Source organism: Manis pentadactyla, chromosome 17 (assembly GCF_030020395.1).
Source record: "Manis pentadactyla isolate mManPen7 chromosome 17, mManPen7.hap1, whole genome shotgun sequence".
NCBI classification, from domain to species: Eukaryota; Metazoa; Chordata; class Mammalia; order Pholidota; family Manidae; genus Manis; species Manis pentadactyla.
The window spans coordinates 39,557,376-39,699,240 of record NC_080035.1 but is presented as its reverse complement, the minus strand read 5'-3'; the positions used below and the strand labels follow the sequence as shown (position 1 = coordinate 39,699,240).

Genomic DNA, 141,865 nt, shown 5'->3' with positions numbered 1-141,865 from the left:
AAAAGATTCTGTGAAATACTGCTACAAATCTGCTTAATATTCCTAAGGAATTTATAAAACAGGAAAGTTTTCCTGGGAGCCCTCACAATCCTCCAGAGTCCTCTCCTCACCTCTAGGTGTAAGCAGTGCTGTTGCTTGGTTATGCAGTGCAGGATTCTAGAGGGCTCTGTTCACATCCACAGTCATTGTTGGTTTGTGTGTTTATTACTATGACTTTCTGGCAGGTGGCACTAAAAGGTCTTGAGAAAAAGTGTTTTTTCCTAACTTGTACAGGGACACTAGTTGGGCTGGTGGTTGGCAGGTTGGTTATATGCTTCTGCTCCATACTCTTGACATCCTCACTTGTCATCTCCCACCCAAGGCACCCTCACATCCCCAGTAGCACCCCACAGCCCAGGTCCCAGTCATGTCTTAACCTTAACCCAGCAAGCTATGTCCCAGAGAATTAATCTTGATCTCTATTGAAGGTCTTGCTGTTATTTAGCTGTCAAGGCAATGAAGTCCGTAAGCTCAGTTATGATAAGAATGGAAACTGGACTTTGTTTCCTGGTTTTTTCTCACGTCAAGGCACACTTGGAAGTTCAAAGTCTTAATTCATACAAGTGTGTATATGTGTGTGTGTATGAGTGTGAAAGAGAGAGGAGGAAGGGAGAGGGAGAAAGAAAGGGAGAAAAAAGAGAAATGTGAGTAATGTAATTGCCATTTAAAATTATAGTACTTGTAGTATAATCCCTTGCCCACCTCCATCTCATTCCCCAGATGAAACTCTTTTTAATGCTTATGCTTTTTCCTGCTATTTACTTCCATATTTCTAAATAATCTGCCTATACTGGTATTTCTTATTTATCAATTTCAAATTTATTTATTAATATCCTGTTATAGTAAATGAGGATTTATATTTCTTACACCACCAATCCCACTTTCCTTTCATCTATCACTCTTCCAAGATAGCTATACCACAATTTTTTATTAAATCAATATTCAGTGTTTACATCTTCATGGCTGTGTAAATGTTGACACTTCCATCATGTTCTTTCCTATACAACATTGCTTTACCTAGTATTACTAATTGCTCCATTTTCTCATCTCTTAACAGTAATAACTGCTCCATTTCTCAATTTCTTAAGAGAAATTTTTATACCTGCTCCATCATATCTCTCTAATATCAATATTTTTCAAGTGCTCAAACATATCAGATAATCTATCAATTCTATTGTTTTCCTGAAGAATCCCCCCACCCCTCTGCTCCAAACTTGACTGATTTGGGTTTGTTGCGCAACTGTCATTTAAGGTGTACTTTTCACTATTACGCTGGGACTTTCCTTTGCCTCCTGCTTGTGGCAGATCCCTTCATTCCTGTAGTCTCTGAAGTTGGCAATCATGGATACTCTCCCTCATCTGTTGGAGTATATTCTCTAGTAGTTTCCTATAAAAGCTGTATGTTTGAATTCTCATGGTCTGCAAATGTCTTTATTTTGACCATTAATCTGTTGAGGTGAAAAATCATAGTCTCAAAATTTGAAGAATGGCTTCATTGTCTTTAAGGATACTAAGTTGCTGCGAACAAGGTTGATGCCATGCAGTTCCAGTTCCCTTGCATAGAAACTGATTTTAAGACACTTTCGAGAGTCTTTAATCTCTGATGTTCTGAAATTTCACACTTGTATTTGTGGATCTTTTTTTCTTTTATTCAGCTGATGTTCAACAGGACCCTTTCAATTTGAAGACTGTGGCCTTGGTTCCAGGAAATTTCCTTAGTCTCTTTTCTCTGGAACTCCTTTTACTTCAGGTCTCCTAGATTGATGCTTAGGATCTATTACATTTTCTTTACTAAGGTCTTTTTCTTTGTCCTTTGTCCTTTTTTCCTGGGAGATTTTCTTAACTTCATCTTTCATCTCTTTTATCATAGATTTAATCTACCATATTATTAATTTCTAAGACATCTTCTTTGTTATTTTTCATTTCATGCTGTTTTTGTTTTGCAGAGATGCATTATCTTGGGCAAAGCTAAGTATGCACCAAGATACTAGTATTTGGGGATCAGGTCAGGAAAAGATGGTTGGCAGCTTTCTTCATAGAAATGTGTGGAACCAATACACTAACACACTTTCTAAGATCACCATGAATGTTGTAGAATCAGATTTCTTACTTGTGAAAGTAGCTTCAAGACTGCACTTGTTTCGAGTCTATGGAACAAGTTTTGAATTCAGATATACCTCAAATCTGTGGATTAGATTATAGTAGGCATTGGATAATCTAATGGACAGGGAATTATTTCTGAGATTAGACTATTTTCTTAGTCTTGAGCATTCACCAATATCAAAAGAGCCATTTAGATTTCATTTTGTCTTCTAATAACCCAGCTATAGGATTCCTTAGACTCAGAAATAACTCGGATTGCTTCATGGAGATAATAGGTATTTGCTCAGTTTTCTCTTTTGATATTATGCAGAATAATAATAGAGGTCCACAAACTTCATCATGGAATGATTTTGCTGAGTTTCTTTCTTGTCTAAGACCCTTTCTCTTAACTGGGCTAAGTTTACACTTTGTAATTCTCTTTTTTTTTTTTTTTTAGGTAAACAAAATAGCCAAAAATCTTTGCACTGTATCTAGCTGTCAAATTAGCTTCAGATTTGTCTCTTCGTCACCCCTCTCTCTCTTTTTCCCCCAAATGATCTAACTGAATTAACTTGCCTTTGTGAAGTTCAAGAACAGTTTGGGCAGGCACAAATATCATAGCCTTGCCCTTCCCTTCAACTGTTCAGTCAGTGTTTTTATCAGTGGAACTGCACTTAATGCAGAATCAGGGGCAACTGGAGTGTTGTTAAAGAAGAATAAGGGAGAGGCAGTCCAACCCCTTGTTTTTTTTAAACACATTCGAGGCTGGCACATACTGATTTTATAGACACAGATCTCAGGCTTGTCTCTAGCTGTGGCTGAGCCACTTCCTCTCTCTTGGAAGACAGTCACTGCCCTGAGTCACTGCCCTGCTGTTGCTAGGTGCTTGTTTGCTAAGTTGTAACACTCCACCCCCACCTCCCCACACACAGAGTTCTGGGGAATTGCCCCAATTTTCAGTTCTGCTGAAGTGGTTTGTGACTCATGCTGTTTTCTCTTTAGTGACATTTAAAGAAACAGGGATAACCTCTCTTTTTATTTCATTTATTTATTTTGGGGGTCATTTTTCTGGTAAGCCTCTTACTTACTTGAACACAAGCTATAATGAAGTTGAAAATCAATAATTTGTATACCATTTATATAAATCTGCTTCCCAGTTAAAATATTTTCTTCCTATTGGAGAAAAAATAGTGCAGGAGAATCTTATTTCCTATGGGACTACATTTACCATAAAGTGCTATCAGTAATTGTCCCAAACAAGGTACCAGCATTCTTAGGCATTCTATTTGGGATCTGTTTATCCATAGCTTTACATACAATACGTCCCCTGGAAGGACAAGGACTGCCAGTGCAAGCAGAGTTGCAGCATCCCATCTTTGCACTATTCTGCAATGTCAAGGGAGTTTTTTAAATTCCTAATTCCAGTATGCTTGATTCTTCACTTTGTTTTATTAGTATAGTTCAAAACTGTTACATAATTGAATGTTCTGCACCTTTGGGAACTGAAAACCTCTTTACCAATGTATTATGTTAGAGTTCTTAGCATGCTTATTAGCAATTTAACCTCGCACAGCAATGAGAATCCAGTGTGGATGGGCTATGAAAGATACTTAGCTCCTATCACTGGCCCTGGAGCCAACTGGATTAGAGAATTTTAAGCGGCCCAATTTTGTTGGAACATAAGGTGTGAAGGTGGGAATGGCAGGAGATGATGTAGGAAAGACAGTGTTAAAGAGCTTAGATTTTGCTATTTTAGAGTCTGTCTTAGGTCTGGAAAGAAAGACTGGGCATAATATAATTTTAGTAAGTGTAAAATCTAAATTAGTTCAATTCTCCTAAATTTAAGAAACTGCATTTCAAAAATCTCAGAGGGAAAAAGTGTAAGTCTTCTGTCTAGCTTGAGGGTTTAAAACTCCAGAAATATATTTCTTCATTATATAATAAGAGTTAATAAGATGATTACTAATCATACTTACACTGAGTAGATGTTCTATACTATATAATGTTACTGGTTTAGTAAATGTGTGAGTGACTGAATTGGAAGATAGCAAAAGAAACAATGAGATTCAAGTGACATTTTTGGTAATCTCACATTGAAATTTATATATATATATAATATAGTTTTGAATGTGGTATTAGCTACACACATATACATGAATGTATGTATATGTAGTGGAAATAAAATGCACATAACCAGGGACAGAGTCAAAGGGCAGCAATATGCCTAAAGAATGAACTGACATTATTTTTTAAATTTCATACATAGTAAGCTATTTTTAACTTCCTGCTTGCTTCTCTCCCTCCTACCTTCTTTCCTTCTTTTTTCTTTTTCTATTTCCTGAAAGAGAGACTGGGAAGGAGAGAGGAAGGGAGGAAGGGAGGAAAAACGATTAAGACCAAAGTCCAGTCCCTGAAGCTGGCACCTGAACGTGGTCAGACTCAGCCAGCCTGCCATGCTTCACACATACTGCAGACTGGCCATTGTTACTTAGCGCCACTGAGACATGATTGTAGTGCCACTGTACATGGATAAGCTCCAGTCGTTTTTATGTAACTTGTGTACCAGGTAGCAAGATGGTATCCATGACACAGTAAAACTTTGTACCTAGAACCTGGATAAGATGCATGTAATGTAGTTTGCTTTAGAAACCAATTCTCCTGGAATTTCAGGTAAACATAGTTTAAGTAAGACAAGTAGCAGCAGATCCAGGTTTTGTAGGGTCTGAAATGTATTCAGTTTGGGAGAGAGTTCTATTTAAGAAGAAATAAAAATTGACAAATTAAAAATTTCTACGGTCTCTCCCAAGGCCTTGGGATAGGCTTATGTAGGCAAGGGACAGCACAGCTTAAGCTTAATTCTGCCTTTGCCCCCATGAAGGACTTTGACGTGGCAGGCCTTTCCGTGAAAAATCACAAAATCATTGCCACTACACAAACACGTGGCCTCTGAGGACTCAAGAAGTCACATTCTCTGCCCATTTGAACCAAAGAACATGGAAAAATGATTTGAGTGATTGTTTTCTCCATTCTCCCAAGATAGTTGTTACATGACTATACTACTCTAAATACATAGTACAGATGTTAATTCACTGCATATAATGAATGCAATTGTACAATATGCCTAATTTTCTCATGGAACAAGTTGAGAAAGACTGGCTTAGCTTCATAGGTTTGATTATTCTTTGCTGAAAATGTATCACTGGCAGTTACACAATAAAATGTGTAAGATAAAGATATACACGTCAGAGTGCTCACTTTTGCTACTCTTTAAAGCCAATTTTTGCAAGACTGTCCTCACTCTAGACTATGTTCCCAGAAATAGAGCTTACTCAGAGTAGACATATATAGGCAGATATGATCCTCTGGTTAATATCAGAAAAGTAATAGCAATCATTAGGGCCAAGAGGCAAAGATAAGTGCATAAACAGGATTTGGGAAAAGCATCAAGAACCAGGGTGGTTAGGAATGAGATACCAAGTCTAAACATAGAGGAAATGTAACCCTGTTCTTAACTAGTGCAAACTACATGACACAAACATGAACTTGATAGGATGGATCAAAAATGAGAGCCCATGGTATGCTGATGACACAAAGAAGGCATACTCTTCATATCTGAGTAGCTATGACAGGTGGATGAAAAGCAAGAGTAAAATAAAAATTATACAATATTTGGAAGAGATAAGCTCATTCTACAAATTTCTGAAATGGTTCATCCCACAGGGGATTATAAACTGGATTATTAAATAATGTTTCATGTCCTTCTAGTTCCCAGCATGGATTAACTTGAAAAGATCAACATATCTTAAACTCATTTCTCCAAACCCACACCTCATTCATTACTGGCAGTAGAGGAATGTGTCAGGTGTGCCTAAAGGAGGGGGAGGGAAGGGAAAGAGAAGAGAGTCATTGGCTAAGGGGCTGCAGTGAAAACTACTGTGACATAACACTGGGGATTAAAGCAGGCAATTGGAAGGTTTTGGCAATGGGAGATGTTAAGGCCAAATGATGTAGGTAAGAAAAAGAAAAAAGTGTCAACTTTCAAAAATGTTAGAAAAGAATTACAGAAATTGAAGGCAGAAAATGGTACCAAAAATATGGACACCAGGATAATAGCAAGTGCAAACAGTTTGGGATTAAATAGAAGGAAAGGGAGATAAATGCAAGAAGATAGAGGAAGTAGGTCCTGTCTGGTTGCCCAGAAACATTGGTTCTTAAAGCGTGGAGCCCAGATGGGCATTACATGAGAATTTGTTAGAAATGCAGATTTTCGGCTCTGCCTGCATCTGGTGAATCAGAAATTCTTGGGTAGAATCCAGCAATCTGTGTTTTAACAGCCCACCAGGTGATTCTGGCACATGCTAAAGTACCACTTCCCTAGAACATTAGCTAGAGTTTGCAGCTTGTTTAATGGGAGTAGGGAGCTCAGTCTAACTCCAAGGCCAGTTTCTCTTGTTTTACATTAAAGGTTTTTATTTAAAATGGCCATCCAAAATGTTTTCATTGTGTTTAGAGTTCAGAGACCAGTTACAAACCTTTAATTAAAAAGATCTGCTACAGAAAGAATGTCATTTTTTTCTAACCACTGGAAGCAATGAGCTTTTTATAGTTCTAAAAATAAAAGACCTAAGAAAAGACATTTTAGTGAACATGCTCCCGATCCATTTGTACCAACAAGTAAAATTTATGAACCATCATCAATTTTCACTCTAGCTATTATATTATTTACACAATTATTTACAACAAGGCTTCTAAAACCTTAACACTTACTTAAGTACAAAGGTTCCTATTATATATTTCATGATAGATAAAAATCAGTTTGTATAGCACACCCTCTTCTTTTTTGAGAACAGAAGCTTAGAGAACAGAAAGTATACTATAAAACAAAATGCAATCTGATTTAGGACATCTATTCCTATCCTAGTAAATCAAATCAGCAAAAGGCAATTTACTTGATTAAAAAAATAGGTGAGTCCCTTCTCAAAAGGTTTAGGAGTCAGAGCCTAGTCAGGAGACAGAAGCCATACCAGTTACTTGAACAGGAAAACTTCAATATCAAGAATTGTTAGGTAGTAGAAGGTGGCCATCTACCAAAAAGAGTAAAAGAGGTCCAGAAATGTCAGGTGTAAAAAAAGCAGCTACTGTCTGTAAGCTGTGAAAACAGACAATAAAGGAACTGCATATCAGGAGACGGCTGCCCCTCAAACCACGCTGAGTTTCTGACCTCATAATAGATAAAATCAGTTTGCATAGCACACCCTCTTCTTTTGAGAGAGGAGGAGGTTACTATTGTGACACATAGCCTTGCGGGTAGCTGAAGAAGTTGCCATCGTATAGGCTGGTCCTGGTCTGAGAAGAGGCCTGCCATTGCTGGAGGATGTTGAGTGGGCTAAAGCTGGTCTCCAGAAGTGATAACACCATTGCCAGAAAGTGTAGGTGGGCCACAGGTGCTCAGGCATCTGGGAGGGAGATCATGGTGGTCTCAGGGTACAGCTGGCTGCTTATCTCCTGCTCTGAATAATATCTAAGGACTGGACTCTGGAAAGGAAGTGTCTTCCCATTGCTATTGCCTAGAGGGTCACACTAGTGTCCCTTTCTGGCAAAGTCTAACATTCCTCTAATGGGTGAACAAAAAATGTTTAGGCTCCAACTGAAGTATCAAAAAGCAGGACAAAGAATGTAGGATTTTGAATTTAGACACAATAAATTGACAACTGTGCTGCTTGTCCTTTGGCTATTCAGTTTCCATATACAGTTTTCTAAATACATTTAGGCTTAAACTTAACAAAAGAACTCAAATTTCCTACCCAGAAAGATGTAGCGATTCTTCATACACATGAAAAAGCGCTCACCCTCTTCCCCAAATGGGGAGAAACACAGTTCCAAAGATTATCGTAATTACTGTATGGTAATTCAATTATGGCCCCATTCAATATTCTATTATCTAAAGGTTAAATGCAAATTTAACCTTCAAAAATGTGTATATGAAATAATAAATGAAATAAGAAAATTTGCTGATACATACAAATAAGTGCATACACATAGCAAGGAAATGGAAGATTGGCAAAGCTGCCATAGTCCTTGCTTTTATAACTGGCCATGTAGCTGCAGTTGATATCTATGATTTCTTTCTTCTACTATCCCTCCCATATTTCCTTTTATTTCAGGAAAAATGTCAACTAGTTAGGGCTCTTAACCTGGTAGAATGACCCAAAACTTAATTTCTGAAGAGTCTATATTCTTGATAATCTTGTCTTTTATCTACTTATTTACTTTTGGTTGTTGAGTTTTTCATTAACCTTAGAACATGAAATTAGTTAAGAGGTAGCCCAGAGAATTCCCTGGGTTCCAGACATAGCACTCCTTGCCTCTATGTGTGGTAGCGAACAGTTACCCCTTGATAATTGGGATCAGTTATACCCGAGCCAAGACGGCAACTTATTTTTCTTCCTTTTGATTTGGTGGCATATGTGTTTAAAATGACAAGGTGATACTCTTATCTTCCAATTCAATAGAACCATTATTTGTCTTCTGGCAGAAGCATACCCTCTTGAGAAGTAAGACCTCTAAACCAACAGAGCTCTAAACTGCTGGACAGCAAGCAAAAATTCTGTAAGTGAGTTATCAGGTATAGTAGTAAAAGATGCCACTTCCACTTCTACCCTTGATTCCTACTACCATATAGAGTGGTGAGAGAGTGCCACACAGCAGTCTCTGATCAGAGTAAATAGCATGTTCTGTAATACAGAACCATATGTCTTCAGGGTAGCTTTCTCCCCTGCAACTGGAATCATAACTGAGTGCTTAGTAAATAATTCACCAATCAATTAAGCCAACTGCTTATAGGGAAGGGATATAGAATAAATTGAATGAATTGAATGAAAGGATATAGAATAAATTGAATGAACAAGATATTAAAACATTTAGAGACCTTAAATATGGGATTTAAATTAATGAGATTAAATTTAACAAGGAATCAATACAAATAGTAACAAAGCCTCATGGAATTAGACAAGTTGATAATAAATTTCACATAGAAGAACAAACAGGGAAGAATAGCAAGGAAAACTGAAAAAAGGAAAAACTACCAAGGGAAACTAGCCCTACCAGACATAAAAAATGGTACATACAAAGCCTCTGAAATTCAAACAGTGTGACATCAGCACATGAATAGACAAGTAGAACAAAGTTATACCCAAATCCTTATGAGAAGTTAGTGTATGATAAAGGTGACTATTCAAATCACTGGGTTAAAGAAGGACTTTTAATCCATGGTTCTGGGACAACTAGGTAGCCATTTGGAAAAAGATAAAATTAGATCCATATCTTCTACCACACCCAACAACAAACTACAAATGGATCAGGAATCTAAATGTAAATTTAAAAATCATACAAGTATTAAAAGAAAATACTAAAATTCCTCTTAACCTTGGTGTAATGACTTTCTAATCATGACTCCAAATCCAGAGGCAATAAAAAATAAATTTGATCACATAAAAATTTAAAATTTTTGTATAACTAAAAAGCAATAAACAAAGCTTGTCATAAACTGACAAGTTGGGAGAAATATTGATGGCATATAAAACAGATAAACAGTAATAATCTTAATATACAAGAAATCTTAAATTGAGAGACAGTAGCTAAAGCAGTGCTTATTAGGATATTTATAGCATTAAATATTTATATTAGAAAGGAAGTAAAGTCTCAAATCAATAATGTAATTTTACAATTTAAGAACAAGCAAAAGAAGAGAAAAACAAACTCAAAGCAAGAAAAATGAAGGAAATAAAAAAATTAGAGCAGAAATCAATCAAGTTGAAAATAGACAAACTATAGAGAAAAATCAATGAAACAAACAAAAAATCAATGAAACAAACAAAAAAACTGGTCCTCTGAAAAAAATTTATAAATCTCTAGCAAGACTAAGTGAGCAGCACAAAAATAGTAATATCAGGAATGCAAGAGAACATAATATCACTACAAATCCCACAGACAATAAAAAGAGAATAAGGGAATACTATTAACAGTTCTATGCATGTACATTTAATAACTCCTGCACATAAGATGAACAGCACCAATTCTTTGAAAACCAAAAACTACCAAAACTTATCTAAGCTGGAATACATGACCCAAATAGTCCTATTACCACTCAAAAAATTGAACTCATAATTTAAAATATTCTGGAAAAGAAATATCTAGCCAAAATTGTTTCACTAGATAATTCTACTGAACACTCATTTTTGTTTTATTAAAGCATCATTGATATACAATCTTAAGAAGGTTTCACATGAACAACATTGTGGCTTCAACATTCACCCATATTATCAAGTCCAAACCCCCCACTGCAGTCACTGTCTACCAGCATAGTAAGATGCTTTAGAGTCATTACTTGTCTTCTCCATGCTGTATTGCCTTCCCTGTGACCTACTTACATTGTGATTGCAAATTACAGGGCCCCTTAATCCTCTTCTCCCTCCCACCCATCCTCCCCAACCCCTCCCTTTTGGTAACCACTAGTCTCTTCTCAGAGTCTGTGAGTCTGCTCCTATTTTGTTCCTTCAGTTTTGCTTGTTTTTATACACCACAAATGAGTGAAGTAATTTGATACTTGTCTTCTCTGCCTGGCTAATTTCATTGAGCTTAACACCCTCTAGCTCCATCCATGTTGTTGCAAATGGTAGGATTTGTTTCTTTTTATGGCTGAATAATATTCTGTTGTGAATATGTACCACATCTTCTTTATCCATTCATCTATTGATGGACACTTAGTTTCTTCCATATCTTGATTACTGTAAATAATGCAGCAATAAACATAGGGGTGCCTATATATTTTTGAATTAGGGATTTTCTTTTCTTTGTTTAAATTCCTAGGAGTAGAATTACTGGGTCACATGGTATTTTTATTTTCAGTTTTTTGAGAAACCTCCACATTGCTTTCCACACAGTTGAACCAATTTACATTCCCAACAGTGTAGGAGGGTTCCCTTTTCTCCACATCTTCACCAACACTTGCTACTTCTTGTCTTTTTGATGGTGACCCTTCTGACTGGGGTGAGATGATATCTCATTGTTGTTTTGATTTGTGATGATTAGCAATGTGGAGCATCTTTTCATGTGCCTGTTGGCTGTTGCTATTTCTTCTTTGGAAAAATCTCTGTTCAGGTCCTCCATCATTTTTTAATCAGGTTATTTGTATTTTTGGGTGTTGAGGCCTATGAGTTATTTATATATTTTGGATGTTAACCCCTTATTGGATAAGTCATTTATGACTATATTCGCCCATACCGTAGGTTGCCCTTTTGTTCTGTTGATGGTGTCCTTTGCTGAACAGAAGCTTTTTAGTTTGATGTAGTCCCACTTGTTCATTTTTTATTTTATTTCCCTTGCCCAAGGAGATGTGTTCAGGAAAAAGCTGCTCATGTTTATATTCAAGAGATTTTTGTCTATGTTTTCTTCTTAGAGTTTTATGGTTTCATGACATATATTCAGGTCTTTGATCCATTTTGAGTTTACTTTTGTGTATGTGGATAAACAATAATCCAGTTTCATTCTCTTACATGTAGCTGTTAAGTTTTGCCAATACCAGTTGTTGAAGGGGCCTGAACACTTAAAGAATAAATAAAAGTAATTCCATATATTCTCTCCCAGAAAATAAAAACACTTCCCAATTCATTTTATGTGATCTGCATTACTCTTACACCAAATCCAGACAAAAACATAAGAAAAGAAAACCATAGACTCAAGAACATTGACTTAAAAAATCTCAACAGAATATTAGCAAGGCCCGACAATATACATAAAAAGAATAGTACCTCACAACCTAGTGGGGTTTACCCCAGGAATGCATGGCTAGTTTCAGTCATTATAAATCACCAAATTAAGAGTATAAAGAAAAAATACCCCACATGATCATTACCAATTAATGTAGAAAAGCATGTGACAAAATCAGCATCTATTCATGATAAAGATTCTTAAAAAACTAGAGTAAGAACTTCCTCACCCTGATAATTGGCATCTACAAAAAGCCAATAGCTGACCTCTAAGTGAAATAGCCTCAACCCAAATGTATATATATTTGATACATATATTTGCCATAGGCAAGATATTCATATTTTATAAAGTTAGTATAAAGGCTTTCTCTAATAGGTAACATGGATTACATATTTGCAAACATAATACATAGAGAAGGCAATCTTTTCCTTCTTTCCATTTTTTCAGGCTATAATAACATTATCTACTGATGATCCTAATCTTCTTCAATTGTAAAGAAATAGCCAGAATTCCAAAGTGTAGTTTCTCTAACTTTTTATCTTTTACAAGGCAGAAGTTTCATATATAAATGTGACTGTCATTATAATTACTACAAAGAAAAGTAGTCCTGATGTAAAACACTCCCCTTTTTCCTCACTTATGTTTTTGCTCACTTATGTTACACTTAAAGTACTTTTATAATTTAGTTTGTATGATGGAAAAGTATTATTCTATTCATTTATGAAACACACACATGAAGTACTGCAATTACAAATTCCTGCTTCAAACATCATTAAACGTTTGGGTCAATGAGAAGACCCAGATTAATTTCAACCAGAGAATTCTATATTCAGTTTTTACGGAGAGTTTGGAGAATGGAAACTCAATGTATCTCATCAGCTTCATTAATGTTTGCTTCTGCCCAGATGGAAAATTAACATATCTCATAACAACTACTAAATTGTGATTAGTATACATAATTTTCTAAACAAATGGCTGGAAAAAGGGTGATTCTATAATCCATATCTCTTATTTAAAAATAATTTAACTACTTACTTCTGCTTTCTTGTACTATATAAGCTTGATAAAAGTTAAGATTAATAAAACCAATATAAAGGGGTGTTATGGGGTGAATTGTGTCCTCCCCCAAATTCATATGTTGAAGTCCTAACCTCTAATATTTCAGAATGTGACTGTATTTGGAGATGAGGCATTTAAGGTAATTCAGAATCAATGAGGTCATATGGGTGGGCCTTAATCCAGTATTACTGGTGTCTTTATAAAAAGAGGACGTTAAGACATAGACATGCACACAGAAGAAAAACCATATGAGGACACAGCAAGAAGATGGCCACACGTAAGCCAAGGAGAGAGGTTTCAGAAGAAATCAAACCTTGATCAGAACCATGAGAAATACATTTCTGTTGTTTAGATTACCCTGTCTGTTACTTTGTTATGACAGCCCTAACAAATGGATACAGGGAGTTTTCAATATTTTTTTCAACATATGTTAAAAAATGCCTGCAGTCTGCTAGGCATTGTGGGCAATACAAACTGTTTCACTCAGAAAATTTATCATAGTCAGACTTACTGGGTTGAAGACCACTGTGGTAGATACTATATTCTCTAATAAGCAGAATGATATATGTATATATTCTCCTATATTCTTCAATAACAGAAGAGAAAATTGAGTTTTCTCTTTGTGATGGCTAAAATTAACCTTACAGTGTTTTTTGGACTATAATACAGAAAACCCCACAATAACATGTAAATTTAGTTTAATCATGAAAAAATTAATGGAAAATATTTTTTTTCAGCTCAACTACACTATCACATGAGGTACAAAAGCAAGAGTAATAAAATTTATATTACATTTAATGGAGAATGTGCTAATGATCTCTAAACAGCTAAATACCCACTGAAAGATGACTTGAGGCCAGGGAACTGATACCTAGAACTGAGGAGAGAACAGGGTCCATGCACCAGTGGAGGTAGAATTTAAGCAGTGATATCCAGGACTTCACTATTCTTACAAAATAGGATCAGGTCTCGTATTCCAGGACTTCACTATTCTTACAAAATAGGATCAGGTCTCATATTTGTGACTATTCTGAGGAGTAATTACAGAAAATTTCTTTCCAGAAAGAAGTTTTAAAGCTTACACAACTGCTTTTACCACTTAAAAAAAAACTGTGTTATTAGAAGAAGATATGTTGATAAATGAGAGTTTTGTTTGTTCTCTGTGGTTTGGTACAAGCTGTATAATTCATTCCTATCTACTTATCTACATTCCTCATCTCTATCACTGAATAATTGAAAGTTAGCCTCACATTTGGGAGCTTACTGCATTGTCTTCTCATACATTCTTAATACTGTATTGCTAATACGTTGATAATGTGCCCCCTTATATTAGAAATAAATAATGTATCAAAGGTGCTGTCCTCTGGGATTATGAGCCATCAGCTTTCCTTTCCTCCCTAAATATTGAGTTCATTACTTTGGTCACTTGGGCTGGTGGTTAGGGTTAGCCCATTCTCTGCTGAACATTAAATAAGCATTTGCGGGAAGCTCCTTCTGGAAATGAATTGATTTTAACAGAAAGGGACAGAAGCAAGTTTATAAATACATTTATAGTAGTTGCTAGGAAATATTCACAATACATAGTTATTGTTGAAAACTATGTGAAATGTTCTTAGGCTTTGTCTATAACTTTTATGATGAACATTAAACAGATTAACTGCATTCATTCATTCACTTAGTCCACAAAGATCATTCATTTATTCACTTAGTCCACAAAGATTTGCCTAATGCCTACTGTAAGATGCTATCTCATGTCAAGTGCTCTAGAAACAGAGCCTGGGATGAGGATTCCTCTTGAAATGATCAGTTGAGGGAGTAATCTCAGGAGAAGGGGGGTGAGAGACGCAAGGCAGTACAGAGGCAAAAAGTTTAGCAAGGATGGAGCCTCATCAGGACAATAGCTTCAATTTTGTCCCACGGGAAGTTTTGGCATCCTCTTGAGGAAAAGGGGTCAACTTTTGTGTCCCAGGTCAGTCAATTACTGGCTTGGCCCTGTAGTCTTGAGGGTGTGGATGCTTCAGTCTCCTGTAGTGCTATAGGGAAGACAGCAGTTCTCCTGAGATGGGGACATCTATGAACTGGTTACAGAAACTCAACACAGTTAAGGGGATGGACAAACCAGGCAGATCAAGGGGAAGTGGGCACCAACAAAGTCCAGTAAATGTCTGTTAGAGACTTGACTTATAGTCATGACTTACTAAATTTTTAGAGGTAGAAAGTACCTTAGAGAGTAGATAGAAAATCATCACTCATTTTCTACATAAGGAGACTACATCATAGTCTTAGGAGTGTCCCATTGGCATAATATGGATTAAAGTACAAATATAACTTCAAACAGTATAACTTTCATTATATACTAATTCCTAATTTCAGGAAATTTTCTTTTGATTAGTATGTAAGTAGCAAAAACCTTTTCTCTAATTCTCCTTCATAGAGCTAAAGGTCCTGATAACACATTTTGGAACTAAATGAGTTTTGTAATAGGAAATAGTTAACTGCTCAAGAACATGTACCTGGACTTCTCCTGCTTGCAGTGAGTTTAAGAAGAATCTGACATCTAACTTTAGATAGAATGAAAAAATAAAAAGGCAGCCCTAAATTGAAGATAAGAAAAAGAAATAAGAGATCAATTCTTCCTATCACAAATGATGAGGCAGAAAACCCCTGGGGCTCGAATAGAGCCTAATAATGAAAGAGCAGAAAAGTATCATCATCAGGTTTTTCCTTTTTAACAGCACTAGGTATTTTGACCTACTGTTATGAGGAGAATCTTGAAAGAAGGTATTTTGACCTACTGTTATGAGGAGAATCTTGAAAGAAAGAGTTTCTATTCTATTTTAGACTTGACATAGACAAACCCAGGAATTTTCCTTTTCTTTTAAAACATCCTGGATTTGTACATTTACTTACTCTGTCTGTAGTCACCCTGTAATTATGTCAAATAGCCAGAATTCGATAAATTCTGTAACATTTATGTATATTTATATAGGGAGTTCTTAACCTGGAATTATTGGGTGCCCAAAAGATCCATGGATAGAATCCAGAGGGTACTTGAACTTGAAGGGTTAAAAAAATCACATCTTTATTTTCAGCAACATTTAACTGAAATTTAGCAAGTCCACCAAGTATGAATGTTCACAAAAATCTTAGTTACTATGCCCTTGTCATCAGTGGTAATTGTAGATACTTTCAAATCACAGTGAAGTTGTTGCAGATATCTCAAAATATCATTTATGCTCATCACCCCCTCCAAACTACCGCAGTATTCGCTCTTCCCTTCCCTGTCCACAGATACTCTCGCACTGAAGCTGGTCAATTGCAGCGCAACTCTGGGCCTCCAAATGGTGAAACAGAAATATAACCTCATAATAGAAATTTGACTCAAACAGTTTTAAAGAATGTTGGTATTCCTTCAGAGAACCTATCCATTTCTTGTTAAGCAAGCTATGGACATTTTAATCAAATTTATGATAATGTATTCTTGAGAATCTGGTTTTGTTAACATATAACCAAAACACCACACCAAAAACTGGGTCAACAGGGTGTCTTACATGATATGCACTTTTCCCTAACAAAGTTCTTACTCTTATTAAGCAACAACAGCCTTCACACTGATAAGTGTAAAAATAAAATTTAACTTTGACTTGCCTATATTTAAAAACTATTGTTATTTAGCATATTTTTAAAGCTCATATATTATTATATTACAGAAGCAATATTTTATAACATTTTCAATAGAATTGGCTTACTTTGTAATCCTATATATTCAAAACATTATTCTTACTAGGAGTCCATAGACTTTATCAGACTGCTGAAGGGGCACATGATATAAACGACTAAGAAGTGTTGCTGTAGATGTTATTTGTTACTTGGTAAATCATGACATAGTTGCTTTCACTGGCCATTGCTTCTTTGTTCTGACTCAAATAACTTTATTATTTTCTTAACTCATATTTTTTCCTATTTTTACAACTTCAGTGAGATATATTTTACATATCATAAAGTTCATCTATTTCAGGTGTAGAGTTTAATGATATTCATTAGTAACCTTATTGAATGGTGTAACCATGACCGTAAGTCAGTTTTAGAACATTTTCATCCTCCCAATAGGATCACTTATGCCTACTGACAGCCCTTAGCTCATTAATAGTCATACTGAAATTGCATCTCAACTCCCTATCATTTATTATTGTGTTTTTAAGTTGTAAGAATTCATCTATAAAACTTAACAGTGAGAAGCTGAAAGCCTTTCTTTTAAGATTGGGAACAAGACAAGGATGCCCACTCTCTCCACTTCTACTCAACATAGTTCTGGAGGTCCTAGCCACAGCAATAGACAACACAAAGAAATAAAAGGCATCCAGATTGGTAAAGAAGAAGTTAAACCGTCACTGTTTGCAGATGACATGATATTGTATATTAAAAAAACCCTAAAGAATCCAATCCAAAACTATTAGATCTAATACCTGAATTCAGCAAAGTTGCAGGATACAAAATTAATACACAGAAATCTGTTCCACTCCTATACACTAATGATAAACTAGCAAAAAGAGAAATAAAGAAAACAATTCCATTTACAATTGCATCAAAAAGAATAAAATACCTAGGAATAAACCTAACCAAGGAAGTGACAGACCTATAACCTGAAAACTAGAAGACACTTATGAGAGAAATTAAAGAAGACACTAATAAATAGAAACACATCACATGCTCATGGAAGGAAGAATTAATATTGTCAAAATGGCCATCCTGCCTAAAGCAATCTACAGATTCAATGTATTCCCTATTAAAATACCAACAGCATTCTTCAAAGAACTAGAGCAAATAGTTCTGAAATTCATATGGAAACTGAATTCAAAAGACTCTGACTAGTCCAAACAATCCTGAGAAGGAAGAATAAAGCTGGCGGGATTATGCTCCCCAACTTGAAGCTCTACTACAAAGCCACAGTAATCAAGACAAGTTGGTACTGGCACAAGAACAGACCCATAGACCAATGGAACAGAATAGAGAGTTCAGATATAAACCCAAACATATATGGTCAATTAATATTTGATAAAGGAGCCATGGATATACAATGGGGAAATGACAGCCTCTTCAACAGTTGGTGTTGGCAAAACTGGACAGCTACACATAAGAGAATGAAACTAGATTATTGTTTATCCCCGTACACAAAAGTAAACTCGAAATGGATCAAAGACCTGAATGTAAGTAATGAAAACATAAAACTCTTAGAAGAAAACATAGGCAAAAATCTCCTGAATATAAACAGGAGCAACTTTTTCCTGAACGCATCTCCTTGAGCAAGGGAAACAAAAGCAAAAATGAACAAGTGGGACTACATCAAACTAAAAAGGTTCTGTACAGGAAAGGGAACCATAAACAGAACAAAAAGGCATCCAACAGTATGGGAGAATATATTTGCAAGTGACATATCCAACAAGGGGTTAACATCCAAAATACATAAAGAACTCACATGCCTCAACACCCAAAAAGCAAATAACCTGATTAAAAACTAGGTGGAGGATCTGAACAGACACTTCTCCAAAGAAGAAATTCAGATGGCCAATAGGCACATGAAAAGATACTCCGCATCACTAATTATCAGGTAAATGCAAATAAAAACTACAATGAGATGTCACCTCATACCAGTTAGGATGGCCAGTATTGAAAAGACTAAGAACAACAAATGCTGGCGAGGATGCAGATAAAGGGGAACCCTCCTACACTGCTGGTGGGAATGTAAGCTAGTTCAACCATTGTGGAAAGCAATATGGAGGTTCCTCAAAAAACTAAAAAATAGAAATACCATTTGACCCAGGAATTCCACTCCTAGGAATTTACCCAAAAAATATAATTTCGCAGATTCAAAAAGACATATGCACCCCTATGTTTATTGCAGCACTTTCTACAATAGCCAAGATACGGAAGCAACGTAAGTGTCCATCAGTAGATGAATGGATAAAGAAGATGTGTTACATACACACAATGGAATATCACAGCCACAAGAAATAAACAAATCCTACTATTTGCAACAACATGAATGGAGCTGGAGGATATTATACTCAGTGAAATAAGCCAGGAGGAGAAAGACAACTACCAAATGATTTCCCTCATTTGTGGAGTATAACAACAAAGCAAAACTGAAGGAACAAAACAGCAACAGATTCACAGACTCCAAAAAGGGACTAGTGGTTACCAAAGGGGAGGGGTGTGGAAGGGTGGGTGGTGAGGGAGGGAGAAGGGAATTGAGGGGTATTATGATTGGCACACATGGTGTGGGGGGAATCATGGGGAAGACAGGGTAGCACAGAGAAGGCAAATAGTGACTCTGTGGCATCTTACTACACTGATGGGCAGTGACAGCAATGGGGTATGGCAGGGACACTATAATATGGGTGAATGTAATAACCACATTGTTTTTTCATGTGAAACCTTCATAAGAGTGTATATTAATAATACCTTAATAAAAAAAAGAGATACCCACAGGGAAAAATATTTAAAAAAAAGAATTCATCTATACTGAAAATCCTATAATTATGCTAACACAGCATACACTTTAGAAACAAGTTTAATTAAAAGATACTTTCTAATTCATTCAGTAGCAGTCATCAAGGATGCTAAAACTAGTGTGTAAATGTTTAAGGAATAACAGGATAGTTACATAACCTCAAAGCATCTTCCCAAAAAGCACTCATTAATTATAAGAGATAACATCATAATGCACAGTGGGGAAACATGACAGTCACCACATTAACCAAATGATCAGGGTTAACCACAAATAATGAGACAAATCAACAACATATGCCTCCTAATGTGATATACTGAGGACATAGCATCATTTCTGTGTTATTCCTGCCCAAGTGCTTAACTTGAGTATAATAATGAGCAAATATTAGACAAGAGCTAATTTGAGGGAAACTCCCACAAAATAATTGCCCTGTAGTCCTCAAAGATGTCAACTTCATGAAATGCAAAGAAAATCTCAGGACTTCTATACTGAAGGAAAATAGAGAGATCTGACAACTGAATGTAAAGCCTGGTCCTAAATTTCTTTTCCTATAATTGCCATTACTGAGACAATTAGTGAAATCTGAATAAAGGCTACATAGTAAATAATAGTGTTGTATCAGTATTAACTTCATAATTTTGAAAATTGTGCTGTAGTTATATAGGAAAATGTCCTTGGTTTTATGAAACACACACTGAAGTGTATAGCCAGAAAGAAGTATCATATCTGCAACTTACTCTTCAATGATTCAGAAATGTGTGTGCACACACACATGAATAGAGAGAGGAAGAACAAAAAGTTTATGAGTACAATAAAAGTTAAGATTTGGGGAATCTAGGTGGAGGTTATTCTGGAATTCATTGTGCTATTTTGGAAACTTTTCTTCATGACATTATGGCAAAAGAAAAAATAAAAGACTCCTCACTCTCATATCAAATATTGAAAGTTCTGATACCTCAATTTATACTCTATGATCAGTTACTTTTAGCTACTGGGAAACTTTCTCCATAGATTTTTTTGCTGTGCCCCAGTTGCTTCTTTCATGTGAGTATTTGTGCTCTCTTGTTGTGTTCATTATTTCTCTAGGGCAGATGATGCTGAATTTCAAGCATATGGCTATTTTCATATTCTGCCCATCACCTACAAAAATAAATGCCAAAAAGACCAATCATTGTACTAAATTAAGGTATAGATAGAAATGTGTGGCAGAATGAGTCATATATTTTGGGAGTCAGCAGCTTTGGTTGGCCGCTGATTCGATTCATGACCTCGGGAAAAAAATGTCATTGCTTTGTACCCTATTCTCTTCATAATCTTTCTTCATCATAGAGTATTAAAAGGATTAACTTATGATTGTGTATCACTCTGAATCTGCATGACTTAGGTATTAAAGGGGAGTTACCACAGATAAATGTATCTATAAATAGCATACTTATGAAAATCTTGGTATTTTGGTAGTTGTTTTAGAACTGTGAAAGCTTTTTGAAATGCTCAAGATATTATCAGCATTGGCTTGTAGTAGACTTTCTCCCTGTGGACATTGTATTATTGAAGATAGTAGGAACCAAGCAGGGGATTTATAGATCACTAGTATTTTGCTTATTTTATCATTTCATTTCTAGAATGGAGATGTCTAAATTAATTTTTTTTCCTTCCAAGTTTTTACCCTCTCTACCAGGCCTGCTACTTTTGCCTACCTGGTATCCAGTCATCCTTTTTATGGCATTTAGTTTAATTCAGTGGAATATGCTTCCTCCAAGTCAGTTCATCTGGTTTAGTGAGGATGGACCCAGGAGATGAAGTCCATTATGCAGAGCAGACCAACCAGAGCATTACATTCCCTGTCTACAGCGATTGTAGGAACAGGCACATGATGCCAAGGACCATGAGTCCCTTTTATGACTCATTCTAAAATTATTAGAAACAGGTCATCTCTTTCCACAGGGATTGCTAAACTGGGAGAACGTAAGCCCAGTCTTTCTAGTAGCTATCTTGCCAACATTAGGAGAGAGTATGTCTAAATCTGTTTCCAATCCAGATAAATGCATAAGTGAGAGATAAAAGGAAGTAAATTTCCTAATGCTCATTTGAATGCCTAGATGGGGTATGGCTGTATAGAGACACCTGAAGTTTGCCAATGTGGGGCAATGTATTTCTTGTTTTTTTTTTCTTGGCTTAAGTTGGTTGAGAGAGCCACAACAAAATCATTTGGTACATGCTGGTGGCTTATTCAATATCCATTTCTCCTTTTATACTTAGTAACATAATCTCAATTTTATTCAAGGTGCCAATTGTCCCAGCTTTAAAAATAAAGAACTTCCCAGGCTCCTTTGTAGGTAGGTATGACCAGGTAGCTAAGTACTTGTCAAAAAGATATAGGCAGAAATTACAGGTTGGGATTTATTAGCAACTCTTACAGAAAACTCAGATGAGTCTGTTTGCTCCTCACTCTTCTACTTATTCCTGCCTGAAACGGACATAATAATTGCAAGTCCAGTGGCCATCTTGTGACCTTGAGGATGGATAATATGTACTAAGAAAGGCACTGCTGAAATATAGACAGCCCTGAATTCCTGTTGCCTTTGTGGAACTCCATACAAGTGTGGATAGGCTGAATTTGAAATTCTTTTATGTAAAATAATAAACATTTAGCTGTTTAAGACCTGATACTGTAGTCAGGTTTCCAATGCTAGCAGCTGACAAAACTCCTACTTGATAAAATAGATATCTATAATTGAATGTCAATGGCACTTCATGAAATGCTTGGATTTATATTCTGTGAACATTTTCCATTCAAATGAGGGGAAATGGGACAAGAATATTTTTTCTTGAAGTATAGGTAATTCTCTTTATTTTTGCTTCATCTATGAATTTTAGATTACCTGCAATTAATAATTCTGGCTGCTAATACTTCGACCTTTTTCTGATCCTTTCCATACAATGAGAAAATTTTAGATGAGTCAAATGTAGTGAGTGGTTCAAGGTCACAAAGCTCGCCAATATGAGCTTGTAAATGTTCTCAATGGTTTGCCTTCTCTACTCTTATCATAATTGTTCCATTTCAGGTCATCATTAGTTTGTTACTTGGGGTTATCTGCATCCAATCTTTGTTCACTAAACCCAGTTCTCTGCACTGGCATCAGAGTAATCAGTCAAATATACATCATAATTTTAAAAGTTGCTTAGAAAACAACTTTTTCTAAGTTTTTAGAGTTGAAGGGAAACCAACACTTGAAGGAAGTGGCAGCAGGTGAACATATGTATGTATAACTTTCATCCTAAGGGCAGGCTTCAGTGAGGAAGCTAAAACTTGGATAGAAACCCACAGTTATACTGGTTTAAAGAAACAAGAAACAAACAGAGTTTGAGGTGGCCACTGTAGCTAGAAAGAAAAGAGAAAAAAATTTCATAAAGGAGAGGCTCAGAGTGGGAGAGTTCCAAACTCTCTGCTCAAATCTTTAGTTGAAGCCTGAACTCTACCTGTACTATGGTAGACTTAAACTAGCCCAGATAAGGACAAAAGATTTGAACAGACTTCAGTTGCTGCACTCCATAAGGAAGACAGCTTTTGGAGTATCAGTCCAGCTATGTTAACTGCCTATTAAAAAAACAAAACACTACTCTTAGCAAAGTAGGAATAGAGGGAAACTTCTTCAACATAGTAAAGAACATCTACAAAAAATCTGCAGCTAATATCTCACTTACTGGTGAGAAACATGAAGCTTTCAGGCTAAGATCAGACACAAGGCAAGGATGGCTTCCCTCACCATTACTTTTCAACATCATACTGTAAGTCCTAGCTAATGTAGTAGGATAAGAAAAGGAAATAAAAGTTACACTGATTGAGAAAGAAGAAATAAAACTGTTTTTGTTTGCAGATGACATGATTATCTATTTAGAAAACTGAAAAGAATCAACAAAAAACATCTCTTGGAACTAATAAGTGATTATAGCAAGGTAGCAGGATACAAGATTAATATGTGAAAGTCAATGACTTTCCTGTATACCAACAATGAAAAAGCAGATTTTGAAATTAAAGACACATTAGTATGTACATTAGCACCCTCCACCCCCATGAATAAATCTAAATTGTGTATAAATCTAAGAAATGTATTTACAAGAGCTATATGAGGAATATTCCAGATTCTGAGGGAAGATATAAAGAAGACCTAAACAAATACAAATTCAATGTTTGCAGACAGGAAGATTCAGTGTTATCAAGATGTCATTTCTTCCCAATTGGATCTATAGATTCAATGCAATCCCAATCCAAATTACAGAAAGTTATTTTGTGGATACTAAAGTTTATATGGGAAAACCCCAGAAGTACTAACAAGATATTGAAGGAAAAGAACAAAGTTGGAGAACTGATACTATGTGACTTCAAGATTACAGTATTCGAAACAGTGTAATATTGATGAGAAAGACTAGATAAATAAATCAATGCAACAGAAAAGAAAGCCCAGAAATGGTCTCACATATAATCAATGGATCTTTTTCTAAAATTGAGTTACAATTGACATACAACATTATACTAGCTGTGGACAACACAATGATTCAATATTTGTGTATATTGTGAAATGATCACAATAAGTCTAGACAACATCCATCACCATGCATAGTAATGAAAAATTTTTTTCTTGTGACAAAGACTAAGATCCACTCTCTTAACAACTTTCAAATATGCAAAACAGTATAATTAGCTATATTCACCATGCTGTACTTTACATCCCCATGACTTATTTATTTTGCAACTAAAAGTTTGTACTTTTTAACTTCCTTCATCCACTTTCCCCACCCCACTCTCCACTACCCTCAGTCTCTGGCTACCTCTCAGCTATTCTCTGTATCTATGAGCTTGTTTTGTGTTGTGTGTATGAGTGTGTGTGTGTGTGTGTGTGTGTGTTTTAGATTCTGTATATAAGTGAGATCATATGGTGTCTTTCTCTGACTTATTTTATTTACCATAAAGCTCTCAAGATCCATTCATGTTGTCACAAATGGCAAGTTTTAATTCTTTTTTGTGGCTGAATAATACTCCTGTGTGTGTGTGTGTGTGCATGCGTGTGTGTGTGTGTCACATTTTCCTTATACATTCATCTGTTGGTGGGCACACAAGCTGTTTCCATATCTTGGCTATTTTAAATAATGCTTGTTGATTGTTTCTTTTGTTGTACAGAACCTTTTTAGTTTGAGGTAGTCTCATTTGTTGATATTTGCTTTTGTTGCTTGTGCTTTTAGTGTCATACCCAAAAAATAATTTCTAAGACCAATGTCAAGGAGCTTTTGCTCTATGTTTTCTTCTAGGAGTTTTATGGTTCTGGTCCTATTTTTAAGTCTCTAATCCATTTCAGGTTAATTTTTATGCATAGTGTTAAGATAGGGATCCAATTTCATTCATTCTTTTGCATGTTAATATCCAGTTTTCCCAATATCATTTATTGAAGAGATTACCCTTTCTCCAGTGAATATTTTTGGCTTTCTTTTCAAATGTTAGTTGGCTAAAAATGAGAGTTCATTTCTGGGTTCTTGATTCTGTTTCATTGGTCTATGTGTCTAATTTTATGTTAGTACCATACTGTTTTAATTACCATAGCTTTGTAATATAGCTAGAAATTTGGAAGTGTGATGCCTCCAGCTCTGTTCTTTGGAATCTTTTGTTTCATATGACTTTTAGGATTGTTTTTTCTGTTTCTGTGAAAAATGTCATTGGGATTTTTATATAGATTGCATTGAATCTATTTATGGCTTAGGGCAGTAGAGACATTTTAATAATATTAACTCTTCCAATCCATGAATATGAGATATCATTCTATCTGTGTCTTCTTCAATTTCTTTTAACAATGCCTTACTGTTTTTGATGTATAGATCTTTCACTTCCTTGGTTAAATTTGTTCCTAAGTATTGCATTGTTTTTGATGCTATTGTAAGTGGGGTTGTTTTCTTAATTACTTTTTCAGATAGTTCATTGTTAGTGTATAGAAATGCAACTGATTTTTGTACATTGATTTTGTATCCTGTTACTTTACTTAAAAATTCATTTATTAGCTTTAACAGTTTTTCGTGGCGTCATTTGGATGTTTTACCATGTTGGTGGTATTGGAACATTTTGTTTCCCATTTGGAAAATAAAGTTGGATACATACTTCATACTGTGCTTCAGAATAAAGTCCAAATCCAGAAATCAATGTAAAAATAAACCATAAAAGAGCTAGGAGAAAACATGGATATAATTCTTTATAATTTGGGGGTAGGGATGACTTTTTAAATTTTGACCCAATATCAAAAGATATTAAACAAGATTGATAAATTTGTATGTAAATATGAAAATCTCTGCAAGCCAAATATATGCCACAAGTCAAAAGACAACAAAATGACAACACATGTAACAAAGGGCTAATCTCCCTACTAAAAAGACATTGCCTACAAATCAATAAATTGAACCACCAACCCAATACAAAAATGAGCAAAAGTAAGTTCATGGAAAGTAAATACAAATGGCTCTGACACTGATGTTCAGCTCACTCATAATAAGAGAAATGTGTTTTATACTTACAAATAGATACATTTTTCATCTACAGATTGGCAAAATTAAAAAGTTTGACAACACTCCATTGACAGTATTGGGACAAAATAGGTACATTGCTCCTGAGTGAATATAAATTGGTATAACCTTCACAGTTGGTAGACTGTCAATATCTATTAATATTATAAACTCATATGTCCTTTTACTTAGCAGTCTCATTTTGGGGACTGTATACTTCAGACATAATTTTTACATGTACAACTTGGCACATGTATACAAGGTTAGTATTGAAAAATTGTTTGCAATAGGAAAGATTGAAAACAACTCATAAGTTCATCAGTTGGGGACAGGTACATAAATTGTGATCTATTCTTAAAAAGTACTTCCAATGCACTATATAAACATTAAAAAAAATGAGTAAGACCTCTGCAATAGACTTATGGAAGGATTTCTAAGATATATTAGTGATAAAAGCAATATACAGAATAGAGGTTATGATATGCTACTTTTTGGATAAGAAAAAACTGGATTAGAATGAGACTTTATACTCATATATGTTTGTATATTCATAAAGAAATTCTGGAAAGATACATAAGAAACTAAAAATTAATGGTGTTTATTTATATATGTGGAGGAGCTAAGAATTGAGTGGACAGAGATTTATATTGTTTTATTACATATGCAATAATTACATTTAAAATGTGTCATATTTTACCTAACATGTTTTATGTTTTAGGTTGCCATTTTAGTTTAGTCCATCTTACCAGAACCAGAAAACATGGAAAAAAAATTTTTTGAAGTAAAGGCTATTGGAAAAATAAGTGGAAAGAATTTTAATTGCCTGTCTCTTTTAAATAAAATACATCCTATTGATCTTTTCTGGAGGGAATGTTTATTATTTTAACCAAAAGTATGACAGCTTTTACTAATGCATTTTTATTATTTAAATAATAACTACATTATTTTTCAGAATTTAGCAGCTTTTAAAGAAAATAATTCTCTTCACAAAGTTAAAAAAACAAAACAAAAAAGTTTGAGCTCCCTCTGCTGGCTTTGTAGTATTTTATCAGAGTATATTTTGGTTACACCTATTTATAAACAAATTTGCACATGGTTAATGCCATTAATTAATTTGCCAATATTAAATAGACAGTACTTTTAAACTGTTTTCCATAATATTATAAATTTTAAGTTCTGCCACTATATATATATCTCACTAATATTGACAAGATGATCATTTCAATATAAATGTTAAAGATTTACTCAGTATTTCCTATTCTACTTACTACGTCCTTAAATATGGTACCATATTAGTGAGTTGTACAGGAAAAATTTCTATATGCAGCACAATGCATACAGGAGGATTTTAATTATTATGTTTTTTAAACTTACGGCTCTCAACCTGCAGTAACCATAAATGTTACCGTTGTGTTAGTATATTAATATTTAATTGCTTAAAAATATCATATTAACCATAAAACTCTCAGCATAGGCAAAAATCTCTTAAACATAAGCATGAGCAATTTTTTATTAACATATATTGGGCAGGGGAAACAAAATAAAAAATGAACAGGTCAGACTACATCAAACTAAAAAGCTTCTGTACAGCAAAAGATGCCATCAACAGAGCAAAAAGGCAACCTACAGTATGGGAGAATATATTTCTAAGTGACTTATCTGATAAGCAGTTAACATCCAAAATATATAAAGAACTCTTATGCCTTAACACCCAAAAAACAAATAACCTGATTAAAAAATGGTGGTGGACTTGAACAGATATTTTTCCAAAGAAGTATCAACGGCCAACAGGCACATGAAAAGATGCTCCACATTTCTAATCATCACAAATCGAAACAACAATGAGATATCACCTCACCCCAGTCAGAAGGGCCACCATCCAAAAGACAAGAAGTAGCAAGTGTTGGTGAAGATGTGAAGAAAAGGAAACCCTCCCTACACTGTTGGTAGGAATGTAAATTAGTGCAGCCACCGTGGAAAGCTGCATGGAGGTTCCTCAAAAAACTTAAAGTTGGAATATCATACAACCCAGTAATTCAATTTCTAGGAATTCACTTGAAGAAAACAAAATCCCTGATTTGAAAAGATAGATGCACCCCTATGTTTATTGCTGTATTATTTACAAGAGCCAAGATATGGAAGCAACGAAAGTGTCCAGCAATAGTTGAATGGATGAAGAAGTGGTACATATACACATGGAATATTATTCAGCCATAAAAAAGAAAGAAATCCTACTGTTTGTGACAACATGGATGGACCTAGAGAACAAAATGAACAAAATAGTAGTCGACTCAAAATGGACACTGAGAAGTGACTGGTGGTTACTGTGGGAGGGGGGATGGAAAGAGGGGGAGGGGAATAAGGGGCACAAAAATTCTCAATCATAATATTTAGTGGTACAGCATGGAGAATATAGCCAATGATTCTGTAACATCTTCTTATGGTGACAGATAATAACTGCAGTAGTTGGGGTGAAGATTTAATAATGTGGGTAACTATTGAACCATTGTGCTATACTTGAAACCAACATAAGATTGTATATCAACTATACTTCAATAAATAAATAAATAAATATTATGGATATTTTGAAGCTAAGAGGGATATAAAATATTTGCATAGTAAGGCAATGATTTACATGACAGTTCTGAGTATCTATACTGTTTTGTCCTTGTTATAACAGCATAATCTATGATGAACTAATTTGTGATTTGCTTTGCAAAGTTGCAAGCTACCCCTTCTTTTTATGATTTCTATTTTTATATTCCAGATCATTGATTAACATCTCAACAATAACCATCTTATCCTTCTACTTATTAAATTCTCTATTTTTGTGTGTGTGTGTGTGTTGTAAAACATCTTTAAGGATGCCTTTAAAAATGTAACTGAGGTTTTCATCTTTATCAGTTCTATTTTCCCCTTGTTTTTCTCTTGGTTGACTGACATTTCTCTCTCAAACTACTGGTGCTTCTTATATGCTGCTTTTTCCTGTTTGGTTCATGCATTCAATTTTGATTGTTGAATACTAGGAATTCCTCGTGGTAGAATATGAAGATGTTTCTGGTCAATGATGTACAGGAGCCGGCTGTTAGCAGCTCATGAGAGCTGTTTATTTTTCAAGAATTTTCAAGCTTTCTGATAAACACAGCTTTTAATAAAACCTAATTACATAAACTTAAATTATATTAATTAGATTAAAAGGCAAACACTCAAAATTCATCATCGCCTAATGTTTCTACTTTAGTTTATTATTTATGTTCTTCAAGTTATCTATATGGTGGAAATACTACGTTATCATTACTGCTAATCTTTCCAACTCTGTATTTAGTGATATGTTGTTAACTTGAAATTGTGGTGGAAGCATTTACACCATGGAAATTGGCACATGCTACAGACCTGGCTATTCATTGTTTTGTTGATTGTGTAGATGTAAGAAAGCAATGCAGAAAATGTTACAGATACAAGCATTTGGTAAAAATCAACTAAAACATTTTATGAGAACTAATTTGGTGCATGGAATTTATAGAGTATTATACAGTTTATTATTTGTAAATTGTGTGCTATACATCCTTTGTATCAGTAAAACTTATGTACACACATATGTTTCCCTACCTTTTTTTCCCCAGAAAGCCAGTTGCTAAACATTAACTGGTACCCCACCAAAGTCTCTACTGCCAAAGGCAGTACTGAAAAGTAAGCAGTCAATTCTCTGCTGAGGTTCAAGGAGGAGCCTTAGGGTAGTGCTGTGGTTTTAAAATACATCTACAAATTCTTTAATACACCTTCTTTCTAAAGGTGAGGTCTAACTTTCTCCCTGAATGTGGTCTATACTTGACTCTAGTGTATAGAATGTGATGGAAGTGATAATGTTAGATTTCGAAGGCTAATTCATAGAAGACATTGTAGTTTCCAACTTTCTCCTTCTGGATTGCTTTAGGGGAAGCCAGCTACCATGTCATGAGGACACGTAAACATCTATACGAAGAGGCACATGTGGTGTGAACTCAGGACTCATACCAGCAGACATCTTATTAGATTCTTCAGTCTCCAGCAAGACTTTGAAGACTGTGGCTCCAGCAGACATCTTCACTGAAATATCTCAACAGAGACCTGAGCCAGAACATGTCAGCTAAGCAGTTCTCATAGATCATTATTGCTTCTTCAGCTCCAAGTATGTCATATACAATGACACATGGCAGAACAGGCTCTGGAATCAGACAAACCAGGTCAAAATCTTGACTCTACCATCTGCAGCTGTGTGACTTGCCCAAATCCCTTGAGTCCTATAAGCCCCAGTTATCTCATCTTTACAGCTGGGACATGAGTAGTAACTACCTTATGGGACTGATGTGAAGAGTAAACACATGTCAGCTCCCATAAATAACTTCATAATAAAAGCTGCTATTCAGGAATCTGGATTGATTGAAAGTGGTGGCATATTTTCTCTTTAACTTACAAGGACATAGACATTCAGATGAACATTATGCTTTGCAAAGCAATTGCCTTAAGAGTATCTCTAAGCAGCAGTTTTCTCCAAAAGGTCTCCTTGCTTAACACATTTCTGAAACTTGTCTTTTGGAATTGCCTCTAGCATGAGTATCTCTACTGATGACAAACCTCTTTCCTTTGGGAATGCATTATGACCAGAATGGTCATTCAGAGCCACTCACAGTATTGAGAAGCATCCTTTTGGTCAAATGTGAGAGGTGACTGTGAAGTCCCAATCTGGTCCCAATACATGTGTCTAAATCATGTCCACCCAATAACTGGCTGTCATTAGTCCTCATCCTGTGCTCAGAATTCCTCAAACCTCACCATTCTCCGAATGAGCAGAGCCTTTCTTGCTTCAAGGGCTCTGCGCAGGCTACTCCTCCTGAATAGAATAGCATAGCACAGTCTCTTCTCTCTGATCCACCCAGAAATATCCTACTTATCTGTAAAGCTTCTCTTCTGCCAAAGAGGAAAAATAGCACTATGGTTAAGAGCAAAGATGTGAGATCCCAATGACGAGGAAGAAACAGCAGAGAAGCAGCAGACGAGGGAGTTACGTGCATGGACCCTGGAGCCATGAAGCCTGGATCTGAATCTGGCCTCTATGATGTAGTCAGGAGCTCTATGATCTTAGATGAGATACTTTACTTCCCCACGTATTGGTTTCAACAGTGAAATACAACAAAGAGTATTTTTATCTTTGCTACTTCAAAGGTCTATTTTGGAGATTAGATAAAGCACCTAGAACAGTACTCAGCAAATTTTTGTCTAATGAAGTCCTGGATCTGTAATTTTTAGCTGGGATATTGAGTGACCTTGAGTGAGATATTTAACCTCTTTACATCTCAGTTTCTTGACTTTAACAATGCAGTGTGATATAATTATAACAGGGATAAACACTGTGAACACTCAGCCCAATTAAAGATGACTTACTGGAGGAAGTGATTATCAAGATAAATCTTGAAGGGTGATTAGGAGTTAACTCAAGCATAGGGTTGGGCATGGAAAATATAAGTAGTAGAAGCTCCTTGTACAAAGAACAAAATAAAGACAGCAAGGCTTGGAATAAACTAAAGGACAGCTAGGACTACATTTAGGACTTTATAGGCCCAATGCATTAAAAATATTATAATGCCCCTCCATTTGAAATTCAAAATAAAAATAACTCTGACTATAAAATACATGTAGGAAATCCCTTCTTGTCTGGTTTTTCTCATGTTTAATATTTTAAAAGAAATCCCTAATTTTCTAAAACTACATATTCATATTCCTGTTTTGATGGCTTCTTCACCGCACATCAGTTTGTCTACTGCATAAGGCAGTACTGTTTGGGGAACTAGAAGTACTTTGGTATGGAATCTTTGCAGAGTGTGGAAAGGAAAGAAGGGAGAGAGGAAGCTGGTGAGGTAGGCAGACACCAATTAATGAAAGATCTAGTGAAGATGTAGGTAAAGATGTGGTCTTTGTTGTTTACTGACCTGAGTTCAATCTCTGCCATGCTTGAACACTCACTATATATGCTTAGGTAACTCAAAGCCTTAATTTCATCAGCTGTAAAATGGGAATGCTGAATTGTGAATATTAATATAAGAAATGTAAAGCACTTAGCACAGCACTTAATGCCATAAAACACTAGATTTCAATTAGGTATTATTATTAATACATTTGTAGTTCAGCTTGGTAAATGGGGAGTCAATAAAGGTTTTAAATAATAACATGATTAGAATGGGCTTTTAAGGACTTCTTTGGCTGCGGTGTATAGTCATGGTTGAATGACAACGAGTAGATTATAGGTGTTCCTGAGGAAGATTCAATAGTTGTTAATGATTGATTGGAGGTTGATATATATGCATATATACATATATTACATATTTATACACACACACACACACATTTACAAAGTCTCCTATACAAATTGCCATAGGTGATGACAGATGAGTCTAAATCTCAGTGTCCAGAGAGGAAAAAAATATTAAGATCATCTATCAGTGAAATGATGTGATGTCAATGCTGTCAAAATAATTTGATATAGGGTAAGAGGAGAGGATGGACTATCAGTGGAATAAAACTGACTACAAGTTGATGATTATTGAACTGGATAGGGAAGATATTTCTTTCTGCTTTTGTCTACTTAAACTTTTCCAGAATAAGACATTTTAATCTATTAAGGCAAGGAGAGCCAGAAAACAAAAAGACCCTTGGGAAGGCCAAAGAGACTGGCTGGAATACATGTTTCAAGAGGGCAGAGACATTGCCTGTCATGTTTACAATTGTATCTCCAGGGCTTAGAGGAGCAGAAGGCTCTCAGTATATTATTTGCTGAATGAATGAATACTGGAGAACAAAACCCATAACCTGGATGAGAGTCTGACAGCTCAGACTGAGAACCAAGGCTCTTAGGGTTCCCTTCTTCTTTTCATAGGGCATTAGCTATGCTAAGGATAGCCTCCAGAAATACCTCAATGAAACCACCCCGAGAAAGTGAAGCAGATTTGCAAACTTCTTTGGAATTACATGTGAAGTAAACATTTACATGCATATATGCATACGGTCAATAGAGAGCTTCTGTGGGGACTCTGCCATATTATCGCATTGTTTTTTTCTAAGAAATATTTTATTGTGGAGATGTCCCTGTCCTTCAAGCCAGGAATCAGAAGAAAACTATGTATACCCTATCCTTGTCTTCCCTCTCTTATTCTCTGGCTAATGAAAGTGAGGGGAGGAATAAACAGTCTTTTGAAGAAGGTTCACTTGTACATTTTGTCCTTGTTCCTAGTAGCCTTAGGACAAAACTGTCTGTTACAAAAGTAATGACGTATAACCTTAATTAGGGCTTTTGAAATTCAAGCCCACTCTTACTGGGGACCAGAACCTGAGCACAGAATATGACAAGTAATACTGAAACAACAGACATCAGACACAATTAAATGCCCAAAGGAGACACTCTGTAGTTTTAATGCCCTGTCCAATGGCCTAGCCACGAGCAATGTGTGACTATTGAGCAACTGTGGTGCTGCTTGTTTGAACTGAGAGATGGTCCAAGTGTAAAATATACTCTGGACTTCAAAGACTGAGTAACCAAAAACAACAACAAAAAGTAAATTTAAGTATCTTAATGATTTTTATATTAATTACTAATTGAAGTAATATTTAATTACTAATTGAAGTAATATTTAAGATAAGCAGGGCAAAATAAAATATACTATTAAAATTAATGTAAAAAATATGGTCACTAGAAAATTTAAAATTACATGCATGATTGTTTCATGTCCTTGGGTAAATAAAACGGGAAAACTCAAACAAAAACTACATGTGACAAAACCACAAAGTTGATGGGAAAAAATTGTGGTATCAAATTATTTATAAGAAAAAAAATTACTTACATGGCTTACATTATATTTTACTATGCTTTTCTAAAATATAAGGACTTTGTTTCATGTGGAATAAAATAAAGAGCTCAGTGCATTAATAACACAACTCTCAGTTCTCTTAATGTACTGTTTTGGTATGTATAAAAGCACTGCTAAATGGAGTCATTATAACCAATTACGGGTATAAATGGAATGCCTACTGAAGAATTGATGATTGTCCCTCAAACTCTTTGCAACCAGAAGTGCTCTGATCTTATTAAAGGGGAAATGGTGGTACGTCCTTTGATCCTACTTTATACTATTAGCAATTGCTGAGGTGTTTCCTCAATTTTAAATTATCTAAGGACATACCTCACCACAGCAAGCATTATTTTTCTTTGCAAATTATCAGCATCTAGTCTCAGACAAAAAATTATATTCCCTTTATTAACATGTTCTTGATTCTTTTAGGGAAATAAAAATCCTGCCATTACTGTGTTAAAAGCCATTTCCTTGCCTTCTATTTTTATTTAAAAATTCCCAAATTTAATTAAGCTTTCTCTTAAAAGGAGTGTGGTCATGTTTTCAGTTCACCCTGCCGCACTGAAAACCACTCAATGGTGGTGCATATTTTAAATAGAATCTTGTTAAAAATTTTTAACATGGCCTTTATTTACCTGATTCAACCTACTGCCCTATTTTCCCCTTAACTTGATAACCTCCTGTCTCTCAGGCCTTCTTTAAGATACTGGCTCTTCCTTACCTCAGGAGCATCCCACAAGCTATTGTTTCTTCCTGAAATGTTCTTGTCTCTGTTTTTGTTTCACATGGCCAACTTCAATATTTACTATTCACCTTTCTTAACTATTTAAATATGATATCCTTAGAGAAGCCATACTTAAGCTTTTACAGTGTAAGTTGTTATAATGGTTCATATTGTTCTCTATATAATACCTATTATAATTCGCAATCACAATTCACAATATTTTTCCTATATATTTGTTAAATGTCTCCCTTCTGTATTAGCTTATAAGCTCCATAGGGCAGATATTATGTCTTTTTTGTCTACCACTGTATTCTGTTAGTAGTATGTCTGAAACAGATCAGCCCTTCAGTAAATATTTGTTAACTAGTCAATTAGAAAGACCCAGTAGAGTATAAGGGTTGAAAATATGAGCCAAGTAACAGATGAAACAAGGTACCAAGGAGGCCACAGGGAGTTAAATTCAGAGCATTGGAGGAAGGACAAAGTGTATGTACATTAAAAAATAAGATGATAGGTGCTAAATCAATGATGGCCATGGAAAGTCAAAGGCTTGTTAGAATGTATGTCTTGGGAGAGATCATATTTAATTGAAGTGGGTAAGGATGGTTTCAAACAAGTAAGGGGGCCAGAAGCGATAGTTGGATTTTATTACTATGTTTTTTTTAAATTTATAAAGATAAATTTGACACAGATGACTGTGTCATGGGTTGGGTTCTTTGGGGAGATGTTCAGATGGGTTAAAAGTACAAATGATAACTAGAGATTAGCACTTATGAAAGGGAAAGAGAGGAAGTAGTGGGCAGGGGGAGCCATTAGACTGTCATGCAGGTCTGACAAAGTTTCTGTCATCCCAAAGTTGAGTAGGTCCTTATACTATGCCTTACTTAGTCTTTGGTTGAGGATAGGATGGGGGAGAAGGGCTGCCCTGAGAAAGTGCAACTTCATCTTGAAAGCTCAGGTGAATGCAGTAGGAGTTAACAGCTGCAGGCCTTTAGGTAACTACATGCCTTACAGTTGGACAGTGAGTCCTTTCTTGAAGGTATTATCTAAGCAATGAATTTCTGTCACTGCCACACACTGCAGGAAGTCAATCTGCCCCAAATGAATCTACAAATTCAATGAAGGATTTTTTCTGACAAGCTCAACAATCTTGTTCTAGGAAATATTTGGAAAACCAAAGGTTTACATTTAGCTAAGTCAAATATGAAAAAGAACAAAGAGGAGGGATTTGTCCTATTATGTATTATGATAATCTATAAGACAATGGTTAATAAAAATGACACGGTGGTCCTAGTCATAGATCGACAGAAGAAGAGGTCAGAATCAGAGCCATAAATAAATAGTAATATGAATATATGATAAAGGCGGCATCAAAAAGCAAAGGGGAAAGGACAGACTGTTGAGTAGAATTACAGAGAAAACTTAGCCTGTTATTTGAAGAAAAGATAGGCCAAATTCCCATCTTATGCCAAATAAAGGAATGTATTCCAGAGAGAATAAAGACCTAAATATTATTCTCTGGACAGAGTAATGAACTGTAAAACAAACAGAAGAAAATAAAGAATATCTCTGTTATGCTGAAACACAGGCTGAGTTTTCTCTTTTTTTTTGGTAGATAATTATTTTTTATTGAAGGGTAGGATGCACAGTATTACATTACATTAGTTTCAGGTGTACAACATAGTGATTCAACATTTATATACATGACAATTCTAGGTGCCAGCTATCACCATACCAAGCTGTTACAATATCTTGACTATATTCATTACATCCCGGTTACTTATTATTTTACCATTGGAAGTGTATAATTTTTTTTTGTGTGTGTGTGAGGGCATCTCTCATATTTATTGATCAAATGGTTGTTAACAACAATAAAATTCTGTATAGGGGAGTCAATGCTCAATGCACAATCATTAATCCACCCCAAGCCTAATTTTCGTCAGTCTCCAATCTTCTGAGGCATAACAAACAAGTTCTTACATGGAGTACAAATTCTTACATAGTGAATAAGTTCTTACATGGTCAACAGTACAAGGGCAGCCATCACAGAAACCTTCGGTTTTGCTCATGCATTATGAACTATAAACAGTTCAAATATGAATACTCATTTGATTTTTATACTTGATTTATATGTGGATACCACATTTCTCTCTTTATTATTATTATTTTTAATAAAATGCTGAAGTGGTAGGTAGATACAAGATAAAGGTAGAAAACATAGTTTAGTGTTGTAAGAGAGCAAATGTAGATGATCAGGTGTGTGCCTGTAGACTATCTGTTAATCCAAGCTAGACAAGGGCAATAAAACATCCACGGATGCAGAAGATTTCTCTCAGAACAGGGGGGGTGAGGTTCTAAGCCTCACCTCTGTTGATCCCCAATTTCGCACCTGATGACCCCCCTGCGACTGTGCCTGTCTTAGGTTGTTCCTCCCTTGAGGAATCTTACCCGTCTCTGGCTAACCAGTCATCTTCCAGGGCCATACAGGGAAATGTAAAGTTGGTAAGTGAGAGAGAAGCCTTATTGTTTGAAATGGTTAGCTTTTTATTTCTTTGCATATTTATGCCCTGTAGCTTCTATGCCCAGCATTTGTCTTGAGGTATCTTTACCACTTGGAAGAATTATGATACTCGGTAAATTTGATATGAGGCACAAATTCTATTTAAGGGTCGTAATTAGGAGGGAAGAAGAAAAGCTATAGAAGTAGCAGGCGGCAGAAAACATGGGAAGATTATTTCTTTGACATATCTTCTTGTAGAGTAACTTCAGCATGTATAGGTTTTAAGCTACTACTTAAATTGCGCACACACATTTACATAATAGGAGTACAGTTACATAACCAAAGCATACCTGTAATTACCAGCCATCTCCAGTGAAACCAAGAAAACCAGTTAGGTACCTTAGGCATTTGTGAAAACTTATCTATGATATGGTGGATATTGTCCAACTGAACTTGAACCGTCTGAGAGAAATCAGACAAATTAAAACAACCCATTCCTGGGGAATGTTCACATCCCTTATGTTGTTTTAACAGTAAATAGTCTGTAGTTGTAAGATTTTGGAGCGCTACAATTTGCACTTCTCCTAATTCTTGATTGAGTTCCAACAGTATAGATCCAGTCAAATTTGTTGTTTTACTGTATGCACAGGCCAGCTTAGATATCTCCTTCCTCATTCCCATGGCAAGTCCAGGAACTGGTGGGATGAGTGCATCTACAGCTGTAGCAGTGCGTGGATCTTTGTTGGGGTTTTTTGATGATCATCTTCTGGCATGAGTCTTCCAGAGAGTGCTGATGTTGGAAGTTCTTTTTCATATCGTATCTTAGTTCATTTTCAGGGTAGCCCAATTAGGCTTTGATCCTCTGTATAAACACAAACAGACCCTTTGCCTACACTTTTATATGCCCTTTATACTCTTGTGTAGAACTCATTGGAGGTTACCACACAGGAACTGCCCTTTTTTTTTTTTTTTGGTATCACTAATCTACACTTACATGACGAATATTATGTTTACTAGGCTCTCCCCTATACCAGGTCCCCCCTATAAACCCCTTTACAGTCACTGTCCATCAGCATAGCAAAATGTTGTAGAATCACTACTTGCCTTCTCTGTGTGGTACAGCGCTCCATTATCTCCTACCCCCACATGCATGCTAATCTTAATACTCCCCTACTTCTCCCCCCATCCTTATCCCTCCCTACCCACCCATCCTCCCCAGTCCCTTTCCCTTTGGTACCTGTTAGTCCATTCTTGAGTTCTGTGATTCTGCTGCTGTTTTGTTCCTTCAGTTTTTCCTTTGTTCTTATATTCCACAGATAAGTGAAATCATTTGGTATTTCTCTCTCTCCGCTTGGCTTGTTTCACTGAGCATAATACCCTCCAGCTCCATCCATGTTGCTGCAAATGATTGGGTTTGCCCTTTTCATATGGCTGAGTAGTATTCCATTGTGTATATGTACCACTTCTTCTTTATCCATTCATCTATCGATGGACATTTAGGTTGCTTCCAATTCTTGGCTATTGTAAATAGTGCTGCGATAAACATAAGGGTGCACTGATCTTTCTCATACTTGATTGCTGCATTCTTAGAGTAAATTCCTAGGAGTGCAATTCCTGGGTCAAATGGTAGGTCTGTTTTGAGCATTTTGATATACCTCCATACTGCTTTCCACAATGGTTGAACTAACTTACATTCCCACCAGCAGTGTAGGAGGGTTCCCCTTTCTCCACAGCCTCGCCAACATTTGTTGTTGTTTGTCTTTTGGATGGCAGCCATCCTTACTGGTGTGAGGTGATACCTCATTGTAGTTTTAATTTTCATTTCTCTGATAATTAGCGATGTGGAGCATCTTTTCATGTGTCTGTTTGCCATCTGTATTTCTTTTTTGGAGAACTGTCTGTTCAGTTCCTCTGCCCATTTTTTAATTGGGTTATTTGTTTTTCGTTTGTTGAGGCGTGTGAGCTCTTTATATATTCTGGACGTCAAGCCTTTATCGGATGTGTCATTTTCAAATATATTCTCCCATACTGTAGGGTTCCTTTTTGTTATATTGATGGTGTCTTTTGCTGTACAGAAGCTTTTCAGCTTAATATAGTCCCACTTATTCATTTTTGCTGTTGTTTTCCTTGCCCAGGGAGATATGTTCAAGAAGAGGTCACTCATGTTTATGTCTAAGAGGTTTTTGCCTATGTTTTCTTCCAAGAGTTTAATGGTTTCATGACTTACATTCAGGTTTTTGATCCATTTTGAGTTTACTTTTGTATATGGAGTTAAACAATGGTCCAGTTTCATTCTATGTGTAGCTGTCCAGTTCTGCCAGCACCATCTGTTGAAGAGACTGTCATTTCGCCATTGTATGTCCATGGCTCCTTTATCAAATATTAATTGACCATATATGTCTGGGTTAATGTCTGGATTCTCTAGTCTGTTCTATTGGTCTGTGGCTCTGCTCTTGTGCCAGTACCTAATTGTCTTGATTACTATGGCTTTATAGTAGAGCTTGAAGTTGGGGAGTGAGATCCCTCCTACTTTATTTTTCTTTCTCAGGATTGCTTTGGCTATTCGTAGTCTTTGGTGTTTCCATATGAATTTTTGAATTATTTGTTCCAGTTCATTGAAGAATGTTGCTGGGAGTTTCATAGGGATTGCATCAAATCTGTATATTGCTTTGGGCAGGATGGCCATTTTGACGATATTAATTCTTCCTAGCCACGAGCATGGGATGAGTTTCCATCTGTTAGTGTCCCCTTTAATTTCTCTTAAGAGTGACTTGTAGTTTTCAGAGTATAAGTCTTTCACTTCTTTGGTTAGGTTTATTCCTAGGTATTTTATTTTTTTTGATGCAATTGTGAATGGAGTTGTTTTCCTGATTTCTCTTTCTGTTGGTTCATTGTTAGTGTATAGGAAAGCCACAGATTTCTGTGTGTTGATTTTGTATCCTGCAACTTTGCTGTATTCCGATATCAGTTCTAGTAGTTTTGGGGTGGAGTCTTTACGGTTTTTTATGTACAGTATCATGTCATCTGCAAATAGTGACAGTTTAACTTCTTCTTTGCCAATCTGGATTCCTTGTATTTCTTTCTTTTGTCTGATTGCCGTGGCTAGGACCTCCAGTACTATGTTAAATAACAGTGGAGAGAGTGGGCATCCCTGTCTAGTTCCCAATCTCAGAGGAAATGCTTTCAGCTTCTCGCTGTTCAATATAATGTTGGCTGTGGGTTTATCATAGATGGCCTTTATTATGTTGAGGTACTTGCCCTCTATTCCCATTTTGCTGAGAGTTTTTATCATGAATGGATGTTGAACTTTGTCAAATGCTTTTTCAGCATCTATGGAGATGATAATGTGGTTTTTGTCTTTCTTTTTGTTGATGTGGTGGATGATGTTGATGGACTTTCGAATGTTGTACCATCCTTGCATCCCTGGGATGAATCCCACTTGGTCATGGTGTATGATCCTTTTGATGTATTTTTGAATTCGGTTTGCTAATATTTTGATGAGTATTTTTGCATCTATGTTCATCAGGGATATTGGTCTGTAGTTTTCTTTTTTGGTGGGGTCTTTGCCTGGTTTTGGTATTAGAGTGATGTTAGCTTCATAGAATGAGTTTGGGAGTATCCCCTCCTCCTCTATTTTTTGGAAAACTCTAAGGAGAATGGGTATTATGTCTTCTCTGTATGTCTGATAAAATTCTGAGGTAAATCCATCTGGCCCGGGGGTTTTGTTCTTTGGTAGTTTTTTGATTACCACTTCAATTTCGTTGCTAGTAATTGGTCTGTTTAGATATTCTGTTTCTTTCTGGGTCAATCGTGGAAGGTTGTATTTTTCTAGGAAGTTGTCCATTTCTCCTAGGTTTCCCAGCTTGTTAGCATATAGGTTTTCATAGTATTCCCTAATAATTCTTTGTATTTCTGTGGGGTCCGTCGTGATTTTTCCTTTCTCGTTTCTGATACTGTTGATTTGTGTTGACTCTCTTTTCTTCTTAATAAGTCTGGCTAGAGGCTTATCTATTTTGTTTATTTTCTCGAAGAACCAGCTCTTGGTTTCATTGATTTTTGCTATTGTTTTATTCTTTTCAATTTTATTTATTTCTTCTCTGATCTTTATTATGTCCCTCCTTCTGCTGATCTTAGGCCTCATTTGTTCTTCTTTTTCCAATTTTGATAATTGTGACATTAGACCATTCATTTGGGATTGCTCTTCCTTTTTTAAATATGCTTGGATTGCTATATACTTTCCTCTTAAGACTGCTTTTGCTGTGTCCCACAGAAGTTGGGGCTTAGTGTTGTTGTTGTCATTTGTTTCCATATATTGCTGGATCTCCATTATGATTTGGTCATTGATCCATTGATTATTTAGGAGCGTGTTGTTAAGCCTCCATGTTTTTGGGAGCCTCTTTGCTTTCTTTGTACAGTTTATTTCTAGTTTTATGCCTTTGTGGTCTGAAAAGTTGGTTGGTAGGATTTCAATCTTTTGGAATTTATTGAGGCTCTTTTTGTGGCCTAGTATGTGGTCTATTCTGGAGAATGTTCCATGTGCACTTGAGAAGAATGTATATCCTGTTGCTTTTGGATGTAGAGTTCTATAGATATCTATTAGGTCCATCTGCTCTACTGTGTTGTTCAGTCCTTCTGTGTCCTTACTTATTTTCTGCCTGGTGGATCTATCGTTTGGGGTGAGTGGTGTGTTGAAGTCTCCTAGAATGAATGCATTGCAGTCTATTTCCCCCTTTAGTTCTGTTAGTATTTGTTTCACATATGCTGGTGCTCCTCTGTTGGGTGCATATATATTTAGAATGGTTATATCCTCTTGTTGGACTGAGCCCTTTATCATTATGTAGTGTCCTTCTTTATCTCGTTACTTTCTTTGTTTTGAAGTCTATTTTGTCTGATATTAGTACTGCAACCCCTGCTTTCTTCTCGCTGTTATTTGCTTGAAATATGTTTTTCCATCCCTTGACTTTTAGTCTGTACATGTCTTTGGGTTTGAGGTGAGTTTCTTGTAAGCAGCATATAGATGCGTCTTGCTTTTTTATCCATTCTATTACTCTGTGTCTTTTGATTGGTGCATTCAGTCCATTAACATTTAGGGTGACTATTGAAAGATATGTACTTATTGCCATTGCAGGCTTTAAATTCGTGGTTACCAAAGGTTCAAGGTTAGCCTCTTTAGTATCTTACTGCTTAACTTAGCTCGCTTATTGAGCTGTTATATACACTGTCTGGAGATTCTTTTCTTCTGTCCCTTCTTATTCCTCCTCTTCGATTCTTCATATGTTGGGTGTTTTGTGCTGTGCTCTTTCTAGGAGTGCTACCATCTAGAGCAGTCCCTGTAAGATGTTCTGTAGAGGTGGTTTGTGGGAAGCAAATTCCCTCAGGTTTTGTTTGTCTGGGCATTGTTTAATCCCACCGTCATATTTGAATGATAGTCGTGCTGGATACAGGATCCTTGGTTCAAGGCCCTTCTGTTTCATTGTATTAAATATATCATGCTATTCTCTTCTGGCCTGTAGGGTTTCTGTTGAGAAGTCTGATGTTAGACTGATGGGTTTTCCTTTATAGTTGACCTTTTTCTCTCTAGCTGCCTTTAAAACTCTTTCTTTGTCCTTGATCTTTGCCATTTTAATTATTATGTGTCTTGGTGTTGTCCTCCTTGGATCCTTTCTGTTGGGGGTTCTGTGTATTTCTGTGGTCTGTTCGATTATTTCCTCCCCCAGTTTGGGGAAGTTTTCAGCAATTATTTCTTCCAAGATACTTTCCATCTCTTTTCCTCTCTCTTCTTCTTCTGGAACCCCTATAATACGGATATTGTTCCTTTTGGATTGGTCACACAGTTCTCTTAACATTGTTTCATTCCTGGAGATCCTTTTATCTCTCTGTCAACTTCTATGCCTTCCTGTTCTGTGGTTTCAATTCCATCAGTGGCCTCTTGCATTCTATCCATTCTGCTTATAAACCCTTCCAGAGTTTGTTTCATTTCTGCGATCTCCTTTCTGGCATCTGTGATCTCCCTCCGGACTTCATCCCATTTCTCTTGCGTATTTCTCTGCATCTCCGTCAGCATGTTTATGATTCTTATTTTAGATTCTTTGTCAGGAAGACTGGTTAGGTCTGTCTCCTTCTCTGGTGTTGTCTCTGTGATCTGTCTGCCTGTAGCTTTGCCTTTTCATGGTGATAGGAATAGTTTGCAGAGCTGGGACGGCTGACAGCTGGAAGAACTTCCCTTCTTGTTGGTTTGTGGCCCTCCTCTCCTGGGAGAACAGCGACCTCTAGTGGCTTGTGCTGTGCAGCTGCGCGCAGACAGGACTTCTGCTTCCTGCCCGGCTGCTATGGAGTTTATCTCCGCTGTTGCTGTGGGCGTGGCCTGGCTCGGGCCTCTGCTCCAAAGTGGTGGAGTCGCATTGGAGGGGGAGTGGCCTGGAGGCTATTTATCTCCGTAAGGGGCCTCCCTGCTCCCTGCAGCCCAGGGGTTAGGGTGCCCAGAGATCCCCGGATTCCCTACCTCTGGATTAAGTGTCCCGCCCTGCCCCGTTAAGACTTTCAAAAAGCACCCGTCAAAACAATACAACGACCAGAAAAAAAAAAATTTAAATTAAAAAAAAAAATTTTTGTTTAATTAAAAAAAATAAAAATAAAAATAAAAAAAATATAAAAGGTGGCCGCTCGTGTTTCTTTATTCTCCGGCGTCAGCCTCAGGCCTCTGCTCACCGGTCTTGCTGCCCTGTTTCCCTAGTATTGGGGGCCCTATCCCTTTAAGACTTCCAAAAAGCGCTCGCCAAGAAGAAAATGGTTGCTCGCTTTTCTTATGTCCTCCGACACTCGGCCTCCAGTGCCTGCTCACTGTTCTTGCTGCCCTGTTTTCCCAGTATCGAGGGCCCTGCACTCTGGCCCGGATGGCTGGGGCTGGGCGTTCGGCAGTCCTGGGCTCCGTCTCCCTCCCGCTCTGCCTGCTCTTCTCCCGCCGGGAGCTGGGGGGGAGGGGTGCTCGGTTCCCGCGGGGCCGGGGCTTGTATCTTACCCCCTTCGCAAGGCGCTGGGTTCTCTCAGGTGCGGATGTGGTCTGGGTATTGTCCTGTGTCCTCTGGTCTTTATTCTACGAAGGGTTGTCTTTGTTATATTTTCATAGATATATGTGGTTTTGGGAGGAGATTTCCGCTGCTCTACTCACGCCACCATCTCCGCCCCTTCCCAGGCTGAGTTTTTAAACAAGAGCCCCAAAGTATCACTGAGAGTAATAAGATTATATCCATCAGCTAAGAAAGAGAATTGAAAGACAAAGAGGAAGTAGTACACTATAAAGAATATTCCCAGGATTAGGGCAGCTAGGTAAACCATAAGGTGATATAGGTCTTTTAGGAAATATATTATTATGACTTATCTATCCAAAATATTTCCCTCTGCCTTTATTTCTTCCCTACTTAAAATGAAGCACATATCCTTCAATAAACATTTTCAATTCAAGACACAGTGTTTAGTGCAGAAAGTACATAGAGGAGTTAAATTTGAGTCCTAGACCTTAAAGAGATCCTAATCTAGTTAGAGAGAAAGATAAGAAAATTAAGTAAGATGTTTTAACTCCTATTCTACAAGGAAAACACAAGAGGCAACCACATTTGGCTAGGGCATCAGTGAGAAGCTGGTGTTTGAGCAATTAGGAAAGTCATTACAGGCTATAGGAACAGCACTAACAAAGTCAAGGGCTTTGAAAGCATACGGTGAGTTGGAAAATACTAAGTAGGTAACCTAACATTGGACACTCTGAAATGTTGGTTACTGAATAAAGAAAGTAGTTTATGGGGGTTGTTTTAGTTTTTCTTAGAAGCACTGATTATATCACATTACCTAATTATAAGCTTTGAAGGCAAAGCCAAAGAAGATGAAGCACAGAAATGATAAGGGATAAATGTTAATGGTTAAGAAAGAAAAAACTGCTAGGAAACACTGATGACTGTGTAGCAGTAACAAGCACTGTACCAAGGATTTAGGGGAAGAATAGATCACTATCAGCTACATTGGTCAGGAAAGATTTCATGGAAGCAGGGCTTCATCTGATCATTAAAAAAATTGAGAATTGAGACTTGACTGTATATATCAGGGACTGTGCTTGGAACAGGAGATTCAAAGCTATAGTTTACTAAGGAACAGATAATAATTGCAAAAATAAAGGAATGAATGCTATAATAGAGGCAAGCACTGACTGCTATGAGAAAACCTCAAAGGGGCTCTGGCCTTACAGCACGGAAGTCAGGGATGGTTTTCCAAAGGTGACACTGTATGCATTGAATTTTGATGGGAGAGTCCATCGAGAGAAAAAGTGAATACATTTTGCAAAATCAGTTCAGTGAGATGGTGGTAGTAAACAACAGCACAAGAAACATAAAAATAGTACAGGATGGCTGGAACAAAGGCTGAAGTGGCACTGAAAGATTTTATGGCAAGTAGGAAGGGCTTTGATTACAAAAGGCTTTTTATAAGATGTTAAAAAAATTTTGGATTTTTATCCTGAAGACAATGAGAGTTGAAGGTTTTAAGCAGGGAAATGACATGATTAGATCCACGTTTTACAATGATTGCTATTCAAGAAATAATGACGAAGGCAACTGAAGATGAACTGATAATGGGGGCAACCTAATAGGCAGAGATTAAAAGGCTGTTGCTATTGTTAAGGAAAAAGACTTTAAACACACAGTAACAGTGGTATTAAGAGAGGGGGATGACAAAGGTTTGAGCAGCCAGAGAAATAAGTGGAGGCATTCCCTGAGGAAATGATGTGAATAAATGTTTGGAGAAGGGGAGGGTGAACAAATCAGTTTACCTGGAATATATAGAATGGTGATTAATTAGCTTTGGAAGGCTGAAGTGGAGGACCAGTTATTGGAACAGTTGGTGATGAAGCTGAAAAACAGTGGTGGTGTCAGTCTGTGGCATGGTGTTAAGCAAACAAGCTAAACAATTAGGATTTTACTTTTTCCTAGCAATGTGAAACTTATGGATCAGTTTTTATTGTGGTAAGATACACATAACAAAATTTACCATTTTCACCATTTCTAAGTGTACAGTTCAATGGCATTAAGTACATTCACATTGTGAAGCAACCATCTCCAGAACGTTTTCCAACATGCCCAGCTGAAACTCTTTACCCATTAGAAAATAACTCCCCATTGTCCCTACTTCTCCAGCCCCTGGCAACTACGATTCTACTCAATTCTACTTTCTCTCTCCAGGAGTTTGGCTACTGCATAAAAGTACAATCATACAATAGTTGTCCTTTTGCGTCTGGCTTTTTTACTTTGCTAAATCACTTTAATCAACATCCTGGTTATTCAGTAGCTGGATTCTAATTTGCATCCTCCTCTATATGCTATATTTTAAAACAAATGTCTAGCTAATCTTACTTGATAATCTTTTCCACTTACTGCTTAAGGACACTTCATTCTAGCAAATTAAGAGTCCGTAAGGACAATTTGGTCTACCACTGTGTCTTCCATAAAGAGCTTTTTATTGGTCTAGGTGTTTTTATGTTGTGAATTATTTTCATTTTATTACAGTTTATGTGCACTAGACCTTTTGCAAAGCCCCACCTAGTACCTTAGTGATAGTAAATACCAGCAGAAAGAACAACTCAGGCAGGAATCAAACTTCCCCGAACTTGCTGACACGAAGGCTGTTTTGAAACTACGTAATTTCCCTACGGCTGAATGAGCTCTAAATGCAGAGAATTAAAAATACACTTTCCTTATCTTTGGCTTGGGAAAAGCCCTAAAATTTCGGATGGTTGGAAACTAAGAACTGTAAAGGTTATCTCACCTTACATTTGGGGTATCTCTAGGTCATTTAGTGCTCTGCCATCAAGTAACTTTGTACAAGACACTAATTCTCAGGAGGCCTCCGTGGGTTAGATTACACTAGCCCACGATTCCCAGTCTGGTCCGCATCACAGCACACACGGGGTACTGCAGGACACTGAGGTAAACGAGGGCGGGCGCGCAGAGCAGCGCACCTGGAACCCACGCGCCGTCGCTGTCCGGCACGCCAGTGTGGACGCGCTCAAGCAGCGTTCGGTCCGCAGCTCCGTTCCAGCTGGCGCGCCACGGCCGCCTGTTGCAGAGGACAAGCCGGGGCTCCCGCTGTTTCTGAAGTCGGTGACCTTTCCTTGTTTTGAGACAGTCTTCACTCCTTAAGAGGTACAAAGCGTAAAAAAGTACACAGGCCGTGCTTTACGCAAATACACAAAAACCCAACTGCCGCACTTGCCCAGCGCGCTCTCCGCCAGTGATCTTACGTCTTTTCCCGGCAGGCTCCGGGAATCACCACGAGACTTCATCAATTCTCGCGATACTTAGCGGCAGCCATCTTCTTGGGGGTGCTGAGAGCCCGGGAGACCCCCCGAATCGTTCCCATTGAGCTGCCCTTCGTTTTTGCTTTCTTCACTTTTGCGTCTTCTGCGTTGTCAACAAGCACCCGGTCTTGAGAGAAAGCCCTGGTCTATGCGCGTGTCGCGTTCCCGGACCAGGAAGATTCCGCTGGGGTGGAGGAAAGGGGGAGGGCCCGGGCAAACCGTTGCTGCTTCAGCCCGGGCCAGGGTCCGGGGAGAGGAAAGCTCCGGGTGCAGGTGGACTTGCGGCCTGCGGCGCTACCCGCAGAACTGTTAGCCGGTCGGGGCTTGTGGGAACGTGCCACCGACGCCTTCCACCGCGGCCCACGCGGACAGCGCGTGGGGGAGGGGGGCGGGGGCAGCCGCGGCTGTAGCGGCCGCGACTTGGGCGGGCGGAGGAGTGACGGGCCTTGGGGCCGTAGTGGATGGTTTCTAAAATGATCATTGAAAACTTCGAGGCACTCAAGTCCTGGCTCAGCAAGACTCTGGAGCCCATGTAAGTATCCGGGGGGCTATCTCCCTGCAGGGATGGACGAGGGAGGTAGGTGGACACACACATCTGTGCAGTTTCCCCAAGTGCCTGTGATGGAGGCCTAAACGGTAAACGGACGACCCAGGACTCTGTGTTTTCTCCTCTTTACACTCGGATCCCAGGTTCAAGATACCCTTAAGAGCCTGAGCTGACCTTTATCTTATCGCTGAGTTAGTGCTGGAACATACGCCTCCTGCTCGTTTCCCCTTTCTATGTAGACGGACCCCAGCCTACAACACTCACTCACACTCGTATTTGCTGAAGGCCTCTGAGTCGTTTTCTTTTTTTTTCTTCTAATGAATACGGGCATAACCATTATGCTCACAGACTGTTTTGTCTTGTTTCTTTAAATGAGTGAATGGCCTTTATTAGGGATTAGGACCGTTCTAGTCTCACGTTTTACCGAAATAAAATTACCGAAAGCAAGGCCCTGTCTCCCATGTGTTATCTGGCTCATCGGTACCTGTCTTAACTGATTGAAGATGTAACAGGTGCTAAGGTGCCTGTAAACATCCTTTCTCTAGCCTACTCCTTGTTTTGCTTGGAGAGGAGGAAGAAAATATAATCTAACCATGTGGAATACTCAGCAGTTTTAAGCGTTGATGCTATATAGATGTGCTCTGTGTGTGTGTGTGGCAGGGTGGGGGCAGAGTTGAGAGTGCTGGAATGTTTTAGATTGGAAAAATTAAGGGAGTTTAAGGATTTATCTTTTCGGGATGGATTGATTTACAATAAATAACTTAAAATGCAATAGGGATATCCATTTATTTAATAATCTTATTAAATGCTGACTGTGTACTGTGGGAGGCTTTAGAGAGAGCATTTTAATTCCAAAGTCGAAAAGTCAGTAATAAATAAGAAAACTTAAGATAAAAGTGAGAGCAATGACGGTTAGAATAGTAGAGGGTCCTGCAAAAGAGTGATTTAAATACCTCTCAGAGATGACATTGGAGCAACGCCTAAGGAGGAGAAGGAACTATCTGTGTAAACATCTGAGAATGTTCCTTGCAGAAGGAACAGCAAGTGCAAAGGCCCTGTGGCAAAAGTGGTCATACTGTATTCCAGGAAGAGAAAGAAGGCCGTTGTGGCTTCAAGGAGCTTTGTGGTGATGAGGGAGAGTATAAAAGGACGTGTAGTTGGTGAAGTAGATGGGCCAAATCAAGTAGAAACTAATAGGTTGTGGTCAAGAACTAGGATTTTATTAAAACTGTAACAGGAAGACATTTGATGATTTAAATGGACTGATTTGATTTTAATTCTGCCTGCTTTGTGGAGATTAAGGGAACAAGAATGGAAGCAAGGAAACCATTCTGAAGGGTATTGTAAGCAGAGATGTACATAATTTACAATTGAGTGGTAGTGGAGACAAAACTAGATATGTTTTATGAGTAGATCTGATAGAACTTGCTGATGGTTTGGCTGTTGGGAGACAACGAAAGGAAAATTGAAGGTGATTAAGAAGTTAGCCCAAGCAACTGGATGGGTGATGTTCGAGAAAGCTGGGAGAGAACAGGTAAATAGAAGGTGGGAAGGGTGGTGGTTTTGATCATTAAGTATAAGGGGTTTGTTATATATCCAAATGAGATGTCAAAAAAAGGTGAATGAATCTAGAAATCAGGCCATGACTAGGGAAATTTTGGAGTCATGCAGATAGTGTTTATAAAACTGGGATATTTACTAGGAAGAATGTGTAGATAGGGAAGAGAAGGCGGCCCAGGTCTGAGGTAGGAAGAAAATTGGGATTTTTGTCACAAGAGAAACAAGTGTATGACAAAAGAGGCAAGTTGTCAACCTGATGGGAGGCTGCAGAATGAATTAGAAAAGATGGAGGCAAGGTAACCTTAGCAAAATAGTTTTAGTGGTGTGTGGTGGTGCAGATGGAAGCCCTATTTCAGTGGATTGGAGAGCATGCACCAGCATGTGTAGCGGTTGAGAGGGAGAAATTGAGCCTAAATGGTTGACTTTAAATACTGTTTCTGTTAGTTACCAGCTGTATAATGTTGGGTGAGTTGCTTAATTTGGTGCCTCTGTTTCCTCATCTCTAAAATGGGGGAATAATGAATATGTATTAAGAAATGCTTTGAACACTGCCTGGTTTGTAATTGACACTCAGTAGTATTAGGTAAACAGAAAACTTAAAAAAAATGTTTTGAGTTAAAATAGTATTCCTTTTTGTAAGCCTTCAGTTTTCATATTATCAGCTTTACTGCATTTCCTTTTTTTCCCACTAACCTAAAAGATTGTTAATAGCTACTTAGTGTACATGCTTGTAATTTTTCTTTAGTTTTGATAAAGCATATCCTAGGTATCATATAACTACTCAGATGAGTGTAGGTAGCACTGTAGTCATTCCTTCCTCTTGGAATAAATATGGCACTACTAATAGAGCCTAGACAGTGGTAAGAATTGAGATTGCCCTTCATAGTGCACATCTTGCTGTAGTAAAATTGAACCCTATCCAAGTTCTGTCCCTTTAACTGCATTTCAGGTGAATTCTTGATGACTTTAAAAGCTGATTCCAATTATTTAAGACCTGTGGTTTGTAACTTTGGTTTTGTGGAACTTTTAAGATGTGTTTGTTATCTAAGGGGAATTTTTCTTTACTTTAAAACTATAATTGCTAAATAGCACCTATTTGAGGGAGGTTCATTTGAAGGACCAAGGGTAAGGTGTAGCTGAAAACTTACAGAGAACTTTTTAGCTACTTGTGCTAGTAAAATACCGTGGTTTTGGACTTGTCCTGAATTTTGAGTGTATTAATTCAGCAAACATTTATTGAGGACTTAATCCACTCTGTACTTATGCAGTGTGTTAGATTTTGGGGATAGTAGGAAACAAAATATGAAATGACTGTTGTTTACATTTTAACAGGGAAGACAGACGTTGGATAAGTAATTACAACATTAATGAGAGTTATGAAGTCTAGAATGCTGTCAAAATGCATGTGTAGGAGGTCAGGAGAGGCTTTCCTGGCATGATAACATTTGATCTCAGCCTGGAAGGATGAAGATAAGTGTGCTGGGGCAGAAGGATGGGAATGGAGAGCTGTGAGAGCATTTTAGGTTTTGGAGAACAGATTGTGTGAAGGCCTTAAAATGAAACAAGAAAGGTGTCTTGGAGGAATTGAAAGAAATTGAAAAAAAGAGCAAGGGGAAGAATAGCGGTGGTTAGCTCCAGAGAGAGCTAGATCACATGAGACTTAATAAAGTCCTATTAAAGTCAGTAGACTTATTGAGTCCTGTTAAGGATTTTGCATGTCATTGAACAACAGTGGGAAGCCAGTGAAAGGTTTTTAGAGCAGAATTCAAAGAACAGACAAAAACAAAAACCTGTTAGCAGTTTTGTCATGAAGTAAAAGTTGATTAATCTGTATTTTATTTGATCATAAGGTCTATAGACATATTAGGATTCTGAGTTTTCTTTTACATAAGTTATTGAAAATGTAGGTGTTGAAATTGTCATCTTGGAATACTTAAAGATTGATGTTTTCTCTCAAACATTTGCTTAGTCATACTTGCTAATAAAATAAAATTAGTCGTTCTTCTAATATTCTTTTTGGTAATGTGAAGTTCTAGAAAGTATTTAAGCTCTTTTTTTGGTTGTAATTTTTATGTTCTTGTGTTTTAGACACTAAAGGTTTTCTGTGGTATATTGAAACTTAGGAGTTTATACATCACTAGATGTGATATTTTAATACAATCATTAAGCTTCAAGCTGAAGGGAAACTTCAAAATCTAATCAAGCCCCTTAATTTTCAGAAAAGAATTGAGAGGCAGATAGACATAATGATGTGCCCATATTTTGTGAGTTCAGTAGTAAAGAACTATTGTTTGTGCTCCTGTTACTATGTAGTGCTGTGGAGGTAGTATATTACATGGTAGAAAGAAAAGTTCTGTGTCCACATAAACCAGTGTTCAAATCTCAGACCTGCCACTTATTTACTGAGTAATCTAGGCAGATGAGCCTCCGCTTTCATTGTTTAATGCTTAATAGAGATAATTATTCTTGTTGCCTTTTATAGTTGAAAGGATTAAATGAGACATATTAAGAGCCTGGCCGTTCCCTCCTTTCAATGCTGGTTGATTAAACACAGATAGGTTAGGAGGCTACTGTTGTCACTGATACTGTTAGCACTAGCACTATTGCTACCACCACCACCTAGTGTCTGCATGCACTGTTGAAAGGTTTGTATTACTTCCAGTTCCATGAGGTAGCATTGTTACCTCCATTTTGCAAGTGATGACATTGAGGCACTGAAGCTTGAAGTTAAGGTACTGGCCCAGAGTCACACTGTTAGCTGTAGCATGGGACTCATAAAAAGTGGTTTAAATTCAAGCTTTTTGACTCTGGAACCATGTTCTTAGTTAACTACTATACAGTGTATTCTCTCCTATTTGTGCACTTTTTTTACTATTACATTTTCATTGTAGCAACTGCTGCTATAAAGGAACAAAGTTCTAAAGCATCTAAAGTTTAAGAAACCTGTGGTGTTTTATGCAGTCTTTCCTCCTTCACCCATGCCTGTTACTTTACCTTTCTCACCACAGTAAAATTTATCTTTGTTCCTGTTTTACAGGAATAACTGAAAGGTGATGTTTTACTCCTGAACTTTACTTCTGTTTTCTTCCTTTGATCTTTCTTCTTCTACAAACTGCTTTGAGCATAGAAAGCCTTCTATTCCTTCATGAAGAAAAACTATTAGTAGCATCAAAAACAAAACAAAAAATAAAATCATACTTCTAGTCACTTTCATGCTAGCCTTGTTCTTCCTTTAACTGGTAAATCTTGAAATAGTTGTCAGTCTTATTTTTCACTATTGGAAGTAAAGGGCCCCTAGCCCTTTACTTCTTAATGCCTTTCACCATAGTTTCTGTCTGCTTATATTTAACCAGAATTGTGTACTTCAGTGTTATCAATGAATTTGTATTTATTAAAAGTAAAGATTTTCTGTGTTTTATATTCTTTGACATACTTGTATAACTTCAGACAATGAAGATGCTGCCTTTTTTTTTTTTTAACTTCTCTTATCATCAATCCCTAAAACTTTTGTTCTTGAATTCTTTTCATTTCAGGCCCTGCGCCTTTTGTTCTTTTTCTTGCTTTTTAATTGTTCTCCAAGTTGTGTTCCCATAACCTTTTTTTTTTTTTTTTGTCAGTAGTTTCTACTCCTGACATCTTATTCACATTCATTCCTATGGATGATTTCTATTATAATCTGTGCCAGTGGTTCTTAAAAAAGTGTGTGTGTTACAGATTCTTTGGGAGTTTGACTGAAGACTTCCTTTCTCTAGATGTTGCATGTACTACACACACATTCGCACTGAACTGAGAGCTTTTCCAAGGGAACCTGTACTCTGTATGGTTGTTTTTCACATATCTAGGTTTAGACTTAACCACTCTTTAAAGGCCTTAACCTCTTATCTCCAGTTGCTAGCTGGTTTCTTATCTGACATCAAACTGCATTTCTGAAAATAAATGCTCTCTGAATTCACTTACTTTCATTTCATTTCTTCAGATTATCCAGACTTGAGATTTTATTTTTGGTTTCTCGTCCTTTCTTTCCCTTTTCTCCATTCAGTGTAATCATTGGGTTCTGTCTCTTTACAATTCTAATGACATTGCTCGGTAGGAGGCCTCCCACTCCTTACCTAAATCATTGCAGTTTTATTTCCTAACAGATCATCGTATCTCCAGTCCTTTCTTTGTTCCAGTTTCTTATGCAGGCCCAACCTTGTTTATATCCTGTTTGATCAAAACCTTTAGCATGCTTACATAAATTGCATACTTTTAAACTTGGCTTTCAGAACTCTAATGATCTGCTTCAAGCTTGTATCTTTCTAGCTTATATCTTATTTTTTTCAGAATTTTAAATTAAGACATGAGTCTTAATTTCAGCAAAGCTGAAATTTTCATTCTGAGTCTGTATCACATTGTCCCCATCCTTAAGTAGTATTCATCTAGGGTTTATTATATGCTCATCATTGTGCATTGTGCATGCTAGGTTCTGTTATACCAGTTTTAAAGGTGAGGAAATTGAGTCTTAGGAAGATTAGTTAATATACTTCATTTAAATACAAAATTGGACATTTCAGGTCCAGAGCCTTGTGCATTATGATGTATTGTCTTTCTCCATTTTCTTTATGTATGTTGAAATCAAAGGTCAAGTGTGAGTCCAGTTATTCCAGAAAGTTATTTCTGATCAGAAGCATGACTCTCTTCTAACACTGGTTTGCATTGTTTATGACACTCATCACTCATACATTTGTTTTGTAGTTAATTCTTACTTAGTTTAGCTTCATTATTACTTGAAGGTTCTTAAAGTTATTAAGACTCCAAATCTTAAGATTTAACTGTCTTCCTGTTCTGTATAGCACTCAGCACAATGCCTTTATGTGATGTACCTAAGTATTAAATGCATTAGTTGAAACTTCTAGATTGTGTACCCATGACCTAAGCAGAAGAAAGAAGCATTTGTATATACTGTAAAATCTATCATCCTTTACCTGGAATTTTATTTTATTTCAGAGAAACAGATATGTGAGCAGTTTGAAGGTTTGCTAATCCCTGGATCTATTTCTCTCTCTCTTTTTTTTTTACTTTATAACACCTTCAGATTATGTAAGTCCTAAGTGATTTTTTTTTAGGGGGAAAGAACACTGAAGGGTATTAAACATTTACTCATTAAAGTATTGTTGAATGCTGCTATGTGCAAGATTACTGGTCTCCACTGAGCTGCACAGAAAAGAATCACACATGGTAGTTTGAACCTGCAGAATTTTACAGTTGGAGCTAGAGTTTCTATAATTAATATGGGCTAGAATATTTCTCATTACCCTCTTCACCCCCTTAAGTTTTTGTTGAGTTGACTTGTTACCACGTTTCACTGCTGCCATCTTACATGGCTTTTCCATCTTAAATGCTGAGTAGTTAAAATGGATTTAATATTCTCCATATGAAAGCACTAAAAGCACTTTCTTATTTTTGGCTTACCGTACTTCTCAGATAAAACTATTTTATATTCATAAAACAAGAGACAGGGATAATATTAAGAGCAAAATGGAAAAAAAAAATAAGGTTCAATGTTTGATGTGTAGAGATTGAGAATGACTAATTCATGCTTGAGCTAAATGTCATCTAGGAATTTCTGTCTTCCTCCTTCCTTAGGTCCAGAGAATAGAGAGTGAGAGAAATGAGTGAATGATAAACCCATCCTACTGGATTTACTACCCTCCCACTACCTTATTTTGGTGGAAAAATTCTTTTCAGTCTACAAATTATAACTTCTGAAACACATTATAAAGTTTATTTTAACCTGGGTTATATTTAGTATTTTGTGTATGTATGAAGCAATGGAGTACATTTGGGATGTTATTCAGTGATTCTTCCTGAGATAGTTTATGAACATATAAGTAAATATGTTTATTCTTTTTTCTCCTTTTTTACATAATTGGTATCATTCTTGGAGGTCATTCCATGTAAAAAGGGCAACCTAAAAGGCTTGCCCCACCCCTTTTTTTTTTTTAAAGGTTACACAGTACTTTAATGTAATGGATATAGCATAATATATGTGATCATCCTGTATTGGTGAGCTGGATAAGTAGTACTATTGTATATATTTTTACCACATATAAGTTTATAATTAACATAAACAGGTAAGTTGAATAAATTTTGATGTGTTTCTTACACCTGTGTAATCACCAGATAAAACAGCATCTAGAACATACTCAGGAACGGTCTGTGTCCCTTTCTATGTTTTGCTTTCCCTCCCCAACAAACACAACTACTTTCTAATTTTGGTATTTATGAATATGGCTGTTATATTCTTATTCATGTCTTTCTGGAAATATTTTCTTTCTTTTGGGTAGATACCTAGAACAGTAATTGCTAGGTTTTAGGGTAGATTTATATTTAACATTATAAGACATAGCCAAAATATTTCTAAAGTGTTGAATCATTTCACATTGCTGCCTGTGTGTGTGTATGAGAGTTCCAGTTGCTCCACACTCTCAGCAATATTTGGTATTTTCATATTTTTTTTTTTAATCTTTCATAGGGAGATGAAATGGCATCTTGGTTATTTTTGGACTGACAGTTTAATTCTCTTTTTAGTTTTAATTTGTATTTTCCTGATGACTAAAGCTATTAGGACCCTTTCATGTGCTTATTGATTGTATCTTCTTTTGTAAAGTGTCCAAATCTTGCTTATTTTAAAACTGGGCTGTCTTGTTAATTTGTGGGAGTTCTTTAAGTATCATATACAATATATGTGCTGCAGATATTTTTTCTTATGCTATGGCTTTTTTTCCACTCTGTATAATGATGTCTTTTTTGTGAGCAGATATTTTGAATTTTTATTAAGTCCAATTTATTTTTCTTTTATGGATGGTGCTCTTTATGTCCAGGAAAACTTTGTTTCCTTCAATATGGTAAAGTTCTAGAAATTTTCTGCCTCTGGGTTTTATGTGTAGGTCTATTACTCATCTCAAAAGGGATTAAAAAAAAAATACATATGTAGTGAAAAAAGCCTAATGGTTCCTTTTCTTATTTAATAAGCATGCCATCAGTTTTTCCAGAAATGTTTGTTAAGACTTTCCTTTTCTCATTGGATGATTGGCATCTTGGTTAAAAATCAATTGAGCTATATGTATGTAAGTCTCTTTCTGGACTCTCTAGGTCCAATGATGATTGTTTATTCTTATGCTTACATCACACTGTCTAACGTTTGAAATCAGGGTATGTAAGTCCTCTAAGTTTGTTCTTTTTAAAGATTGTCTTGGTTATGCTGGTTTCTTTGCATTTCCCTATAAAGGTGAGGATCAGCCTGTCATTTCTGTAAGAAAGCCTGTATAATTGTTGATAGGGATTGTGTTGAATGTTTTTGGATAAATTTTAGAAGAAAGACTATTCTTATAATATTTAATCTTCCAGTCTATGAATGTGGTATATCACTGCATTTATTTAAGTCTTCTTTAATTTCTCTTAGCAATGTTTTGTGGTTTTCTGTGGAGAGACTTGTAAATCTTTTGGATCTGTGGTGTTTTAAAAGAATCTTAAAAATTCTAATTTTTATCATTGGTATGTCAAAATAAAACTGATGTTTGCATATATTTTGTGACTTTACTAAGTGCACTTACTAGTTCTAGTAATTATTCTGTGGATTCTTTGGAATTTTCTTGTGCCACTTCTGTCATCTGAATAATGACAGTTTTACTACTATGATTTTTTTATGCCAGTATTTATTTTATTACACTGCCTAGGAACAGCAGTGCAATGGTGCAATTGAAGTGATAGGAGTGTCTATCCTTGTTCCCAGTGTTAGGGGAAAGAGACAAAATGTTTCACTGTTACCTGATGTTGGCTCTTAAGTTTTTTTATAACTGCCTTTACCAGATTGAGGAAATTCTTAAGTTGCTGACTGTTTTTGTCATGAAAGGGTATTGAATTTGTTAAATTCTTTTTCTACATTTATTCAGATCATCATACAGGGTTTTCTGTTTTTCTTTTAGCTATTGTATATTACATGGACTGGTTTTCAAATATCAAGCCGGCCTTGCATTCCTGAGATAAACCCTGCTTGGTTGTGATATGTTAACAGACATAATAACCTTGTTTTATTGTGCTTTTATTGATAGTGTTCTTTTAAACAAGGTGAAGGTCTGTGGCAACCCTGCATTGAGCAAGTGTGTTGGTGCCATAACCGCATTTACTCACTTTGTGTCTCTGTGTCACATTTCGGTAATTCACACAGTTTTCAAACTTATTGATTGTTATATTTGTTAATAGTGCTCTGTGGTCAGTGATTATGACTCACTGAAAACTCAGATGGTGGTTAGCATTTTTTAGTAATAAAATATTTTTTAGTTAAGATACATTGTTTTTACACATGATATTGCACCCTTAGTAGACCATAGTGTAGTGTAAACATGTTTAAAATGATGTATATGTAAACCTATGTAATACATACTTAAGTACATTACATATATATGTAAACATATACACTGGGAAACAAAACTTTGAGTTGGTTTATTGTGATACTGCTTTATTGTAGTCTGAAATTGAACCTGCAGTGTGTCCAAGATGTGCCTTTATTATCCTTTTTATTTATATTACTGTTTTGATTTGCTAATACTTTGTTAGGAATTTTTGCTTCTGTCTGTGAGGACTGTCTGTGTTTTTCTTTTCTTCTGTTTTTGCCAGTTTTGGAATTGTTATGCTGACTTTATTAAAACAAGTGGGGAACTATACTGTTTCTGAAAAACTTTATTTAGGATTAGTATTGTTATTCCCTTAAAATGTTTGGTACACTTCACTGTTGAACCTGTCTTGGACTGAAGTCCATGTTGTGGTATGGATTTTTTATATTAAATCAGTTTCTTTAAAAGCTATAGGGGTATTCAGTATGCTGTTTCTTGGTGTCACTTTGGCAGTTTGTTTTTTTCAAGGACTTTTCTCATTTAAATTGCCAGATTTATTGTCATAAAGTTTGCATTGTTTTACTATTCATTTAATGACTGTAAGATCAATTGTGATGCTCCCGTTCCCCTTTTTAAAATTATACCTTATGTTGGTAGTTTTACTCTTTTGTTTTCTTTGACCAATTTTGCTACTGGTTTATCTCTATCTTTTCCAATAATGTTAACTTTATTGATCTTTTTCTGTTTCCTATTTCAATATTTTTTATTGTTTCCTTTTTTTTCCTGCTTAGAGTTTAATTTGCTGGCCTTTTGCTCTTAAGGTGAAATCTAGGTCATTGGTTTTATACCTTTCTTTCAGTTGTTTTATGACATTGTTCCATTGGCGCTGTCCTCCATTGATTCTTGTTAGAAATCAGCTGTCATTTGAGTCTTTGTTTTTCTGTGTTCATTGTATTTGTTCTTTTTCCCTGTCTTTGCTGTTAGCATTTGATTCTCTTTATTTGGTAAGCAGTTTGGCCTATTTTATGCTTAGGACTGTGTGTGTGTGTGTGTGTGTGTGTGAGAGAGAGAGAGAGATACTGTGTTTTTCATTTCTGGGTTTTTCCATTTGAGTGTTTTTAACAGTTTCTGTATATTAGCCAAAGTTCCCTGTCTCTTTATGCATGTTGTCCACATGTTTCAATAAATTCTTCAGCATTTTTCTTATAAAGCCCCTGTCCAGTAATTATATTGTCTGGGCCATCTCTTCCATTGACAATTTCTTATGTGAATCACTCTTTTTTTGCATTTTACAAAGTAAATATTTAGTATTTATACATTTTTACTTTTTTACTATTATTTTAAATATTTATTTCTTACTGTATTGTGTTCCTTGTTCTTTGATCTTATTTTGAACAGTTCATTTTGTGTAAAAGAACATTATAATGCCTGAAAAATATTCCTGTGTTTATGTACTACATCTTTTGTATCCATTCATCTGTTGACGAGCATTTGGATTGTTCCCCTATCTTGGCTTTTGGAGTACTTCTGCAGTAAACGTGGGAATGCATATATCTCATCAAATCCTGTTTTTATTTCCTTTGGTTATATACCCAGAAGTGGAAGTGTTTGATTGTATAGATTTATTGTGAATTTTTTGAGGAACCTCCATATTGTTTTCTGTAGTGATTGGACCAGTTTATATTCCCACCAGCAATGTAAAAGGGGTCCCTTTTCACTATATCCTTGCCAGTACTTGTTGTCCCTTGTCTTCTTGATGATAGTCATTCTAACACATGTGAGAACATACTTCACTGTGGTTTTGATTTGCATTTACCTAATAATTAGTGACGATGAACATCTTTTCATGTGTTGACCATTTTGGTGTCCTCTTGGAGAAATGTCTATTTAGTTCTTTTGCCTGTATTTTAATGTGATTTTCTTCTTTGTTATTGATTGAGTTCTTCATATATTTTAGATATTATTAGCCCCATACCAGTATTTGGTTTGCAAAAGTTTTTTCCTGTTCTGTAGGTTGTCTTTTCATTTAGCTAATTGTTTCTTTTGCTGTGCAGGAGCTTTTGAGTTTGATGTAGTCTCCCATTTGTTGATTTTTTTCTTTCGTTGTGCTTTTGGCATTGTGCGCAAAAGATTATTGCCAAGACAAATATGATGATCTTCCCTGTGTTTTCTCCTAGGAGTTTTATAGTAGCTGGTCTTAATGTTTTCAGTTTTGAGTTAATTTTTGAGTGTTGTAAAATAGGGGTCCAACTTCATTGTTCTGCATGTTTTTCTCCAGTTTTCCCAGCACCATTTGTTGAAATGACTAATCTTTCCCCATTGGTTATTGGCTACCTTCTTGAATATTAGTTGACCATCTATACCTGAGCTCAATTCTTGGCTTTCTCTTCTGTTCCATTGGTTGATGTGTTTGTTTTTATTACTATGGCTTTGTAGTATAGTTTGAAATCTGAAAGTGTGATACCCCCAACTTTCTTTTTTTCCAAAGGATTGCTTTGGCTATTTAGGGTCTTTTGTGGTTCCACACAAATTTGAGGATTATTTCTTCTATTTCTGTGAAGAATGCCTTTGGTATTTTGATGTGGATTGTTGAATCTGTCTATGGCTTTGAGTAGGATGGATAGTCAAACAATATTTTTGTTAATCATCAACATAGGTTGTCTTTTCACTTGTTTGTGTTGTTTTCAGTTTCTTCCAGTTTTTAGTTTCCATTTTACAGATGTTTTACTTACTTGGTTAAATTTGTTCCTAACGACCTTATGTTTTTGATGCTATACTGAATGGGATCATTTTCTTTATTATTTTTAGATGATGCTTTATTAGTGTAGAGGAATGTATTGACTTTTGTATGTTGGTTTGTATCCTACTTTACTGTAATTGTTAATTCCAACAGTTTTCCGACTGTCATTTCCTGTATATAGAATCATATTATTAGCACATAGTGAGTCTTACTACTTTCTTACTGATTTGGATACCTTTTTATTTCTTTGTCTTGTCTAATTACTTTAGCTAGGACTTCCGGTACTATATTGAATTGGAATGGTGAGAGTGGGCATCCTTGCCTTGCTTCTGATCTTAGAGGAAAATGCTTTCACTTTCTCTCCATTGAATAAAATATTAATTGTGTATTTTTTGTATATGACGTTTACTATGTTGTATATGACGTTTACTATACCCAGTGAAGGGTTTTTGTCATGAAAGGATGTTGTATTTTGTCCGATACTTTTCTACATCTATTGAGATGATCTTGTTATTTTCTTCATTCATTTTATTGATGTTACATATATATTGATTTGCATCTGTTGAACCATCCTTGCACCAGTGATAAATCCGGTTGGTCATTGTGTATAAGCCTTTTAATGTGTTCTTTGGTTTGCCAATATTTTGTTGAGAATTTTTGCATCTGTATTCATCAGGGATGTTAGTTGTGTGGTATCCTTATCTGGTTTTGGTACCAGGTACTGCTGACTTCATAGAATGAGTTTGGAAGTTACTAATCCCTCCTTCTGGATAGTTTGGAAGAATTTGAAGAAGATTGGGGTTAATTCTTCCCTACGTGTTTGGTAGAATTCTCCTGTGGGCCATCTTGTCCTGGAGTTTCTGTTTTGGGAGTTTTTTGATTACCGATTCAATCTCTTCACTCATTACTAGCCTGTTCACATTTTCTTTTTATTCCTGATTCAGGCCTGGTAGGTTGTGTGTTTCTAGACATGCATCTGTTTTTTAAAGGTTACATAATATATTGGCATATAATTGTTCATAGTTGTCTCAAGACTGTGTATTCTGCATCAGTTGTAATTCTCAAGATTTAGTATCAGTTGTAATGTCTCATTTCTAATTTTGCATATTTGAGTGTTTTCTTTTTTAGTTTACCTAGCTAAGTATTTGTCAACTTTGTTTATATTTTGAAAAATCAGTTTCCTTTTCCTTTTTGTTGTTAACTGTTTTCTGTGGTACTTCATTTCTTTTATAATTGTTATTATTTTCTTCTGTTAAATTTTGGATTAATTTGTTCTTTTCTAGTTCTTTGAGATGTAAAGTTCAGTTATTTGTTTACATTTCCCCTCAGAACTGCTTTTTCTGCAGCCCACAATATTTGATATGTTGTTTTCATTTTCATTTGTTTCAAGATAATTTTTATTTTCCTTTTGATTTCTTCTCTGACCCAGTGGTTGTTTAGAAGTATGTTGTTTAGTTTTGATACATTTATAGATCTTATTTTCCTCTTGTTGATTTCTAGCTTCATACCTTTGTAGTCATAGAAATTAGTTGGTATGATTTCTGTCTTTAGTTTGCTAGGATTTGTGGCCTATCACAATCTGTCCTGGAGAATGTTCCATGTGTACTTGAGAAAAATGTGTGTTCTACTGTTAGATGGTATGTTCTGTTCTGTGAATGTCTATTAAGTCTGTTTGTTCTAAAATGTGGTTCACTTTCAGTGTTTCCTTGTTGATTTTCTGCCTTAACAATTTATTCATATCTGATAGTGAGGTATTGAAGTCCCCTACAGTTACTGTATTACCTTATTTCTCTCTTAAGACCTATTGTTAGTTGCTTAATATATTGTGCCTGTTTTTTTTGGCACATACATATTTATGATTGTTGTCCTCTTGATATGTTTACCTCTTTATCATTGTATAGTGACCTTTGACTTGTGTTACCCTTTTTGACTTGAAGTCTATTTTGTCTTAGAAAAGTGTGGCTGTGCTCATCTTTTATTAATTTCTGTTTGCTTGGAATATTTTATCTTTTCACTTTGAGCTTATATTTGTCTTTAGAGCCAAAAATGGTTCTCCTGTAGGCAGCATGTAGATGGGTTTTATTTTAATGCATCTAGCTACTCTGTGCCTTTGATTGGTGAATTCAATCTGTTTACATTTAGGATGATGATTGATTTGTAAGGATTTACTTCTGTCATTCTATCTTTTTGACTTCTGGTTATTTTGTCTCTCCATTGTTCTATCTACCTTTGTAAGTTGCTGGTTTTCCTTGGTAATTTGCTCAGTCTCCCTTTTTTAATGTTTCATGTCTCTCAAGAGGGTGGTCGTCTTGCATCCCCTGGGCAGACAGCAAGTTTTTTCCTTCATTTATCTTTATCTGTGTACTTCCCTTTCTTTTCCCTCCTGCCTTCACAGTCACTACAGTCTCTCTTCAGAGAGAGCAACTGGTCCCTCCAGCTGCTGTGTGCATGGCCAGGCAGACCCCTACTCACTACCTTCACCCTCCATTTTCTTTGCCAGAAAGGTCCTACTGGTTGACTGCTGGACCAGTTTTCGCCTTCTCCATGGTCCACTGACCACTTTTGGGTGCACAGATGGATGGATCTCTTGGGTGTCCTGGTTTGTTGTGCAGAGGCACTTTTTTCCCTTTTGTTATGGATGTCTGATCAGTTGTAAATCAGGGAGGAGAGAAAAGGGATGATTCATGCTGCCATGATGTTGGCTTCTGCAATGGTTTTAAATGCAAAAGTACTTTGAAACATAAAATTTGGAACCTTTTTGGAGCATTTTATAAGAAATTGCTCATGTGGCTGTTGTTCTGTGTTTGTTATTTTCTTAATGATATCTCAAGTACTTATTTTACCTTTCTAAAAAGTTTGATTCTTTATAGTAGCAGGCAGACCATGAAAGACATAGATCCCATTTTGAAAACTGTTTCATAAACTTAGAGTGACTAGTCTGCTAAATTTTTCATGCACTTTCTCAAATTGGGTTGTGTTGAAGTTCTGAAGTTTCTGATGACATAAGCCAAAATTGGAACAACAGTTGTGTTAAACATAAAGAGTATTCATTTTGGTTAGGAAGAGGCTTTTGAATCCAGCTAGTCTTTGTTAGTTTCAGATTAGGAAGAGGTTTTATTGCCATCCTGAAGTGTTTGGACATTTTGGGGAAAACGTTGTAGAATCTTGGGGAAGATTAATTGAAGCAGGAGAGTAACCTGATCAGATGTCTCTTTAAGAATGATATTATGGATTGAGAGGTTTGATTATATTGTAGCATTTTGGAGACATGATTATTTAGCAAGTTTTTATTTTTATTTTAAAAGTGAGCTGTCAAATGCCTGAATTTGGACTTTGGCAGGAGGTATGTATTGAATGTGTATTGGAACATATGTATTAAATATGTGTAAGGGCCATCTCAGCAGTCAGGATATAGAGTGAAAAGGCACCTAGGAAGGACTTGTCAAAATGCTGAAGATGTTTAAAGGATTTTCTTTTATATCTGTGACAGATCTTCAAACTTGTTAGTACACATTTATATTTGCCATTATTGAGTTTGACCTAAACTGAGAATTTTTTTTTTGTAAGTTTTGGTTGATATGTCCATGATTTAGTATGCCTTTATATAATGATAATTAGCAGATATTCCTCAGCCATTGCTTGTGGGCTTGGGGGAGGGTAGACATATTTACCTAGAATCCCTATGGAGGGAACAAGCAAGCACACCAATAGTAACAATTTAACAGTGGTAGAGTATGTACAGATATTAAGGTCTGGCAGTTTTGGAGAAATATATAAAATGTTTCTACTTAGTTGAATTTAGTTATTATTTATCCTTCCCAAAGGTCAAAATTTGCTCATGAGTGTTCAGAAAGGGAGATTCTATGGCTCTTACAAAGAACTTGAGGGAAAAAAAATGTTACCCCCACCTTTTCTTTTTTTCAGATTACATCCTGAATTATTGTAAAGCTAACTAAAAGATCCTAGGAATGAAAATAAGGGGAAATGCAATAATGGTTAGAGCTTATCATTTAATTCCTAAAAATGACTACTTTTTCAGATCATGTGGTTCAGTGCCTTTGTTTTAGAAATGAGAAGACTGAAACCTAGAGAAATAAAATGCTAACCCAGAGTTACATAACTAATGAATAAATTAAGATAACACCAGACTAGAATTCTGCAAATTCCTAGGTTTTTAGAGTTTAGTCCAGTGCTTTTTTGTAATACCAGACTGCTTCAAGGAAAGGCTGACCATTGGACTTAGAGGGCAATGTAGGTAATACTACTTAATATATAGTAACCATATTTTAATGCCTATTTTAAAGGAGAGAGAGTAATAGACATAACTTTAAATTTTTATTGTAGCTCATTCTTTAGTAATCCATCGTTACTGTGTTTGGAAAGTTAATAAAATGTTTTCTTATTTGTAGTCATATTTACTTGTAATTATTTCTAGTTTGACAGAACAGCTATCACCTCATAAATAAACTGAAGCTTAATTTTCTGTCTTGAGATTTGTGAGCTGAAAAATGTGTATAACAATTCCCCTTTTAATAACTTTACAGTGTCATGTGTAACAATTGTAATAAACTGTAGTGACAACATCAGAAAGACTTGGAAGCAAATGTATACCACATACAGCCACACAGCATTAGCCAGACTTTTTTTAAAACATATGAGAAAACAGGTTGTGAGAGTTTGACTGAAGTTTATACAGCAGTATGATAGAACTAGGTTTGTCACATACCTAGTCTTACTTAGTGCTGTATCTTTTGGATAGTTCTGCCTGTTCTTGGTTATGAAGAAAATGTGTCCTAGTTGCTCCTCTTTCTTAGTAACTGAAGGGATGAAATACCTCAAATCTGTTTTGTAGTTAGGTAGAATGTGAATCCACATATGAGTAACTGAAAGGGTGGCCTTTAGAAGCCAGAGCCCTTTCCTGAAGAACTTCACTGTTTCTCAGTTATGAGCTGGAATGTAAAACATACACTGAATGTGGAGTTTTGTTATGGGCAGCCATATCAGCATTTCATCTGCAGTCCCACTTTTTTTTAATAAGAGAGTTCTCTGGTATGATGCTAAAACTACACTTGGTTGTGCTTAATTTGCCGTTTAGACTACTGCTTTTTGTGCTGAACAGTATAGAGTTTTACAGTCTGATTATTGGGTCTTATTTTTGAGATCAAGATTGGCTTTGTCTTTGAATTAGACAAAGTATTTTTTTTAAGATATCTTAATATATACCTTCTCAATAATTTTTAAGAACAGTGGTTCTCAAGTGTGGTGTGAGGACTCCTTGGCTTTCCTGAACTCTTTCATAGGGTCTGTGATTTGCCACTTTTCCAAGTGTATTTCTGTGTAAAGCCATATTTCTTGATATAGTTCAACCAAAATGGCATGCCACAACAAATTGTTTATAAAAATTAGATAAGAGCATTGTTCTGTCTTCTTTCAAGCCAGACAGAAGTGGTATTTGCAAAAGATGTTGAAACACTCAAGTCTTCTCACTAAATTTTTCTTTTGTTTTGTGAGTATGATTTTTTCATAAAAAAAAAAAAAAAAGGGTGTGTAGTTTCAGTGCGTCTGTTAGTTGTGGAGCTCTTCCTGCCCCACCGTGCAGTAGAGATACGGCCCAAGCTGGGGAAGATGGGTCATTTGTGATGACCAGTATGATGCAGGGGAAGAGACTCCAGTCTCCTTTCTTTGGCTTCACTAGCTGTCAGAATAATATAAGCCTAGAACTGTTCAGCACCATCTTTCTTGACACATGGAAAGGGCCTGCTTGAAAAGGAAGTGAATTCAAGGGAAAGCAGAATGGAAAGACAGGGTCCTAGTGATATTATTTGAATTCCTGATCCAGCTATGCCTACAGTCAGCCCCGCCATTAGATTTACCATTTATCTGTACAAATAAATTCCTTCTTTTGATAACATAAATACCCTCAGAGCTATTTGTGTTAAGTTGTAATGGGTTTATTGTTATTTTAAACAAAAATAATATTAAAATTTCCCAGTTTTAATTCTTAACATGGTAAATAGTGTTCTTTGGAGTTCTCTGTAATTTTAAATAAGAGTTCTTTGGAGTTCTCTGTAATTTTAAGTAAGAGTTCTTTGGAGTTCTCTGTAATTTTTAAAGTGTAAAGGGATCTTGAGACCAAAAAGCTTCAGAACCACTGTTTCCAGAAGGAATCACCGCTATTTCTTGGGGTAATGTAGGGAATGAAGGAACTGACTGAATAGTTTTCAGTGTTAGTCACATGTATTGTGATAGGTTTTTGCAGTGGTTTGTATATGATGCTGTTGGATGGATTGTGTTTAGATATGCTTATTTTGTGGTGGTGGTTATTTTGTAGAACGAAGTCGGTGTGATAATTCTTAATAAGTAACCTTTACTGTTAACTAATTACTACATACAAATCATCTATTTTTCCCTCCTTATTTGAATTGAATGAAACTGTATAATAAACTACAGCAATTGAATTTTTCCACATATGTATTATATTTGTTGCAACCAAATTTGGATTTTTAAAAGAGTAATCATAAGTACAGGATAATAGAGCTATGAATTTGATGCAAATCAGGTATTTTTCTTGACTATGAAATGAAAATTTGGTAGGAACAGCCGTGGGTGTATATCCGTGTTCTAAAGTTACAGAGTTAACTTATTTAAATTTAATTTTTAATTCCCATTGCCACCTCCAGCTCTTCCTTCTCAAGATTACAGAAAATAGAAGCTTGGGCTAAATTCCATCAGTTACCTTCCACTGAATTTCTAAAAGCATCCAAAAGACTTGAACAAAAACAAAACAAATTTCTTTTTGAAATTCTGTACTGGAGTGTTAGCTTTTTTTACTTTCCTGTCTCATTACTATTTTGAAAATCCTAAATTAAAAAGTATAATACGACAAGTGTGTTAGGATTAATTACAACCTTTATATACAGGGATTACTTTGATTCATGTTATTTAAAGTATTACTTAAGAAGATTCAGTTCTTTGGGGAGATTTTAATGTTAAAATTTCTGCATTATTTTGACTTCTCCAACTTAATAAGTGTACTTCCCTCCCCAGTTATAGTTAGAAAAGAATGACCCTCTTAGATGGTCACCCCTCTGCTTTTCAAGGCCATTATTATTAGTTGTATTCTTAATACAGTATATTCAGATAGTGATACAATTTTATTTCTGTGCCTTAAAATCATTGGTTTAAATGACTTCATAGTGATCTGGATAATGAATTTGTTAAAGCTGATTGAAGCAGTTAATTTTAAATCCTTACAGAGGTAGGAGTTGACAAATCCAAATCTTCATGAATGCTCACTTTGCTTCATCCACTTGTTCCTTATGTGTCAAGTGGTTGCCTGCCTCAGGCCTTTTATTTTGGGCTCTCTTGGCCTGTCCTGTCCTTTTTCAGAAGCCACAAAGCTTGCTTGCACTCCATTTTGATCCCTGTTTAATTCTGCTTCCTATTTAAATGTTACCTCAGCAGAGTCCTTCCTTGAGGATCTTAATCTAACATATATTCCTTCCTTCCTTCTCCCTCTCTGTTCTTCCTCTTTTCTCTACATTCCTTCTCCTCTATACACTCCATTAATATGCATTGTTTTTCTTCAGAGTACTTGTCTACATGACAATATGTTGTATGCATGTATGTGTGTATGTATGGTCTAGGTAAATTCTGTGAGAACAAGAACTTTATTATTTTCAGACTTGTTTTCTCAGAATCTAGAACGGTGCCTGACATAGAGGTACTTATTAAGTATTCTTAAAAGATGAATGTGTAATATTTGGAAGATAATAAACTGTTTATTCTCAGAACTTCAGTGAAGATTAAAAAGTTTTTACAAAAGTGGGCTACTGATCTAATAGATTTGTACATACATTCATTCATTCTCAATATTCTGTCTTAGGTTTCTGTTAGGTACAGAGGCTATAACACATGAGTAAGAAACTCTATTTTGGGATTTTGATATGTATTTGATAAAGCTATCTTAGTGTGTATTTTATCTATAGTGTAATGTAACAAAATTTTTTTATTATTTATAGATTAGTAATTGAAAAGAATATAGTGTTATATTTCATGTATCTGCACAATTTCCCATGAACAAAACTAAACCTAAGGGTCATACTCTTTTCAGGTTTGTGAGGGATTTACTTTCCGAAACGTGCTTCCGCCAGGGGCTATTGAGCCTATGCTTGAAACTGTTCTATTTATTGATGGATAACTTGCATTCTCTCAGATGGTTTATTCTGCCTTTGGGAGACCTCTTGATTATTTAAAAAGTCCATCTCTGTTTTAAGCCAGAATCTGTTGCTTCCACTTAGTAGTTCTAATTATATTTCTTGGAGGATATATTGAATACAAGTAGTCCTTCTTTCTTGTGATAACCATCAATTATTTGAAAACCTGCCAAGTTCTTTCTGACATTTCATTTTCCCAGGCTGAGAATCCTCAGAAAGCTCTTTGATAATGACATCCGTTTACCATTCTGGTCATTTTTTAAGAACCTGTTTCAGCTTCTAAGTTTATGTATTTATAAAAACTGGCATCTAGAAGTGAAAGCATTGGCACTCCCTTGCTGCATAGGAGAGCTGCACTGCTGCCTCTCTGGTTCTCAGTTTTTTATTTTATTGCATCTTTGTGATTTATTTCCCCCAACCATTTCACACTGTATCTCATTTGACTTACTTATTACTAAAATACTTAGTTGCTCCTGCCTGCCACAGGTGCTCTTGGTAAGTCATGGTCTCATGCCTTCCTTATTTTTCAGTTATTGGTTTTCTTTATGTTCACCACCACTACCCCCTTCCTCCCAACACACACACACAGAAGGGTATTTGGAGTTGGAGCACTCTGTGGTTAGAATCATGCTTTTATTGGTAGATTATGTTTTTGCTGGACTGAGAAATACTTAATGGAAAATAAAATCAATGGGAATTTGACTTGTTTTCTAAGATAGGAATGAAGTCCGTTAAAACTCTTTCAGTGTTACTTCTCTCTGCTTAAACATTTTCAAAATCTCTCTGATCTGAAAGATTCAGCCAGTTGTTTTTTTTTTCACGTTTCTAGAATGCTAGAGTAAGGGGGTAAAGTCCAGCTCTGACAAGGTATGTATCTTTCAAATTACAAACTACCATCTTCAGTGGCAACTGGTATAGTAAAGTATCACATGAATAATCTTACTTGCCATGGAGACAGTTTTTAAAAATAACTGACCCATTATTGAAGATAATTTTCTTTTCATTAGGTAATTTCAACATTTTTACTTCACTAATTTTACATAATAGATTATAACTGCTACATATTTTTAATTAAGGTATTATTGATATACCCTCTTATGAAGGTTTCACATGAAAAAACAATGTGGTTACTACATTCACCCATGTTATCATGTCCCCCCAAGACCCCATTGCAGTCACTGCCCAACAGTATGGTAAGATGCCACAAAGTCACTATTTGCCTTCTCTGTGCTACACTGTCTTCCCCATGATCCCCCCCACACCATGTGTACTAATCATTAATACCTCTCAATCTGCTTCTCCCTCCCTCCCCACCTGCCCTCTCCCACATCTCCCCTTTGTTAACTGCTACCCCCTCCTTGGAGTCTGTCAGTCTGTTGCTGTTTTGTTCCTTCAGTTTTGCTTCGTTGTTATACTCCACAAATGAGGGAAATCATTTGGTACTTGTCTTTCTCCTCCTGGCTTATTTCACTGAGCATAATATCCTCCAGCTCCATTCATGTTGTTGCAAATGGTAGGATTTGTTTCTTTCTTGTGGCTGAATAGTATTCCATTGTATGTATGTACCACATCTTCTTTATCCATTCATCTACTGATGGAACTTAGGTTACTTTCGTATCTTTGCTATAGTAAATAATGCTGCAGTAAACATAGGGGTGCATATGTCTTTTTGAATCTGAGAAATTATATTCTTTGGGTAAATTCCTAGGAGTGGAATTCCAGGGTCAAATGGTATTTCTATTTTTAGTATTTTGAGCAACCTTATATTGCTTTCCAGAGTGGTTGAACTAGTTTACATTAACACCAGCAGTGTAGGGGGGTTCCCCTTTCTCCACATCCTCACCAGCATTTGTTGTTCTTAGTCTTTTCGATACTGGTCTGCCTAACTGGTGTGAGGTGATATTTCATTGTAGTTTTTATTTGCATTTACCTGATAATTAGTGATGGGGAGCATCTTTTCATGTGCCTATTGGCCATCTGAATTTCCTATTTGGAGAATTGTCTGTTCATATCGTCTGCCCATTTTTTAATCGTGTTATTTGCTTTTTGGGTGTTGAGGCATGTGAGTTCTTTATATATTTTAGATGTTAATCCCTTGTTGGATATGTCGTTTACAAATATGTTCTCCCATACTGTTGGATGCCTTTTTGTTCTGTTGATGGTGTCCTTTGCTGTACAGAAGCTTTTCAGTTTGATATAGTCCCATATGTTCATTTCTGCTTTTGTTTCCCTTGCTCAAGGAGATGCGTTCAGGAAAAAGTTGCTCATGTTTATATTCAGAAGATTTTTGCCTATGTTTTCTTCTAAGAGGTTTATGGTTTCATTACTTACATTCAGGTCTTTGATCCATTTCGAGTTTACTTTTGTGTATGGGGATAAACAATAATCCAGTTTCATTCTCTTACATGTAGCTGTTCAGTTTTGCCAACACCAACTGTTGAAGAGGCTGTCATTTCCCCATTATATGTCCATGGCTTCTTTATTGTATATTAATGGACCATATATTCTTGGGTTTATATCTGGGCTCTCTATTCTGTTCCATTGGTCTGTGGGTCTGTTTTTTTACCAGTACCAAATTGTCTTGATTACTGTGGCTTTGTAGTGGAGCTTAAAGTCAGGAAGTGTAATCCCCCCAGCTTTGTTCTTCCTTCCCAGGATTGCTTTGGCTATTCGGGGTCTTTTGTGGTTCCATATGAATTTTAGAACTATTTTCTCTAGATCATTGAAGAATGCTGTTGGTAGTTTGATAGAGATTGCATTGAATCTATAGATTGCTTCAGGCAGGGTGGCCACTTTAACAATATTAATTGTTCCTATCCATGAGCACAGGATGAGTTTCCATTTATTGGTATCTTCTTTAATTTCTCTCATGTGCGTCTTACAGTTTTTAGGGTATAGGTCTTTCACTTCCTTCGTTAGTTTTATTCCTAGGTAGTTTATTCTTTTTGATGAGCAATTGTGAATGGAATTGCTTTCCTGATTTCTCTTTCTGCTAGTTCATTAATGTATAGGAATGCAACAGATTTCTGTGTATTAATTTTGTATCCTGCAACTTTGCTGAATTCAGATATTAGTTCTAGTAGTTTTGGAATGGAGTCTTTAATTTTTTTTATATACAATATCATGTTATCTGGAAACAGTGATAGTTTAACTTTTTTTTTTACCAATCTGGATGCCTTTTATTTCTTTGTGTTGTCTGATTGCTGTGACGGGGACCTCCAGAACTATGTTGAATAAAAGTGTGGAGAGTGGGCATCCTTGTCTTGTTCCCAATCTTAAAGGAAAGGCTTTCAGCTTCTCACTGTTAAAGTATGATGTTGACTGTGGGTTTGTCATATATGGCCTTTATTATGTTGAGGTACTTGCCCTCTATACCTAACTGCTAGATATTTAGCTATGGCATTGGTATTTGTAATTAAGACAAATAGAAAAGAGAATACATATTTTGCATTCTGTTCCTGATCCCTACAACATTTTGATGTATTTTTAAGCTTTTATGGTTCAAATTATTTTTTACTCAGCTGTAGTTTGCAAGAGCATACCTTTTTCCCCCCCAGAATACTAAAAATCAAATGACTTCTTACAGGACTTAAGAAAATTTTTCTTTTGAATGCAAATTTACTTGCTCTTTTTTTTTAAATGTGAATTTATAAATCTTCCTTCTACTGTATAATTTGCAGTCTGACACATTTAAAAAGTAATGTGCTTTGCAGACTATTTCTGACATTGAGAATTTTTGGGTACGGTGGTTGATTTGTTTCTGTGGTTGTGACTTAATGATTAATGATTTGATTCAAATTGCTTCCTGTAGAAGATGTTGAGCAAGTTGTTGAGGAGTTCTGCCTTATTTGTTTTATAAAACTGTTGTCTGTAGACCATAATAATTATAAAATCACAGAGGTCTGTTTTCAGATTTTTAGCTATGGATATTTTAATTCATTTTCACAGTGTCCTATTTAAAAAATAGTAGGGTGGGAATTGAGTAGATATGGTATTTAAGGTAAATATATGTGGCAGTTAAGGCAATTAGAAAGCCATTATTAAATTGAAAATATTGCACAACAATGAAACCAATATTGAATCAAATATAGCATTTGGACTAAATATAGAAACTTTGAGTGTGTTTATTAACAGCAATTGCAATGAACAGTTTAAAACAGTGATATTACCAGACATCACAGTGATTTTTCAGTAAATTGAAGTATGTTTAGCTTGTTGTTTAGTTAGATTAACGTTTAGTTGATTGTGCTCATTCAGGTTACATAACAGGAGTAAGTATTGTTTCATGATGTCTCATGCAATATTGCCAGATTGCTAGATAGAAGTAAGTCTATCTATATATTGTGAGGTTGTCCCAATTTTTTCATCTTGCTTCATAACATCTAAGTATTTCTGGGCTCATTATGATAAAACATGAGCAAAATTAATTTACCATAAATTATTGTCTTGAGTTTTTATTTTAATTTAATGATGTAAGCATATTAAAGTAAATTTCAAAGAAAATGTTCTAAAAAAACACTCATGTACCACTGAAATCAATTTTTTTCTTGTTTAGGTTATAATACACTTAAGGTCTTTTTAAGTAAACTATAGCAGATTTATGAGAAAAGTTGATTTATGATTACTAACAAATTACCCTGGAACTTTAGCTTAGTATGGAAGACATTTATCATCTCATGACATTTATCTTTCCTGTGGGTCAGAAATTTAGGAGCAGGTTAGCTAAATATTTCTGGCTCAGACTATGAGATTGTGGTCAAGCTGTCAATCAGTTTTGCAGTCTTCTCAAAGTTTCACTGGGAGTGTAGAATTGGCTTCCAAGCTCACTTGTGTGGCTTCTGACTAGTGACCTCACAGTCTTTGGCCATTGATTGGAGCTCTCATTTCACTACCACATGGTACTCTGCATAAGGCTGCTTGAGTGCCCTTGGAATATGGCAGCTGATTTCTCTAGAATAAGTAGTTCCAAACAGAGAGCAAGGAGGATGCCACAATGCCTTTTATGACCTAGGCTCACAGGTTGGACACCATTACTTTTGTTACATTTTATTTATTTAGAAACAAAGACACTAAATTGAGTCCACTCTCAAAAGTTGGGGAATTTAGGCTGTTACCTTTTGAAGGGAGGATGAAGAATTTGAGTGTGTACTTAATTACCACAATGATGTAGACTAGAAAGTCTTACAGCATATGAAAAGTGCTATATTAGTTCCCTAATAGAGTAGTTCTCAACTCTGATACTGTGTCAGGCTTAGCTGTATAGCCTTTATAAAACAAATAACAAAGGACACATGGTTGAGTTAGGCCTGTTGATTCACTTGTGGTCAGGTTTTTCTGTAGTTGTTTCTACTGTGCAGCCAAAGTTGTCCACTGTGTTTAAGATGTAGTTTTTGATTCAGTGACACATGTTACTGCTATACTTTGTAGAACCATTATATTCCAGATATTTATAGGAATTGAGAATTTTGATATATGTCTTACAGTATCTTCTAGCTTTACTGTATCTAAGTTCTTTATTAATTTTTTAGCATTTGACCTTTGGGTAGAACATGTGGAATCTGTTTTTTGTTTACTGTTGTTAAGAGTTAAAATTGCTAACACTTGTTACAGTAAAGAACAATACAAATGAAGGATATCATGTTAAATACATCATGTACATATCTGTTTTTCCTCAAATGAACTATTAAATTATCTACTCCATCCTCTTAATTTGTAGACATCTCTTCCTACTGTGATTCCCTAGAATTTTTCTTTGTTTGTTAAAAAGCTATGAGTAGTAGGTTTTTTTGTTATCATTAGTATCTTTGGAAAATCTCATTTACTGAGCATGACTTTGTTATTGACATGAAACTAAGGCATTGCTTTTATGCTGTCAGTCTAGGAAATTTATCTGAACTGGGTAGGGGGTTGATTGTAGGTTGGGATTTTGCCAAGCTCATGGCATAGAATAGTAGAAAGAAAGTGAGGCAAACAGGTTGAGGAATTGTTTAATGGCTACTTGAAATAATAGACTTTGAAAATTAAGCTGGAAAAGCAAGAGTACAGGAGGTAAGTTACAGGAAATGTGCTTTGGACATCAACTAAGGATATAGGGAAGTGGAGGCATTGTGGGTTTTTTTTTTACAAGGAATCAGTGGATTGGGAGCTCTTGGCTTTACCTAGGTTTTACATCAATAAGTAAATTGGAGGCCTGGTGTTTGGGCAGCTCGCTGTAAGAAACAATCTAAGGTAGTGGTTAAGAGTATGGACTTTGAATAAGAAATACGGATTTAAATATTGGTTCTTTTACTAACTTCCGTGCAGTCTTTGGCAGTTGGCTTAGCTTTTTTCTGAACGTCGCTCAGTTTCTTCAGTAAAATGAGAGCTAAATATAATATGTAAGGTATGGAGTTAAGCATGCAGTTCATGGTACAAACTATATGTTCAGTAAATGTTAGCGGTTAGCTGTTGCTGTTATTTTATTGTTCTTCATCCGAACTTGTAAAATGATCTTTGATAAAATACATAACACTTTTGGCTTAGTTGAAGAACAATTACCTGATTTTTTGAGTTGGATGAACATGGTTCATACATCAAAAACTTTTCATCCTCACCCTGTTCCTCCTCCACTTGTTCTCACTACCCACTTCCCCCAAACAAGTAACTATAGTTATTTGTTTATATTTCCACATATTTATTATTCAGTCATCAGCCAATCCAAATATATAATTTCTCTTTCCCCACATATATTTCATACACCTTTTTTTACCTTGTTTTGTTGATATGAAAGTAACTGATATGAACACTTCCTCATTCTTGTGTCCTTTTGCTGTACGCCATTCCCATATGTAGATTGAGTGTAGTTTCTTTTTCTAGTTCCCTGTAAATGGAAATTTGCATAATTTTGATTGTATAATCATTGTGCCAATGAATGACTTTATATATGTCGTTTTGAATATGTAACTTCTCTGTAAATTCATAATAGAATTGGTGGATCAGTTGGCATTTGTGACCTTCATACTGCCATACCCTATGGGCTGCCAGTTATTTGCAGTACCCACAGTGAATGAAAACTGCTTATTTTCCTATAGTCTTACCTCCAGAATATATTTTCATATTTTGAGATTTTGCCACCTTTATAAGTGAAAAATGGTATCTCAATATGGCTTAAGTTTGAATCTCTTTTGTGGATGAGGTTGTATTTTTACTTGTATTTAAGAGTCATTATTTCTATTTCTGTTTAGTATCTATTCATATCCTTTGTCTTTTTTTTTTTTCTCTTAAGGTGTTGGTCTTACTGACTGATAGGAGAGTTTACCTTTTGTAATGTGTTAAGCAATTTGAACTTCTTTCTCGTTTGTGTTTTGATTCTTTTCATTCTGAAGTTTTTGCTTCTTTTGTATAATCAGATTACTCTTGGGATATATTTTCCGTCATAATTCAAAAGGTCTTCATTACTCCTGAGTTTAAAATAACTTTCTTGTTTTCTTCTCGTATTTTAATGGCTTAATGTTTTTACAGTTTTATATTTATTGTGACATATGGAATAAGTTATGGATCCAGCTTAGTTTTTTAAAGATAGGCCAAGAAGTTAATTTCAGTACTACTTACTGCATAAGTTCATCTCTTCTTCATTGACTTGGATGTCACCTTTATAAAATCTAAATTCTTGTATATAATTTCTAGACTTTCTCTGTTGCTAAAATAATATGCAGTGTGGTATGTTTTCAAGTTTAACTTTATTGCCCTCTCTTTCAGGGTTTTCTTGGCTATTATCTAGTTCTGGGGTGAAAAAACCTTTTGGTACTTCTATTGGTATCACTGGTCATTCTAGTTTTTGATGTTTTGATGTTTTTACTCTGTTAAGCTTCATTTTAAAAAAATAATGAAGCCTACTAATGTTTAATACACATCTTACTATATATTAGAAACATGCTCAGTATTGACTACATCCATCATGTAAAGTATATTAATATAAAGGAGAACCTATATTTCTTCATTGCTTTCCATGGGCCAGGTGCTTTTTACATATATTAACGCACTTTATCATACCAAGTTGGTTTGTAACTGGAATTTATAGAATGTGCATTTGTCTATGACTAATTTCCCTTCAACATTGATTTTTTTCTTCAGCTGTGATGCAGATCCATCAGCCCTCGCAAAATATGTTCTGGCTTTAGTAAAGAAAGACAAAAGTGAAAAAGAATTAAAGGCATTGTGTATTGATCAACTGGATGTATTTCTTCAAAAAGGTAAGGTCTTTGATTTAAAAATACTGCTTTATTGTAATAAGCTATTTAAATAAGATTATCCACCATATTAAAGGAACTCAGTAAGAGATAAGCTCTAATTGTAACAAAGTTGAACAAACAATATCATTGCTGATTATATCCATAACTCCATTATTTATAATGGAAGCCTTTCTTTCATTAATGTTCTTAATGCTCTTCCTTTAAGCATGCTAATTTTTTCTTAAAATATTAAGAAAAAAATGCTTGTTTATTTAAAGATAGAATTGCTTTGGAAACTACTCTGAATGCTTAACTTTTTTCACTTTGCCAGCATCTTGATAATGATAATGTTTGGTTTTGGCACCCTGGGTGGGAGACATGGAGTCTAGTCATGGCTGGAAGCAGCTGGCCCGGAAGCTCTGGCCGTTCTAGTCTCCATTGCCCTGAAAATTGAGTGTATCACTGTTACCTGCAGGGCTTGTGCCGTGGCACACTGGTTGGGAAATTATTGTTCTTGGTATAATTTGTAGATTTATAGAAGTCAAGGTATATTTCACCAAAGACATATTTCATCATACCAAAGTATGATATGTAGAAGTGGAATTACTATCTTAGCAAATGTCTTCTAATCTGTGATTTTTTTATTTTATTTTTAGAGACACAAATATTTGTGGAAAAACTTTTTGATGCTGTGAATACAAAGAGTTATCTACCTCCTCCAGAGCAACCATCATCAGGAAGCCTAAAGGTAGAATTTTTTCAACACCAGGAAAAAGATATAAAAAAAGAAGAGGTAAAGATGTGCATTAAACCTTACATACTCTTTAAAAACACATAAGGAATAATAGAAACCTGAGTTTTATATTCTGTATCTGTGTTGGGAATCTGCAAACCACCTCCAGGTTTGATTTCACTAGTTGCACTCACAGGACTGAGTATGTAGTCATACGCAAATGGCTGTGATTTCTTATAGTGAAAGAATAGAAAGCAAAATTAGCAAAGGGAAAAAGCATTTAGTGCAAAGTCTGGGGAAAAAACAGTTGTAGGCTTCCAGAGACCTCTACCAGTGGTGTCACACAGGATGCACATAATCAGTAGCGACAGTATGTGTGAACCAGGGAAGCTCATTTGAGTCTCAGTGCCTAGGGTTTTTATTTAGGGCTGGTCACATAGGCATCTTTTGTCTAATGTGAACCAAAACTCTAGACTTCCGGGAGGAAAGCAGGTATTCAGCATAAACTGTATTTTTCACACCAAACAGTTCAGGCATAGGGAGCTGTTATTATCAGGGAATCACAGGAACCTTCCAGAAATCAGTTTGCAGATGCCAGCCAAGTCCCTACCTTGTGTCCAGGGCTTTTGAGGGGTGGCAGTCTCAGGCCTGCTTTTAACTCTTTTGCATGGTATCTTATAGCTATGGACTCATATCTGTGTTCTGCGAATATAATGAGATAGTAGATCTCTTTGCCTCTGTCCTACAAGCATTTTGTAAGGAACTTTTAAAGTAGTCAAAAGGACTTTCACAGGGCAATGAAAAAGACTTCATACTTTAAGAGGTTTTTGAAGTTGTTTACCTTTTATACAAGATTATCATTCTTGTTTAATAATCATATAATGCTTCTTTTCAATTTGATGTTTATTGTAATTCCTGCAAAAATAATTGAGAGTTAAGCTGTGTTTTTATGCATTTAGTCTAGCTTTAGGTCTTAGCCTAATTTTAGGTCAGACAAATGTTGGTTAAAAGTTTGGCTTTACCATTCACTGCTTTGTGACCTTGAGAACATTATCTTCCTGAGCCTTAGTTTATTCAGCTGTAAAATGGAAGTATTATAGAGTATGAAGAATAATACATACAAAGCATCTGGCATAGTGTGTGGCACATAGTAGGGTCTCATTAAATGGTAGTTGCCATTATTGTTGAGAGATTGTTGTGTGGTGGAAGACATGGTTGTGACTTTTGCTTTTTTTTTCTCTCCATACTCCTTTTGTACAGATAATATAAGTAATATGTGTTTATTATGTAATAATATGTATCTATGTATATAATAATTCTCAAATATATTTTTAACTCTGTATAGCTAAACATATTTTCACACATATATATGTATGTAGTTAAACACACAAACACACACACACACACACACACAAAATACCCATATCATTTCTCTCTGCAGAGGAATAACAGACATAATTTTATAATGCATATTTCATATCTAACAGTATTGGAGTTCTGTTAATGAGGAAGAAAAGGATAGTGGATATTGTGCTGGCAAATGATTATGCCACATAGAGACTTACAATAATTTATTTAACTTTTTCCCACTGATGGACGTTTGGGTTGGTTCCACATTTTTACTAAAATGAATTACATTTTAATTCTTCAATCTTTAGTAAGTTAATGAGGTTTTGGTTTGAGAAACAGTAAGAAGTCTTCCCCAGAATGAATTAGTGGTGAAGCCTTTGTCTTACATTTGTTGATGTAGTACTTTACCACATTTTTCTTGACCAGTTGTGAAGGCTGTTGATTCCTGATCTTTCAGAACTATTAAAACATCAGGTGGCAGTCTGGATTTAAAATGCTGTGCGGTAGTAACAGTTCCCATTTGAGCCTGTACTATGGAATATCTGATGATCTGTCAATGTAAATTACTCACAAGGGTGCACTGAGGCAATGAGAAGGCAAAAACTGCATCAGGAGGGTTTTATTTGTGCCCAATTTTTTTGGGTGGTGGATTGGGGGTGGAAGTGCATGAGAAGAAAACTAAAATACTGATATGTAAAAAAGGTAAACTGGTAAAAGAAGGTTTTAAGCAGCATTTCTCAGGCTTTAGTCTGTTGATAGTCTGGAACCACCCCGAACTTCCGTCAGTGGGAAAAACTTAAATAAATTATTGTATGTTGATAGGATTTCCATATAATTTATCATCCAGTGTGGGACATTTTTGACAGTGAGATGCTCTTACCGAAAGGGAAGCTGGAACAACTGGCCTAAACTGGGACATGTTATACTATTTGTATACTAGTTGTATCAGAATATCTTAGGGTTCTTTTTAAGAATGCAGTCTTTGCGCCCTGTCATATTTACAGAAACCACTTGTTCAGTATTTCCTGAGTTTGTTGATTCCCTAAATCCTTTTCTTTCTAGTAACATCTTCTAATTTCCTATAGTACCAGTGTTCTGGTCAGTACAACATGGAAAATACTAGCCTAGAGAAAGTGGCACTAAACAATGTTTTCCATGGTTGCTTTCTATGTGAATGGAGGCCCCTTGTAGAAAAGAGGAATTTGGGGCTGCCATTCTTCTGTGAGAAACTGGAGAACTGTTATTGTTTTCTCAAATGTTCCGTTTCTGTGAGTCGGTTAGTCCTAGTGCATTCTCTTATATTCCCTAGTGTGTTTGGTGCTAGACGAAATCCATGAAACAAACATGAATGTGTGTTGCACTTTTGAAAGAAGGGTTAAAATTAGCTTTCCCCTAATAACGTTAAAATGAGGATACTTGCTTAAAGTGTTTTCTCAGTTTACTACTGTAGGGTCAGCATGTATGAGTTTCTTCTTTAGCATTCATCTTAACTTCAGCAAGCCTCTTTTATGGTTAAATGATTGCACTTAAAAGCACTTACTTCGTTTGAGTGCTTTTTTAGAAGACCATTTCACTCCTGTATTTTATTGTCAGTTAAATCATTTAAATAGTAACATGGCAAGGAATAACTGTTGCTAAACTTACACATGTTTTTGTCTGTTTATTAGATCACAAAGGAGGAAGAGAGAGAGAAGAAGTTCTCCAGAAGGCTAAATCACAGTCCTCCCCAGTCAAGCTCCCGATACAGAGAAAATAGGTGAATGATTCATTGAACCGTATTTAATGTTTAGACATGGATTATCTTTTGTATGAATGTTTAGACTTGATTATTTTTTTACATAAGGGCAAGTAATACATACTCTTTTACTGTTCTAGGTAAGTGTAATTCAGTCTTTTTTACCAAGAATATCTAGGTCAGATTTGTAGGTCCTGAAAGTGAGATTTAGTATAGCGCTTGGCATATATTAGGTATTATTTTTATTCCTAACATCAAATCCCAGTGAAATCTTCACATGAGACTATTTCTGCTCAGTTTCCCTTTTGTGTGAATAAATTATTTATCCCATAAGGCTTTGAAGGTGTTTAGAGTGCAATATGTGTGCTATGTACCTCTAAGTATGAGACTATATTTCAAGACAATATGTACTATAGACATACATAGATGCCTAAATGTTTAGATGACTTTGTGTATAAGTTTCAGGATTAAGACTTTAGGAGGGTTTTTTTTCTTTTGAAGGAGTTGTAGAGTACTTAAGCATATCATGTTTCTTTTTAATTTGTTTGAGTTTCCTGTGTTTTGGTGGTGAGATAAAAGAATCATGATGTTACAATATTTAAATAAGACTTACATTTACAGTTTTTCCTGTATCCACTTAAAAATTATTTATGTAGAAGTGATCATTTGTTTTGTTAGAAGTCGTGATGAGAGGAAAAAAGATGATCGTTCTCGCAAACGAGATTATGATCGAAACCCTCCTCGAAGAGATTCATACAGAGACCGGTACAACCGGAGACGAGGGCGAAGTCGTAGTTACAGCAGGAGTCGGAGTCGAAGTTGGAGTAAAGAGAGGCTTCGTGACAGGGATAGGGATAGAAGCAGGACGAGAAGCAGAAGCAGAACGCGAAGCAGGGGTGAGTAATCCACATGTATGTGTATTTTGGTTGACATTCTTCTATTGTGAAAAAACTCCATATTTGAGGGTTTTAAATTGTCTTAATTTTGTCAGTGTTATCTTCTTTTTTTCTATTTTGATATGTTTTGTGGTCCAAGTGAATGCTTTTGAAAAATTTCTTTAAAACATTTTATTTCATGCAAATTAAAAAGTGAATTACCACTGCATATCCATCAGAATGACTAAAATTAAGAAGACTGACTTTATCCAATTTTGGTAAGGATGGAGATAAACTGAAACTCTTTGGAAAACACTGACTGTATCTTTAAAAATGTTAAATATATACTTACCAAAACACCTAGCTATTCCCCTTTTAGGTATTTACTGAAGAGGAATGAAACTATATTTCTGCACAAAGAATTATAAACAAATGATCATGGCACCTTCATTTGTAATAGCCAGTGACTAGAAACAACCCAGATGTCCATCAACAGATGAATGGATAAACAAAATGTGTTACATACATTGGGTTAAAAAAGAACTACTGGTTAACATGTAACAAAATGGATGAATCTCAAAATAATTATTCTGAATGAAAGAAGCCAAAGAGAGTATATATATGTATATAGAATTTTAGAAAATGCAAACTATTTTGATGACAGAAAAAATTAGTAGTTGCCTGAGATGGAATAAAGGATGGATGGATTATCATGGGGTACAAGGATATATTTGGGGGTGATGAATATGTATAGTGTGTATATTTTGATTGTGATATTTGATTTCATAGTTGTATACAAAGATCAAAATTTATTAAATAGAAATAGTATACTTTAAATCTGTTCAGTTTATATGTCACTTAATGCCTCAAAACTATGAAAACAATTAAAAATTTTTATTTTTGATGTGTACATTTGCAAGAGCATGTTATTTCTGACATGTGTAATTTTTCTTCCATTATATATAATCGAAAGGAAGATATTGTAGGCAATAAAATAACTTAAGCACCTTTGAGTAAAACATTTTCACTAAGCATGATGTTTGCTACCCTTGCAATCTTTATTGTACAGAAATATTTGTAGCCTTTTTATAAACCCTGTACTTCTCTGGTAGTCTTTTCTTAGATGTTTTCCCCCTGTGATTTTGATGTACGAGGCCTCTTTGCACATTGCTTCACTTAAATAATCTCCTTAATATCTTTTCTCCTTTGTTAGGACCATATATATAGCCCAGTTAATTTCTTTGTTCATATTTAACATGAACTCCTTTCTTGTCTTTGCTCATCTGTTTTCATCTTCGATAGACAGTGTTCATTGTAAAAAGTCATGCTAGGATCTTTAGATGGATGACAATTAAACGTTCATCACAAAAAAAATAACCGTATTTTTTTGCATATTTTCTTTCGTAAGCCAAAGTTACGCATGCTAAGATTGCAATGAAGAAAACTAAAAAAATCTCTTTTCACAATAAACAGAACTCTAACAAAAAGTTCATTAATAACAAAATAACACATACAGCAACTTTGTGTGTAGTTTTATGGTCATAATGAAAAAAAAAGCTTATTTTGGAACATTGTTCATTGAAAAGTTTTAAAAGAAAAGGAGGCTTGTGTAAAATATGAACATTTTCTCTATGTTTAGCAAAAATACCTCTATTTCTTAGATCTGGGATATGGATTTTTTTTTTTTAATAAACTTTATAAGTCGTTTGTATTTTGTTGCAGAAAGGGATCTGGTAAAACCTAAATATGACCTGGAGAGAACAGATCCACTAGAAAACAATTATACTCCAGTCTCTTCAGTACCTAATATTTCATCTGGTCATTACCCTGTACCTACTTTGAGCAGCACTATTACAGTAATTGCTCCTACTCATCATGGTAATAACACTACCGAAAGTTGGTCTGAATTTCATGAGGACCAAGTGGACCATAACTCTTATGTTAGACCACCAATGCCAAAGAAACGCTGTAGAGACTATGATGGTAAGTCTTTCAACTGTTTAAGGAATTATTGAATTAATATTCCCAGCTTGCTAAATTTTGCAAGTTTAGATTGCACACACTTACTCAAAGATTTAACCTGTTGGAAATAGTGGGAAATTAGTCTTAAGCATTTAATGACTTCCTCAATATTATTGAAGCCTTCCTTAATCACCACTGACCTTAATCAAATAAGGTAATTTTATTTGCATGTAAATCAGTATATTTTTGGACTGTATCAAAACAAGAGTAATATCTGCTGAGTTATTAGAGAATCTGCTACTGAAATGCTCTTAACAAAACTCACTTCTTTAGAAACGAATGGTGTCATATAAGTAGAACCTAGAAATGTGAATATCACCTAAGAATTTTATAAATGAGTTGAGGACTGTTAAGGCTTTACCATAAAAGTTTTATAAATTGTATTAAAGCTGTAGTTTCAATATTCCTTAAAGTTTTAAGTGAAATATTTAAATAAAGGAGATATTTCGTATGACAAAAAATATGTAGTAAGTTTTATATCATCTTGCTGGCTTGGTATACTCATTTTATTTTGGTGATTTTTTTTTTTTAGTGTGTATGTTAGCTATATTATCTACTTGATAAGTATTTTATATTACTGGAAATTAGTAGGTGGCTCTTGATATCATTTATTATACTTGCCCAATATTAAAAATAGTCCTATTTTAAAAGATCTTTTGTAAGAGAAAATTTATGTGTCTAGCACTTTTCATATTTCTAATTATTCTTCATCACAGAAAAGGGTTTCTGTATGAGAGGAGACATGTGCCCTTTTGATCATGGAAGTGACCCAGTAGTTGTAGAAGATGTGAATCTTCCTGGTATGCTGCCTTTCCCAGCACAGCCTCCTGTTGTTGAAGGACCACCTCCCCCTGGACTACCCCCACCTCCACCAATTCTTACACCCCCCCCTGTGAATCTGAGACCTCCAGTGCCACCACCAGGCCCATTACCCCCAAGTCTACCACCTGTTACAGGTAAGTAAATAGTGCTTATCGCCAGTGCTCATTATCTGTCCATTCATAGTCTTTTTAAAAAAGTGAATAAATTGATGCTTGCTTTTGTTAAAAGTATCTAAACTAATTCTATAGATGCCTTCTAGAAACGAAGAGCAAGTTAATACCATTTAGCATATACCCACCACTTTACAGGCTATGCCAAACCTATGGATTGCTATAGCTTGGAGTGGCCCACATTTGTGCATGTCCCTGGTATATACCAACTGCCTGTAGTCCTTTAGAGCTTAAGACAGACCTGTTTTAGAACATCTTAAAGGATATTTTCCCTGAAAAAAACTGATAGAGTTATAAGAGCTTGCTGTTTATTGATAGTGTTGATAGTTTGACTGATATATGAGAATATCATGTTTGGATATATAATAACTTATTTTATTTGTTTACTTCCAGATGATATTTCTTATTCTTTGGTTTTGACAGGACCACCACCTCCACTTCCTCCTTTGCAGCCATCTGGCATGGATGCTCCCCCAAATTCTGCAACCAGTTCTGTTCCTACTGTAGTAACAACTGGCATTCATCACCAGCCACCTCCTGCTCCACCCTCTCTTTTCACTGCAGGTGCAGTTTGGACCCTCTCTACTTTGTAATGTACTATAGTTTTAGATGAGGAGTTTAAATGTCTAGAGACTGAATTACTCTGTCAGGTTTTTCTTTCTAAAACTATAGAATAAAATGTAGACATGATAAATACACATTAAATGTAAGTCCTCAGTCATGATTTTTTTAAAGTTGTATTTTCTTTTTAATAACATTCTTATTTCTATAAAACTAAGTTTTCTTTTAAATATATATAAGACATCTAAGTTAGATATTAGTAGTATGTTATATGGTTTACTTTTTCTGTTATCAATATAAAAAACTACCAAGTGGAGTTTTATAATTGTTTTTTAATTACAGTTTTTGTATTACCAGATACATATGACACAGATGGCTATAATCCTGAAGCCCCAAGCATAACAAACACTTCCAGACCTATGTACAGACACAGAGTGCATGCCCAAAGGCCTAACTTGATAGGACTAACGTCAGGGGATATGGATTTGCCACCCAGAGGTACTATGATTAATCTTTTCTTCCTGTTATTTTTATAATATCAAGAATAGCAAAATGTTTATAAAGAATATGTTCCTGCATTTATTGGGGTTAAGTAAGGGGTGGTGATTATATTTGCTCTTTGGATCCTTTGGCCTCCCAAAAGAGAAAAGATAATGTGTGGTTCCCTAATTGTGGTATTGGTGACACTTTTATTCTACCATCCAAGGGGGAAAGAGCTTCCCAAAGCTTACTGTCTAAGTAGCTTTTTTTGGATGTTTCTATCATTTGCAGTCTTAATTGGTTCATTATAATCTTGAGAGTAATGCTTTAATTCCTAAAGACAAGATTTTTTTGTAATTTGGATAATGAAATTAGCTGTACAGACTTATACTTTATATGTGTTTTATTCACTTCTGACATGTTAGAATTTAATATGGATTGCTTTTAATATTTTAAGCAAAAGGAATTATGTTTTAAGAAGTGACACTACCTTTTAAAAGTTCCTAGAGGAGACGGACTTTTTGGTAAAATTTCTGAACAGGAGAAGAAGATAGAGTTTAGACCACAGTCACAAGCTGGGTCAGCAAAATTGCTGTAATAGAGATACAAATTGATATGAAGGTTCAGGGGAGGGAGAGACTTCACATTGATTTGAAAGGTGAAGCATTTGCAACAGATAATATTTAGTATAGGGAACTGAGGGATTTTTCTATGTAGGGACATACAGAAATTTCTGTGTAGGAGGGTAAAAGTGTATCTTTTTCCCTAACTACTTCTGCTAACTTTGAAATTCCATTGTCTTTCGGTCTTTATTTGCTGTCTTTTTTTTTTTTTCCTAGTCAAAGAAAAGAATCATGCAATCATGCCTCATCAATCACAGAAGTCCAGTTTACTTAAATAAACAGCAGTCCATGCCCAGTGTAGCTTAGGGAACTTGTGATTACTTGTGTTTTGCATTTTTTTATTCATTGGAAGCTGTCAGATTCTGACCATATATCTTGAAGGTGTTAAGAACTTTCTGTGATGGAAGTGTGAGGAACATTTTAGTTTATATGCATTTTAGTTTATATCCTGTTTGAGATCACAGGGCAATATTCCAAGTGGATGTCCCCTTTCCCTCACACTTTTTAAATTCTCCTTGAGTCATTCTAATGTTAATATTAACAACAGAAAAGATTTTTTGACAGTTTCTATGTAAGGGATATGGGATATAAGGTTGTTTGTAATTGTAGCTATTGATCCTTCAAGTCTTGCCTACCTGTCTAGTTCAGAGAAAACTTTGAGTCAGTACTTAGCCCTTATTTTCTTTTCATCATACCAATAGCCCTTGCTCTTACTGGAACCTCCCACATCAGTTCATTTTTTCTCTTACCTTATTGCTTTGGAATCACATAAATACATGCTGCTACATATCATTATTGATTAGATCCATTCCAATGCCAGGCCAGTTTTTTGTGTTGGTGCTGGGGAGAAGGAAGAGGGATGAAACCCCTAGTGTATAAATTTTAACCATGTAGAACTTGGAGTTACAGTAATTTTAGCTTCACATGCATGTAGTTACAATTTAAAAGGAGGTCACCCTATTGAGAGATAAATGTCTGGTATACCTACTTAGAAATTTAAATGTTTTTCCTATAGAATCATTTACACAGATTACTTTTAGTACCATTCTTTAGATTCATTACATACTACTTCTGTGAGCTGGTTTAGGAATATATTTTCCATTAATACTGTTTTTATGTACCACAGAACTAATTTAACAATCCACTTAAATTGGGTATTTATCTATACTTCTGTTTTCTTAAATTGTTTCAGTCTTCCTCCCAAAATGTTCTCATCTGTTTCCCTTTAGATTTGAGATTTAGGGTCCTAATACAGATACATAATTAAGAGGTTATAAAATTGCTCATTATGTAATTATCATAATTTCTTACAGCCTATAGGTGGCCTTGATTGAAATCATCATAGGTTATTATGTGATTTTTATGACTTTCAAAAAAATACTGTGATGTTTAGACTATTACATGTTTTTAAGCATCATACTTTAAACTTGACAGGGAATTATCATTAAACAAATGAAAACAATTTAGACCCTTTGATGCTTTTTAATTACTAATGTAAAAGTGACCTAGAGGCCCTGATAACATTTCTTATCATTTTCTAAGTAGGTAGAAAATTTGATGGATGCTCCCTTAATTGGATATAGGTAGGAAGAAGGGCAGGGTAGTTTTCTATTTGCCATCAACAAAACCAGTGCTGAAAATCTTAATTAGAAAAACAATTTATTAAAAGGATATTGGGGGAAAACAGTCCCAAGAACTGATAGTCACATTTGCTAACTGTATACCAAGGGGAACTTGCTTCTGTGTTTTTAATAATCCCTCTTTTAAATACAGTTGACCCTTGAACAACATGGGTTTGAACTGTGCAGGTTCAATATATTTTCAATAAATATATTGGAAAATTTGGTATTTGTGACAATTAAAAAATATTTTCCTTTATTGTAAGACTATAGTATATCATACATGCAACATACAAAATATGTGTTAACCAACTGTATGTTATTGGTAAGGCTTCTCGTCAACACTAGACTATTTGTAGTTAAGTGTTTGGGGAGTCAAAAGTTATATTTGGGTTTTCAACTGTGTGAGGGATTGGTACCCCTAACCCCTTAGATTGTTCAAGGGTCAGCTATAAATAGCAGTGAAAGGATCTGAGTGAAAGAATACAGATGAGCTGGAGCAAACACATCAGAACTCCTGGAGAAAAAAATATCACTGCCTCCCTTTGTGAACCTTCAGATGAAAAACATTTTCAAATAGGAAGGGATATTGGATAGCTCAAAGACTGCCCAAAAGGGCCAGTGAACTAGCCTTGGGAGGCAGGAATAAGGCCAAAAATCCTGTTGCAAGACTCCTGTGAAGACACCTTAGGCAAAGATTCTGCAGTGTGCTGTGAACATCACCAGTGGTAGATACTGAATGTTTCCACTTAAACTGCTATGGAGTTGTAGGATAAATCAAAGTTAGCCAGAGAAAGGGCATAGATAAAGCAAATATACCCTATAATACTGTAAGAAACTGAAAGAACTTTGTAACTGGAACAGAAGGATAGGATGTGGAGGGAGGTAATAGGCCATTTAAAAGTCACTTGAACAATTCTAGAACAGAGATGACAGTAGCTAGTAACTCCCTAGGGTAGTTAACATGGCAAAGTGCAAGGTTTAAGTTTAGTGGAAAGAATTGTAACAACACTTGTAATTTACTGGATTGTGAGACTTAGAATGGGGGAAATGAGAGGGTGAAATTAAAGACACCAGGTTTTTACTCTGGATAATTGGGCAGGTGCTAATATTCATTGAGAGGAAAAACAGATTTGGTAGGAAGATAAAGTTAGTTTTGGAATGTTTAATTTGTGGTGTCCCTAGCACATGAGTAGAAATGTCCAGTGGGAGATAGCAGAAGCACAGTTAGGACAGTAGCCTAGGTGAAAGTAATGCAAGTTTGTATCAAGGTTGTGTGGGTGGGAAGTGAGAGGGAATATATTCAAGATGAGTTGAAGAAATATGGGCAGTCAGAAATCAAATGATTAGGAAAATGGTGGTTTCATTCATAAAACAATTTAAGATTTTAAAATGCCTTTTAATATGAAGACAATTTGTACTTAATACATTGTGACTTTTGTGAAACCCGTAAGATTTCCAGAATAAGATGGCCAGAGAAAACCACACAGGTAGAAATTTAAGAATGGTCCTCACAGTAGAGTTGATGAGATAATAGAGTTATTGATATGATGTCCTGCGTGGATTCTAAGTTCCTTTAGTTAGTTATGTGTTTAGAAGTAATGAGAATAAGATATAGCCATCTTTAAAAAAGGAATTTTAAAATAATATTTTTCTATGCAGAAAAGTCTTCACATGTTTTAAGCTTTGGTGGCATTTGGTAATAAAAGGTTAAATGTACTATGTCAAACTCCATTTAAATAAACATGAAATCTTAAAAGTAGAAGATAACTTATAACTCTTTTGTACATTTCAATCTTGAATATTTACCTTTTCATTATTTATTTATCTATTTTTCTCTAGAACTTTATTGTGTTTTTCTTTTTTTATTAAACTATCATTGATATACACTCTTATGAAGGTTTCACATGAAAAACAATGTGGTTACTTCATTCACCCATATTATTGAGTTCCCCCCCCATATCCCATTGAAGTCATTGTCCATCAGTGTGGTAAGATGCCACTGAGTCAGTACTTGTCTCCTCTGTGCTACACTGTCTTCCCTATAACCCCCCCACACATACCATGTATACTAATCATAATACCCCTCCATCCCATTATCCCTCCCTTCCCACCTGCCCTCCCCCACTGCTCCCCCTTGGTAGCCACTTGTTCCTTCTTGGAGTCTCTGAGTCTCATGCTGTTTTGTTCCTTCAGTTTTGCTTTGTTGTTACACTCTACAAATGTGGGAAATCATTTAGTACTTGTCTTTCTCTGCCTGGCTTATTATTTCACCAAGCATAATACCCTCTAGCTCCATCCATGTTGTTGCAAATGGTAGGATTTGTTTTTTTCTTGTGGCTGAGTAATATTCCATTGTGTGTAGGTACCTCATCTTCTTTATCCATTCATCTACTGATGGACACCTAGGTTGCTTCCATATCTTGGCTATTGTAAAAAGTGCTGCAATAAACATAGGGGTGCATATGTCTTTTTTGAGTCTGAGAAATTATATTCTTTGGGTAAATTCCTAGGAGTGGAATTCCTGAGTCAAATGGTATTTCTATTTTTAGTTTTTTGAGGTGCCTCCATACTGCTTTCCACAATGGTTGAACTAATTTACATTCCCACCAGCAGTGTAGGAGGGTTCCTCTTTCTCCACAACTTTGCCAATATTTGTTGTTCCTAGTCTTTTCAATGTTGGCCATCCTAACTGGTGTGAAGTGATATCTCATTGTGGTTTTAAATTTCATTTCCCTGATAATTAGTGATGTGGGGCATCTTTTCATGTGCTTATTGGCCACCTGAATTTCTTCTGTGGAGAATTGTTTTTTCATATCCTCTGCCCATTTTTTAATATGGTTATTTGCTTTTTGGGTGTTGAGGCATGTGAGTTCTTTATATATTTTGGATGTTAACCCTTTGTCGGATATGTCATTTACAAATATATTCTCCCATACTGTAGGATGTGTTTTTGTTCCGCTGATGGTGTCTTTTGCTGTACAGAAGCTTTTTAGCTTGATGTAGTCCCATTTGTTCATTTTTTGCAATTGTTTCCCTTGGAGGGAATGCCCGAGGAAATGCATTCAGGAAAAAGTTGCTCATGTTTATATTCAAGAGATTTTTGCCTATGTTTTCTTCTAAGAATTTATGGTTTCATGACTTACATTCAGGTCTTTGATCCATTTTGAGTTTACTTTTGTGTATGGGGTTAGACAATAATCCAGTTTCATTCTCTTACATGTAGCTGTCCAGTTTTGCCAACACCAGTTGTTGAAGAGCCTGTCATTTCCCCATTGTATGTCCATGGCTTCTTTATCATACGTTAATTGACCATATATGCGTCGGTTTATATCAGGGCTCTCTAGTCTGTTCCATTGTTTATGGGTCTGTTGTTGTGCCAGTACCAAAATGTCTTGATTACTGTGGCTTTGTAGTAGAGCTTGAAGTTGGGGTGCGTAATCCCCCCAGCTTTGTTCTTCCTCCTCAGGATTGCTTTGGTTATTTCTGGTCTTCTGTGGTTCCATATGAATTTTAGAACTATTTGCTCTAGTTCATTGGAGAATGCTGTTGGTATTTTCATAGGAATTGCATTGAATCTGTAGATTGCTTTAGGTAGGATGGCCATTTTGACAACATTACTTCTTCCTATCCATGACCACGGGATGTATTTCCATTTATTGGTATCTTCTTTAATTTCTCTCATGAGTGTCTTATAGTTTTCAGGGTACAGGTCTTTCACTTCCTTGGTTAGGTTTATTCCTAGGTATTTTATTCTTTTTGATGCAATTGTGGATCAAATTGTTTTCCTGATTTTTCTTTCTGCTACTTCATCGTGAGTGTATAGGAATGCAACGGATTTCTATTAATTTTGTACCCTGCAACTTCGCTGAATTCAGATATTAGTTCTAGTAATTTTGGAGTGGATTCTTTAGGTTTTTTATGTACAATATCATGTCATCTGCAAACAGGGACTGTTTAACTTTTTTACCAATCTGGATGCCTTTTATTTCTTTGTGTTGTCCAATTGCCATGGCCAGGACATCCAGAACTTTGTTAAATACAAGTGGGGAGAGTGGGCATCCTTGTTTTGTTCCCAATCTTAAAGGAAAAGCTTTCAGCTTCTTGCTGTTAAGTATGATGTTGGCTGTGGGTTTGTCGTATATGGCCTTTATTATGTTGAGGTACTTGCTTTCTATGCCCTTTTTGTTCAGAGTTTTTATCATAAATGGATGTTGAATTTTTCATGCTTTTTCAGCACCTATGGAGATGACCATGTGGTTTTTGCCCTTCTTTTTGTTGATGTGGTGGGTGATATTGATGGATTTTCTATTGTATTCCTAGAATAAATCCTACTTAATCATGATGGATGATCTTTTTGATGTATTTTTGAATTTGATTTGCTAATATTTTGTTGAGTATTTTTGCAACTATGTTTGTCAGGGATATTGGTCTAAAATTTTCTTTTTTTGTGGTATCTTTGCCTGGTTTTGGTATTAGAGTGATGCTGGCCTCATTATAGAATGAGTTTGGAAGTATTCCCTCCTCTTCTACTTTTTGGAAAACTTAAGGAGGATGGGCATTAGGTCTTCATTAAATGTTTGATAAAATTCAGTGGTGAAACCATCTGGCCAAGGAGTTTTGTTCTTAGGTAGATTTTTGATTACCAATTCAATTTCCTTGCTAGTAATTTGGTCTATTCAGATTTTCTGTTTCTTCCTGGGTCAGCCTTGGAAGGTTGTATTTTTCTAGAAAGTTGTCCATTTCTTGTAGGTTATCCAGTTTGTTAGCATATAAATTTTCGAAGTATTCTCTCATAATTATTTGTATTTCTGCTGTTTCTGTAGTGATTTTTCCTTTCTCATTTCTGATTCTGTTTATGTTTGTAGACTCTCTTTTACTTGATAAGTCTATTTAGGGGTTTATCTATTTTGTTTATTTTCTTGAAGAACCAGCTCTTGCTTTCATTGATTCTATTTTTTTATTTTTCTCGATTTTATTTATTTCTGCTGTAATCTTTATTATGTGCCTCCTTCTACAGACTTTGGGCCTCATTTGTTCTTTTTCTAGTTTCATTAATTGTGAGTTTAGACTGTTCATATGGGATTGTTCTTGTTTCCTGAGGTAGGCCTATATTGCTTATATTGCAGTATACTTCCCTCTTAGTATGGCCTTTGCTGCATCCAACAGATTTTGCGGTGTTGAGTTATTACTGTTATTTGTCTCCATATATTGCTTGATCTCTGTTTTTATTTGCTCATTGATCCATTGATTATTTATGAGCATGTTGTTAAGCCTCCATATGTTTGTGGGCTTTTTCATTTTCTTTGCATAGTTTATTTCTAGTTTCATACCTTTTTGATCTGAGAAGCTGGTTGGTACAATTTCAGTCTTTTTGCGTTTACTGAGGCTCTTTTTGTGGCCTAGTATATGATCTAGTCTGGAAAATGATCCATGTGCACTTGACAAGAATGTGTATCCTGCTGCTTTTGTGTGCAGTGTTCTGTAGATGTGTTAGGTCCCTCTGTTCTAATGTGTTGTTCAGTGCCTCTCTCTCCTTACTTATTTTCTGTCTGGTTGATCTGTCCTTTAGAGTGAGTGGTGTGTTGAAGTCTCCTAAAATGAATGCATTGCATTCTATTTCACCCTTTAATTCTGTTAGTATTTGTTTCACATATGTAGGTGCTCCTGTGTTGGATGCATAGATATTTATAATGGTTATATCCTCTTGTTGGATAGACCCCTTTATCATTATGTAATGTCCTTCTTTGTCTCTTGTGACTTTCTTTGTTTTGAAGTCTATTTTTTCTAATACAAGTACTGCAACTCCTGCTTTCTTCTCCCTATTAGTTGCATGAAATATCTTTTTCCATCCCTTCACTTTTAGTCTATGGATGTCTTTGGGTTTGAAGTGAGTCTCTTGTAGGCAGCATATAACTGGGTCTTATTTTTTTAACCAATCAGTGACCCTGTGGCTTTTGATTGGTGCATTAAGACCATTTACATCTGGGTTAATTATTGATAGATATGTACTTATTGCCATTGCAGGCTTTAGATTTGTGGATACCAAAGATTCAAGGTAACTTCCTTACTATCTAAGGGTCTAACTTAACTCACTTAGTATGCTATTACAAACACAATCTAAAGTTTTTTTTCCCTCTTTCCTCCTCCATTCTTTATATATATTAGGTATCATATTCTGTACTCTTTGTCTATTCCTTTTTATTACTTCTGGTGACAGCTATTTAACCTTAGGAACACTTCCATCTAAAGTAGTCCCTCCAAAATTCACTGTCAGGATGGTTTGTGGGTGCTGAATTCTCTCAGCTTTTGCTTATGTGGAAATTGCTTAATCCCTCCTTCAAATTTAAATGATGATCTTGCAAGATAGACTGTTCTTGGTTTGAGGCCCTTCTGCTTTATTGCATTAAATTTATCATGCCACTCCCATCTGGTCTGTAAGGTTTGTACTGAGAAGCCTGATGATAGCCTGATGGGTTTTCATTTGTATGTGATCTTATTTCTCTCTCTGGCTGCTTTCAGTAGTCTGTCCTTATCCATGATCTTTGCCATTTTAATTATTATGTCTTGGTGGTGTTCTCCTTGGATCCTTTGTGTTGGGAGATCTGTGCACATCCATGGCCTGAGAGACTATCTCCTTCCCCAGGTTGGGGAAGTTATCATCAATTACCTTCTCAAAGACACTTTCTATCCCTTTTTCTCTCTCTTCTTCTTCTGGTACCCCTCTAATGCAAATATTGTTCCATTTGGTTTGGTCACACAGTTCTCTCAATATTCTTTCATTCTTAGAGATCCTTTTTGCTCTCTATGCCTCAGCTTCTTTGTATACCTCTTCTCTAATTTCTATTTCTATTTCATTTACCGTCTCCTCTACTTCATCTAATCTGCTTTTAAATTCCTCCATCATGTGTTTCATTTCTGTTAGTGTATTCTTTAGTGATTGAATCTCAATCCTGAATTCTTCCCTGAGTTCTTGAGTATTTTTCTGTACCCTCATGAGCATGTTTATGATTTTTATTTTGAAATCTCTTTCAGAAAGATCAATGATTTCAGTTTCAGTTGGCCCTCTTTAGTGTTTGTGGGATTTTGGTTTGAACCATGTTCTTTTCACGTTTCATATTTGTATGTGGCGCCCTCTAGTGCCCAGAAGTTCTACATTCTGGAGCTGCTCAGTCCCTGGAGCAATGTCAGGGGTCACAGGGGAGTGGTGCTGGTGCCTGTCGGGAGGAAGAGCCAGGGCCAGTGGGCTGTGCACGCAAGTACAAGCCTCTAAGCTTTGTGCTTGTAGGTGCATAGGTGGGGACTCCCTCTTGCTGTCCTAGCACAAGGGAGGGGCAGCTGGTTTGGTATTTGGTGCCTGCTAGGTGGTTGGCGCTGCACTTGCTATCATGGTGGGGGGACCTGGATGTGTGTTACCAGCCAGGGGGATCGAGCGCATGAAGCTCCTAAATGTTTACAATCTGCTGGGGAGAATGCATCTGGACACTTTTTGTCCACCTGTCCTTTATCCTGAGCACCAAGCTCTGTGCAATTTTTGACCCTTTAGGAGCCCTCTTCCTGTTAGGAAGTCTCTGAGACCGCCCACCTTTCTTTTGTCCCAGAGCAGCCAGATGTGGATCCCTGTTTTCTACAAGCAGCTTGAATCTCAGTCTCTCCAAGTATTCTGCCTGTCTTAGCTTTCCAATCCCAGTAATCTCCAGAGCACCATGTAATGTAGGTTCGTGCTCCCTGAGCACGTCTCCAGGACTGGGTGTTCAGCAGTTCTAGGCTTCCACCCCAACCCCACCTCGTTTCTCTTCCTTCCACCAGTGAGCTGGGATGGGGGAAGAGCTTGGGTCCTGCTGGATCATGGCTTTGGTACATTACCCTGTTCCATGAGGTCAGTTCTTTTCTCCAGGTGTATGCAGTCTGGCATAGCCTTCTTTCCTGTTGCTCTTTCAGGATTAGTTGTATTAACTATATTTTCGTGTTATTTGTGGTTTTAGGAGGAGTTTTCTGTCTAAACCTCTCACACCAACATCCTTAATCCCTTCAATATTTACCTGTTTAAATCAAGATTGTTTTATTTTACTGTGTTCATGTTTAAATGGATAACTCACTTAAATCACAGCTCTTCTCAGTTTATCAATTCTTAAAGGTCATTGGATTAGTGTTAAATTTTGAGTCTTTCAGATTGTTTGGTTTCAAAAGGATGAACTCAGAACTTCAAGTTCATTTTTTTGTTTCTTATTTATGCACTTATTTGTGGTGAGGGTAATGGCAGATGGGAACAGTGACATGGATTTTTACCACTCCAAAAAAGTGGCATACTGAGTCATGTTTTAGTTTGACCTGTGACATTTACTGACTCTTCTTTAGTGAGGTGTGGTATGAATTAGAAATGTTAAAATCGGTGAGGTACTGTATTTGAATGTACATTTATTTCTAGTTCTTTTAAAACATATATTTGGACAAAAAGCTAAAGTTTGTTTTCAGTTTGAATTTTAAAAAGTAGGTATGATAAACAGAAAATTTTGATCTATTCTTTGTTTCCTTTTAAAACAGAAAAGCCTCCTAATAAAAGCAGTATGAGGATAGTAGTGGATTCCGAGTCAAGGAAAAGAACCATTGGTTCTGGGGAGCCTGGAGTTCCTACAAAGAAGACTTGGTTTGATAAGTAAGCTGGCAGGAAAAATTGAATTTCATTGTGCAGTGATTTTTATGATGGGTGTAGTTTTATTATCACAGTGTAAGATCCTCTTTCAAAATAAAATTTGTGTAATTCTGTTCTGTAGGCAACACACCACTAAAGGAAATTGTTTTTAAAAAATTTTTAAGTTACTTGTCTGGAACTTGAAGGCATTTCCAATATAGAAATGGTGTGGTAATTGAAGACAAAAATTTTCCTTTCTCCTCCTCTTCCTACCTCCAAAAATATACCCCTAGGCTTAGACAAGTCCTTTAATGCTATCTTATAGAAAGGATAGTCATGAGCCTGTTGTTAGGGAAGTAAGTGTGGGTCATGTATGGGAGAAGGCTTTATCATGTGAGCAATTCCTATTAAGAGCTAGAAATAGATCTTTTGGGGGTTGGGGAAAGCTGGATAGGCACTGAAGTTGTAGAGGAAGTGCTTCAGAGAAAGGTATAAGGAATCAGAATGTTGGAGTGTGTGATTCATTTATAAATTTACATGTTTGAGGAGAGACTAGGAACACACTGGGATCCTTAATATCATTTAATAATGGGTAATATCTAGTTACGGCTCTGCCTTTAATTCTGTGATTTAAGGCAAGCAGTGTAACTTCTTTGAGTTATTTTTGTCCTTTTTTTCATGTGTCAAATATGTGGACTGTAGTTTGAACGTTGACAGATTTTAATCAATATTTTAAAATAGAATACATTTCAGTATGCTAGCCTTTGCAGAAATGGGAGAAAGGTTATATATACCAGTATATACCAGTATATACCAGTTGATTGAAAAAGAGTGCTAGTAATTGTCCTGCTAAGAATTCTAAGTAGAAATAGATTGAAAATGTAAAGTAACAAATGATATGTGAGAACCCCCTTTTCAGTTGACTTCCATCAAAGATTTGAACATTACTAATTTGGAAACTTCCATTTTTTGGAAGAAAATTTAAATTTCTTTTATCAAATCAGTAATTTCTATTTTGGAAAAAAATTGAACTTAAACTGTAAAACTTTGTTCCTTTATATTTGGTAGGGGCCAAGATTTATAAATGAATGTATTAATTAACTTGATTTTTGTTACAGGCCAAATTTTAATAGAACAAACAGCCCAGGCTTCCAGAAAAAGGTTCAGTTTGGAAATGAAAATACCAAACTTGAACTTAGAAAAGTTCCTCCAGAATTGAATAATATCAGTAAACTTAATGAACATTTTAGTCGATTTGGGACCTTGGTTAACTTACAGGTAAGAACTATGAAATGATTCTTTTGTTTTTGTTTACTTATGGAGGGAACTTAAAGTAGTAAAAAAAATACTATTATAAAGAAATATTATGGAAAATTTGGGAATATTTAAGTTTAGGAAATTGAAAATGAAATGAAACTTTGAATTTTAGAAAAAATGTGATTTTGAAAAATTTTTTACTTTTAAAAGGCAGGGTTTGATCATATTATTATGTACTTTTTATCCAGTGGAGATTACCATAAAATTATAGCAGAGGTAAATAATCACACTGGTAAAATCTAATCCTACACTTTTTATTTCCTCTGTTTCTCAAAATCATTACAGCAGAATTCTTCAGCCAGGTTATTTTTGCTGCCTTTCCAGTGAGATACATTTAACAGATGCTATTGGGGCCAGAATGTCAAGTAATCTATAAATAATTTAAGTGTTTATTCTTTTTCCTCTATCACTGTTAAACATCCTTCAGGATAAATGTCAAAATAATTTATATTTGACTTCCTGTAAAATTAGGCTTTGGTGTGGGTGTATCTAACTTGTGATTTAGTATTGAGTTGATATTATGTGATATGTTGAAAGTGTTGAAATAATGTTGGACTTTTTTTCTACATATATGGTATTCTTTTCAACTAAAATAATATTCCCTATAATCTGATAAAAAATAACAAATCATAGAAAGTACAGCTTAAGTTGATTATTTGGATCATATTATTGTCTTGCCATTAAAAAATAACATTATGAAAGTAATAGATGAAAAAATGCATGCTTGCTTGGGGTGGGGCAATAGAGATTTGTATAGTATTTGTAGAAAATATTTCCTCTCCAACTCTTTTTGTCTCTAACATTCCTTTTCCATAATCCCCATAATAAAATTACATTATTGTTAATGATTTACCATGGCTTGCTTCAGATTTCTGGTTTTGTATTTGTGAGTTTCTATGTAATGTATCTACTTGTCACTCAATCAATAGACAAACTTAAAAGTTTATGGGCCTATATTATGCATATTACCCTGTAGTTGCTTACTTAATCTTGAATATCTGGATATCACTGGCAGTTCAGTTTGACCTACCACATTTAGATCTAGACATAAACAAGTTATCAGAATATTCATTTCCTCATAAAATTAACTACTGTGGTAATACTTAATTTAAGAAAATTTTCAAAGCTATGGGACCAAACATAGTATCTCACTATCTGGATTTCCTCAATTACTAGTGAGATTGATATGTTCTCATCAGTTTATTAGTCCTCTTGCTGTATCTGCATACTACCTGCATTATTATTTATAATATGCATTTTAAAAAAATCAGTTAAAACATAACCCTTTTGTTTTTATCTTGTTTAAACACTCTGTTGAAATTGATATTTTAAATTCCAGTAAATGTATAATTATTAAAATGCTACCTAAAATCATCCTTATGGCAAATATTTATTGAGTACTTAGTATATGCTCTCTATTCCATGTGAATTATTATTCTTCTTAGCACTACAGGGTGGGCATTATTACTCCTTTTATGTAAGAGGAAACAAAGGCACTGAAAGATTAAATAATTTCTTCATGCTGTTGTGAGAGTAGCAGTCAAGGCTTGAGCCAGGTGATTTGATTCAGAGTCTTGGTTCTTAATCCCTATTTTGTATTGCTTCACTACACCAGTAGTTCATATACCACACTTTGGAAAACATTGCTGTTGTTGAAAGAACAGGAAATCTGAAGTACAAAGCTTTGAATGTACTACTTAGTAGTTGCATGGGTCCACAGAGTCACAAACTCCCTTTGAGTCAGTTCCCTTATGTGTAAAATGTGATTGTTGCTGTTGTGTCAGTCTTTTTTTTTTCCTTAAATTTTTCTCCAACTCTTGGAAATATTTTTGTGAGAATTACAAATTTGAAAACTTACAGTTGAATTTTTCTGTAATTTTTAGTTAAAGGGCACCCCTTTCAAGGTAGTTAAATGCCTTCCTCCCAGCTCTGGGTCTTGGCCACATCACTCACTGACATAGGCGTTATTTCTTGTAGTCAGTAATAATATTAGGTTAAAAAGTTAAACATTTTGAATGCTTGTATATAACATTTGTGCAAGAAGCATTCTCCATTAAATGTTAACAGAAGAGGCCCTTGTTCCACTCTGAACAGCCCTCAGTACCATTTTTTCTGGAGTGTAAATAGGCTATGGTAATAATCTACTATAATATATAAGGAAGGGTAAAGATAGAATCTTACATGGAAGGACCAGTATTTCATTTCTTGAGCATTTCAATGAGTGTTTCATTGTATGAAGCAGCAGACTCATTTGGAAATTCACAGTTCTTACTATTTTAAATCCTAGGTTGCATATAATGGTGATCCTGAAGGTGCCCTTATACAATTTGCAACATATGAAGAAGCAAAGAAAGCAATATCAAGTACAGAAGCCGTACTCAACAATCGCTTTATTAAGGTTTATTGGCACAGAGAAGGAAGCACCCAGCAGTTACAAACTGCTTCTCCAAAGGTAAGAGAGAAATTTGTGTGGAATTAAATGCTTTTCTTAGAAAGCTGTCAGCGTAGTGTTTAAGAGCAGAGGCCATTATAGTCAGGTAGATTTGAGCTTAGATCCTGGCTCTACCTCTGGTACCTGGATAGACTAAATCAAACCTGCTTTAGGAATGAGTGGCTTTTATTTTTAAGCTTGAGAGGCAGGAACACATTTTAATTACTCTAATTTGGTTCACTCATTTCATTGTGATGTTAATCTCTAATTTAGATAATTTAAGATGATATCTATAATGCATATAGAAATGTCCCTGGTAGCTAGGGGACACTCAGGACATGGTAGTATATTCCAGAAACTCAGGTTATAGGTTCATCTTGAAAATCCTTCCCTCCTTTCTTCCCTGTCTCTTGTCTCTTGTCTCTTGTCTCTTGTCTCTTTCAGTGAAGCAATGCATATGTAATGTTAGATTAATTGCTTGTAGAGGTATATTACAGCAGTTTGTTTCTTGATTTAACTTTATCCTGTTCATTAAAGAGAAGATGGTGAAGGATAGGTTTTAATTTTTTCTTCTGCTTTATAAATAAGTTATTTAATGTGAAGAAAAATGTATATATTATGTGGGGAGAGATTTGGGAGGTGGTTAGATTTTGATTATAAGCTGCACTTTTAAAACTTGAGCTGTGTGTGGGTATGCAGGTGTGTGTAGTTTCATAACAAAATAGCAAAGGTTACATGAACTAATCAGCTTGTAACATTTTTTTTTCTCCTTCTGAGGTAATGCAGCCATTAGTCCAGCAGCCCATTTTGCCTGTTGTGAAGCAGTCGGTCAAAGAGCGGTTAGGTCCAGTACCTTCAAGTACTGTTGAACCGGCAGAAGCTCAGAGTGCCAGTTCAGACCTTCCTCAGGTAAATGGAAAGTCTTGTCGTTGAGCCTGTCACATAATAGGTTCTCAGTAAATTAGTTTCCTTTGGTGATTTGAATTACAATTAATTGTACATATTTTATACAGAAATGTGATAGTTTATACATATTTGAACCCCACCTGTAATTTTTATTCTTTTACTGCTGCCATAACATTTCCACATTTGACTTTTCCAGTAGTATTTGAATTTTAAGCACTTCTCTCTAATTAATACTTACGTATGAGAAAAGTTCTCTTTCCCTTTGTGGAGGAGGTATATTTTCTAGGAAAACCACCTGAAAACTGAAGTTCAGTAAACTAAATCTTATTTCTCCCATCATCTTTTACTTAACTAGAATTCTGTTCAAGAGGTAGTTATGTAGTAGACTGAACTGAAGCTTTTGAGAATGGAAGGTTTACACCAGGTTTTAGTATGCTTGATATTAAATTGTTTCACATACTTGTGTAGCTCTTTCAGAACTTTGCATCACTTATTCCTGACTCTCATATTCTCTTTTCCATATGTTATTCCCTTCCCACTCCCTTCCATACTTGAGTGGCAGTTGTCTTGTTTCAAAACCCTCAGGCTCTGAAACTGAGCTTTCTTTTGTCTCCAGATTATTTCAGCATTTGCTGTGTAAAATAGTTAGGATGTAATATCCTGCTTAGCTAATGGATGCCGCCTTATTAAATAGATAATTCCTGAAGATAAGGTAATGAGACTTTATAAAAATATGCAGAATGTAAATGGGTAAGTTACTAGTTACTTAAAAAGAAAAATCCCAATCCTATTATTTCAAATCATCACCAAATATAGTATATTTGGTTATAAAACACATGCTTTAGGAATGAGTGGATTTTATTTTTAAGCTTAAGAAGCAGGAACATATTTTAATTATTCATATCTAATATTTAAAATGTTTGAACTTTCTACATGTCAATGTAGGGTTCTAAGAATTATGATTTTGTCAGTAGAGGGGGCTTTAGCAACCACCTGGTTCAAATCTCTTATTTTACACCTTAATTTTTCATGATTGAGTAATATTGCATACTGTTTTGTTTTTCTGCACAGTTCATTTTCCTTATGTCTCTCTGAAAAAGGCCCAAGTTTTTGTGATTAACATCAGTACATAGAGTCAGCATATTTTAGTAGAATCAGTATGTTCAAAATCCCAACAGATCTATGTGTTTGGGGAAACACTGAATATGTCCATTTTAATTTTTTTAGAATGTAACTAAATTATCTGTGAAGGACAGGTTGGGTTTTGTATCAAAGCCATCTGTTTCAGCAACTGAAAAGGTAAGATGAAGAGCATGATGTGTTTGTCTTGGCTTCATAAATGTTTTCAGATGGCATCTTAATTTTTTTCATAGTTCCAATCTCTCTGCTTCTTAATAGTATTTGTATCTCTTTTCCTACCTTTTTGCTTTCCATTTGCTGAAAAAGAAAAATGTTTGCCTACCTCTTTTTACTTTTTGCATCAACATTTTAATAACTTGCCTTGCAGTATTTCCATGTGCTCTATTCTTTTTTTCTTTTTACTTACTGTATTTTCTTTAGAGATATTGTATGTTTTGATTTGAAAACTCTGGCAGCCTATTAGGAAGGGCCATGAATTAGGACTTTTACCTGAGTTTGACTCTGACTCTTTACTTACTAACTGCATGACACTGGGCAGTGCTCTTAATCTTTTTGAACCTTTTTCCTCATTGATAAATGGTGATGGTATATTGTCTTGCTCACAGAATTTTGTGAGGATTAAATAAAATAATTTATTTAAAAGTATTTTGTACATAGGAAAGGATGTTACAGTTTTTAAAAAATTTATCACTAATGGCCATTGTGTATAGACTGATAATACATTTAGACACTTCTTTTTTTTAGATGAGGGGGTAAATACTGATTAAATTAAGACCATTTATTGAACTGTCTTACAGTTCTATATAGATGTATTATATTTTTCCTGTTTAAGTGAGTGAATACCCTGAACTTTAGTCTTATTTGAGGTATGTGCAATTGCAGAATATTAGAATTAGGTTATCTTTCTCATTTTTATATCTTCACTTTAAAGGAAGGTAAGGTTCAAATAGTTTTATGGTTGAAGTACTATGAGCTACTGAGCTAAGACTGGAATATCTAGTCCTATTTCTAGTCTATGGCCCTTTCCGTTATGAAGATAACATAGTAATGACTTCATAAGTACATAGAGCATCCTATGAATATCTGACCTGATCTCTTCACTGGTTCTTCAGTATATTATATTTTCTTTATTTACTGTGTCAAATTTTGTTCTAGAAATTGGAATCTGAATCTCATTTAGCATATCAGATTTTCTTTCTTCTTGGGCACCTCAGCATTACTTGAGGCATAACATTCCTAAAATAGTTCATTACCCACACAAATTAATTTCTCCTGACCCTGCCTCTGGAAGTGATACCACCATTTTTCAAGTTGTGCAGTCTAAGAGTCTTTGGGTCATTTACTTGTGTTTGTAGTCCACTTCTCTTTATCAACTCCAGTTCCCTGGTCACTGGAGGCTCAGCATTACTTCAGGCATAACATGCCTAAAAGAGTTCATTACCCACACAAATTAATTTCTCCTCCTGGCCCTGCCTCTGGAAGTGATACCACCATTTTTCAAGTTGTGCAATCTAAGTCTTTGGGTCATTTACTCGTGTTTGTAGTCCACTTCTCTTTATCAACTCCAGTTCCCTGGTCACTGGAGGCAGTTAGTGGTGTAGCTGCGTCTCCCTCCTTTAGTTTATACTGATGCATTCCTCCTCTCAAACTTATTTTAATATTAATTCTCTACAGGAACTTTAGTTTCCTCAGCTAAATATTTTTGCTTGGTTTATATGGTTCATCATACCTCAGTTATTCTGGTTCTGTTACCTCTACTTTAATCCTTTCGTACCCTATTGAGTTCTTTTCTGCCCACTGTCCCTCTTTCTTATTTTTTCTTATGTTGTAGGTGATTTTCCTGGAGTGCATTTCCCTCTAACTAACTGAATTCTAGTCATTTTTTTAAAGACTGAAAAGGTTCTCCAGACCTCTTCTGAGAAGCCTTCAGGTTTTTCCATATGATGCCCCCTTTCTCTTTTTCTCTAAATATGTGTAGTTCAGTCTGTGCTACAAAATGTAACAGTATCTAAGTATTTACCTGATTAGGCTTCTCCTCCTTGATAATAAGTAACTAAAGAATTTAGAAAATAAACAATAAAGTTTGTTACATTTAGTGTAGTAAGGAGCAATTCTGGAGAGGTCTAAAAAACCTGATTATGTTTTTTATTTATTCATGTCAAGATTTGGATTCTGAAATTGAATGTACTAAATACAGGTTTTACAGAATTCTTGTAGTATATTGTGCTACTATTCTCATTATTTTAAACATGTTTTGTATAGCTTTAGGATAAAAGGGATACAAATTTGGAATTGATAGTATAAATTTACAAATGTAGTTACCACTAACTGCATTTGGGAAAAATCACTAATGGTAGTAGGCTGTTTAAAGAAATTACTTGGCAAATGCCCTGAAGAATCTTTGAAAAAAAGCAATTATTTCCAAATATGCAACTTTCAGTCATATTCAGTAAACCTATTGATAGAATATCATTTTATTTTTGTTTATTCTTAGTTGTGTTCCACTAGTCCATGGGATTTTTGCCGTAGAATCCTTAGAGGTCAGTGATTCAAGAAAACTTAGGAAGAAAACAAGAATGTTTCCCACCATCAAATATTATTAAAAATTTTATTTTTAGTTAAAGACGGGAAAACTCAAAACTATTATCTCCACGATAGTATCTTCCATCATTAAAGCACCTAAGTACACAACTGTAAAGTTTTTTCCTCTTCCTGTAAAAACCACCAAGTAGACCCTTTAGTAATTCTTTATTCCAATATTCCACTTTTGTGAGAGGGCTAGGAGAGGGAACTTAAAATCAAATTGATACTGTTAAGACTCTGCAATAGCTATGAAATACATTTTATTTAAATAGAGTCATCAGTGAAATGATGTTTGAGTACGTCTCAAGAGATAATTTTATGAAGAATAAAGGTGGCATCTGTGTATACCATCCTGGTTAGTTTTTAAAAAGTGACTTACACTATCCAAAGTTTTCTTCCTAAAACTCTTCTAAATTCTAAGAAGGGAAAAGATTATTAAGTTGAACATTTAACGTTTGTACATGACAGTTTTAGGTATGTAAAACTTATGATACAGGATGGTATTGTTCCTTAGTTTTTTTTTTCAATGTAAAAACACATATTGGTCCCTTTACATGATATGCTAATGTCTGTACCATAGAAATTTTAAAAGGGAAATTGTGTGGTATAATTAAAAGGACCGTTGCATGTCATATGGAGACTTATGCTGTTGATTTAACAGCTAATTATCTGTTCTGTATGATCCTTAACAAGTCTTAACACTTGTCATTTACCTTAACTATAAAATGGAATTATTTAAGTAACCCTTTGGTTTTTTAGTTTATTTGTTTTGCTATTTTAAATATAAAGATAAAAGAAATTTATTATAGTTCTCTTTCATAACTGTTGAATACTTTGATTTCTTTAATGCATTGGCTTCATCAGGATTATAACCTAGATTGCTCAGTCAGAATTATTACCAGGATTGTTTTTCTTACAGAGAAGTGTGATTTATATAAAATTATTTGCTATGATGAATTTTCTGGAAACCAAGCTATTGTAGCAAAAAATATTACGGACTATATATAGTTTTTCTTAGACTTTAACATATTTCTCTGCACGATCTTTAATCCCTTTGTCTCTTAAGTTACTTATTCTTGAAAGAAAGAAAACTGTTAATGCCTGAAAATATTTTATAAATTTAAAGTAAAATTCTGGTCTTGTTAGTATTTTCAATTCATTACATTTTGTTATAGAAAAGACATCTATTTGCTGTTTTAATATCATAAAATGGACACTGAGTTAATGAAAAGACGATTATTTACTTAATATGAAAATTGACCATATAGTAATTGTGTTAATAAGCTTCCTATACATAACTCCTGAGATATTCTCTTTTTATTGCATTTAAGCAAGGCACTTTGTGTTAGGAACCTGTTAGAGCTAGTTTACTTTAAATTGTCTGTGAAGCATTATAATTGTGTTTCTTTTTCATTTGATTTCAATTTGGGCATTGACTACTAGAAAATGATACTCAAGTAACTTGTTCCTTCTTTTGTAGTAGAAAGTATCTTACAAAATACTTTTTTTCCCATCCATTCTTATCCATAAGAACATCTAATTTTCTTTCTTTACAAGTAGTAATAGTAGTTATGCCTGATAATATTTTACATAGGAAATAAGGTGTTAATGGATTATAATCTCTTTCTTATTAGGGAATTGGCTTTTTTCTTGGGAAGTAAGAGGTATTAATGAAGCATGTTTTAACAACAAAGTACATGATACTTTTTAACTCATGAATTCAACATACCCTTGATACCAAACCTGACACATAACGTTACAAAAAAAAGGAAAATCAACAAGTGACTATCTCAGGAACATAGACATAAACATACTAAACAATATTGGCATATGTCCAGTGATATGAAAAAGATAATTCATTCTGGCTAGATAGTATTTATTCCAGAAATGCAAGGTTGCATTAACATTTTAAAATCAGTTTAATTTACCACATTAACAGAATAAGAGGAAGGGTGGTGGGGAAGTACCCCTTATGACTATCTCAGTAGAAAAAAGTATATGATAAAATTTATTACTTAGTCACATTTAACACTGCAGACTAGGAATAGAAGAAACTTTCTTGATTTGACAAAATTTATCTGCAGAAAAACCCTGCAGCTAACATACTCAATAGTGAAATACTGCATACTTCCCCTCCGAGATCAGGATAAGAAACTCATCACTTTTTTTCAGTAGCTTTGAGCCTAATCAGTACAGTAAGGCAAGAAAATGAGATAAAGCTATAAAGATTGGAAAGGAAGAAACAAAACTATATTTACTCACAGATGACATGATTATATATGTAGAAAATTCAAAATAATTCACAGACCATTGGAATTAATAAGTGAAAACAAAAAGTTCCCTGGAAACAAGGTCAGTTTATAAAAAATATAGCATATGCAGAAACCCATTTGGAAAAAAGAGGTGTAGTTGTTTGAAAGGCCACTGCTTTTATGCTTTGAGTGTGTTCTTAGGATTTAATAGCAACTTTTCCATTGGGTTTGTCACTTTTCTGCACTGGATTCATTTTTAACAGATTTTCTCATCTTCGATTGAAACTCTTTTATCTTCATCTTTTGGAAATACAGATATCCCTTGCTATCCAAACTCTTATATAAACTCTACAAGCAAATAGATTCAAATAGTGAGCAGTATTTGTAATCATAGTTCATAGTTTTTGAGGCACATTTTGTTTTCACGTTTTAACACTTCTGAAACTGGGTTGCATCTTACAGTTGTTGGTGTTTATAGCCATATTTGCCATCCTTTTTTTCTTCTAGAAGGGGTATTTTAAATGATACTGTGTCTCATAGTGATTTGTCTTAAGCTCAGTGAAGTATATTAGCTGTTCCATTTTGTACAGAACATGAAAATGACCTGATGATGTATTAATTTATGTGACTTTTCCCCTGTTTATAAGGATCTTGAAACAAAAACAACGTCTTTCTGGACAAAAGAAGTGGGATGCTTTAGGAATAAAAAAGTAGTCTCATTCTTGTCAGATACTTTAAATCACTTTGAACCAGCACTCCTTAGTCTGATATCAGATGTTAATGAGAACATTTTGAAAAGGAGTATTCTCTACTCACTGAAGTTGGAGAAGTGAAAAATTAAATTATGTGGATTTCTTTAGGCCTTCTCATAGCTTTTATGATAATATAAATTTTGCAACTAGAAAATGGGGTTATAGTATTCATCCAACTTACTGGACTAGAAAATCTTTTTTCGTTGCAGCTTTTCAACTTGTTAAGAAATCCTCATAAAAAAAATTTATGGAACATTCAGAATCTGTCTTCAGATTATCTTGTGCTTTTCCCTCTATAAAGTAATTATCTCATCCTTGTGTAATTACACACTGGCATTGTGTGGCATAGTAAGGTAGCATGGAAGAAATTTTTCTCTACTATTAGAATAATGACTGAAGTTAGACTATGAACTAAACCTGTGTTTTCTCAATAGTTTACTAAGTGTAACCGCTTCATTATTTGTTAGTGATATCTGATTATTAGTTTTCATTATCGAAGAAAAATTTCAATCAAATTTTGATACATAATTGAGTATTATAAAGAACCTTTATTTTTAAACACTGTGCTCTATAGAACCAATATAATTACAGTATTATAGCTTTTTATTCCATTTAGAGGCTAAGACATTCTTGAATACTTAGAATAGTGGTAAGGTCCCTGAACTTGGTGATGTTCCCTAATCTAATTTCATGATAGAAAATTGGAAAGTAGTGTCCAGCTTGCTGCTTCTCTGATGTACCCAGATATTTACATTTTGTAGCTGAAAACTAAGGCTCTTTTCCTATTGATGTTCTTCTATTTGTGTAGCTCTTTTTACGCTCTTAGGTTATGAACTCTTTAAAGACTTTGGAAACTGTGTTTTCCCCTGGAAAGTGACCTTGTTCACACACAAGGTTTCACCTGTACTGTTCAGAGCATTCATAGATTTCTGAAGGGATCCCTGGACTCCTTTGTAAGAACCAGTAACCAACCATTCCATGGAACCTACTAACATTTTGCTTTTTAAGGATAATAAAGGCAGCTTATATACTTTTATTTTCTTGGATTAGCCCTTGTGTAGAAAAGATTGTTCACTTTTATCTGTCAGTTTAATTTAGTGCTTAAGTGTTACTGAAGATTTGCTGGGGGCCCTGGCACTGTTCTAGGAACTGAAGATGTAACTGAACCAAGCAAAAAATTCTCTACCACTGTAGAATGAATTTTGGGGCTTGTGAGAACATAACACACCATCAATTTGAACTTTCTTATTTTGTAGATGAGCAAACTGTGCCCCAAAAGGTACCTTAACTTACCTGGGGTCTCACAATCAGTTGGTAGCAAGGTTTAGGTATTTAAAGAAGCACAAAGGGGAGAAAGGCATTGTTTTTGTTTCAAGATCCTTATAAACAGGGAAAAAGTCACAAAATTAATACATCATTAGGTCATTTTCATCAAATATTTTAATTGCTATAGGAATAAAATTTCATAGAAGGACCTTGGTAGAAGAAATAAATGATTAAGGCTTTACTGGAGGTCTTGACTAGTTGTGCTGAGTCTAAGCAGAGTTTAAAGGGATTACAGTCACTTAAAGCAGAAGGAGCAAAGCTAGCAAAGAAATGGAGAAAGAAAGCAGTAAGTTTAGTTTCAGAACTATAAATTGCAAATGATCACAGTAAGTTGTTGTTTGAAGCACCGCTTCCAATTTCCTTATGTACAGGTTTTGCTCTGGTAACTAGAAATACTAGTAAATATATTCAGCAACTAATATTTCTCAGTGATAGAGTAATTGCACCATTTTTCTTGATTTCAGGTTATGTTTGGTTTTGCTTTTTTTCCCATAAGTATATGGTGTTAATTTAAAAAATTTCATTTTATAGTTTATCTTTCATTCATACCCTTTAAGTCACTAAATGAGATTTAGTTATGTTTATAATACTTTTAGTTTAATGTGCTGAATTTTCACAGGGTGTTTTAAAGTTGAGTTTTAAAGAAAACTGGACTTAGGAAATCATTAATGCTTCATACATTTTATAAGAAATTGAATTTGTATTGGTAGGTGTTGTCTACATCTACTGGCCTAACAAAAACAGTGTATAATCCAGCTGCTTTGAAGGCTGCACAAAAAACCTTACTTGTTTCCACCTCTGCAGTTGATAATAATGAAGCACAGAAAAAAAAACAGGTAAGTACAGTTAGTAGTGGATGAAATTTGCATGTAGGAAAGTTTTCTGCATGTATGTATTTTTTAAATGCTTACCACTAAATTAGAAACAAAAGGAAAAGTGTATGTTGGCTGCAGTTAAACTTTCATTTTCTATAGTGTACCAGTCAATATTTTTTTCGTAGAATGAAAGATTCTCCTGATTGATCTTTGACGCTTGCATACGTATTTTTTAAGTTTTACATAGCAAAACCTTGCATTTACTTTTTGTTGCCAAACTGCAGTTAACAACCATTCTTCTTCTCTTGAATAATTTTGCTTATTGGAAAATAAGCAGTAAATAGTCCACTGATTTTGTTGATCCCTCTTTCTAGGAGGCACTGAAACTTCAGCAGGATGTCAGGAAAAGGAAACAAGAAATTTTAGAAAAGCACATTGAAACACAGAAGGTAAATTATTAAAATTAGATTTGGCAATTATAAATGTTACAATTTTGAGTGAATCTAATCTTTTAATATGTAGATAGTCCTCTATTTAAAAGCATATTTACTGTAATTGACAATGGTAAAATTGAAATATTTATCAGTGGTAATGTATATATCAATCACTGTGTTGGGGATGAAGAACATACATTAACTGGAAGATAAATGGGAATTGGTATAGTTTAAACGGAAGTATGGTTGTCAACTTGAAATGAAAGTAAGGAGTTTTATCCAGGTGTGTTCCTGCACCGTAGTTTGTTCAGTGGATAGTGAATTAGATGGAGCCTTTTTCTCAGTGCTATGTACAGAGATATTTTTTAATTGGCGTGGGATCCTCTAGTCCTGTGTTGTCCAATTAATAGTTAATAGTAACTAATAGTTACATCTGACTATTTAGTACTTGAAATATGTCTAGTCCAAATAGAGATGTTTTGTAAGTGTAAAATGCCACACTTCGAAGATGTAGTATGAAGAAAAAGGTAAACTCTCAATTTTAGTTGAAATTGAACATTTTGGATATATTGGGTTAAATAAAGTATAATTAATTTTACTGCTTTTTTTAACCTTTTTAACATGGCTGCTAGAAGATTAAAAATTACTTATGTGGCTTACAGTATTTTGTATAGTGTTGCTGTAGTTTATGACATTTATTTAGTGTCAGTTCTTGATTATGCCTGGTGATAAAGGTTATGACATTTCAAAATATCAGCAATACAGAAAGTTTTTACATTTTGGTTTAAAATATATGTCTTTTCTAATTTGATTTTGGGTATACTTTATAAAGAGAAATCACAATGCTTTAAACCAAAAATTGAAACCATCTTAACTCAGAGAACCTATAATAATCTGTGGTGGTTTTCCCCCCCATGTTACATTTATCTCCTTGTTTCCTACCTATGCTGAGGGTATTGTTCTTAGGCTAGCCAGTTACTATTTCCAGTGGCAAAGAAAGTTATTAAACATTCCATTTTTCTAATATTTCATTATCTGAAGGGAACCATGCAGCTTTTCCTCTGGTTCTTTCTGGGTTTCAGACTACATTTGGAGTGAGAATACTTAAAAAGCAGTAATATTAACAAGTGGGTTAGAATTTAAAATTGTTGATACTATTTCAAATTAACAACTTTTCAGTTATCGAATTTCTTATGGTTGTGTGCTATATTTTTTAACTTAACATTCTAAGAGACCCAGATAGTAATGTAATTCTTCACAAATAAATATTAAGACTTGAAATGAGATAGTTAGCATCACCAAATCTCCTATTCTTAGTGGTTGTAAACCTTGTCCTGAACACATAACTGAAAGTAGTAGCTATTTATTTTATATTTACTTTGCTGTTTTGCTTTGTTAATAGTAGGAATAAGTATCTCATTTTTCTCTTTTCAAAAATTTGGCAGATGTTAATTTCAAAACTGGAGAAAAACAAAGCAATGAAATCTGAAGACAAAGCAGAAATAATGAAAACGTTAGAGGTTTTGACAAAAAATATTACCAAGTTGAAAGATGAGGTTAAAGCTGCTTCTCCTGGACGTTGTCTTCCAAAAAGTATAAAAACCAAGATTCAGGTATTTTAATTTGTTTTGTTATTCATATTTCTACTTACTAAAAAGCATTAGAACACTACACTAAGATTCAGTTTTCCATTTAGGAAATGTCCTTTGCTGAAAATCTGACCATTGTATGCTACCATTCTCCTCCTCTTCAATTAATAAATAAACACAAGCACTCTTCATCTTTTGAATCCTGTAGATTACAGTTGGAAAGTCAGTCATTAGGAGAATAGTTAAGGATAAATTGAAAAGGTAGTTTGGAGGCAAAATGATACAGGTTCTTCAGTGCTTGACTGAGGAGTCTGAGCTCTGTTTTGTAAGTAGTTGTAAGTATTGGGTGGTATAAAAGATTAATGAACAGAGAAGCAACATTCTGACAGCAGTATACAGAATGAATTGATTGATGGAGAAAATTCAGGTAGATTAACCCACTACATACAAATACATGAGCAAGAAAAGTTTAAATGGTAATAAGTGATTTAAAAAAACAAAACGAGACTTCTACAATATTTATACTTGGTATGTGTGTATGTGTGTATATGTATAAAATCATGAGTTTATATTGACATTTCTGATTCTAATCTAACACCACAGGGTTCTTCCCTTCCTTCTTTTATTCTGTATTTTATGTCCATGTTCCCATAATGTCATTTCGGTTCCCAATAACACCAATGCAGTGCTCATTTGCATGGTTCTGAAATACATTCCTAATAGTTCCAGAATTGCTATATGACTTACAACAATTAAGTATAAAATTTAGAATATATTTATATGCTTTACAACCTCACAGTATATTCCACTAAGGATAGTGTCAGAACTGTGCTATAGGATTACTTTTCTCCCTTATTGTATGGTTATGTTATGAATTTGAGAAAGTTAGGTGTATTTCTATTTGTAGTCAGTTTTGGATCCTCCTCTCCTTCATTCTTGCTTCATGGCTTGAATAGGTGAAACATTAACATTATTCAAAGTTAAATTGTATAAAAAGGTATATGTAGAAGTCCATTCCCCTTTGATCTCTGCCACTCTGTCCTTCCTCTTCCCTTTCTCTTGGTGTGTGTGTATGTATTCTTTCCTAAATAAAAGCATACTATATGTTGGTTGTTAACACCTTGGTTTTCTGTTTTTCTTTTCCATAGTTATTTGTGAAAAATTACTCTGTCAGTCCATAGGAATCTCACTCTGGCCCCTGTATGGAAAATAAATTACAGGAAATGAGTGGAAGTAGGAACACGTTAGGAAGCTATTCTGGTAGTAATGTGAAGCCAGAGGTATTGATGGCTTGGACTAGGGTGGTAGAACTGGAGATGGAGAAGAAATTTGTAGATTAAATGGGAATGTTTAAGAGTTTTTGTAAAAAAAAAAAGTTTTTTCTAAGTGCAGGATATTAATTATTGACACCTAAAATACTAAATACTATTTTCTAGATGCAAAAAGAATTGCTTGACACAGAACTGGATTTATATAAGAAGATGCAAGCTGGAGAAGAAGTCACTGAACTTAGAAGAAAGTATACAGAATTACAGCTGGAAGTATGTTTCATCACAACTACCCACACAGTACAGTAGTGAGAAGCAGATGTAGTCATGGTGGTTAATTTGAAAATATATTCTCCTCATTCTAGTCAACAGTTGTTGGCGGGCTCCATTGTATATATTGGGAGAAAGAAGAAAGAAGTTAACAAATTTTTCAGAGCTAATAGAGAAAATCTTTTAAGTAATACGGGCCGGCAGCAGTTCTGCTTATTCCTGAGTCCTCCCACTTCTAGAGAATTTGTTTCTTTTTTGATTTGTGTCTGTCCTTCCTAGGACCAAAATCTATTACTCCATGTCAGTCCATAGAAATCTCACTCTGGCCCCTGTATGGAAAATAAATTACAGAAAATGAGTGGAAGTAGGAACACGTTAGGAAGCTATTATGGTAGTAATGTAAAGGTATTTTTATGGAGATACTCTGTGCCTGTGTAAGTTGTATCACATTCAGTTGCTTTAAAGATTAGACTTTTAGTAGTAGAACTATGTTGAAGAATATGCTTATTTAAATTTTGCCTATAGATGGTGCTGTGGATATTTATAAAAGAGAAACTACATTCTTATAATTTAATTTTATAATTATATAAGAAAAATCCAGTAAAATTGATCCCTGTACATTAAAATTTTTAACATTTAGCAAAAAGATGTTTAGAAGTCTGAGTTACATTTTGAAGTACAGAGACATTAATGTAGCTGGTACTTCTCTATATCATTGTTTGATGCCACAACTTACATTTTTTATGTTTTTAGATTACTTTTGCTTAATCTGAGAAAAATGTATTTTTCTAAATTTGTTAGCATATTGGTCATTTTTTTCCTGGCATAGTACAAATCTATATTGAGTACTGGCATCCAGGTATTAAAGACAATATTTAGCAGCCACTGTACTTACCTTATCTGATGACAGTCCTAGGAAATCATGGGATGATCTCCTAACTCTGCATACATTTTGCCTTCTTTGGAAACTTGATAGGTGTGCTTGTGTGTCCTGCCCAAAATTACCGGTTTTGAAAAGATAAATTCCTTTTATGTTAATATAGAAATTGTGTTTTCCCCATTTTGGAGATTTCATGACTGTGTTGGTGGGACTTTATAAAACAAATTATCATTAAAATATTTTGGGCCACAGTTGTAGTAAATGAATTACAGTGTTACCGGTATTCTTGTATTAGTCCATGTTTTGGTCCTTTATCATGGTATAGCTAAACACTGAGAAAAATTTTTGTTTTTCTTTTGTGATAGCTAGATTTTTGTTTATAATTACTATTAGTATATGAAGTAATGCAGTATTTATCAGTGTGTGTTCATTAACCACACCAATTCTAGTTATTGTTAATAGAGAGTAGTGAAACAAAGCTTCTAAGGCTAAATAAATATGGAAAAAGTTATATTAAACATGCTTTTTGACTATAGAGTTTCTTAGAGATGTTTAATTTATGAATCTCCAAAAATACACATTAAATATTCATTATTGCCAACCCTTAGTTGTCTTATAGACCCCCTTTTACAAGGATCATTTTGAGATAGTAATGTTCCTCAGAGCATACTTTAGTATATGCTGCTCTGTTATGAACATTAATCCTTGACTTTTGTAGTTCATTATTTGAATTTTAGATGATTATTTTAGCTAATGTTAAGATTAACTCTCTTGAGATGAAGAAATTGAAATATTTATACTTGGAGAGATTTGGCAATGATACCTTCTTGACATTTCCACTTGGATGTCTCACATCCTCAGGCTCAACATGTTCAAAGTTGTGCTTGTCTTGTTGCTGAATTCCATCTACACAATTACCCAAACCAGAAATCTGGGAGTCTTCATTGGTTCTTCCTTTTGTTCAGTATCCATATCCAGTTAATTACCAAGTTTTATACATTTTACTCTTAGAAGCATCTTAAATGTATATATTTCTCTCTCCACTGCCACCACTGTAGACCACGCTTTCATCTTCAGTTGCTGGGGCTACTGCAGCAGCCTTCTGACTGGTTTCCAGATTGTTCATGTCTTCCTTCTACTCTGTTCTTAAAATTCTTCCCAGAATAACATTTTAAACACTGGTTTGATTACAGCACTCCTCTGCTTAAAATGTTCTGGTTGATTTTCATGGCTGTTGGGATAAAAATCAAGTTATACATGATATGGCTCTGCCTATCTCTGCAGCCTAATTTCTCTATCCCATGTGATCCAGCTACATGGAATTTCATTCGTTCTTTGCAGTACCATGTTCCTTTTAGCCTTGGTTCCTTTGTTTGTGCAGTAATCCTTACTCCTCCCCCTGGTCTTGCTTGTTCTTTGTTCCTTCATTGATTCATTGAACATGAAGCATTTGCAGTCTGCCAGCTAGTATTGTAAAGCGCTGGGAATAAAGTAGAGAAAGAAATGGGGAAAAATTCCTCTTGGAACTTTTATTCTAGTCATTTATTCATTGCAAATCATCTGTTCAAATCTTTAAGTAAGGCATTTCCTAACTTTTTGAGTCACTTCTTATTAATACAATTAAATAATAGTTGCTTAATGTCTCCTTACCCCTCTAGGATTTCAGTTTCATGAAGGTAAGGACTTGCATACAAGAAGTGCTTATTAAATATCTGTGGAGTGGGGCTATTCATATAGAGTGATGTGGTGGAATATCTTACTATGCTACATTGGTTGCATAATGATATTAGTGTAAATGACTGAAATGATGAATTCGAGATAACTATACCTATTGAAGTCAACAGACGAACACTTTATATTTGAAAGTCATAATTGAAAAAAATTATTGTGTATGTAGGTTTTATGTATATTTGTATTAAACTGACTTCTGAAGTAACACTTAACACAGCATATGGAAATCAAGAATTGCTGGTCTTTATGACATGGTCTGATGTCTTCTTGAAGAGTAAGAACTTAGTAGAAAAAGGCACATTTAATTTCAAAACATGGCTTAAGTCAGTGTTGTTTTGTTTTCTAAATTCATTAGCTTTCAGTTTATAAACTATAACCCCAACTTAAATTATGAGATCCTTTTATGGGACATTATTCAAATGTGATGTCAAATAATATAAAATTTTGATACCTCTGATGGAGTACAGCACTTGGCTTGTGTTTTTAATTGTGATGTTTAACCTGTTTGTCTGATCTTTTCTAGGCTGCAAAACGAGGGATTCTTTCAGCTGGTCGAGGTAGAGGAATTCATTCAAGAGGTCGAGGTGCAGCTCATGGCCGAGGCAGGGGTCGAGGTCGAGGTCGAGGTGTGCCTGGTCATGCTGTCGTGGATCACCGTCCCAGGGCATTGGAAATTTCTGCATTTACAGAAAGTGACAGAGAAGATCTTCTTCCTCATTTTGCGGTACTTTCTTACTGCCCAACAGCAAATACTGATAATCATTGTTGAGTATAATGGATATTAAAAGGGAAATTATGGAAATGACATGAGTAATTTAAATCCATTAATCTGACCAAAGGATTTGATTGTCTATAGCAATCTTTTTGTTAATTATTTAAAATAAAAATAGTGGGATTTTTTTGTTTGATTATTATCTGGAAGAAATGTTACTATTCTAGCTCTTCCACTTAGTAGGCCTTCAGATACTATGAAATGAAAAATTTAAACTGTTGTTTCAGAGAGGTAAATCCTATAGTTTAGTTTTATTTGCTACTTACTATTTGCTGTTTATTTAGTTTAACACATTGCACAGGCCATCTAGATTTTTTTATTAAAGTGGGATTTTATTTGTTAATATTGTATTCTTGATCCAGCTTACCTGGAAATGAAACAAGATAAAATTCTGGTATTTGATTTTGAAGTTGCATTAGTCAATGCCAGGGTATATTTAAAGGCATCAATCTAATGGTGATAAACCAACCTGTAAGAAGAGCGAATGGGATTCTAGTCCCTGCTAACCCATATTTAACTTGGACTTCCTGAGAGATCCAATGAGTTCATGTGCAGAGTAGAGACTACCTGTCTAAAGGCCTTTTCAACTTAAATGTTATGAATCTTAACATATCCCAAAGGTTAGTTGCTAAGCTTCTTGCCTTACTACTGTCAGCATTATAGTAATTGATCTGGAGATATGAAGGAAATAACCACTTTATCTTTAAGGATTTTTTTCACATATTGGCTTAACATGAATCAGATGGGCTATAAATGAAAGTTTCATGAAATAGGAGAACCAGACCTTAGATCTTGAAAGACATACAAGCTTGTAGATAGTTACTCAGTGATGTAACCCTTTGAAAATTATAATTTAATGTTTGATAATCATATTCTAAGCTGTTCACAGCGGGCAGAAAGGTGAAGCTATACTTGGTCAGGGAGTAGGGAGGTATTGAAAGAATGGTGTATGTTCAAGAAATAACTAAGGTGACTAATATTTAAAGATAGGAGTCTGGAAACTCCTGTGCTCAACAGCTTCAAAGAGAGAAAGAAAGGAATCAGAGAAGTAGAAAAGAACTTGGAAATAATATAGTCCAATTCTTTGTTGTGCTCCCCACTTCCACATCTTTCACAAGAGGAAGGAGATCAGATAACTTAGAGGTATTGCGTGTAGTTGTATAGCTAATCAGGAAACTAGCAAAGAATATACTAAAGCAATCTAAACAAATGAGTTTGCTATGAATGTGTTTGGTGAGACTAAAGTAGTTTTGGTTATATAAATATTCAGAGCTCTAAATTGAGACTCTTCCATGCAGTCGGAGATTTGAACTCCACTCAAAGGTAGAAGTGGTGCCCATTTAAAAATTACGGTCTTCAAGAGTTCAGCTTTCACATTCAGTTCTCTGGCTCAGCCTGTGACTTGAACATATAACAGAGAACAGAGGAAAAATCTCTATTATTAAGGAACCATTTTTATATTATCAGAATTATCAAAATGCTTTCTTTACATTATCCAATGGGACCAGCAGTAGTAATAATACAAATTATAGCTAAAATGTACAGAGCACTTATTCTCAATGCCATGTGTAACTCATTATATTATGAGTTATTTCAATAACATCTGAGGTAGGTATCTTTATTATTCCCATTTTAGAGATGAAGAAAATGAAGCATGAAGATATTAAGTATCTTGTTCAAGTTTACATAGCTAGTAGCCGATAGAACTGGGATCTGATTGATTCTAGAGTCTGTTCTCTTTAATAGGCTACACAGAATTTTTTTGTATTGAGTGTGCACATGTGTGTGCATTTATATTTAAATGAGATTGTGGTTGTAATTTTATTTTGGGGTAAGAGAAGGAAGGTATTAGTAATGACATAAAAAGGACTAGAATTTTGAATGATAAAGGTTGCTATTTGTAGAAAAATCCTCTTACATGTGGAAAAAATAAAATCCAGCAATGAAAAATAAGCATAATTTAATATATTTAGGGTTTTAAAAGTCTTAAATTAGTGTGTGGTATAGAGGGGTATATAGTAAGAGTAAAAGCAGGGTCATTTCAAATGTTGAATCAAAAGACCTGGACTCTCATTCTGGTAATTAACTTAATTACTGGGGGGAAAATGGCTCAAATTCTCTGAATCTTCTCCCTCTATCTTTAAATTGGGAATGATACAAAAAAATTCAGAATGTTCTGAGAACTAAATATTCTACTTTAGAACGAATTCAGTGTATCCTGGGATATAAAATGAAGGGCATTAAGGAAGCTTAGTCTTTGACCATCATTTCCTTTGTTTGATAAATTGTTCAAGTATAAGTTTCCCCAATTCTAAAAAGAAAATACTGTGAATAATATTGGAATATAGGACCACCCCACTTTACATTATCCTTTTTCTCACTTGGCCCACAACAAAGTCTGCTTTGGCAGAATGAGTAGTGAGGATAAGATAGAAGCTGAATCCTAATTCCTTTACCTTATCATATCAACTACTAGAATGAATTACTATTTTTTTCTATTAATCACCTTGAATTGTTATATATTCTGGGTTATATTTATTTGGTATTTTTAATATTTTAAAAATCATTAGGCTTTCGGATGTTTCAAAGTATTTATTTGGAGGAACTACTTTTTTTTATTTAAAGCAATATGGTGAAATAGAAGATTGTCAGATTGATGATTCTTCACTTCATGCAGTAATTACATTCAAGACAAGAGCAGAAGCTGAAGCAGTAAGTATTACAAATCTGATTTATTGAAAATTCAGATTTAAATGTTTTATAAATACTGCTTTTACATTTTAATAAAAAAGGATTTTTTTAACTTACTAAGTAACTGTTTTGACAGTAGACAGAACATATGAAGTGGTATTAATGGCCACAAAGACTATCTAAAGCAGTTAGGCAATTCTATATATAACAGGACATAATTAGAATGCATAATAATTTATCAAGTTGAATGTCAAGTTGTACTGTCTTGAGACATCAGGGATTCTTCTTTCTTTCTTTTTCACAGGAGATAGGACCACCCCACTTTACATTATCCTTTTTCTCAGTTGGCCCACAACAAAGTCTGCTTTGGCAGAATGAGTAGTGAGGATAAGATAGAAGCTGAATCCTAATTCCTTCCTTTCTTAACCATCCTTCATCTGTTGCTTCCCACTCCCAATAGGCTGAACTCTATCTAAAGAAATGTCCCTAGCTCAGTATACCCACAACTAGGCCACTACAAATTCTTGTTCAAGATATGATAATATAGCTTGAGCTTTTAGGGTCCCTTTCATGTAATTGCCTTAAACTGTGTATCATGAATTACCTTTACAAAGAATGTTTGGAAGTGTATGTAGCCTTGTCTTTCATCTGGGCTTGGAAAATGCATTGTTCCAAACAGTTAACCTATTCATGAATGAAAGTGTAGTATTCTTATCAGAAGTTTTAAGTTGACTGTGTTCTAATTAAGTTTTGAAAATCCTTCTACATTGATTTATCTTCTTTGTAGTGAATACTCTCCTGCATAACAATGGTACATTGCTGGGGCTTATCTGGTAGTAGTTGCTCTTGGGGTGTTAGAACCAGCAAAAATCTGTGGGACCAGTAAGTCTCAGAAAAGTATTCATTCATCTGGAGTCCTTGAACAACGTAGTATCCGGTTGGGGAGTGTGGGAGATGAACACTTCTATATAATAGGAATCCTGATCCTAGAGTTTTGTTTTTTAAATCTAGTTTTGAGTAATATTTCATTTAAAGATCTTTTGTGAAAGTAAAAAGTAATTTATAATTGATGAAAGTTTAAGACTTTCTTATAAACTTGTATTTTATAGGTTATATTGAAAAGAATCTTTAAGTTTTTTCTCAAAGGTATTACTGAGTCTAAGAATAAGCTTTTCTTTAAATGATGGCTTCAGTGACAGTATTCAATGTCATGTTAGGTAGCTTGAGTACATCTATGTTCTATTTTCTAGGCAGGAATCATATTATAAAACAATGGTAGTTATACAAATGATTAAAACTGTCAAGTTTGTCATTTTAATAATAACAATATATATTACATATAAAACACAATTAAAAAGTCCAAGGATTAATGTATAAGGAAGACTTTAACACTGAATTATATAAAGGCTGAACAAGCGACAAATTAGCTCAAGTTAGGGCTACTAAGAGTTACTTTTTGAGGATAAATACCATTTTAGCTGGACTTATTAGGCTGAAAGGAACAACCATTGCTATGATAAACATTTGGAAGTATGTTGAAGAAATTGTTAAACCATAAACATTTCTGTAAATCAAAAAATTTCTTAAAATCTAACATTCTATTTTAGAGTAAAAAAGAAAATTAAGTTGAACCTTACCTTCTACAAACAGGATATAGGTTAAATAAAGCAGTGGTTTCCAGATTTCTGGATTTCAGGGAACATTAAGGTTCAGTAATTTAAAAATTACTGTGTTTAACAAAGGGGTGCCAATTTTTTATTTTGTCAAGGAAGAATGCTATAAAAGTACAAAAAAGATTGCATGTAGCATCACCATAATTTTATAAAAGAAATTTTAGCACCAAAAATGTAGGAGAATATAAACTCAAACTAAATGATAGGTCTTTCCAAGAAAAGAAAATAAGTCAGCCTTTGCTATTTATTTCCAAGTACTTCATTGTTCTTTTTCTCTGAACCATTGTCCTTGATGACTGAATGAATGTCTCTTAATTTTGTATAATCAGTATATGCATAGTATTTCAAGGTGAAAGTACAGGAATAATTGAGACATTCAGTATGCCTGAAAGTGAGAAATTTTCCCCAGGAAAGAGATCTTTAGGTTAAGATGGTTATGCTCTGACCTAACTTTATGGTTAAGTTGGTACATTGGAGGATGGTTCCTACTGCTGTATTTTCTATTTTCCTGTTTGTCTCCCACCACCCCAGTGTACTAAAACTGGGAAGTACTCAAACAGGACAGAAAAAATTAGCCCCTTCCCATGACTTGTTAGAATATATTTTTCTTATACCTTTGTAAGAAACCAGGATTCAGTTTTAGAATAGGGGCAGTTCTTATTTTGTAAGAATCAGTTCCAAAGATGTAATTCTTCAGTCCCAAACTTAAAGAGACATACATAGCTTTTTATATCAGAAGGAAAGAATCTTTTCTACTGCTGCATTTTTTATACCCATGCCTCAACTTGCAGTAATTGTGAGAATCACTGATTCAAAACTAGTAAGGTACTTAGAATAGTGCCTAGGACATGGTAAACACTCTTAATGTTAGCTTTTACTAATATTGTTGTGGGTTTTTTTTTTTCAGAATGAGAAATGACTGGTAGATGAATGAACTGAATAGAGACAAGACAGAGTAAATTATTTCAAAACTCATTCTTTAGACCTGAATTGGAAGCAAAAATTTTGGTTCATAGAGGAATATCAACAGTCAGAAGTTGATGAGACTGAGTAAATAGTAGGTTTATAAGTAACCACACTATGTATAAGTATATCCAAACAAGAGAAATAAAATCATATACATAGCAGAGTTTTTGTGTATGTGTTTACTGATTTATTTTAACAGTTTTTAAGTACTTCTATATGATGGACACTTTCCTACCAGAATGAGTCAAGCTAAGTCTGAAGTTGGTGAGAAAGTGGCCATGCAGCTTGAAGTTGAGAGTTACAGGAATGGAAGTCTTTACCTATAACTTTTACTAATTAGACTTTACATGTTGTTGCTGTTTTATATTTGTGGACCTTGAGTGTAACTCCTGCCTAAACATTGTATACTGTGGTTATTACAAACATTAATGACCTTGGTTTTAAGCCTTCTTTTATAGATCAGTTTTATCATTATGGTTACTAAAAATGTAAGGTACACTAAGATTACAGCTTTAACTCTTCTGACCTTTAGGTCAGTTTTCTCCACTGTTATTAGAGAACACTGGTTCTACCGGAACTTTGGTTCTGCAAAGGATTCTTTTGTCAGATAAGCAGGAGTTTGTGAAAAGGTACATTTTGTATATTCCATTTAGATTTACAATTTAAATGACTTGAGAAGGCAGAAGGTAAACTTCTGCTTAATTTTGCTTAACCTAGCCTTTTCCAAATGTTAATTGTTCCTAGAACCATTTTTCCATGTAAGGTATGAAACTTAGGTCATAACTACTTTTCATTCTTTTTTCTTCCTCCATTTGTCAGAACTTAAGCCCTTTTTTCCTTCTGTTCTGTTAATGCCTGCTTTCCTTAGTTCCTAATTTGCCACAAACTTTGAATGACTGTGTGCAAGAATAAATAGGCAAAGGGCTGGAGCAAACCTATGAATAAAATGCTTCAGCTTCTAAATAGATTTTTTTTTTTTTAATATTTCATAGCTTAAAAATTAGAATTATAAAATGTTCATCATTGAGCTTCAGCAGTTATCTACTTATGGCCAATCTTATGTTTTACATCCCACCAACTACAACCTTCCACCTCCTTATTTTAGAGCCATTCCCAGTCATCATGTCATTTCATCTGTAAACATTTTAGTGTGTTCCTTCAATGTTAGAGCCTTAAAAAAATAAAACAAAATGCTATTATTATACCTAAAAATGATTGCTATTTCCTAAGTAATATCAAATACCCATCCAGGGTTTACATCTCCCCAGTTATCTTATAAAGATTTTACTCACTTTGCTTAATGAACCAGAATAACTTTTGAGATTGCTTAATTGGCATTATACAATCATCAACTCAGGTTGAAATATTTCATGGGTGTTGGCCCATTGTTCCCAGTTATTGATACATTGTCACATTGTTGGCTAGCGGCAAGTGCATATGTTTGTTCCTGAGTCCTTTTGACAGGACCATAGTGGGCTGTTAGTAGTTTCTTTGCTTTTTGGTATGAAAAGGTGTTCTGGGCTCATCTTACACATTTTATCTTCCAGACCTCGGAATTGTCCATTTCTCTTAAGGAACCCTGATTTTTACTGGCCAAGGTATTTAAGAGACCACAATCTGAGTATTAGGGATGCTCATTACTGCTGAGTTTGTCACTGTCACTAATCCTTTTCAGTGGTCGAGCTGGGAGTGGAAAAAATTGTATATAACATTCATATACATGTATACATGTATGTTCACATATATACACACATGTATAAAGGAAATAAGCTCATACTGATACTTCTTGTGTAATTCCAGACTACAGAATTTTATATACACAATGTATATATGCGCATAAAGAGAAGATAGGTTGGTGGGTGGATAGATAGAGTTAGATTGAGGGATAGAAAGATAGATTATGGAAAGAGTGATAATTCTGGATTATATGATTTTTACTTATCTTGGGGGTCATATTATCTCTGACTCCTTTTTTCCATTCTGAAAACTGACCTTTTTTCACTGACATCAAAATAATTAGTTACGTGCTGTATATATGTCTAAGAATAAAAATGCCACCTTTACAAGAAATAATATTAATTACTGGGAAAAAAAGTTTAATATTTTCTTAGTTCTTTTTGTCCTTACAGTATATTACATTAGGTACATACAGCATATAGTTAACCACATAATCAATATTTTTAGCCAGTGAGACAGTTTTGATGAATATATTTTAATTGGGGAGGAATTTTTAGATGACAGTCAGTAATTTAGTTTGATTTATTGTTGTGATTGTAGTTGTTTTATATAGTGATAAGAAAATCTCACTTAAGGAATTACAAATCAGAACCTTTTTTATTTTTTAAACAGTTCCTTTCCAGTTTCAAAACACACTTCAGTAAAGGTGTCACAGCAATACAAAAAATACAACTTGGCAGCACACATTTATTGATAATGTCTGTTATGTTAAAAGTTGCTGGTTTACACATTTGAGTGGTTTTCTTACTACTTTAAAATAGCTTTGTATTTTTTATATTAATTTATTTTTTGAATAGAAAATATGTATTCATGCTATAAGAGCACTGAAGTTTGTGCAGTAAGAAGCAAATTGTCTCATCCTTATCCTTGGTTCTCAGTTCCCTGCGCAGAGATTACAAATATTTTTAGGTGGGATTTTTGTTTGTTTATATTTTCAGACTGAGTCTATAAATCTGTAACAGTGTATCAATAACTTCTTTCCTCACACAAATGGTAGCATATGTGGTGTCCTTCAGCTTGCCTTTTCTACATTAGCAGTCTATTTTTCAGATATTTTATATTAAAAACTGTCTTATGCTGTCATTATTGCATAGGTATTCCATTTTATGGATTACCTAGTGTAATCAACCATATTGATGGACTTTAAATTTTTTAAATTCTTTTTTTGTATCACAGTGAGTATTCTTGGTGCATATTTCTCTGTGTATGTATGTGAATATGATTGTAGATAGGATATATTCTTGATATGTTACTGCTGGATGAAAAGATATGTGCATTTAAATAATTGATGGATAGTGGTACTAAAAATGCTTCCCCTTCCCTGCCATTATAGGTTGTACCACATTTGCCCACCAAAGATGTATGAGATTGCCTTTTCCCATAACTTTTGCCATAGTGTGTATTTTACACAGTGGTTTGGCCAGGTTTCTTTAAAAAAAAAAAAAAAAGACTTTAGAGCTTCCTCTCCTCGAGGCCTCCTGTCTGGCTTTACTTTGGTACTTTGGTAGTTTTTCATCTAGATTATCAACTTAGTTTGCATTGAGATGAGCACATTTAATTTAATTTTCATCTGAGGTTATTTCCCCCACTTTCCTTTCTTATATTATATAGTTTTACATTTAGCCCTACTTCCCACCTATATGACCTAATTACCATCTTGCTCAAGTAGACATCCTATAGGATACATTTATACAAGATTTTATAAATACAGTTTGTATTTTAACATACATTCTAATGTTTGCAGAACTCTTGAGGCAACAGCCATAGTACACTGTTATGAAAAAAAACTCTTGAAGCTGCTGCTGTAGTATACTGATCTAGTTCTTATTATATATTGAGGAACAGTAATTAAGACAATATGATCCTGGACTTGGCCAAAAGATTCCAAAGGTTTTAAGGACAAAATAACATCAGAATAACCAAGAATATTCTGAAAAGGCTGAGAAATGATACCGAGTTTATTATGAAATAAAGAACATAATAAATAATGGTGTGGAATAGACAGTTAGTTAATAGAACAAAATAGAGTTCAGAAATAGGCCTAAGAATATATATAATAATTTAAGCAGATTACAAAAAGAGATATTTATTTAAATCAAGGAATAAAACAGATTATTCAGTAAATAGTGTTAGGACTGTTTACAATTTTTGTATCAAAATAAACTCAAGTTGGATAAGAGTTTTTTTTCTTTTTGTAGTACCTAAGACTAGCAAAAAGTTAAGGGGATTTCTGAAAATAATCTTAGTGTGGAGAGGGATTTTTAAAGGCATAGTGCAATATCCAGGAATCATAAAGATAAGTATTGATGAGTTCCAGTACATGAAAATTTAAAACTTCATGGCCAAAACAAAAAAGAACAGCAACAGTTCCTTCCCTTCCAATAAAATTTTACATCATTGAAAAAATTTCAGTTGAGAAAAAATATTTGCCAAATAAATATAACAAAACTCTATTCAAGATACTGTTTTAAATATGCCATTAAAGAAAAATGACAGATATGGAAAGAGTCTTTGAAATGTTAGGTTAATAATATAAGAAGTTGTAAAACCAGTGAATAAAGTTGCCGTATACATATCATACATACATGTATATGCAAACCTTTTTAGTATATGCATAGAACTGTTTAAGTGTGTTGTACGACTTTTTTCCAAATTTCATAGGAGAGTGATTATGCCTTAGGGATGGTGTAATAATGGATTATGGTTGTTTTATATTGTGACCTGAAATTTTTGAATTTTTAAAAAAATAAAATGGGTGGATTGCAGAATTTTTTTTAACTTTAAATATTTTATGTTGCAACTTATCTGTAATAAATTTGCATCTTCAGAAGTCAAGAATTCAGTTATTTCAAAAATTTATATAGCTAAATGGTCAAAAGTTTCCAAAGGAGCAAAGATAATAAGAAGTTAAATATACCTAACTTTGAAAGTCATCCTGTAAGTAATTTTAAAATCAAAACTTTAGGGAGTTGTAGACTTAATAAATTTGAAGATGTCTGTGCTGATTTAATAGAGATTTACAAAATTAGCTCATCAGAAATTTTTGTCAAGAACTTACTACAGAAAATGTCAGTAACATTTTTAGCCTTCCTTAGCTGAATGAAGAGTCTTATAAAGAGATATTGCATGAGACAATTAGAATTCCTTATTGTAATATGTTTTTATGTAATAGTTGTAGTTTCAAAAAATTAAAACTTTCTAGACCTAAATATAACATATGTAAGTAGTTTAAAAATTTTTTGTGGTTATATGATACTGTGATGAGGTATGGACTAAAAACTCCTGAGCTGCATTTTAATAGGCATGAAATCTTTAAAATTTATCATAAATTTATATGTGCAGATATTAAATTTATACCTGGGGACTTCAGTATCACAATTCATGGCCAGGTGTCATTGAACATGTAATTGTTTCTACATTTCATATTATACTGTACTTTGAGATTGTGCTATAAATCTTCTGTGACTGAATTATTTCGGTATGTTGCTAAGATTGATTTATGTTGGTTCATGTTACTTTAATTTGAATGCACTATTTCTAAATCATTCACTTAATGTAGCAAATGCTTAGCCTTTACCACTTGTTAAATTTAAGTTTTTATCATAAGCAGTTCTGAAAGCTTTGTAGGAAGTACTTTAGCTTCAATAGAAAAATTCAGGGTTTTTTTCCTTGATTGTGATACTTACATTTTGTAATAGTGATATATCAGACATTTTATGATATTTATGACCAACTGACATAATTTAAAAATAATGTTATGCTTTACACATGCAAAATTATTCTTGTATTTGCTAAAGGTTTTAGTTTACCGTTACTATATATACCATTTATAAATTACCAAGAATTAAAATACAGTTAAATACATTTAATTCATTATTGATCCTAATTTAGACTTTGATTCAGACTCAATAGTCATGATTTTGAAGTGCTCTGAGATTGTTGCCTTGAACAGCAATTGTCATTGTGTTGTAAACATGTAGATGTGGCTCTTCTAATCAAATATTGGCCAGTAGGGAAATAGTTTTATTCAGTTATGATAATTTCTTCTTGTTTTATTTTTAAAGGATTTCCAGTCACTAAGGTGATTTTGGAAGTAAATAACCATAAAATGTTAATGATAAATGATAATAATACACAGTAAATAGAGAAGTAAATAACCACAAAGCAACTGCATAGAAATCTGGCTTCACTTGTGTCTAGCTAATTTAATTTAAATATCAGGTACTACAACATTTCATTTTTTTCTTCAGAAATCATTAATGGTCTATATCCCAATGTTCTTAATTGTTATAGGCTGCAGTTCATGGAGCTCGCTTCAAAGGGCAGGATCTAAAATTGGCATGGAATAAACCAATAACTAATATTTCAGCTGTTGAAGCAGAAGAAGTTGAACCTGATGAAGAGGAAGTATGTTTTTTTTTCCCCCACTTATTTTTGCCCATAAATGTTTGCATTTTTATACAAAGTTTGATTTTATGGCTGTGATTGTAACATAAAACTTTAATTCCTGAGCCATATTCCAGACAGGGGATATCAGATAAATGCAGACAACTTTAAATTTTCTGAATTTATGAGAACTATGGATTGCTAAACCTGAAAAGAATATATGAAAATCATGTATATATTTTTTCATTTACTCTTAGAAGATAATTATTCATTAGATTTTTATCCACAGGAAGTTTTGCAATATTTTAAACCATAGAGTATATATTCTACTCAATTGCTTTATTAACATTACAAGTTTCCTTTTTTTTAATGCATACTGTTTTTAGTTCATTAGAATGAATGCCTTCTAAATGGTAGATACTGTGATAGGCACAAAATGAATAAGACACGGTCCCTATCATCAAGGAGCTTATAATCTGGAAAGAGGGTGGTGACAGACACCTAAGAAACTATAATGAAATGCAGACTGATATGCTGAGTAAAGATTTGAACAATATGCTGTGGGAACCCAGGGAAAGGAGTGAATGTTTCTATCCAGAAGAATCTTGAAGGAGGTGGTGACAGTGGAACTGATGATAAAAAAGCTTTCCATGACCTAGAGCTGGGACTGGAATATAGTTGAGAGAGGCATTTTAGACAGGGGGTAGGTGTGGAAGAGTGCTTTTGTCTTGGGTAACAGCAGTTAATCTGAAAGCGGAGAGTTGTGAGCATGAAGAACAGTGAAGTGGGAGAGCCCTTTGATCCATATTCTTAAAAACACGCAAATTTATTTTGCTAATTATGAAATAAACTGAGAAAATTTGAGGAAATTAAGAAATAAAGGTAAGCTGGGTAAATTAATGATCTATGATTTACCTTTGTTAGATTTTCATAATGGCACTTTATTTTGTTTAAAGAGCATTCAGGGCTGTTACATATCCATAGTCAAATGCAAGATAAAATGTGTATTTTGAAACTCATATACATGATTTGTCATTTTATATTTTAGATTATACCTTTGTCCTTCCATGAGTTTGAATTGAATGGGGAGAAAAGCAGGAGAGCTCCTGGTATTAGGTATTTTGAAAAGTTTGCAAAGTAGTATGAGAAGCTTTTATGAAGGGAATGGGGAAAAGAAAGGAATGTTATGAAAGCAAATGTTTGTTTTTTAGAAAAGAAATATAAATCTTGATAGACTTTTATACAAGTTATTGGTTGCTTTAGTGTTCGGGCTTAGGGTAAGTCAGAAAACAGTGATGTTGTCTTTTAAAAAACAGGTATTGTGCAATGTTTTGTAGGTAAAGAAGGTGGCATAATTTGATAGAGTCAGGAGAAATGGCATGTACAAAGGCTTACTTTGATATTTCCTTAGTGATAGTTTATAATAGAGTAGATACGATAGAGGAACCATTGAGTGGATAAATATTGCTTTTCTCTGTTTCTTGAATGTTCTAGCTATAGAAATACCTTTTGCATTCAACTCTGTTGAGAGAAATCAGTATTTAAAAGTGTCACCTTTTTTCTTCTCTTTTTTTTTGGATAAATTCCTAAATGCATTTTAACCTAAAGTTTCAGGAAGAGTCTTTGGTGGATGACTCATTACTTCAAGATGATGATGAAGAAGAAGAGGACAATGAATCTCGTTCTTGGAGAAGATGATTTGACTGATCATTGATCTGCATATTCTAGAACTCTCCCTGTGTTTCATTAGTATTATCTAATGTACTTTTACATATTTGTAAAAACAATTTTTGGTAAAATGTGTTGAAGATGGATTTCACAAATAGACAAAAAAGAAGAAAACTACCTTCTGATCCTGTATTTTGAAAGATTGATGTTTGCATTTTATTTCAGTAAACAATTGCTAAAGACATCACACTAGAAACATATGCAATGTTTTTATTACATACTTCTACTGAACATCATGGAATTCTTTGGGTTCTTTGTAATTTAATAGGTCTGAAACTTATGACCAATACTTGTTACAACTTAGAGGATTTTGTTTTACTCCAAATAAGGAATGAATTTGCATTTAAAATCTTAATGTTTTCAAAAATGAATAGATAACATAGTACTCTAAGTCTCCAAGTTATGTATTCATATTACATAGTAATATGCTTAGGCTTTACTATGTATTAGCCTTTTGTTGGATTGTGTATGTATTTTATCATATGGGTTTTAATGATAATGGTGTATGACTGCTTTGCATATCAGTCCTTATGCATTCAGATGTTAAAAATAAAGTGGAATGGTCTCTTGAAAAGAAAAGAAAAGAAAAAAACAATGACAAAAAAAAAGTCCAAGACAATGTTCCTTGATTTAAGAAAAGAAAAAAAGAAAAAAAAAAAAAGAAAAGAAAGAAAATTAAAATAAATAGACCATTCCAGATGGTGATCTACCCTTACCCCCAATTATCACAAAAGGAGCTATAATCACTAACTTATTTTTAATAATAATGGTTATTGATACCTTTACAATAATGTACAATTCCAATGTTAAAAATTTATACCACTTCAGTTTGGTTTGATCCTATAAATCTTCAACAGATGTCTTAAAATTTAAAAGCAGGCTGATTAGTTTGGAACCAGACTTCAAATAGAGCTAACATTTGGTGAATAAGGAAACATCACATTACATTTTGGATGTATGAAAGAAAACTTGACCATTTGAAGATGTATGAATAAAGAAATGTACTGTAGATACCACTTTAGGAAAACACTGTTTGGTAAGTGTTCCAGTCTGATATTTTAAGTGTGCATTTCCTATACTTGTATAAAAACCTTTGACATTTACAACAGTATTGTGATTTTTAAGTGGATTTCCCTGGCAAGTGAACATTGAAAGTTGACATAGCAGTTTCAAGGAAATAAATGCATTATTTGTAGAATGAGGGGATGGGAGATTACATATTTTATCTTTTTAAAAATTGATTATTTCAGTTGCAAGTGTTTCTGCCCCTCCTGAGATTACAGTGATTATATTAAAATTCACATTAAGAAAAAAATCATCACGTTCTTCCCATACTGGGGTCCTCACCATCATGAACTGTAATTCCACCACCCTAGCCTTCTGCCAATGGAGTAACTAGTAGATGCTGTTCCTGTTTTTCCTTTTTTTCCCCACTTAGGGTTAAAGTTGTTTATATGTTCTTGATGGTAATACTTATTTCACAGGAATGTTTCGCTTGCAGTTGGTGCACACATTTCTATTTAAAATTAAACAACCAGATTTCTTTTCTCAAAATAGTAACTTTACTCAAAAACTTCCTTACTTAGATCTGTAATACATTTTTATGTAGTCTCTTGTATGTTGACTATGTGCTATTCTGATTCATTAGGTAAGTTTGTTTTCTTTTCTTTTTAGTAGTCGTGAAAGGTGCCAAATTGGCAGAGGCTCACGTTTCTTCTCTTTACACCAAACAGGTATTATAAAGAAAGAAAATATTTGAAAGGCCAGTTAAATCTCCATGCTGATTTTTTTGGCTTTATAATTTGATTAATAAACTTTAGCCTGATATTTTAAAAATTACTGTAAAATTCCCTTATAATGTAACTAAAATTACATTCTATTTATTGAAATCTGTAAATAGCTTATCACTTTCCCTAGCCTTAAATTCTCACATAACCTAAAATTAAAATGTTTTAAGCTGTGTTACTTTGAATGAATCAGAAGACAAGTACGTTTCAGTTTGGACCTGAAGTACGGGGATTAAATACTAGCAAACATTCTTTAGGTTCACAATTATATTTTTATATTATTTTAATTGTAATTATTACTTAATATTTAATTGCTTTTGGATTTTTTAAATTAATGAGTATGTTTAAAAATGCTAGTATACTACATGTACTTTAATGTATTCTCACCTAAAATTTAAGAAATCCCTTTGAAGTAGTTGCTAATTCCCATTTTACAGATAAGGAAACTTAGGCTAATAGAGATGGAGTGACTTGCTCAGAGTCACAGCTAGTGAGTAGGAGGACTATGTTTGGATGCAGGCATTCTGATTTCAGTGCCAACTTTTTTTGTTTTTAACTTTGCATTGCTACCTCCTTCCTAATTATTGATTGAGCATGAGATTGTGGTTGCAATAAATGTGCTAGTACTTGCACAGAAAAAATAGACTTCCTGGTCATTAGCCAGTTCATACCTTTGCCCTCCCTTTTAATATAGCACTTTGTTCATCTCTGTTACAGTACTTATGTTGTAATATAATTTATCTGGTTTATATGTCTGTCTTCCCCACTAGATTACAAGCTCCTCTAGGAAGGGGACCATGTCTTATTCATATTTTTATCTCTAGTGATTATCATAAAGCCTGGCTCATAGTGGGCACACAGATGTTTGTTGGATGAATTAATGAATGAATGCATATTTAAATCTCCAAAAATGGAGTGACAATTACCTCCCTTGTTAATTCTTATCAATTTTTCAAAAATTTCTCTTGAAGGTCTTCCAGACATTGGGACCATTTTGGTAAACAATTGATACAGTTAAGTATTGCAGTAGTGGGGTTACTATACTTGTAGTCTTAGTGGAATTTCCACAATTAGTAAGGCTTTAATATCTTGGAGTATTATATGTTATAGGCAGTTTGAGGAGTAAAATAGCCTTTTGGTTTCTGTCAGTATGTAAGAGTAGAAATGCCAAGAGCCACCCATCTAGTCCATCCCACTAATTTTTTAAATCCAAAGCTGACCTAGTGTAGGGTACTGGACAAGGGCTAAGAGATTCAGCTTTTGGTCCCAGCTCTGCAGCTAACTCCCTGGCCTCGGGTCTCTTATCCAGGGCTGTTTCCTTGTCTGTAAAATGAAAGGGGTTGGACTAGATGATCTCTAAGGTACCTTTCACATCTATAGTTTCCCTGGTGGTGTATCAATGTTTGGTCTAAAACACATTTTCTCCCTTCCTAATGTTGCTATTGTTGTTTCTATCACCATATCAATGGAAACAACTTAGATTTGGTTATGATAATTTGTGTAATGTGTCTCAGTACAGCTTTGTATATATAGTGTTCCCAAATATTTGCCTTCGCTGGCCCAAATTTCATTCAAACTACAAAATATAGATAGACTTCTGTATTCACTAATAACTTTCCCTTCCTGCTTAAAAGTTTTTCGTTCTGCTTCTAAACTCAAAAGTTTAAAACTTTTTTTCTAGTACAGTATGCTACCTAAATCTCAAAATGCATTTTTAATTCTACAGCTCTCCTAATAAATGCTTTGCCTTAGTGTAGATCTGGGGTGAGTTGGGAGTGAAAAAAATGATTGAGAACAATGTAGGCTGCTATTTCTTACTGGAAAAAAATTGAGGGAAATTACATGTTATTGCTTAAAAGATTGATTAGGATTACCTCAAGGGATGGTTGAGTTGTCATTTTACATATTTTACTCAATATTTTATGTCTCTACTTAAGCAGTGTTGTTTTAAATGTTATTGGATAATTGTAACATTTAAAAAATTAATTTCAGTATTTAACTGATGCCCAGGCTTTTACTGAAATCATGTTTCAGGAATGGGAGAGTATTCCAAAGCTCTTGTTTAATTGTAATATGATCGAATGTATCAATCAGCACTTTACTCTAAAAACAAGACTTCAGTGTTTTAGCTGATTATCAGCTTAATTGAAGGAAATTTCTGGTTACCACCACTGCCTTATGGGGACTGTACTTCCAGTCTTACTTGAACAGTAATAATTGGCACTAAGGGTTATAAAAAGAAAGCAGTTGCTTGTTTGGTATGTTGAATATCAGTGGTTATTTTAGAGTTATATACAGACTTTATCAATATATATTCTCATTTTTTCCCTTCAACATTATATGAACTAATTATAGAAAATTAGTTTTAGAAGAAAACTGTAGAAAATTAGTCCTTCAAGAATTTATATAAGTATTTGTAAGGTTTTTTTTTATTCCCTTAAAAAGGTCTTAAAGCCTTTAAACAAAAATGTCCTGCATGAAATTTTGGCTAATTAATTCACAGTCTGGTCTTTCTCTCAGGGCTTTTCTTACTCATCTAAAACCCTATAAATTAAAAGTGGAAATTTAGGATTAAATCACCAGGGTACAGTATTTGTAAAGCAGAAAGAAAATTTCTTTTTCCCCAATCTAGAAACTACCTTGTTCTTCTTAACTTCTCAGGCTGGCTAGTTACTCTAAGGTATGTATACAGGCTTTTAGAGAAGAGCAGGGTTTTTTTTCCCCCTCTCTGATATGTACCTATCAAATGACAGTATATAATCTTCCAAATTAGCTGCTTAAAAGTTCAAAGAAAGAAAGAAATCTTGGTGGACCATGACAGGCAATCTCAGTAATTTCTAATGATAATGTCATCTTTGTTTAGTAGAAAAGTTCCTAATTTGGTAAATAATTTTCTGTAGTTTTATTAGTGAGATGTACTCATTAGTGTAATTGAAAGCATTTTATTTTACTTTTTTTATCAATTTATTATACTTGCTCCTTCCTAATCCCTCCCTCACTTTTATTTTATTTAATCTATCCACTCTTCTTCCCTTCATCCAAAGTTAGTCTTCCTTTACATACCAAGCACTGTCTCATTTTGATGTGTTTCTTTCTATTTTTGTTGTTAATCTTTGTGCTTAGTATAGAATTTTATGTCATGTGATGTGACTAAAGAATGAAATGATTATCATAGGGAGTTTAAGGAAACTAGATACACCTTGCCATTACTTTTAAATATCTGGGAAACTTAAGAAAATTGTTCTTTTATTTTTACATATGATATATTGGAATTTGTATGTGATTTCTTAAAATTATTTTGCCTACCCACACCTCTATGAAAATTTTATATCTGGTCAGTGACTACATTTCCTAATCAAAAATTTTTAGATCATAGGTATGTTGTGATGCTATGATCTTTGCAGTTTAATGTCTTAAAGAAGCATAAGGTAGAGATTTTTAAAAAATCACTTTAATCCAAAGCTGATCTTTTGTGAAGTTTGTCTGCAACTTTGATTCCTTTCTCCAATAGATTTTTTTCAATGTTTAGAAAAATTGGAGATCAGTTTATGGCGTGATGCAATTTTTAGGTTTATTTACTATTTTCACAATTTTTTTTAATAGTCTTTTCTTTTTCCAGCAGAGAGAGATCATCATTGCCTGAATTTAGCTTTGTGACTACAACAGCAAGACTTGTTCCTGTCTGGAGACGACTGTTATATCATCCTGTCATTTTGTTTGCCCTTTATCAATTTGAATAGATGTTTACACGTGCTATAATTGGCATTTTATCTTCACAGTTCTCTAAGGGTACATTTGAGTCCAGAAGTATGTCTGAGTGTGTGCTTTGTCTGACCTTATTCTTAAATACTTTCTTCCCTTATTTTATAGCCATTTATTTTTTGAACACAGTAAGAAGGAAAAAGACTTCTTGGTTTCCTAATGTGAAATAAGTTCAGTCTCAGCCAAATTGAGAATTGTGTCTTAGAAATTTAAAGCCATGATGCTGTGTTCATTAGCGTGAACAATTTAGAATGAAGAAGGTGATTAAAAAGTTAAGCATGGGTTTGGTTTTAATTTTTCTGTGTTTTAGGATACATTTCTGGGGTTAGGATAGTCACTTAAAATCATTTTGAATAGATGGCAAAATACTTTTATACACTGTAATAACTTGCCTATTCTAAATATAGTTACTAAAGTTGTTGCCAAGGCCACTTAGCTGAATAATTAAAAAAAAAAAATTCTTAGTTCTTCAAAACCAAAAGGGAGAATAATTTTCTCTTTTCAAGGAATACAGGATGATCTGTGGATTATAAATATTGAGAAATAGCTATTAAATGTCTGATTTACTTAATTTTTCCACATTTTCCTCATGCAGTTAAAACATCAAGACAATCTAAAAAACAAGGGGAAAGTGTTGTTTGCTAACATTGTTAAAGATTGTAGTTTTTGTTTCTTACAATGTGTATGTCCATATTATTTACCTATAGACAATATGGCTTAGAATTATTTATTAAAAATATGATTGAATCTTATCCTAAATATTCATTCAAAATACCTTTTTTGTAATAATGGGCACCATAAAAAAAGAACAGTTTTCAGAAAAATAAATTTCTGAATACTCCTTCATAGATCCTTATGAGGTATTTGAGAAGTTTGGAAGTTATATTTAGTATAACTCTTTGTAGAAAATCTAACTCTTTATTAGAAAAATCCAGATTGCACTTGGATTGTATGTACTGTAACCCCCCGCCCTATTTAGTTCCATTCAGCTATGGTCATATTTTCAATTTTTGTGCAAAGTTGACTGTTCTACAAACATATTTTTCATTGAGTACACAATGCATTTTCTTCATGAAAGGTAAAAAGAATGAATACATCAGTCATAATGTAAAATACCTGTTTTGATCCACGCTTGTTGGTGACAGCATGGTTAATGTTAGGCTTGGTTTAAAGAAAAATTATATATTTGGAAGGTCTTCTAACATAATTATGACCTTTTAGCCAACAAGACTTTTTAAATAGACTTTTCTCTTAGCTCACATTAGCAAACTAGCAGATAACCTCAGTGAATTCATTTAAATATTTTTTTTAGATTCATTTAATATTTTTTCTTTTCAAGGAAAGCATCTGCTTGTGTAACAGTGGTTCACTTTGGTAGGTTAGAAATCCAAAGAACACTGTCTTGAAGAGGCCATACTTGATGCTAACAGGTTTTGTTGGTTAACAGATCTGGACCACTTACCACCACCCTGAACTTTATTTTGTCATCTTTTTTTTTTTCTTTCCTTGCTTTTAAAATAAAAACAAAATAAAGCAAAATAAAATTGACCATGCCACTGGTATCAGAAGTCAAGATGATTTTATTCTAAGATCATTGTGCTTTTTGAAAATTGCTGTGAAGTCCAGTAGATGAGTTACATATTTTAAATTCACATATGTTGATTAATTAAAGATAAGGATTTTCATTATTTCATTTTTCTCAATAGAATTATCATGGAACTAAGTGTAGATAACTGTACAGAATGAAGGAGTTTACTTATGCATGATTGCATTATGGAAACCTTTTATATACCTTTATATTTTTCAATATACTTAGATTTTACACTATTATCTGCTCTAGTCATGCTATATTTGTTTTTTTAATAGAGTTTATAAACATTTATGCTCAAATACAGATCAAGTGAATATTTTTGGTCTTGTTTACAAGATAAGTAATACTTTAAAGGGATGCAGCCCCTCAAGTGTCTTAGGAAAAAAGTCATTGGTGCTACAAAACCTTTCAATATCATTTTTGAACCTGTTACCTAGGCTTTGTTAGGCTTTAATCTATGATCACTTGTGACTTCCTCTAATCTAGCAGCATAATTATAAAAGTGGTCTGTCGTGAGTCAGATAAAGAGCTCAGCCCATTCCTAATGCCCCGTAATTTAAAGATACACAGAATGACAGTATACTTTTTCATGCCCAACTTCCCAAAAAGAAAGAGCTTCTTCTGTTTGTCCTTAGCTCTTTTGAAAAGAGGAATGGTGTTAATCTGGCTAGAATCAAAAAATGGTACTTTAATCATGGCTCAGTTATCCCATATTTCAAATAGAAAACTTTTCTAGTTATAAAATATGATATGATCCTGCTCTGCTTTAAATTCCCATCTATCTTCTACTCAACACGAGGCAGGGTAATTCTTAAATATTTATAGAACATTTGTTGAGTTGTAAAGAGATGTATTATTTACATTGTACAAGTTTTGTGTTGATGTGTAGATTGTTTTCTACATTTACAAGACTTCATTCCAGCACCTTAGTGAATGTTCTTAAGATACAATTTTTAAGTATCAGCAAAGCATTCATGGATGTTTGCTTATGATCCTCAGAATCCTGAACCTGTTTTGAGTGTGATATTACTTCACAATATGTTGTCTGGCACAAGATTTCCTTTAATAAGCGGTTTAGTTTAACTCATTTATGTGGATTGTTGAACCTATAAACACCAAAGGAGTCTTATTCTTGTCTGGAGACTGGATTGTTCCAGTTTTTAATACCTATGCCCGTAAGTGTCCCATTTCACGAATGTGTGTTGGCATGGGAAAAAGTTCCCTGCTCTTTGAGTGGAGCGAAAGTAATTGGTTAAGCTGTAGCAGCTTTTTTTTTTTAAGTGATAATAAAACTTGAACTGAAAAAGGTAAAACTTGAACTAGAAAACTACTCTTGTATGCTTAGAATGTTTATAGTATAACATGTTTATGTGGGGTTGTCAACATTTTTATTATTTATAGTTGAATTATGTTTTGTTAAATATCCATGTTTATTATTTTTATATTTTGAAAAAATTTTAAATAAAATAGTCTTACTAAAACAGTTGTTAACTTTTTAAAATTGTCTGGCATCAATTATATTAATATAGAATAGAAAGAAAAATTTTCAGCCCTCCAGGCATTGCATAATTGAGAATTCTGAAAATGTTAATATAAAGAACTGACTCCACTTTCCCTCTTTCCCTCTTTACTCTCCATTCTCACTTTAAATTTTTTTAAGTCACTTTATGGTACCAGTGTATTACTGACCTAATGACTCCTTTTCTCACATATGTATATGCAACCTTCATACTATTCCGTAATCCTGCTACTTTACTGCTAGAAATTTTGTATTTATACCATTTGGGGGCCAAAAAGTTTCTCCGTACGAGTGATAAATATAAAAATACTATTGTGATGTCAAAGAAGGATGGCCATAGATTTCTAAAATTAATTACATATAAAATGCTTATACTGCAACATTCAAAGCCATTGAAGGTTTTCAGGAACCAGAGTAATTTTCTCTCCGTAGCATTCAGTTTTTATCTGAACATTTCCCCTAATTTAACCTGCTTTTCCAGCATTCGGCATGTTCATTTCATACTTAATTTTATTGAATGATAAATATTGCAATATTCTGTTTTTCATTGCAGGTACACCTCCTATCTATAATATGGGTTAAATGAGCTTGGTAATTACCTGTCTTACACTTGTGACACTGCCTTCTAGGAGGAGAAAATACATTATCATCTCAAGTGCCTAAGTCTTGACAAATGTCTAGTTAAAAAGGTCTGGTTGTGAAATAGAAGACTGGCTTGAAATAGGAGATTTTGATTAATAAATAGTGACATACTGGTGAAATTATAAAAATATATAATATTGTCTATATCAATAAATATATAAATATAAACTATCTGTATATGGCCAGCCCCTATGGAATATTTGCTGATTGAGCATGTAGTTAGCCTTCACTTAACCTAAAAAGTCTGCCTAAGATATGAATGAATTTGGTTTTTAATCCTGTAAGAAAAATCACATGTAATTTATGTCATTGTAGAAAACCTAGAAATTTCAGATAAAAAGACAAAGGTAGACTGATAGCCTATCATTTATAAATGATCACCAGACAGTTAAAAATGGGGTTATATGATGTGTATTCATTTATGGTAGGTTTACAGCCATTTTTAAAGCCCCTCCATTGTAATCAGTCATGATGTATTGAATCAGTCCTCAATCCTCATTTTTGGCATTTGGGGCCTTTCTATTTTTACTTTAATATAAATGATGCTGTATCCTTAAACATCTTTTATTACTGTAAATTTGCAACTGTGAGGTCAGTATAATTGTTTTAAAGCTTATGATAAATTTTGAATTTGATCTCTTACAAAGCATGTATATACAGACTCATAGGTACTTTAATAAGTTAGCTTTGGAGGACAGCATAAATTCAGTTTTCTTTACGTGTTGAAACTTAGTGAATTTACATTCATATTTTAACAGGAATCAAATCATGCCTGATACAGTAGTTAAGCTCTGATGCAATAATGACACTGTTATGTCCTATAATTACAGTTGCCAGGATTCTGTGTCCATAGTGATTTTCTTCAGTGGAGCTACAGATTTTTAAATTTTGGTACTGCATTTTATAAATGTTCAAGGACTTTTATACTCTCATAACTAGTTTGTATTGAAAAGTAGGGCAGATAATCTTTACCTTTGTTAAATAAGTTAAGAGGCAGAACCAGCACTGGAATTCCCATGACAAGAATACATAGGTTAACAGGTAATTCGTAGCAACAGCACACGGACCCACTTTCTCAGTTCTCCAAACTGCTTTTCTCCAGAAAAAAGTTTTCCCCATGACGTTCATGAACACTTGTTACTGAAACAAAGCATGAACTAGACTGAAAGAAGAAAATTACATAGAAATAGGAAAACGGTGGGTTCCTTCCATGTCATAAACAAAAGGCCATTTTTGAAAAGATAATCCATTAGAGTAAAATTCCTTGCAAATCATTAACAGTTTCCTGACCTGCCCATATAAAAGTCATACTTTAGCTAATATCCAATACACGATATTTATGACAGTTCAAATATTTGAGTTTGTAGTGTTAACGGCAGAGTTTTAAGTTGTGAATCTTGATTAACTTTCTATAAATCTGAAATGTGTATTGAAGTTGCAAGAATACTGTTGAATTCAGTGCTATGTGAATCATTCTGATTATCTAAAATACAGCATGCTGTGTATTTGGGGATTTGAATTTAGGACATGGAGTTAATGGAAAAAAACAATTTCATGCTCTGAATTTAAGGAGGATAGAGTACAACTTACACAAAAAAGAGAGCCTTTAAATCTTTCACATTCCTGCAACATTTTTAATGTTAAAATGTTACTTATCCCAAAGACTGTAAAGTTTTTCAGGGACATTGCCAAACTTTTTTAAAGTAATAGCTGTGATTTAGTGGACAGACACCCTGCATTTTTTTTATTAGAAGTCAGAAAATACTTAGAAATTATAGCTGTCTGAAATTTTGGAGTTAGAAATGGATAGCTGTCGAATTTGTACTAAATTTAATGCAATATTGCTTCATTTTTTCTGGTAAGTCTAGTAGGTAATATGCCAATTTTACATTTTATGTTTTTCTTGTCAAAGTATTTATAGAGTTAACAGAAATTAAGGAATGACAGGAAGGAAGATTTCTGGCCCTTAGCAATTGCCTTGGCTGAATGAGGTAAGAATTTAAATAAATACCAAACATAATCTGACAAAAAAATTCTTTGGGTACTGATCTATTAGTCATGTCAGTTCTCACACATCGTATTTGTAATACTGAGTGGGTGAAAAGTACATATGTTAAAAATGTAATAGAAATAGAATCCTAACCAGCCATTCTTTGGTTAACCTAAAGGGGTAGGTTTTTTTATTTTATCAAAATCCTTCAG

General features: G+C 34.6%; 1 protein-coding gene across 16 annotated transcripts; it reads left to right on the top strand.

Annotated features, from left to right (window-relative positions):
* Positions 1-47,215: 47,215 nt before the first annotated feature.
* On the top strand, positions 47,216-136,663 carry RBM26 (RNA binding motif protein 26). 16 transcript variants are annotated; one of them, XM_057494595.1, is made up of 23 exons: positions 47,216-47,977; positions 76,996-77,114; positions 77,750-77,886; positions 80,844-80,932; positions 81,590-81,807; positions 83,509-83,769; positions 84,525-84,764; positions 85,194-85,364; positions 85,704-85,859; positions 96,628-96,739; positions 97,834-97,993; positions 100,320-100,484; positions 101,241-101,372; positions 102,597-102,668; positions 110,133-110,258; positions 110,612-110,686; positions 112,117-112,284; positions 113,697-113,801; positions 116,933-117,133; positions 119,807-119,893; positions 128,542-128,655; positions 133,121-133,162; positions 135,769-136,663. In XM_057494595.1, exons 1-22 carry the CDS (start codon positions 47,907-47,909, stop codon positions 133,148-133,150), a joined length of 3,009 nt encoding a protein of 1,002 aa, XP_057350578.1. In that variant the 5' UTR covers positions 47,216-47,906; the 3' UTR covers positions 133,151-133,162; positions 135,769-136,663. The 16 variants fall into 16 exon arrangements, 14 of the variants coding, with proteins under 14 accessions (XP_057350578.1, XP_036749529.2, XP_036749528.2 ...); XR_008994587.1 differs by lacking the exon at positions 133,121-133,162 and adding an exon at positions 132,037-132,095 and having other exon boundaries at positions 47,217-47,977; positions 135,772-136,663; XR_008994586.1 differs by lacking the exon at positions 133,121-133,162 and adding an exon at positions 132,037-132,095 and having other exon boundaries at positions 47,217-47,977.
* The last annotated feature ends 5,202 nt before the right edge of the window (positions 136,664-141,865 follow it).

What these genes read in the sequence shown, in the direction of transcription:
- RBM26 (XM_036893627.2), top strand. Translation starts at nt 47,907, where the DNA reads ATGGTTTCTAAAATGATCATTGAAAACTTCGAGGCACTCAAGTCCTGG. An exon ending in ATACAGAATTACAGCTGGAA is followed by an intron (nt 113,802 to 116,932) that starts GTATGTTTCATC and finishes GATCTTTTCTAG; the next exon opens with GCTGCAAAACGAGGGATTCT. An exon ending in ATCTTCTTCCTCATTTTGCG is followed by an intron (nt 117,134 to 119,806) that starts GTACTTTCTTAC and finishes TTTTATTTAAAG; the next exon opens with CAATATGGTGAAATAGAAGA.